The sequence below is a fragment of the Aplidium turbinatum genome, chromosome 10 (genome assembly GCF_918807975.1).
Source record: "Aplidium turbinatum chromosome 10, kaAplTurb1.1, whole genome shotgun sequence".
Classification (NCBI taxonomy): domain Eukaryota; kingdom Metazoa; phylum Chordata; class Ascidiacea; order Aplousobranchia; family Polyclinidae; genus Aplidium; species Aplidium turbinatum.
In genome coordinates, this window is record NC_137481.1 from 12,523,924 (window position 1) to 12,668,102 (window position 144,179).

The 144,179-nt window shown below is 38.2% G+C and overlaps 5 protein-coding genes and 1 non-coding gene across 6 annotated transcripts; 2 read left to right on the forward strand and 4 right to left on the reverse strand.

The window, feature by feature from the left end:
- Window positions 1–10,844: 10,844 nt before the first annotated feature.
- LOC145778606 (uncharacterized) lies at window positions 10,845–18,015 on the reverse strand. Its single transcript, XM_082590131.1, has 3 exons — window positions 17,726–18,015; window positions 13,778–13,967; window positions 10,845–13,567 (listed from the first exon to the last, which is right to left on the reverse strand). The coding sequence occupies exons 1-3, from the start codon at window positions 17,975–17,977 to the stop codon at window positions 11,670–11,672; spliced, it is 2,340 nt and encodes a 779-aa protein (XP_082446257.1). The 5' UTR covers window positions 17,978–18,015; the 3' UTR covers window positions 10,845–11,669.
- Window positions 18,016–23,009: 4,994 nt separating this feature from the next.
- On the forward strand, window positions 23,010–23,116 carry LOC145779172 (U6 spliceosomal RNA). Its single transcript, XR_014290524.1, has one exon. It is a non-coding gene; the product is annotated as a U6 spliceosomal RNA (small nuclear RNA).
- An 18,807-nt stretch (window positions 23,117–41,923) lies between these two features.
- LOC145777921 (delta(24)-sterol reductase-like) lies at window positions 41,924–55,104 on the forward strand. Its single transcript, XM_082589284.1, has 11 exons — window positions 41,924–42,069; window positions 47,656–47,822; window positions 50,494–50,646; window positions 51,108–51,234; window positions 51,579–51,676; window positions 52,086–52,245; window positions 52,319–52,425; window positions 52,907–53,047; window positions 53,202–53,399; window positions 54,193–54,371; window positions 54,502–55,104. Exons 1-11 carry the CDS (start codon window positions 41,982–41,984, stop codon window positions 54,647–54,649), a joined length of 1,566 nt encoding a protein of 521 aa, XP_082445410.1. The 5' UTR covers window positions 41,924–41,981; the 3' UTR covers window positions 54,650–55,104.
- Window positions 55,105–57,534: 2,430 nt separating this feature from the next.
- On the reverse strand, window positions 57,535–58,092 carry LOC145778969 (protein FAM200A-like). Its single transcript, XM_082590553.1, has one exon. It carries the CDS (start codon window positions 58,090–58,092, stop codon window positions 57,535–57,537), a length of 558 nt encoding a protein of 185 aa, XP_082446679.1.
- A 2,518-nt stretch (window positions 58,093–60,610) lies between these two features.
- LOC145778578 (thioredoxin-like) lies at window positions 60,611–67,304 on the reverse strand. Its single transcript, XM_082590094.1, has 5 exons — window positions 67,146–67,304; window positions 63,528–63,632; window positions 62,400–62,462; window positions 61,664–61,729; window positions 60,611–61,057 (listed from the first exon to the last, which is right to left on the reverse strand). The coding sequence occupies exons 1-5, from the start codon at window positions 67,173–67,175 to the stop codon at window positions 60,995–60,997; spliced, it is 327 nt and encodes a 108-aa protein (XP_082446220.1). The 5' UTR covers window positions 67,176–67,304; the 3' UTR covers window positions 60,611–60,994.
- Window positions 67,305–79,892: 12,588 nt separating this feature from the next.
- Window positions 79,893–92,595, reverse strand: LOC145778729 (thioredoxin-like). Its single transcript, XM_082590287.1, has 5 exons — window positions 92,462–92,595; window positions 90,574–90,678; window positions 85,054–85,116; window positions 84,186–84,251; window positions 79,893–82,243 (listed from the first exon to the last, which is right to left on the reverse strand). The coding sequence occupies exons 1-5, from the start codon at window positions 92,498–92,500 to the stop codon at window positions 82,181–82,183; spliced, it is 336 nt and encodes a 111-aa protein (XP_082446413.1). The 5' UTR covers window positions 92,501–92,595; the 3' UTR covers window positions 79,893–82,180.
- Window positions 92,596–144,179: the final 51,584 nt, after the last annotated feature.

Genomic DNA, 144,179 nt, shown 5'->3' on the forward strand with positions numbered 1-144,179 from the left:
CAACTTCGGAATCTAAACTTTGAAAATTTGGGGGGGGCCATGGCCCCTTTCGCCCCCCCCTGGCTACGCCTATGAGGCTATTAATACTAGCCTATTTATCGTAGCCTAGTAGCCTACTACTAAAGCTAGATGTTAGCCTATGATTGTCTGGCCTACATTGAACTTCAAATGTTTTTACTATTTATTACGTCGAAAATTTAAAGGAATTTGTTGCTTGGTATCCCAGGACCCAAACCTTGACATACAGCGTCTTTGCATTAATTAAGCAATGACACTCAATACTCTTCAATAAGTTCAAAGTTTGGCATTGAGTTGTTTTCCCATCTTTCTAAAAGTTGTATTGTTGTCGCTTTCTACACCTGTGTACTTCTTTCAAGTCTACTTTACTTCCACTTGTCGTATTTTTAGGCTTCATTGTTTACTAGACTTGATCCATGGTTTTTATGGATTGACCAAGATAGTCGAGTGCTTACAACTTGAGACTGAGTCGTTGTAACTGTACCCAAAAGTGTAAGAGTTCCCTTGACCCCTACTTGTTGGTCCCTAAAGGAAGTCGTGATCATAAATAAATAATGGCTTAATTTTCTTGCCGAGTGTTTTTCGCGCGAGTATCATGGCTTCAACACCGGAGATTTTTTGGTTCTTTTCTCGGCTATTCAACTGCTTTACGAGGAAATTTTAGTTGAATTCTTCCGACTCAACAAGCAAAATGCTGTGACACTCAAAATACGTTATCGCTAGGCCTACCATATTTTTATCGTCTAAAAAGAAGACACGTTCCGCCAGCAAGTAAAACGCAAACAGAATTTTACTTTTGAAGAATATTTCACATATTTTTGGATGACCTAATTATTATTTGCAGTTCTCTTAACCATGGCTACTTAGAAACATCGCCTGATTTGCTACATTTTGCAAGGCTTTTCGAGATTTCTTTTGGTAACTAAACAATAATAAACAGACATAGCCCAGCAACAAAACAACACTACATTTAACATTATAAAAACAAAAAACAATAAGCTAACGTTTTCCGCTAGTCATACAGCCCTTTTCAAGCCTATAACAAAAAAATTTTTAAAAGTGTGACAGTCATACTATCATATGCCAAAGCTTACTATCACAACATAATAGCCTACAAATAATAATAATAATAACTTATTGCTTTTATTTGCGCCCATTGCCATAACATACTGTACACTGCGATCACAGATGCAATGCAACAGACGACAACAGGAAGCAGCGAAATGACATATAGTCCTCGAGTCAGCTGTTCCCCTTAGTTTGGCTTGCCATTAAGTGTCTTTGCCGACACACAGACGCATCCTCTGGAGCGGTGTCGAACCCACGTCCTTTCAAATGTCGCGCAGACGTTCTCACCACTCGGCTACGCAGCCGACAAGTGTGATTAAATATTGTGTCAACTAAATGAAAATGTCAAAAATTATATTTTACGTCTCAACATATTTTTTATTCCCTTTCCCGCAGTGGCTGTAGCATTCGAGTGACACAATGAGCTTCAACATCACAAGAATTGGAAAAACAAAGACAACTTGACCCAGAAAATTTCAGTCACACTGTCAACCACTTGCTAACAGTCTGACTGAATGTTTTTTAACTTATAGGCTACTTTTTCTCATTTTTACTGCTTCCCTAAGGCAATAAAAATCTTTTATAATATTAAAAGTCAGCAAAAAGTGGCAAATCAGGCAGCATCTCCAGGTGGCCATGACTTAACTGTTTTCAGTAAGGAATGATCAGCTTTAATGAAATTATAAAATTACTTGCAAGAAATCATTGTTGAAATAGTGCACATACTGCACAACCGTTAGGATGCTAAAATGAACTTAACTAAAGGTTGTTTATTTCCTTGCATCATGAATAAAATGCATTCTGTTTGCATCTCCATAAGCTGCAGGCCTAAGTATCCATGCCACCACTTAGGTTTGCAGTAGGTTAGGTGTTACGCACATAGCACATTTGGACATTATTTTTGTTTCATTTCACATAACAAGACAAACTTTTAAGTTGGTATTCAGTGACGTCAACAAGCGTTTAATCAATATAAATCAGATCTGGGTAAAAGAGTATTTTTTTGTGAAAGTGTAAGGACCGTAAAATATAAATACGATACACTCTTTGCAATTTTTCGTGTTTAGGTAGTTTTGTAAATGTCTTATTTCCTCGTAATTTACCCATTTTTTGATTTATCAATTTTGCTAATTTTGTCACAAATTTCCATTATCATGAATTGTTAACCAGATTTCCTCAAATGAGAAAATTCTCGTACAAGTGGACTTGCAGCTCTGCTCGCTCTCGATGCTACTTAAGATAACTTTATTCGATCATTAGTTACTTGTGATAACCGCAAAACAATGGCGTTTTAAAAGTAACATGAACGTTCAACAAGGTACGTCAATTTCTTGTAGAATCTATGAATCAACGTGTTACATTGGTACAGTAAATTTTTGGAAATCAAATATCTTACAAGCCGTCGATGAAAATTCATCAAACAATAGAATCCTGTTGAAAATATAAGCAAAAAACTCACAATGCCAAAAAGAAGACATTTAAGCATTTTTGAGTGTCCTCAGAGAACCTTTCATTTTTGTTAAAAAAGAGGACAATTCCTCTTAAAAGAAGACATATATGGTATCGTTCAACGGCAACAAAATGTTTCTTAACATATAATCTAATCAAAGTAATTACCCTATCGGTACCTACCCACCCAGCAAAATCCGTCATTTTTATATTGATTCAATGTCTTCAGACGTTGAATCAATGTGAAAATACCAGATTTTGATGTCTGGGTGTGCTTTTTCAAGTAGGCGTACGTGTTAAAGAGAGCCCATCCAACTTAAAGTGTGTTTTTCAGGAGCCTACAAAGTTTTGGAATTGGAATCTAGAAACTGTATCATTTCATCAAGCTTGTCGTTTTAGAACGATCAAAATTACTTTAAATTACACTTGAATGCAGGTCTCATATTTTGTGATTTGATCTTTTCTTTTACCGTGCCTCAGCTAACACAATCGTTTAAGAATGATTATTTTGAGCCAATTTTATTTTAAAACAGAAGTCAAATGCAGGTCGACGAACACAAATTTTGCCTTTGTGAAAATTAATAGCTTATCAAAGATTATAGGCTATAAGGTGATACAGTCATTTAGAAATTAAAACTTTGTTGGTGCAATTTTATCCGCTCTCATCTGGCCGTTGTTGAAATTAATCGTATCTGGTTGTTGTAACAGACAAGTAACGTGGTTGCACATACCTGTAGCAACAAGAGTGAAAGCTGGAATTGCAAAACCGTGCTGCCACAACAAATTTACCTTTAAAGATGAGTCGACAGCTTTAGTAATTCACAAGTCAACTTGCTTAAACCAATCACATCAAAAGAAACCTTATCCAATCTTCTTGCATGGTCATCTTTGGAGTAATTTGGTTTCTTTGTAGCTTAAACTTCAAATGGGCAACTCGGGAATTCTTCAATTTTAATATCCTACTTTTTGCTCTTGGCATGTTCCTCTGTAATGTATATTTTTCAGGTCTGCTTTTGGAGTCTTGTTGAAAGTTTTTTTTTTTTCGATTTAAGTTTGTGCTTGATCCTTACAAAGTCGTTGTTCTTTTTCTCTGCAATCGAGAAATTATCTTTTCACAGCTCGTTTATTCACATTGTTTAATTTTTGCCCAATGGCCAAAACTCGCCACAAGGGGTTGACAGCAAGAATTTCTCTCTCAGACCTCATTTGAAAACGTTTGTTTGCAATTTTTAATCGTAAACCATTTGAAGTTTTCATTGTTAGATTTCGTAATTTTTACATTGATGAAATGAAGTTAGACGAATTGTCTGGTTTCAATGTTGTTCAAACGTCAGAACTGCAACTACCGCACGCTTGCTAATTATCTTAAAACAATTAACCCAGCCAATCACTAATTCCTTACAAATCATGTAATTTGTTATTGCCTTGTGAAGATATACCACTTTTTCATAATTTATCTTGTATATATTGTTACAGTGTTTCGTGGCTTGCGAGTTTAAAGAATTTCCTTTCAAAGCGATCCTTAGAAATTAAATCTGGTTTGTTGTATTAGCAAAACAACATTACCTGATGATGGAAAACAGGCCAATCAACACTCATTACTGCTAGACCTTTTGTCGCCGCAAGAAACACTTTTAAATCGTTTTGTTTTAATTCGAAGGATTTATGTTTTTTTGCAAAATAACAAATGGCTCATCATTAACTGAGTATGCTAATAACAGAAATCCAATCCGGTTTGACCCCAGAAAAAGAAACAATGTACTTGTTTGTAATCCCTCCACGATTGATGTGTTCTGGCCGAGCGCGAAGGCAGACAGTGATGTCACAACTGACGTTTCTAACGTCATTTTCGCTAAAAACTTTGATTAGCGGGTGGCAACGTGCGGTCAAGTATGAAAACCTTTACTAATCATACACCTCTTGTCTGATATTTGATCGGGTCTATTTTTACTGAGTGTGACATAATCGCATCTAATCTCTGCAGTCGAGATGATTTAACTGTTTATTTAGTTGAAATCTGGGTTCAATTGATTGACGAGAGAGCTTTAGTGATTTTATTATTTTTACTACGTTTGAATCAGTAAAGTTGTTTGGTTTAACACTAGCCTAGTTAGTTGACGACTGGATGATAAAATTTTAAAATTCTGAAGGTTTGCTGATCTTTTATTCCAGGCCAACTCAATGTCTGGGAAACCCACCGGCACTTGCCAAATGTAGGTGCACAAAACTCATGGAAGCAAAGTAAGAAAAGTATCAAAAATCCGAGACAACGACATTGACTCCTTTGAAGCAAGGCAGACAATCTGTGAAAAACCAATGCTGCTAATCTTGGAGTAGCCGAAAATCCTCTTCCAACCTCATGCACATGCAGGGCCGGATTTAGCTGATGGGGGGCCCGGGGCACTTTTAGATCGGGGGGCCCCCGTGCAAAAAATTTTTTTGCGCCTACGGCGCGAAAAACCGTCTCTACGTCTACAGTAGCATCAGTCCAGTACTGCATAGCATTTTGCAGAAACTTTAAAGGCCAAAAGGAAAACAATAACACGAAATCACATTTTTTTCCACATAGGGGGCCCTTCAAAAATCGGGGGGCCCGGGGCAACTGCCCCCCCTGCCCCCCCCTAAATCCGGGCCTGTGCACATGACATAAAATTTGATATCCCACCATGATGTAATTGCACTCAACGCATTTTTTCGAGAATAACCTTTGTCGCAAAAACGCACCTAATATGTTGTTGTTGGCCTACAATGCCTCAAAAAGAACCGACGTCATTAATGTAGTTTTTTCAACCATCCCTCCTGTTTCTCAGTGATGATAATTCAATTTTAAAAGTGTTACTTAGCGTGTACGTTCAATTTATATTTTTAAGAAATTAGTCATCAAAAGCCTATACTGATTTGAGAAAATCCAAAGCTGAAAAACAAACCGCAAATCTAATGCAGAAAGGTTTAAATCTTAAAACTTGTGGTTGTTCAAGTCTACTCAGAGAGAGCTGACCAGACTTTTGAAGCTGCTATGTGTCACTTGCGGGCAGTAAAGGATCCAGAGGGAACGTTCGGTCATGTGTCGGCCAAAACCGAGAAAAACTCAAGTTTTTTCTGCGTTTTTACTTTTTATCAATGTAAAAAGAATTGATTTGTTGATTGGGGTAGCAACTTACCTTCTTGTTTTGACGTTGGCTTATGAAAAGGGCGACCGTATAGCACATGCGGTGCAAAAAGAATGCTTTTGAAAGTGCCAACCTGTCTTGAAACACATCGTGATGTTTAATGTTTCCAAAATATATAATTATTCAACTGTTGTTGCAGACTTAAACCTTAAGAATTTAACCAACACCTTGTTCATTAACAAGAAAAACTGATAGTTGAAATAAACAAACAAAAAATAACTTTTCTGTTTGGGAAATATTACATTAAAAAATTATTATTGATGAAGAGATCTTCACGAAAAACATTCCAAGCCCATGCTACATTCACATTTAATGCAGAAGAGAAAGTAATAAGTAACACACAAGATTCTATATTTGTTAGAATGATAGAGGAGTGTGAATGAGCGATAACTGAGTAAAGTCTACTTCGATGATCATATTAGAGCTAATTTCCAATGCATTTACGTGCGGTAACTATTTTTCAGCAGCCAGATTTGCCTATGATCCATCATTTTTCTTTTATTATAGTCTCGGTTAACATTCAATTTCAGTATCACTTAACAGTATTTGACATAGGCCTATTGGTTGCGATAAATTTTCTCTTTACCTTAAAAGTTTTAACTTTCAAGTGCATGATCTGTTTACTTCAATCTACCCGAAAGCATTTATTTGACTTATGTTTTATTCATATTATGAACTATCAAAGAGAAATGTAGGCTACATATTCCTTTTGATCATTGCCTCTACAGTAGAGCATGAGTTTTGTATGCTTTTTAGTTTAGCATTTTTTAACTCAATTTATTTAAGTTGGGCACGGGTCGTCAACTGCTTGTTACTTAATTTTGTTACACGAAACAGTAGCATGCTTCACCAAACCACATCAGTGCAATCATGTCTACTTGTTTTGTTGTTAGGGGTTAGGTATGTTATGAGGAAAACACTTTCTTAATGGATTAAACAGAGAAAATCTTACTATTTTCAAGAAATTCTCTTGCTTACCTTTCCACTTGAGTACCTTGCGAGCTACTTGGCCAGTTTGCTTTCTTGAAAAGCAATCACAAAATTAACCTTTTCACTGTACTACTTTGCTAAAAAAGATGAGAAATCAAAAGAACGGTGCCGCTTTTCGAAGTGTCATTGTCTTGTTTCATATCACAAACATCAACTTTCGTCACATACCAAATGAACAGCTTATCATAAATAAACTATGTTTGCACAACACGTTTATAGGAAAATTTAAAATTATAGGCTACTGCTTCTCCCTTAGGCTTACTTTCCATGTTCGTTGTGGCATTGTGCAGTGGTATATTGTGTGCTTGGCGATGAAAACCAGAGTTCGAAAGTTTGGAGACACGCTGTCCAGCAAATCTTCAGTTAAATCTCGTTGAACTTCTAAAATCGTCTACCCATTTTTATACAATATACATAATATAACATATGCACACGGCGAAGAATCGAAGATACAAACGGTTCTACGGCTTCATTTATGTCTGCACCAGGCATACACTAAAGTTTTGAGTAAATTATTATTGTACGGGTAGTCAAAATTTTGAAAGTACTAAAACTAGAACGAACTAATTTCAATTTTAAGTTGAAACAAAATAATAGAAAGCACGACCATGACCACTAACCAGGCAATGTTGAATAGATGGTGTTTGTATTACAATTTATCTACGCTTTGTTGACCTACAAGTAGCTGCAACCACAAAAACTTGCAAGTTTGCTTTGAAGCCCGAACACAACGTCTTCGGATTGTTTACGTAGTGAAATATGCAGCTCTGTGACCCCATTTGGAAAACGTAAACTCCTTTGGTGAAGAGAACGTACAAAGCGGTGATCACATTACAATAAAGACACATTGCTTGTACGAGTAGCTCTCTGTATTTCCTTTGCTCTCAAATGGCATGTTATGTCACTATTCCCGATGTGTAGCTTATGGCTTCTGTGAGTAACAGACTAAAAGGCCACAAACGGTAGGCACTTGATGAATTACTAGCTGTCCATTCCCCCACTATTTTTTAATTTTCTTGTTGATCTAATGCTATTTGTGTTGCGAAGAGAAAGATCTACGACGCCATGATACCTAAGCAAATTTAATTATTCGGATTATTACGCGAGAAGAACCAATTTCAGCAATTAAGCTTAAACCAGCCAGAAATACCTGATTGATAAAAAGAAAGCGCACCCGCATATACTCTACTCCGTGCAGTTCAGTGTAACACAGATTATGCTGAATAATTAGATTGTTCTTGTTGTTTGTCACGCTTACTTGATTTGCGAAATTACGCATGCACAAAATGAAAAAACTGTTAAATCTGGGTGTTTGAAGTTAGTTGCTAAGAGGCGAAAATTAACAAGTTCAGCAATTAATCAGCCTGCGAACTCTTCAATAGCAGTTTTGTTAACAATTTTTAATCTGCATCATTAAAAATGTGAAACTGCAAAAGCAATATTGGTCGCAGCTTTTTATCTTCAAAAAGGCGATTTTTCCACAAACACTTTAACTTTTTTCCAAAGTCCAATCATCCTCTTTAAATTTTCAGTCTTCTGCCAAGAAGTTATCATTTTGTCACCTTATGTTGTTGATGATCTCCAGGACTAACTGGAAGTACAGTGGTCAGTAGACCTACACCAGAGGCTGCAGTGCTGCAACATGATTGATCAGTGATCACAAATAAAAGATTTCATGTTAAAATCCATTTATTTAAAAATATGTTTCTCAGCATTCAATTGTAGCTATAAACTCGCAGCGACGAACACCGGTGTTTTCCCATGGGGCTGAGCTCACCAGTATCGCACCACTGATTTATCCTTAGACTACAAAATTTAAGAATACCTGAAAGTTAACAGTAGGTCTAACACAGTTTTTTTTGTTTATTACCCTGACGAGGTTACCTCGTCTGAATGGTTGTTGGTATGCGGATATGTGGTCGATTAATTATATTTCCCAGTTGCTGCATTAACGTTTATTTTACGTCCTTGCAACTGATAGCAGATGTTTACTTGAGTAGTTTAAAAATTTCAGCTACGTGGCCTATATCAATCTGGAATGAATTATTTTAAGATGTTTTCATGTGACATCACCAGGGCCGGATTTATCAGTAGGCAGTTGCCTAAGGCAGCAAATTATTGGGAGCGGCAAATTATACGAATATATTACATTGATAATAGGCTACTACGTGAATATAATAATTCAAAACAGATATATAGCAATTAATAAATATGTTATCTCATCACACACATTTGTAAACAGTGCGGCAAGTCATCGCCCCTAGAGTACTTCAAGCTTGATTGGTTTTCAACAATATGTGCTGCTTAGCGCTTCTTTTAGTTATCTGTCTCGCTTAGTATGGAGGGCTAGGCTTTGTCTGTGCAATTTTTATTAATCTTTGCTCGGTTTGTTTCATTGTTAGTAAATTTAATGGAGCCTAGAAAAATGTTTTTAGTCAATGTTAGGTTGATGGAAAAGTTGCAGGCTATTTTGTGTAGGCTACTTGCCTTGATGCTTAAAGTATGTAAACAAGCCAAAAAGTAGGACTAGTTTACGAAAAAACTTTAGTTTCATGTAGTTTTATAAAAATGGCGGCATTGAGGACAAGTGCCTATGTGTTGTATCGAAAATCACAATCGATAAATTTTTTGGGGGGGCAGCACTGTTCTTATCTGCCTGGGGCAGCACTTAGGCTAAATCCGGCCCTGGACATCACCGCCTTTGTAAAGAGTGCTGCTTTTACGCTGCTTGGCCTCACACTAGACATCAAACATTCAACTCTAAAATTGTTTCAAAATTAAGATATTTTGATGTTTAAAAATTGTATGTCAATCAATGTTTTTTAACGATGCTGTATCAACTTCAAAATAAGTGGTAGGAAGTCAGGGTATGAAAACTTCATCTAGTACTGTTAAATGTAACCGATTTGGTGCCTTCTGGACATACCCTTATGAAAAGATGGTCAACAGTCCATTCTTTCATGTCTCAATTGCAGTCGATGAAGACACTAATCTGAATCAGCCATGTTGCAGTGGTAATGCTGAACGCATGTTCTTAATTGCGTGAGCTTCACTTGAATTTTTTAACGCAAGGTTAGTCTTTCTATCAGGGTCTTGCATGGCGTCAAGTATCAGGGTCGTGCGTTACGGAGTCTGTTGTGACGTTGTCATTGATTGACCGCATTGCATTAATCAGTGCTTGAGTGAGGGAAAGTCGTATTAACAAGTAGTTTTCTCATATTATATACCGTACTATCACGTCTGCTTCTTGTTGCTCGAGAAGCGAAATACACAACGGAAGGTTTGAAAGAAAACACAAATTGATGATGAAATGTCTTCATTCAAAATTCCACTCATAAAAGTTTCTAGGCTATTATATTAGCCTAAGATCTAAAATTGCCAATCAGATGTTTTTTTAAGAGAAACAAAGAAATTTTCAAAATTAATTGCAACCTTTTTAAAGGTTTATCTATTAATAGCTGTACGAAAAAATACGTTGTTAATAGATCGGTATCAGCAAGCTAAAACAAAAAATCTGTCCTTTGTTGCGTGGTATAAGCTGAACGTAATACGTTTGTAATTTCCTAACCTCAGCGTCGTGTGTATTAAACTGGCGATTTCTAATATAAAGTGTCTCAAGAAAGAGTACCATCGACGTATTTCGATCTGTTAATTTTAAGGTCGCATTTCACTTCCACTCGTCAATTTGTATTGAAATCTTAGTCAGGCTATCACTCGATGATGCTCGAGAAGCCGACATAATTTATTTTGCACACTCGATATACGCAAGCAAAAAACTAACGTAAACTGTAATTTTCTAGGGCGGTTTCTGCTTTCTCGCCTCCTTAACTCAATTCACTGGATTATAGACCATTTCTTGTCGATTAATTATGATTTTTGCATCAGATTTACCTTGCCGCTTTAAAGGTGATATCTTTGCTAAAACGAACTTTTATGTTTGATATCGTAATCCAATACAAAGAATATGGCTTCTTGCTGATATGTAAACTAGAGAATATAATAAGAAACTCTGACGCTATCTTCCACCGCATCACATTTTAAAGGAAGTGGAAAGAGCTATCGTAGATCAAAGAATATTTACTGTAACTTTTATAGTTTTTCTGTAAACAATTCCTACATTATGTTGTACATTTACATTTAATATATATGATGTATTTCACATAATATTTATGATGTATTTCACATAAAACAAGTATCAAGACAGTAAAAAAATAATAGTGCTATGGCACAAGCTTGATAAAAACCGAAAAGGATTTTTTACCTTCACAACTTTATACCGGTAGCCTATTTCTATTTGAGAATACAAATTTAAATTATGGAAGTCATTATATTTCAAAGAAAGCTATAAAATACAGTAATTAATAATTACTTTTCGTATTTTGGCAAATACAGTACATAAATTTTATTAGCCTAATGTGTATGATATAAGAACATTTTTAAGTCACTAAAATTATCTGAAAAACAAAATATCAAATAGTTATGCTCATAAAAAATCAATGACGTTGCGAATAGGATGAACAAAGCTAGCTACCACCCAAATTTAGTGTTTACTTGTATTCGAACTTTAATCATTTAACGGTCTACTTTCCAAACTGAAGATTGCAGTAAAAAGACAACAAGTTGTGTTAAAAATATCCCGCATAGATTACGCTTGATTATATCTTTATCACAGAATACAGTATTACATGCCCAAACACCAAAATCAGTCCAGTTTTAATGTTCGTTGACAACATTTGCAGTAAAGTGACTGATTTCACTGTAAAAGTGACTGACTTTGCTGTCTGGGTAATGAGCTATGGGTCTACAAGGCAATGATGACATAAAAATCAAAAACTAAACTCTAGTTAACTGCAATCAGTCTACTGCTCAATAATCTGTTTAAACTACTCTTTTATTTTTATGTACTACTCCAAACATACACTATGGTATTAATACAATAACGAAGACCTACGCAAATCGAAAACTAATGATCGCTTAAGCTTTCGCTTTGCCTATAATAGATTGTACAGTAAACGGAGTGATTTTGTGAGGGCGTTTACATGTGAATTCGTCCGAGCTGCTGTTACTGTCCAAAGCGAAATTATCCAGATTAGAATTGTTTTGATAGCCGAAATCTTTTTCATCAGCGGAACCATGTTGAACATTATCACAAGAATCTAAGGGTCTGTCGGCTTCGTTATAGTTTTGATTTGAAATGCAATGCAGCAGTTTTTGTGGTTGTTTTGGCAACTCTTGTGTGTTTTCCGTGTGAAAACATGGCGCTTGGTCGTCTGGAGAAGACATTCTTCTTGATTCATCATAGCCAGCATAAGATGTCACTTTGTGGTAATGGCTTGTATCATTTCGGAACGTTTCACTAGACATTTGTCTAGTTTTTAAATCATCACTTTTATCATTACTCATTCGTTGCCTTTTTGTTGCGTTTTCGTTCATTTTTTGAGCTGAAACTTTTTGCGAATCTTGTAAGTTTTTTGATAAAAATTGAGCAACTTTGTTAACAAATTCTTGACTGCAATTCGGCAAAGCATTTTCCGGCAGTGTTGCTACACGATGCATCATCTGAGATCGGCATTGTTCCCGTAACTGCTCCAGGTTTTTCTGTAGTTGAAGAGAAGATGGCAGTGCAGCATTGAAGGCAGTATGCATAGATGATTGCAGTTGCATGTAAGGAAGACAATGAAATAAAGATGGGACATTTTTCTGGGAATTCAATGCTATTTTTGACAAATAATCTTCATATTCTTTTAATTGTAATGCAGTAGGTGGAATGATTGAACCAATGCTAGGAACAGTATTTCTAAAATCAGTACGATCACATCTCTTATCACTACAAGCTGAAAGATTGTAGTGGGGCATACTTTTAGAAGCTAACATATTTAGTCGCTCATGCAAAATTTGTTGGTCATAGAATTTGGTTTGAGACAACTTATTTGATTCTTCAAACAGTAACAAGGTATGTTCCAACGACCTGTGATCAAGATGAGGAAACATTGAAGATAAATGGTTGATTTTCTGCTGTATTGTTGCCGAAGTTTGTTCAGAATAAAGACGGTGCGACGGATTGTCTTCTGATCGCCCTTCTCTGCGAAAATAGAACTCTTTGTCGTCCTGTTTTTTTAATTGATTTATGTGGTTAATATTATTTCGTGACAAAGTGTCCTCGTCAATATGAGGATAGTTGGCATTTGTTGTTGACTGAGAAAGGACAGCTGAATTTGTTTTCTCTGAATTGTTTCGTGATTGTAACATTACATCAGAGAAATCTTTAGACTTCTCAGCTTGTTCTAACAAGCTATCAAAATGGCGGCTATGCTTGGTAAAACCTTTTGGTGAAAAGCAGCGTGTTTGTGAGTGTTTGGTTGGTACCTTGTGCTTTGAATCATTTACAGAAACTGGGTCATAGAATACACTTTCGTCACTGATAGACTCGTGTCTAATTTTCTTAGCCGTATGAAAAAGTGGGCTCCGTTTAGGAGATGGCTGTTCCGATGAAAAATGTGCAGAAGAATGCACAGTACGTAGGTCATGTTTCGAATCAAAGGAAATGTCATCATTTGGGTGAATAAGTGGCTGTTGAGTTCGGGATATGCGAAAAAAATCTGAATATGGAGACAAGTTTAACCCAGGAAAGAACGATTTTGAAGGAATAAACGTTGCATCCCCTCTTGGTATGTGCGTTGAGATCGGAGGAGGAATAGAAAATGGCTGAGCACCACCAACTCCACATCCAAAAGATAATTCTCTTTGCATGGTGATATCGTCTAATTCTTTATCCGCAAACGCTTTTCGTTTTCTCATTCGTTCAGACATCGGCGGAAGAATATGGCGGATATTGCTCTCTTTGGACGAAGAAACTCCCGTTTTTTTCATACCTAAGCAAACACATGATATCTGTAAATTTAATGAATTTCTTACAAAAAACATATCATAACTACTTAATTATTAACGTAACAGAAGAGCAAATGATATGCTTTATTGAGCCTCGACAGACGCAGTGAACTTTTGTTGACTTCTTTACGGCAAAAACACTTAATATATTTAACAAAACACTATAGACCATTCGTATCACGTTACCAACTCACTTTGCAAGGCATTTTTTGTTAACGCATTTGCATTTCGTAAATTCTTGCATCTGACTCGCATTGCAGACGCTGCTTCATGAGATGCTTTGTCGGAGACACAACTAAGATTCAAGTCTTGGCTCGAGCCTGATTCTTCTTCAACACGCAACCCTTTCTTCACATCCGATGCTTGCTGCCGTCTCAAAGCAACCTAATTCAAGAAGCATTAAAATACATAATTAAATTCTATTAAACAAAATGTTCCTTTTGTTTTGAGTCTCAAGGCATCTGTTTTGAACAATGTGTAAAAATAGCCTACGTCGATTGATGGACACATACTTTCAATTAACTCATTAAACAACAGTAAAATATAAAATCAATCAGACACTAATTGACGTGTATTTTGAGCGGCGTCAAAGCATTAAAATATGTTTGTCGTTTATCAATCACCTTGCCCGGATTCGACTTTTTGTAAAAACAGTTTTGTTGAACATTTGTACTGAATTATTTGTAGACTCAAAATTTTGAATTTTGACTTGTACTGATGTGCAAGCATCGAGAGCCTATTAGTAGTATTAGATTATTATTTGCTCTTGCTAAACGCTTTGGTTGATATCTCATCAAAACAACAAAAATTTAATTTCAATCACATCAAATAGGCTGAATTTTCAAGGAGACACACAAAGCACAAAAACTAAATAAATTTATTAGTGTTTAGCATAGCAAAAATAAATAACCAATTTTGCTAAAAATTTGCAACAAAACTAGAGTAGGCTGTAAACTCAGTTTTTGATTAATTAAATTCCGTTGTAGATGTTTTTTACTCTTATTTTGCGGCAAAAATCAACAAAGTTCGAATAACTCAAATATTCAAAGACATATCTATCAGCTTTAAAGCTGAAAACAGTTTAGCTTAAAGCAAGGTGTCCTCTTTGAAGTTTGATACCAACGTGAACACAGCTGAACTACAACTGGGCAGTGCTGGAGAGTTTTAAAGTTGACTTTTACGGTTTGAAAAAATGTTGTTTGACGTATAGATTTCACAAACGCCAAAAAACAGCTGAACAGCTAGTGTGTGAGTTAGCTATACAACTAAAATAACATTTTTTCATCGTAGTCTTCATTCTAGCTGTGGACGAACTAAAAACAAAAGACAAAAGAAAAACGGAGCAAATTTTCTATTTGAGATATCTTTAACACGATTGTTTGTTTTAGTCGAAAAAGAGTTATTTTTTCTAAGTATAACTAATCTATTTCATCCCAAAATTCGTTTCATGGTTCTACGCTTAACTGTTAGCACTGTATCAGTTTACTTTGTTGACTTTTGCTCTCCACACCTGTAAACCCAAGCGCTGAGAGTGCTTGTACAACTTCAAATGCACAAGACATACAAAGAATTTTTGTTCTGTTGATTTTTTAGCTTTTTCTTAAGCAATTGTGACAAGCATGATATTTGTTGGCTTGGTCATGTCGGTCTTTTTGTCTAAGTCTATTTTCCGTTTAGCTGTCGCTGTTTTTTGTTCGAACCGTTATTCATTTTTACGTTTTCGGATAGTATTTTGTAGAAGTCGTCTTTGGATACCTCTGGTTGTTTTTTTTTCGGAGATTACAGAAAGGGAAATTATTTTTTTCACATGTGGACAGTCGTGGAAAAACACTTCAGTTAGTAGCCTAACATTGCATCAAGGTGCAAAAACTTTTTTTTTAAAAAACGATGTTTAGTGCGTTAATCGTCACTGTAAAATACAGCAAACTAGGCCATACGATATAATTATATGAAGTAAACTATAGACCCACTGTAAAACTGTAGTTGTATTCTTTACATAGAGTATAAATTTTTGTCTAAAATATTTGAAAGTAAACCAAACGATTTCGATATGAAAATCTCACTTGGGTACAGCTACAAGTTCACAACATTGGGAAGAACACAGCAGCCTACATGTTGTAAGCTATTTCCAAAACTTTGTGGTGCAATATAGCAAAGTTACATCGTCGTCGGTTAGCTTGTAATTTTGAATTTTTCAAATTGTGCACACCACCCCAAACTGAATGTGGTAGACCTAGTACCGTTGACAGGGAGGCACAGGGGTTAATTTTGGCCCCGGGCATGGGATAATATGAGGGGTCCGTTACCTTTCCAAGGGGCCCGGAACTCGAAGAAACCTTTGCGCATTCTTGATTTGGGGCCCGAGGATCTCATCGGTACCGGGTCCTAGTTATTATCTCAGCGGCCCTGGCTAGACCCTTAAAGACTTTCGCAGCGTATCACTTAAAACGATGATTTCAAGGTGATGACACAATAATCACGTGACAGGTACTAACACCTGATGAGTAGCAGGTGCTAAAACTTCATCTGCTAAAACAATGAAATCAAGCAGGCTACCATGAGTTTACTGTGATGATCAAAATGATCAATTGTCACATCAGATTTACCATTACAAACAGTTTTGATGATTTAACATCTAAAAATGGCAATTTGTATTGACCATTCATTTTGATCATTGATTTCCCACGAGGTCTTGTATTTGCGTTAGCTTAAAGTTGCCATCGAATTTTTTCTGTTTATAGGAAACGATCCAATCACATATGAAGTGGTTTCATTGCCAATTTCTCAACGTAACGTAATCTCTGCTAACAATTTCTTTGAAAACAAACTTGCCCATTGAAGCAATTGAACTCGACACACAGTGAAAAGTTTACCAACAAGGAAAAGGAAAGTATATTGCAAGCTACACCGTTTCTCTTCACAAAATGATTTTGATATTGGATCTTTTTAAAATAAAACTTACTTTTTTGAACAAAAAATTACCTGATAAACTAGAAACAAAAAAAGTAGAGCAATAAAAAGCACAATCGCATCCTGGTGATTTTTTTGTTTCTGTTTTGAACTTTTTGTTCGTAAATTGACGTCAGAAATCGCTTAGAATGCAAAAGGGTTTGTTTTTATGGAACTATTTATTTCATGAAAAGTTTTGCGAAACTAGACCTTATTGTCCCCCAAAAGATAACAAATAGGCTAAATGAGTCTGGCATTTGTAATTTAGTTCATAAATTTGACAGATTTTATTGTTATATCTCAATACAGTCCTAATTGGTACAAAAACATTACGCAAATGTATGAAATTATTTTTCGTTTCAATTTTTGAGCTGCAATACGAACATAGAACATCATCACAATTAGGTCTAACTGAAAGAACTTTATCGGAATGCTTTGAAGCGACATACGTGGAAAAACTTAACCCAACTAGCTTGACCATCGAGAAGAATGTTTTTTGCAATCAATTGATACCAAAAATTAGCTAGCAAAAATGTTTTCCTTATTTTAAAACTGTTTTTTTAAGCAGTTGAGTTTGCATATTTAAAATACATGCTTGTCGTCTGACATTTCATACCATACTCTATTTGCTTGTTTTTGGTTTATTGGCACGCTTATTGTTTGTGTTCGCTGCTTTGTCCTAGCTAGAAGTACCAGTTTGCAACAATTTGTACAAATTTAACATCTGTTAACATTGATTTGATGTAATACGTTTTTATGCTTTATTAGCAAGTGGTATGTTTTGTATTTTCTCGAATTTTGATCTGGTTTATCATAATATTTCTTCACATGCATTCGTTAACATTAATTTATTTATAGTCTTCATTAGTTTCTGTAAAAATCGATTTTATTGTTACAACACAGGTGTAAATAAATGTCAAGAATAGGCAATGTTCACAGAAATTTAAAAATTTACAATAAAAATGTTCTTGTTTGAAAATAAAAAGCATTTTCCTTCTATTAATTTGAAGCTGATAGACTGACATAGCCTAACTCTATTGTGTTTAATTATTTTTTTTAAAGTAGAACTAACTATATCGACCAACAAATATCCCGACCAAACAAAGATCCATAACTTCGCTTAATCAAATTCAAAATAACACCAAAAAACAACATTACTGTAGCCTATCCTATACTAAAACTATATTCATTACCTGGGCAGCCATAATTCTTTGCCGCTCCACCACAAGTAGACAGTTGGAACATTGACAGTCTCGCCATCTGCAGTGACGCTTGTGGCCTTTCAACGTGCTTACTACGCCGTGATTGCGGCATCTCGCGCACTTTGGGGTTCGCAGCGGTTTTCTAGATGCTCCGGCATCTTGTTCGTATTCAAAAGGAGAAGGACTTCTGCCTGAATTGGAAACTTCAGTTGGAACAGGAGATGAATCTGACATTGATTTCATGTCACTATTGCATAAACAATCCGGCGTTAAATAGCTTATACAAGATCTGCGAAACAAACACAACCTTGATTAAAATTTAATTGTTAAGAGTAGATCTTCACTGTACTTCCTACTTTTTCAAAGATTGTCATCTCTCATAGGCTGCGGTAGCCTGTTTATTCTATTTATTACATTCAAAACTACAATATTTGTCCTAAACTGCTTCAAATAAGAAAACCTAAAAAAATCGCAAGTCCTTTTTTTAAAACTATTGAATAGGCTACTTATTGAAATGCAAATGCTGAACTCCGTAGTACTTTATCAACGGCAAAGTCTTTACAGCCTTCTGTTCAGTTTTCATGCGGCCTGGTTTGCTATGGTTGCTGTCAAACCTGCTCTGACTTGAAAGCTCAGTTTCTTGATCACTGACAAAGTGAAAGTAAATTTAGTTTTAAAACACTTTCGGACAAAGAAAAAGTGCATTTTTGGCAAGCTGAGTAGACCTCAAACGCTCACCAGACAAAAACGCTAAATGGTACCTTTTTCTATTTTTGAGTGAATGGATTGCCTCCGTTTCTTTCTTCGGGATAAAATCGACCTGTTACTGTAGTTGGCATTCGTAACCCTGACCTATAAAATATCTCATACGTCTTGTTATTTTTGTGAGGGCATGTCTTGTCACAAAGAGATTTCAGGTAAAAAACGCACAACTAAAATCGAAAAAAAGTCGTAACAAGACTTTATTTAACCATGCAAACAAAAAGCTGCCTACAGTAATTGTGCATTACGTTGGATAAAATAAAGAATCTACATCGTTGTTTATTAGTCCATAGTTTAATCTTATTACATGGATAACTATACAATCGTGTAAGTATAAACGGCCTAGTAATAGTAGTTTTATGCAGTCCACAATGTTGCATATTTCACAACCTTTTGGAAGCAAATGTAAGCGTCTGCATTATACTGTACTGCAGGGCTACTCAACTGGTGGACCGCGGTCCGAATCCGGACCTTCTGGGTGTTGATGGTGAATAGGGTTGCCAGATGTTCACTATTTTAGTGAACAAATCACTATTTTAAGAAAATGTTCACTGTAAACTATTTTGCTAATAGTGACAGTGAACATGTTCACTATTTTGACTATTAATTTTTGTCTACAATTCTGTCAGTATATTTTAGCCAATAGCCATGGATTAACCAGTGACTATACACTTCTGCTGCTTAGAAAGTAAAAGCACATGTGTCTGGTGCTTTGAGGAAAAACCCCTAATATGCTACCCCAGTGTAATTTCGCCAAAGCCAGGCTTGGCCAGCACGAAGTCCAACAGTGGAGTGTACACTGTACAGCCTAGGTAGCTGACAAACTGAGTTAAGAATTAAGATCATCGCTGGAAAAGTGGACTAACTTCTTTCAGAAAGAAACTGCACCTAAATTGTTAAAATTTGTTCAGTATACAATGTCTATCCCTGTACTTAATGCCAATGTTGAGAGAATTTTTAGTGTTATGGCCCCAGTGGCGTACGCAGGGGGGGGGGCATTGGGCCATGCCCCCCCCCCCCCCCCCCCCCCCTTAAAATGTTTTAGTAGTTAACGACGTAGATTAAGGCATTTAATATGTTTTGCATTGCTCTGTCAAAGCAATTACTGTAACAATGTTGTTTTATAGACTAAGCCAATACGAAATACATGGCCCAATCCACCTACACTACCCCAGGTATGCCAATGTGGCATAGTGTTCTGTAAGCCTATTATAGTGATTAGTGAGAGAGGATTAGATAAAGTCTAAACTAAAACTATACTGGGATATCATGAAGTAGTCTGAGATATCAATGACGAGTGGCGTAGCCAAGGGGGGGTTGGGGGGTTACAACCTCACTTTGGCACGCGTGTGGCGTCACGATACTGAGAATGATGCTTTCAGTCTCTTTATGCTTGGGAATGATGCTTTCAGTCTAAAAAAACTTGCCTAATTTTAAACGAAACTGCATTACAAGAGCGAGTTTTGCCAATACCAAACATTTAAACATCTCCGCAGTCAGGAATTAACAAGAAAACATAAAGACTTAGCTTTATTTCCGAAATATGCCCAAGGAAACATGATCTTATCCTTTTGCTATGCCACCTGACAGCACCATTTTACGGGAATATTCATACCCACATTTTTCTTGAAAATGCTCTCAGAATGCACCAAATTCAAAGTAATTTTTCAAAATTTTCTGGGGGAGGCCCCCCAGACCCCCCGCCGCTGGGTGTCGTCTTAAGCAAAAACGCCGTCGGGCTTCGCCCGCCGGTCGTCAAAAACCCCCATTTAAAAAATTCTGGCTACGCTACTCTCAATGGCCCCCCCCCCCCCTTGACAAAATCCTGCGTACGCCACTGCATGGGTTAGGCTACATATGGACAGATGAGCGCAGTGGCGTAGCCAAGGGGGGGAGGGTTTGGGGATTGCAACCCCCCCTTTGTCACGCGTGTGACATATTGAGAATGATGCTTTCAGTCTCTATGCCTCAAAACAAAGTTTGCCTAATTTTAAACGAAACTGCATTAAAAGAGCGAGTTTTGCCAATACCAAACATTCAAATATCTCAGCTTGGAATTAGCAACAAGAAAACATAGAGACATAGCTTTATTAACGAAAAATGCCGAAGAAATAATGATCTTATCCTTTTGCTATGCCACCAGACAGCACCATTTTACAGGAATATATATACCCACATTTTTGTTGAAAATGCTCTCAGAATGCACCAAATTCAAAGTCATTTTTCAAAATTTTCTGGGGGAGGCCCCCCAGACCCCCCGCCACTGGGTGTCGCCTTTGGCAAAAACGCCGTCGGGCTTCGCCCGCCGGCCGTCAACCTCACCCCCTTTCGCAATTCCTGGCTACGCCACTGCTTTGAGAACTTTGAGGATGCGGTCGCGCGCTTTCAAAGTGTTCACTATTTTGAGGAAAAATATCTGGCAACCCTAATGGTGAACCTTAAAGGCATACTAAAGGAAAATTTCAAACCGGAATTAAGCATTAAAATGAGTAAACTGAACATTCAAGAATACATTTCAAAAACAATTACCCAAAAAAATTTGTTTTCAATGGCGCTGGCAAGGCCCAAAGTCCAGTGTTTCATTTATTTTCATTTTTTTCAAAATGACCAAAACGTGCAAACACAGCTCAAGAATACGTCATAAAGTCCAGCAATAACAAAAGCCACGTTACCAATCTGATGTTTTGAGCAAACTGTCTGCTGTTTTGATGTTAAAATGTGCTGTTTTGATGTAAATACATACATAGCCTACAGTCAAATCGCCCGCAGTAACAATTATTGCGTCATCGGTTGATTGCTAGACTTTATGACGTAGACTTTATGACGTTCTTTACAGTCGCACGCTTCGTTGCTCAGGCCAATCTCGTTTTGAAAGCTCTGACAAAAGCACGCGCACAATGGTGGTCAGACCGCAATGGGGCAAAATTTTATTGAAAATCGTTTTATGGTAGCATGTTAAACACAAAGAACGTGGAAAATCGCCAAGTCAGGTTTTTCCTTTAATACCCCTTTAAGCTTTTGGAAGAATAACCTCATTGCCACGTTTCAGGGCTTCTTTAAACAGCTTTCTACTGGATGGAAAAAATTTTTACTATGATTATCTTAGTTGCTGGAGGGCTTCGACCCCCAGATTCCCCAACACTTTCTCAAAAATCCAAGTCGAGTTACATTATACCTAAAAAAGTGGTTTGGTACAGATAATTTAACTTTCGTGGTTGCGTGTGAAATAATTTATTCACCGGACCGCTAAAAACATTCAACTTGTTAAATCGGACCTTTATTAACATTAGTTGAGTAACCCCGCTGTACTGTATTATAATCAGGTCAAGATTAGGCGTTCACCAATGCAGCATGGAGTGGCTGCACAGACGTTGCTGTGGACTATGAGCTCCTACGGCCATACTTAACTAGCTTGGAAAAAAAAACTGTAGCTCTATTAAAAAAAAAACAGCTTTAAAACTTTTAGTAATATGTAAAGCTGTAAATCACACAATGCAATCTTGATTAAAAATTATTATTTTTGTCGCTGATAAAATAATCTGTTATTGCATACAGGTTAGTTATAGTAAGTTATTGCTACCCTGTACGCACTGATTTGTATATTGTAGAGAAGATAGCCTATTCCATGAACTTATGTAACTCTGCAAAAAGTGAAACTTGAATAATATTTTACATTATTTTTTTTTGTTTTTTTTTCATACAAACTCCAATAGCCTAAGTATTTTTGTAATAAAAACACTTAAAATTAGGAAAATGTATTTTCACTAATCTAATTTCGACGTTATATTCGATTTACCCAATTTTTTGTTTATTGAGCTCTATCAACTAAACCAGGGGTCACCAACCTTTTTTGCATGCGGGCCATTTTGGCACTAAGGAGAGCTGAGGCGGGCCGCACTAATAAAATTTTAGGTAGGTTGACTCTTATGCTAGAAAAGAACGCATTTCGTACCCAGTATCCAGCGTTAAATGTTGTTCATATTTATGTTAAAATACCGCAGCAACAAAATTAATCAAACAACGCTACTGCCAGGCCAAGCTCCTTTTACAACACTTTTGACTTTTTTAACAATGCCTAATAAACGAGGCCACTTGTTTTGCGCACTTATAGCGAGGCGAGCGGTTTCATCAGAATATTTATCGCCAAGCAAGAGTGGTGTTGTCACTTCGCTTCACAAAAGATATCTTGCAATTAACAATTTCAGTAAACAAGGAAATGTTTGACACATGGCAATACAGGCAACAATAGCGACCTCCAAACATATCAGCGAAAATAGGCTCCAATAACAGGGAAAAAGAAACTAGGCACCATGAAACAAACGCTTGTGGAAATCATCGAAATATCGTAATTCTATCGTAATTCATGAACAGTCTTCCCTCTAAAAAAGCAACCAGTTGGTTTTTCATCTTTTTTGTGAGAGTCTATAAAACCGTCTTTCTTTCATTATAGACAACTGTCGCTTGCGGTGCTTATCAGCGTGGCAAGAATTTGTTGATTTAACAACATTTTGCAGTACTTGCTTCGGCAGTACATATACTAAAATTAGAACGATACAGAGAAGATCAGAATGGCCCCTGCGCAAGCATGACACGCAAAATCGTGAAGCGTTCCATATTTCTTTAAAAACAAAAAACATTTTGCAGTACTAAGCTAAATATTTTCATAGTACAATCAGAAAAAGTCTTTAAATGTATATATAATATTTTGCCAATTTATTATAAACTGAGTTGGCACACCGATCTATTTTGGCTACAAAAACTTAATTGCATAAAAGGAACACTGCTCGAGAAACACAATAACGGTGAAACGCACACTAGTGTTTACAATTTACATGACGTTTACAAACTTAAAATAAGCAACCATATGCTCACAGACAATTTTGAAATAAGACGTTTTAATCAACCACTGGGACGGTGTGGCTAGACATCGCATTGGAATAACTTTAAGCAACCCTCACCTAGAACTATAATCTGATTGATCGGTCGGTGGAATCGTATGCAAAGCGAAAATATGCTTCTCGGAAAGTATTTTTTGCCTTCGTGCTCTTTAACTCCTCAAGAAAAGTATTTTTGTTTATACTTGTACGCTGATACCTTCCGCGGGCCGCAGCGATACAGCGTGGCGGGCCGCATGCGGCCCGCGGGCCGCCAGTTGGTGACCCCTGAACTAAACCATACCCAGCCTACGCAAGAATCTAGTCTTTAAACTTTACATTTTTCAGTAGAAGCTTGTGTGATATGATAGCATGCTATTTCAAAAAGAACAAATAAACTTGTTTTCGAGGATAACACAAAACACATTTACGGAATGAAAATCCCCTTAATCGCCAGTTAAGCTGAACGCAAGAGTGGTGCTACGTTACAATGGAATGAAATGTGACTATATTACAAATACCTAACAACCAACCGATAGATTGTTAAGCACCTTTATGAGTCAGTTTTGTGGGCGGACACGCCAAACTATCAACTTAATACTGACACCTTTGACTCATTTGCGTTTGCGGAAGATGACAGATTGTTAATCGAACTATTTTGACCAAATTGGATATGTGTGGTCGGCGTTAGTGATTTTCTCCTAAGAATGCTTAAATACACAATGATGGTAAAATACTTAACCATTTTGTACATCAATCAATGTTAAAATCTGCAAAAGAGCAAAGAAATCATCAATCGAAATGTTTTTGTAACCTGCTTCTGTTAGCCATTGTAAATAAAATTTGTTCAATTTCACATTATTGATGACTGTAGCTGCAAAGCACGAAAAAGTCTTTTTGTATAACAATACTAGCTCATCAGCACGGTCAAACGAAATGAAAAACATAAGCAAAATTAGAAACTACAAAAAAGATGAATTGTTGCATAATTCGCCTCGTTAATGCTACCGAAAACAGAGCTTAGTTTGATGATTGCGTTTGTTATTTTAGTACAATTACAAACATCAGTAGCATTAACTTATTATCATGCAGCCATGTGAAAAATTGAATCATTAACGTAGCAGCTTCAAAAGTTTTTACAAGCTTCTTATTTTTTGTGCGTAAAGTTCAAATAGCACGTTGAACAAGCGTTTAGAAAGTGCATCGTGTAGGAATGGCACATGGCAGCTGAATCGCAGTTGCTGAATTTGCTCGCTTCGTTCGATTGATCACGTTGCATAGCTTAATCGCCTAATCGGCAGCATCGGGCAAGCCTCAAGCGTGTTTTCACAGCGGTTTTAATGGATAAAAGTTTTATCTTGTGCTATCAAATGCCAAGAAACATTTACTACGTTTATTTTGAAGAAAATATGGCTTATTCAACTACGTTAAGATGGTTAATTGGTTATGGTCAAATGCAAAGTGTGCGTCTTAAACAAAATATTATTGTTGGGCCATACAACACACAAGACCAAATAGAGATAAATTTATAAGCTTTCGAAGGCAAGCTCCCAGACCTCCAATTGCAAGCTTACGTTTGGACCTAAAACTTTTTATTGTCCTTTAGTATTATTATTTTATCTGCGTCAGACCAATAGATCCATATGTAGCCTACTACCAAACAAAGCAAAAACAAAAAATACAAATAATAACCACAATATTCCAGTGAAATACGACGATTTGACAAGAGCGTCAGAATTGCGGAGAGTAGGCTAAGTTATTCATGTAACAATTTTTTGAAGATTGACATCTACATAAAAACGTGTAATGATATTTGGGAAGTGGGCAACTGCATCAAAGGTCAAGATATTTTGTTCAATTTGAATAGTGCGAACACAAGCATAAAACGAGGTAGGCTAAGTCATGCAACATACGAAAGGCATCGTTGTATGTATGGTTGATGAAGGCACGACAGAAATTACACCTAAAAGTACCTACCAATCACACGTGACAAAATTCTTGTTTTCTCGGAACGTTGGTGCCCAATCCAAAATATTCTTTTATATCCGTTACTGCTTGATTCATTCATTTAACGTCTTCAGACTTTGAACTGATTAACTGCCTGGGAAGGGGGCTGGGTCTGCAGGATAGAACTTTACAAGTTGATGAAATTTAGTTTTGGAAATAGGCTAAATAATTTTAGTGGTATTGCGAAACTTTTGCAACTGACCGAACTTGCAGACTTGTTAGCTAATTGCATTGCACGTAATGTACTGTACAACAAAAATAAAAGTTGTAATAAAAGATCAAACTATTTTGTAGTGTCGTTAATAAAAGGAAACACCATATGTTTTTGTTTTGTTCCGTTTTAAAAAGATGTATTTGATGACTTTTAAACCAGTCCAACTGTGAAATATTAGTCTTTTGTATTGTTTCAACATCACCAAAGGTTGAAACGATTAAAACAGAGCCACTTTTGTCAAGGCCATCAATGTCAGTGTTTTTAAAATTACTCCGTATTAAAAGATTTTTGATTGTTTTTGTTTGTTATCATGCAAATACAGCAAAATGCTCGACTCGTTTCGATGCAAAATTCGTTTATTTCGATACTTTGTTCGAGTATTGATCGGTTGATTTACAGGAGTTAGTTTCTCAGATAAAAGATGTTTCGATCAAATAATACACTCTTGAAGAATGTTTTCCTACTATTTTCTGTGTTTCTACATTTGCTGTAAATTGGAAAAAGCCAAACATTATAAACGAAAAAACATGAAACGGCAAAATCCCCTACCACTTGTTTAACTCTTGAGGTATGCCCTTGAGCAACATATTCCAAAGACTGCTAGCGACACCTAGCGATATCTTTTTATTTAACAGATTCATCATGCTTGGTAAACTGTGTCCTTTCTTATGAATTCCCAGCTCGTCTCTCCACTTTGTTCAGCACGAGCGACATCGTATGAAGACACCAGTGGCCGAGTGGTTAGCGGCAGCAGTGGCCGAGTGGTTAGCGCGGTGAGCTCGCAGTCGAGAGCCTGCATGTTCGACTCCAGCCACACGCACTTGCTGTTGTTTCTCTGGGCAAGAAACTTTACAATAATTGCCTCTACCCCGTAATCGATTTCGAGTAATGGGTAGTACCAAATTTAAGTCATAAGTAGAGTAGACAACCGGAAACAGACATTACCGTCGGCTGCAGCGTGGGTCAGGTGTACGTCGGAAGGCGTACACCGATGCACAGGGACAGTACATTACGGGACGCGCAACTCCGTTGTTCCTTCAACATTAGAAGGGTCAATTGCCAATTTGACATTTTTTTTACGCTTTACTGCTGGCTTGCTTTCAACTAAAAACCTTAAATTACTTTAAAACCAACTTCACTCTTCTTAGCCTATATATCCTATAAAAAGTAAAATATTTTGTAAATTACAAAAAAACGTAACCTTTCTTATAGTGTTGCGGATAAGCCAAAAGCGGATGAAGTTTCGCATCCCTATGATCTACAATCCCTAACCGATGCATAGCGCTCAAGTCCGCTTTCCCGCAATGCAGGATAAAGATAAAAGAAACAAACAAACAAACACCTCTCCATTCAGCGGCACCTAGTGAATGGAATAATTCACAGGTAACCTGCAACAGTTCAACAAGCAAAAAGTTTACTCTGACAATCTCGGTGACCAGACCTACGTCAGTGGTTCAAAGCATTCACAAGTAGCCTAACTTATGCCAGAATTAAGCTTTCAAAAAGTTCAGTTAGTTCAGTTCAGTTGTTTTTTTATTTCTGACCATCATATCAACACAATACACATCAACATAGCAAAGGTCAAGAAAAAGGTAGAAGCGACAAAACGCGAACGTTAAAACGTGCTTGTGATCGAAGTAAGTTATTGAGTTGAAAAAAATTTGGCACGGTCGCAACACCTTCAGAAAAATTTAAGATATAAAGGGAAAATTAAAAAAATAAAAAATGTTACAAAACAAATAAACATATAGCCTATAGGCTATAACTTTATTAGCCTACATAACTTTAGCTGATATATTGAAGATTTGTATGGACAGTTGCTATGAAGATCGGCCATGGTGCGTTATCAAGAGTGCTGATGGTCGTAAGGGGAACACGTCTTGATGCGTTTAGCTCATAGCAAAGAGCAAGGCAGGCAAAGAAAACCCCACAAAGAAATCCTACCACGGGCAAAGCCATTTCAAGCGCAACGCACCAGGCCTTGCACGACTCACAAAATAGATAGGCTATAACTTGACGACATGAAACAATGACAAAAAAACAAACTAGCAAAAAACAACATCATCATCTTGCGGAAATTCAATTATACCCAGGGAAGTTATGTCTTAAAGATATCAAGCGTGCTTTGATAAAAGTTGCGTTGATAAAGCGATAATTTTAGACCCCAGTCAGCTAAACTCGCCACTTCCACACCGATCCAACGTTAGCTAACGTTGTATTAATGCAAAAATGACAGGCATCGCCAGCTGGGATGTAGTAGTGGTATGTCCCAGTAATATGATAAATTTGGGTTACCGTATGTTTTACACGTTAAACCATATTAAAGTGACAAAAAATATCCAATTTGGCATATTACGTTAAAAAAAAAAAAAAAAAAAAAAATAGATAAACAATCAGACAATAGCATGACGATCCAGTCCAAGATATTGAAATAAAACAACTGGCCACCGCTTCACCGAAAGATGGAGATTGGTCAAAAAGGATGGAAAAACTTCTGCAGGCTCTGTAGAACTTCTGTGGACAAAAAAAACACAAGAACCAGAAGGCCAGTAGGAGTACTTACAATCTTACTATTTTGCTAATAAATCTACACACATTGGCTTATCATTGCTGGGCAAAAAAAAAAAATATATATATGTATATATATATATCTTTTAAATCAAAAATATATTTATATATATCTATATATATATATATTTTTATATATCTTTTATATATTAGTATGTTTGGTGCATGATGTAATACTTAGATGGGATTATTTCAAGGAAGATTTAGCTTGTTTATTTTTGATTTAAAGCCTTTTACAGTTTTACATTCATTTCTTATAGTAGGGGGAAGCTTGTTCCAAACTATTGGCCCCATGTACCGTATTGATTGTTTGCAAGTGTTAATTCGGCAATATATCGGAATATAAGGAGAATTACTTCTTGTTGTTAGGCTACTTGATTGTTTACACATAAGTATATCATTGAATGTTGTGGGAAGCAGCTTTTTTGAATATTTAAACATAAAAGTTGCAATCTCTGTAGTTTTCATGTGGTTAATTGATTTTAAATTATTGAGTTCCATTACACCTTTTATGCTTTCTCTGCGGTCAATGTCAAATACAGTACGAAGAAAGTTATTGCATGTACGTTGTAGCTTTTGCAATATAGTTTTGTTTTCATGACACCACGTTGAGATGCAATATAATATCTGACTCTCAACTAGAGAATGGTAAATGGAGAGAAGTGCTTGTTTGTTTAGGAAAGGCTTAATTTTTTTTGTCACGCAGAGTGTTGATCTTATTTTTTGAAGCAAGATTTCCATATGAGATTTCCATGACAAATGCTCGTTTACAATTATTCCCAGAAACTTTATTGAGGCAACTTGTTCTATGTTGCTTTTTCGAATATTCAAGGGTGGGTGGTATGATAGTGTCTTGCTTCCTTGACTTGAAAATAATATATGTTTGGTTTTGGTGACATTTAGAGACAATCGATTTGTTGATAGCCATTGATCTATGCATACAAGTTCTTGATTTGCCGTATCATATACCGTAGAAACGGTTTTATTTTTATATATAATGGTGGTGTCATCTGCAAACATAATTGCAGTTCCGTGTTGAAGGCAGTTAGGAAAGTCATTTACATAAATCAGGAATAGAAGAGGGCCTAAGATAGACCCTTGTGGGACACCCAAAGATATGTTGTTAACATTAGAAGATAGTGTGCCATTGAAGACCACTCTTTGTTTTCTATTACTCAGGTAACTCATGAACCAATCATAGGCCACGCCTCTTATTCCGAAATGATATAATTTAGCTAGCAATATTTTATGGTCAATGGTGTCAAATGCTTTAGATAAATCAAGAAAGATTCCTAATGCAGGGTGGTTGTCATTGAGTATACTAGTGATACTATCTATTAGCATTGAAGCAGCATGGCTTGTGGAATGATTTTTTCTGAAACCAAATTGATTGTTATAGAAAAATTTATGTCTAATTAAAAACGAGTATAATCTGTTGTACATGAGTCTTTCTAATATCTTTGAAAAAACAGGTAGTAGGCTGACTGGTCTGTAGTTGTTTGAATCTTTGCAGCTACCCTTTTTAAAGATAGGTATCACCTTCCCCAACTTAAATGAATTTATGAATTTTCCACTCGTTAAAGATAAGTTAAATATATGAGTTAAAGCATGCAGTATGTTGTTTGGGGTTGACTTTACAACTATGGATGGTATTTCATCGATGCCACTGCTAGTTTTTGCTGGCATTGCATGAATAATATTGCTTATTTCATTTAAAGTAGTTTGATAAATATAAATTGTCTCAGAGCATGGAGAATCAAGATATGTTGAAAATGTTGTATTTGATTTGGGAATTTTTTTTGTAAGGGAATGGGCAACACAGGAAAAGTGATCATTGAAGTGATTTGCAATAGTTAATCTGTCAGTGACTGTACTATCATTTATTTTGATGCCATGGTTAGTCTTAGACTGGGATTTACCTAATAGATTGTTGATTGTTCGCCAAGTAGCTTTCATATTAAACTTTTGCTTTTCAAATTCGGATTTATAAAATTCCTTCTTTTTTTGCTGAACTGTATGGAAGTATAAGTTTCTTGCAGAGGTGTAGTTCTGTTTGGAGTGAATAGTTTTATTTGATATGTACTTTTTAAACAAACGCTCTTTTCTTCGTAATAGATGTAGTAGTTCTTTATCAAACCAAGAATTATTCTTTTTTAAAGGTGTTTTTTTCAAAGGAAAATGCTTATTAAATTGACTGGTATATTCTCCTATGAATGACTCATAAGCTTCATCAGCATCAGTTTGATTTAAGCAACAAGTGATGTCCATATTTTCCAGAGCATTTGAGAAATTTTGTATGTTTGAGAGATTAAATGATCTGGTATATTGATGACATGTAACTGAGGGTTTTCCAATGTTAGTACAATACATAACTGGGAAGTGGTCTGAGATTTCATTAATTAGAATTCCACAGCGAGTTTCATTACCTGTTTGCACATTGGACCATATTTGATCTAAGACTGTTGCACTGGTGTCAGTTATTCTGGTAGGTTTATTAATTAGTGGGTAAAAAGAATTTGAAAACATCAAGTCTGTAAAATTGCCTACATTGATGTTTTCATAATCCAATAGATTATAATTAAAATCTCCCATTATATAGCATTGTTTTGATGTACCTATGTTATTTATGCACTCACTAAGCAGATCAAGAAAATCCAAATTTGACTTAGCTTCCAATACAGGTGCTCGATAAATGCTACCACAGGTCACTTGTTTACCACCAACAAAAATATCAATAAAAATAGACTCAAATACTTTTTCTTTCATAATGGTTAGGTCATCACGCTTGGTATACATAATATCACTTTTTAAGTATATTCCTACTCCTCCACCGCGACTGTTTTTTCGAGCATTTGATATGAATGTATAGCCCGGTAGGTTTAAGTAAGGACCTTTTGAATTAGGCTGAATCCATGTTTCGACTACAGAAATTAAATCAGGACTGATGTTTATAGACATCAGCAGGGCCTCAAGTTTGGTGAAATTTTTTACATTAACAATAGATCGAGCATTGATGCATAATGAAGAGAACACTGGCCCCAGTGAGCAGTTCATTTTTAGTTTATTGACAGTTGTTGAGTCTACATATGTTTCAGATATGTTAGGCATAAAAAGGTCATCTATGTCATTGTTATTTGTGTAAGATGTGCTAGTAAACATATCATTCAATTGATCAGGCTTGAAGGTAAGATTTGTTGATACACTGTGGATAAAGATTCAGTCGATCAATTAATAATAAAATCTAGCTATCGTTGGATAATATATTATTTTAACAATTTTATTCACTACGGTATGTTTCTTTGTTGATTGACGTAATCGAAACAAATAAATTGACTTGACTTGCTTGAAGAAAGCTGCGAATGAAAATTCAGTCCCCTCGGCCTCACCACCTGATGAAAAATTTCTGTTCCGTGGATGACGATCATCTGTCAAATTTATGCCTATAGCCTAATTCGGATTCTGACGTGGCTATATACTACACCAATACTTAATTGCTGAAAAGCCTAATTATTTTGTTAGAGTCATCTAAAATAGTACGATACCAAACAGCCGGGGGGGAAATTTAATCTAGTTAGTAACCGGTTTGCCTACTTAGCTTTCCCATTGTTGAAGGCAGTGCCGCGTGAGAACCATCTTATGGGCTCCTCCCGAAATCCACAAATATGATAAGAAAGCATTAAGTTAGGACCGCAAACTCTTTCAATGTAGGGAAAAAAATTACGGTAGGCCTATATTCATCGATTTAGCAAAGAGTGAACAACTCTACGATTTTGTAGAAGAAGAAAAAAGTTTTTTTAGAAAATAAATTGATTCTGGTCCCTCTAAAAGTAAGGTTTTCCGAATTGATTAAGAATTAGCCTAACCCTATCCCATTAATCCTAACCCTAGCCTACTTTTTTGAAAAGCTTTTGTGCATCGCAAAAATTAATTTAAAGCAAAAAACGACTTCGATGGGCGTCGAACCGTGGTCCTCACGATTCACGAACATATGGCACAAGATGAAACCACTGAACTAAACACGCCAAAGAAAAAACGCTGCATTCACACGGTATGTAGGCTAAATACAAACTCCATTCGAAGTAACAGAAAGTTTGTGGGAAAAAAATTCGTGACAGGACCTGCAGCATTGATTCAATTTCAAAGCCTCTACAAGTATGCGAAACTTCCAGGATTAACCCTATCTGTAGCGACACGGGGTTTTATGAGGACGCCCCACTCTAGTAGTGAAATATTCTCGGAAGGAAATATGCTAGAAATGTGAAATTTCTTGACTTTTAGTTTTTATTCTTTGCGAATTTTTTAAACCTACACTGGTCATTTTTCTACCTTCTTGCCCTTCACAATAAGCATTTCGTCTCAGGTGGTTAGACATTATCGTGCAATGCTAGATATATATAATTCAATGTTAGGGCAATTACTTTGAAATGTAAAAACGCCCAAAAATGCCTTATATTTATGAGCAAAAGTAATTTCTTGTTTAGTTTAGCATTAGCCTACTCTCTGTTATAATTCAAAAATTTCAATTTCAGTATAAAAATTTTTGAAATTAACCGACTTTCTGACGTTTTTTCATCTCAAACACTTTATTTCAGTATATTTTTTGGGTAAAAATTTAATTTCTATACGCACAATCCTCATGGCTATTATCTTGTAAAATATTTTGGTTCTGTGATTTTCATAGCTCCCGTTATAGCAGCGATTAATTAGCACGGTTCTAAGACAGCCCGTGATATGATTTCCATGTACGAAAACAGCTCGTATTAAGATAAGATAAAAACAACTGAACTGAACTGGGTCAAGCTCTGCTAGAAGCTTTTCCAGTCCGAGGATAAAGATTCAATCAATCAATAAAAATCAAAAAAATTCCGGGAAAAACCAGAGTTTTAACGAAGCAAAATTTATAATTTATTGGTTAAAAATTTACAGTCTTTTTGGAGGAGTGTCCAGCTCGCAAGGCTTTGCAATTTTCTGTGACATCAGTGAATAGTTGGACCAGATCTCCCAATTACTTGGCAACTCTCCTATGCATCAACCACAGAGTTGCCATTTGGTATATTTGTGTAGGCCTACCAAATTTTACGAGTCTGGTATATTATTTTGGATGCAACCTAGTTCGTACCCTGAACAGTTTGTTCCCTGAAAAATCGAGAGAAAAAATTAAAAAAGGCCGAAGACGCTGATCGCAGTTTCCGCAAACATTTTAAAATTTTCCCTCTGAAAAGATCGTGAGAAAAAATAGCACTAAAGCCGAAGTCGCTGATCGCAGTTTCCGCAAACAAACAAAAACTCTCAAGATCATTACCGGAAATTTTAAAATGTTTGCAGAAACTCCAATCTCAACCCTAACCCTTTCAAATGTTTGCGGAAACTGCGATCAGCGACTTCTGCAAACTCTAGGATGTAGGATCATTACCGGAAATTTTAAAATGTTTGCGGAAACTGCGGAAAAACGGAAACTGGGATCTGCGACTTACAGTTTGTTTGTTTGCGGAAACTCCGAACAGCGACTTCGGCTTTTTTGAATTTTTTCTCTCGATCTTTTCAGGGTTCGAACTGAGGGTACAAACTGTTCAGGGTACGAACTAGGTTGCACCCATTTGACCGGCTCCGGTCTTTTAATCTGAAACATTATTTCACCAGTCATGACGTCTTTTTCTTTCACCTTCTCTTTCAAAGCAAGAGACGAGAGTTTTTCTCAATCTTTTCAGGGTACGAAGTGTTCAGGGGACAAAATAGGTTGCACCAGGTATTATGTAGGTCATCAAAATCCTAATTTTTTGTCCCGTACAACGGTTCCTTTCAATTTTTGAATGCTTCCGACATCCAAAGCAATCAGAATATTTGTCTAAAATGTATTGGTTTAATTATTAAAACATGGTTATTTGGAAACTTTCCTTGTGTCCAAATTGAGTTTAAGAGTTGTGGGTCCTGAAAATTGAATGAGGCTGTTCACCAGGCATTAAATTAAATAATATGAGATGTTCTACTGGTGCAAATTAAGCTAAACTATCACAAGATGTATACAGTGACAATCTGCTTTTATTCCGACGTTTCGTCAATCAGACACGACTGACTTCTTCAGGGGGCTAGACCAGGTAGTGTCTAGTTGCCATGCTAGACAGGTAGACACTACCTGGTCTAGCCCCCTGAAGAAGTCAGTCGTGTCTGATTGACGAAATGTCGGAATAAAAGCAGATTGTCACTGTATACATCTTGTGATAGTTTAGCTTAATTTGCACCAGTTGTGGGTCCATTAACAGAAATAGCTCTCTTTTACCCCTATGCTTAGAGTTCTAAATGACCATGTGGCCATTTTATGGTCATATGGTCTTCCAACTGGCACTGCCTGTTGTAGACAGGACTAAAGTATTTTATTCACTGCTAGACCATGGACACTTCCATCATTGTCACCCAACATTACAAGGAGCACATTTATATAATGAGCAAGATATCTATTTTTTGAAGAACCTTAGCTTAAAAGCAACCTCCCGAACATTATTTCTTGAAAACCACATAACTCATTCATTATTAAAGTAGTTCTTTGATGGGCTGTCTTTAAATGTAGCAAACCTCGCAAACCTAGCAAACCTAGCAAACGTAGCAAACGTAGCAAACCTAGCAAACCTCGCAAACGTCGCAAACCTAGCAAACGTAGCAAACCTCGCAAACCACCGGAATGGCCCGTTTCGGCGAGTCCAATTCGGCGAGTCCGATTCGACTAGTCCGATTCGGCGAGTTCCCTATTCGGCGAGAGCCTTTTTCGGCGAGTGCCCTATTCGGCGAGTTTTTGAAATTTTTAAAAGAAAATTATCGGGTACCGTAGCCTAATTACAATTGCCGTTTTTACATCGTTTTAACGTCGCTAAACGTTGAAATCGTGCTGAATGGAATAAAAAGAAAATGTTTGAACTATTAAATTAAAATTCGTCATGTCAGTTCAGTTGTTTTTATTTTTGACCATCATATCAAAAACAATACACGTCAACATAGCAAAGGTGTAGAAAAAGGTAGAAGCGACAAAACGCGAACGTTAAAACGTGCTTGTGACCGAAGTAAGTTACTGAGTTGAAAGAAATTTGGCACGGTTGCATCAGTGCATCACCTTCAGAAAAATTTAAGATATGAAGGAAAAATAAAACGAAGAAAATGTTACAAAAAAAATAATGTTTATGTCTATAAGTTAGTACTTTTGAATAGTTAAAATCATAGGCGCCTAACTATTTTTTTGGCCGTGGGGGCGAAAGCGTGTTTCATCAGCAGCAAGGTAATTTCGGCAAAATGTCACGCAGATAGATGACGTAATTATTACGTCACACTAGAATTGCTTTTATTGCCACACTCGGAGTTATCGCTACGTTCGACCTACCGTTAATTATTATAAACAAAGCTCGACCAAACACATGCTATGCGTCTGCGTTGGCTAGCGGTTGATGGACTGCGACTCTTTAAGCTAAGCACAACATAAAGTTTAGCAACGAACTAGATTTATTAGCATGAAACAAGAGACAAAAAGGTTTACTAAAAGGTATACTGTAAATGGAATGAAAATACTAACTTGATCATATGCTTGAAAATATACCTGTTGAAAGCAAAATCATTCATGTTTACATCAATTCAACAGCACGTCACCTTTAATAAATTTAAAAGTTGCTGACATCCGTAAACAGCCCTTGAAAAATAGTTACAGAGAGACGTTTGATTTAGTTTTTGACTTGACATTGCTCCCTTTTCACTACAATATCGCAACTTATCGCTGACCAGCTTTCAAGTTTCAATTCGCTGTAATACGCCCGTTTTCGTGTTGCAGATGAAACAAAAGATGCGCATATTCCCCCGCCTTTCATCGGGTTTCTATGGCAACGGTCGTGTGTGCGAAATGCGGTTTGTACCAGCCCTTGTTACGTTGGTTAGCGGTAACCTCAGGCCGAGACTTCAAGTTCATTTTCACAGCAACCGATTCACTGCGGCGACAATTCTCTGCAGAGGTTTCGACTTTCGAAAGCGACAGCGAGGCTGTTTGCAAGCGCATTAAGTTAAACTCACGCTGCGTCAACGTAGCAAATTATGTTGTTTTAGGGTGTCTGCATTTTTAAGATAATGTATTCAGACGTTGATTCAATGTACAAATGAAATGTTATGCTAAATGGGTTCTTGAAACAAATCGTAGGGCTTCTGTGAATGTTTCTCAGTTTCAAAGTATCCTAGTCAGCAAAAGCTCCCTTTTCTACACGATTTCAACGTTTAGCGACGTTAACACGATAGGCCACACATTTGTTTAGCCTTTTCATTCTGTTACTACAATGTAAAAATGAACTGTGTTCTTGGAACAAATTTTTGCTGGTCGTGATAACTAGGCTACGGTACCCGATAATTTCCTTTCAATCCAAGCTGTAGGCCACACATTTGTTGGTCCAAACTAATCATTTTAACTATTCAAAAGTACTAACTTATAGACATAAACATGATCTATTTTTTTTTTTTTGGAACATTTTTCTTTGTTTTATTTTCCCTTCATATCTTAAATTTTTCTGAAAGTGTTGCGACCGTGCCAAATTTCTTTCAACTCAATAACTTACTTCGGTCAAAAGCACGTTTTAACGTTCGCGTTTTGTCGCTTCTACCTTTTTCTACACCTTTGCTATGTTGACGTGTATTGTTTTTGATATCATGATCAGAAAGAAAAACAACTGAACTGACATGACGAATTTTAATTTAATAGTTCAAACATTTTCTTTTTATTCCTTTCTGCACGATTTCAACGTTTAGCGACGTTAAAACGATGTAAAAACGGCAATCGTAATTAAGCTACGGTACCCGATAATTTTCTTTTAAAAATTTCAAAAACTCGCCGAATAGGGCACTCGCCGAAAAGGGCTCTCGCCGAATAGGGAACTCGCCGAATCGGACTAGTCGAATCGGACTCGCCGAATCGGACTCGCCGAATAGTAGCAGACCCCAAACCACAAGGTTGCCAGATGGTATTTTTTATTGTATTCTTTTAAATTTCTTGGCTTTTTATTTATCGGGTGCATGTTTTTTAAAACCTTTTTGAACAAGTTACTTGTTTAGTGTTGATGTTGCAGAAGTTCTATTCTCATCTATAAAAAGATATCAAAATCTCTGCTTTGTTGGTTATGGTTAGTTTTGATATAAATACATTTAAAGAAATGCCTTTGCGATCAACATTTGTGAGATAGCCTTGTAACGCTTCTGAGTTGATATGGGATGACGCTGCTGAGTTTGAAGTAGAGCTTCTGAGTTGGGGAGTAACGCTGCTGAGTTTGAAGTAAAGCTTCTGGGTTGAGGGGTAGACGTTGCTGGTTGGATTGACTTGAAAGCAACACTAGACTTGAGAAATCATCTTGTATTGCGTCAGTTGTTGCAGCAGCGATCAGAGCGAATTCAGAAAGCGTCACGTCTTGCCATAAGAAACGTGTTGATCGAAAAAAGAAAGACTCATACCTAGTCTCTTAATTTATATGCGAAACAATATTCATCCGCGGGTTGCAAGGCGCAAAGCTAATTAAATAATAATTGAAACTTGAAAGGGCTAAACAGTAGAATTATGATAACTGCACTACAGATATGGCTGATGACGAATACGAGACAGCAGTCGGTACATACGTTGGCCCCAGTCAAAACGACGTTGAAGCGTAGATGAAACGTCGTGAATGACGAATAATTAGGTTATGATGTAGTGACTGAAATTGAATGCTGGGGCGCAACTGTAAATGAAAATGCAATGATAGTAAAATTTACAAGTGTGGTGGACAAATTAAGTAGGCTACACAAGCAGGTAAGCTTCCATGGCTGTCCATGCCCCGCCTCCGAAGAGATAGGACCTGACACCCATGGAAGCAAACCAGAATAGTAAAAAAAAATGTATGTAGCCTAACGGTGTGCGCGCGCGCGGTTGTGCGAGACATGATGTTCTAAAGTCATACTATTAGTTCGAGTATTTTGAAGAGGGAGGACGAGACAGCAGTTGATGTGGAAGTTCGATGATATAAGATGAGCACGACAGCAGTTGATAAGCAGTTCAGTTGGTAGTCCATTGATGGATGACAAGCACGACAGCAGCTGAGTAGTGAGTCCGTTGATATAGGACGAATATGACAGGAAAGAGGCCAGCTTGTATAGTTGCAAGCTGTGTGACATGCAGCCATTGCATGTCGAAAGTGGCGCAAAATAGCGGCACTGGTTTGGTTGACGTCGTGGTGTGCTTCTGACGCAGAGAAGGCTTGAAGGATGGACAATGCAGCAATTGCATGTCGAAGGTTGTGTCGCAAGTAGCGGCAGACATGGGGTTTACCATGTTGGTTGCGTCGGTGGCTGTGGATAGCCGTATTGAGGGTCATCTCCGTGGAGGCATCTCGTGTTGAGGTATATGATGAGGGACTGTTCAACTCAGTGCAAGTCGTGAAGAACATGGGGTGCTGTGGTGCCATGTTGAAGTGGTCTCATCAGTGAGCTTGTCGTGTCATCATCGTGGTGTTGTATTGAAGTTCCTTGAAGTCTCGCATCAACCTCTCGCAGCAACCGTGTTGATAGGCAGGTCTGAAACGAAATTGATACAAAGTAGCGACGGCTAGAAAGTTACACATAAGCAGTTCAGACACATTAAAAAAAAAAAGGCGATGCATGCGGGGATACAAGTTGTTGAATTACAAGGCATGAGGTGGTCATAGCGGCAAATGCCGGCTGATGATGGGTAGGAAAGTAGACATGAAACTATGAAAGTTGTAGTACAAAGGTACTGAGTAGTTTCAGCACTCATTAAAAAAGCGACAAACACGAGCAGAAAAATATGTGTAATGACGTAGCAGGACGTGGCATTTAAAAAAATAGCGACAAAGGCAGGCGAAAGCGGCTACATACCGAGATAAATCGGTAGGCTGACATGTGGGTTTGCAGCATGTGAAACAATACAGTAGGTGTATGGCAGTTGCTTATGTAAACACAGAAGTTTGCGCTGGCAGTTGACCAGCGCGCAATGAGACATCATGACGTAGTTAGTTGACATTGCTGCGGTTTGACTACGTCATGAAGGCGATAAACTTGATTGTACGGGCGCAGAGGTGGATCCGTCACCCTTACATTGATTCAACGTCAGCAAACGTTGAAACAATGTAAGTATGACGAATACGTTGTAAGGGGAGTTAAGCCACGAAAAACTGTAGGGAATCGATGCATAGTGCAGAGATTTTGATAAATATGGCTGGCAATTACCTGTAGGCTACATTAGTAGATAATTGAAATAGTTAATTGCAATTACTTAAAGCAAGATAAAAAGCACATGGTAACATTACCAGCAGCCGTTGAAATGGAGTGAGGTCTTGTTCCAAAGTCGTGGGTTGGGTGGATAAACGTGCGGATAAGCTTCGTTGAAGTCGAGTGAGGTCTTGATCCAAGGTCGTGAGTTCTGTTGATAACGAGGCACCATTGTAACGCTCCTCACTCGGGGCACCATTGTAACGCTTCTGAGTTGATATGGGATGACGCTGCTGAGTTTGAAGTAGAGCTTCTGAGTTGGGGAGTAACGCTGCTGAGTTTGAAGTAAAGCTTCTGGGTTGAGGGGTAGACGTTGCTGGTTGGATTGACTTGAAAGCAACACTAGACTTGAGAAATCATCTTGTATTGCGTCAGTTGTTGCAGCAGCGATCAGAGCGAATTCAGAAAGCGTCACGTCTTGCCATAAGAAACGTGTTGATCGAAAAAAGAAAGACTCATACCTAGTCTCTTAATTTATATGCGAAACAATATTCATCCGCGGGTTGCAAGGCGCAAAGCTAATTAAATAATAATTGAAACTTGAAAGGGCTAAACAGTAGAATTATGATAACTGCACTGCAGATATGGCTGATGACGAATACGAGACAGCAGTCGGTACAGCCTATTGCAAGTTAATATTAACGCAATATTTGGTAGTCAGACATTCGGGAATAAGTACTCCATCCCTTAGTTAGACCATGGTTGGGTGAGTTCACTAATTACTGGTTTTCTAAAAACTGGGCTGCAGACGATAAATAAAACTTAACTTTTGCAGACGACCGTAGTTCCAGCCCTGGGCTACGCAGTGTGACACAAAACGAATAAGTGCCTAATGACAAGTTTTTGTGTGTGTTTAGAAAGTAAAGGATATTTTGTGAACGAAACCGGTTTTTCCAAGGTTTGGTCATTTGAAGTGTGTTTAAAATACCTATATGCTTTGGCTCTTTTTTGGGCTACTTGCAAAAAAATGGTTTGTTTTTGGGATTGGTTTGAAACGTGTTTTGGTTGGGTAATTTTGTGGAATCTGGCAACTCTGCAAGGTTTGCTTCTTTAAATGTAGCAAACCTAGCAAACCTCACAAGGTTTGTACATTTGTACAATTACGGGAAAATATTTTTTGTGTTATGAGGTTTTCTCAGCGGGCGTCTTTAAATGTCGCGAACTCCGAATTCCTCGCAAAGCTTGAGAAGGTTTCTGCATTTGAAAGCCTACCGCAATAGGTTTTCATAGTCTCCCTAAAGAAGATAGATTTAGACTAGCAGCAAGTAATGATAAGGTTGTCTGTAGTCTAGGCCTATCTATTTGATGCAAACTATGAACAGTTGAAAACCTCATCGGCCATCAATTGTAGAAACCTTTCTCAAGATTTACGGGTTTGCTAGGTTTGCCATATTTAAAGAAGCAAACTTTGTAAAGTTGCCAGATTCCACAAAATTACCCAGCTAAAAACACATTTCAAACCAATTTTTTTTGCAAGTACCGTAGCCCAAAAAGGAGCCAAAGCATATAGGCATTTTAAACACACTTCAAATGACCAAAACTTTTGGAAAAACCGGTTTTGTTTACAAAATATTCCTTATATTCTAAACACACACAAAAACTTGTCATTAGGAACTTCTTCCTTTTGTGTCACACGGCGTAGCCCAGGAACTACGGTCACCTGCAAAAGTTAAGTTTTATTTATCGTCTGCAGCCCGGTTTTTAGAGAACCACTGATTAGTGAACTCACCCAACCATGGTCTAAGGGATTAAGTACTGATTCTCGAATGTCTGACTACCAAATATTGCGTTAATATTACCTTTCAAGTTTCAACATCTCACAAATGTTGATCGCAAAGGCATTGCTTTAAACGTATTTATATAAAACTAACCATAACCAACAAAGCAGAGATTTTGATATCTTTTTACTGATAAAAATAAGACATCAACACTAAACAAATAACATAATCAAAAGGGTTTTAAAAAAAATGCACTCGATAAATAAAACGCCAAGAAATTAAAAAAAAAAAATTAAAAAAATACCATCTGGCAACCTTGTGATTTGCGAGGTTTGCTAGATTTGCGACCTTTGCTAGGTTTGCGAGGTTTGCTACGTTTGCTAGGTTTGCGAAGTTTGCTAGGTTTGCTACATTTAAAGACAGCCCTTTGATGCATCAGTGGGCTTAATCTAAATTTGATTTGAAAACCAGCTGGAAAACAAACTTTATTCCATATTCTGTTAAATACTCAAAGCAGACAATGAAATAATGAAAACAACATATAAACAAAAACCACAAAATATCTGTTTTTTGTTTAAATGAATTAAGTTATTTTCCTGACAAAGGTAGAAAGTTTTGCCAAAAACATTCGAATTTATGTAGTTATCCTTCATTTTATGTATTGTTTTTGAAGTATGCATTATGCAATTCAATCCTATTAAGTTGCTAGGCCTATCAATTATCTGTCTATTTATATTTTTAAAATCAAATTGCAATAATGGTGTTGTCCAGACAAATAACTACCGGTAGGCTATTAAATTGAGTGGAAGAGTTCCAGTACCGTAGGCAAAAATATGATTGACAGTCTATTTTCTGTTTCATCAAGCTACGTTGTTGCTACCATTGGATGTGGACTTGTGTTTCTTTTTCTTTATAAGAAAGGTATGTGTATGAGGTATTTATTGATCTTGATGGGTTGCGGGAATCTTTATTCTCTGACTGAGAAAGCCTTTTTGGAAGCATAATTCTTGCAGTTTTGCATCATTGTAAGAAATTTTTGGGCAGTGGCTATTTGACCGGCGCCGGTCTTTGAATCTGAAACACTATTTGACCGGTCATGACGTCACTATATAGGCACTTCTTTCTTTTTCTCTTTCAAAGCAAAAGACGAGAAGAGTGCCTATATAAGTTCTAAATTCAACTGTTATGTTCAACTGATTGGGTGGCGCGTGGGATACGTCTCTGGTTGGTGTTCCAGAGGGAATGAGTTCGATACTACATGAAAGCGTTTTTTTTTTTTTAAGTTTTAGAGACATCCTCTTATGACAAACGGAAAACTATTCAGAGAAATTCTCAAATTCAAGAAAATTAAAAAACTCTGACTTTATTACTCATAGTTTGTCGTTTGGTCACGCATTACATTTTTGCGTCGTTTGGCAAACACGGTCACATCCTCTTATGACAAACGGAAAATTATCCAGAGAAATTCTCAAATTCAAGAAAATTAAAAACTCTGACTTTATTACTCATAGTTCGTCGTTCGGTCACGCATTACATTTTTGCGTCGTTCGGCAAACACAGTCACATCCTCTTATGACGAACGGAAAATTATCCAGAGAAATTCTCAAATTCAAGAAAATTAAAAAACTCTGACTTTATTACCGTACTCAAGTTGAAAAGACATAAAAAATTGGGCTGTAGGCTTCTGAAATTAAAAATTGACCACAAAATTGCAGCAGCCTAACAATTGAGTCACTTCGGGTCAAAATTTAGTTAAAACTTTAAAAAAAAAACGCTTCCGCGTAGTATCGAACTTATTCCCTCTGGAACACCAACCGGAGACGTATCCCACGCGCCACCCAATCAGTTGAACATAACAGTTGAATTTAGAACTTATATAGGCATTCTTCTCGTCTTTTGCTTTGAAAGAGAAAAAGGAAGAAGTGCCCTATATAGTGACGTCATGACCGGTCAAATAGTGTTTCAGATTCAAAGACCGGCGCCGGTCAAATAGCCACTGCCAAATTTTTGACCTATCAATGTTTTATAATTTTTTTTTTTTGAAATTAGAGTAAAGTTTAACACCTTTGTTTTGGCACAACAAATTGTGAGTTTCTGGGTTTATGCTTTTCATCACATTCTCTCTGTCACCTGATTAAGATCTTTCCTTTGAGGCTATGGTAAGTGGTAACCTCATGTCATTCGAGCATGACATCATGTGCTCAAGTGTAATTTGAAAAATGGAAGGCATACGCGCCGACTTCCGGGGGGGCAGGGGGGCGGCGCCCCTCGTAAATTTATGGTTGAGGGGCAACAAAAATGGCTAAATACCAGTGGTGTTTCAAAGATAAAATACTTTGCCAAATAGATTTAAATAATTAAAACAGACTTTAACAATGCCGAAAGCGAAAAACAGCTTACGTTGTTCTGGCCCGCAAAACAGCTGATCGTACGGCTTTTTCTGGAACGTGGATTTCTGCAGAGATGCGCACGGCACGCACGCTCGCACACTGCTTTTCTTCCCGCGCGTGAGGAGCAACTTCAAAGCCAAAACGCATGGGGGTAAACAAGCGAATGCGAGGTTGAATGTTTATTCTCATTTTACGAGTTATCCAAAGGTCCGTTAGATTTTCTTTGACCAAACATGAAAACGCACAAAATCACAATGAACTAAATGAGCTAACAATATCACAATTTTTGCGACTAGGCGTACTGCATGCGTAAAACTAATCGTTTCAAGCAGCGGTTCTAATAAATTCGGTTTGCGACCTAGGTGTCAATATAAACAAGACAGTAAGCTTAATCAAAGACTATTTTAATTGAGTAAAATAGCGTTTATGGTTATGACGTCATCACCTTTCTCGCCCCCCAAGGTTTTTTGAAAAGTTGGCGCCTATGATGGAAGGTCACACAAACACATGCACCATAAACATATGAACTCGACACTACTAAAAAGAAAAAAGTGTCAAAACCAAAATTGTTAAAAAATACTTGATAAAATTATTTTTTTAGAAGTCAGCTGTTAACTACTAACAATTAGTACAGCTACTGAATCTACTTTTTAGCAATAAAAATATAGTGCATACAATCAGTCATTTCCTCGAATTAGGCTAGTAACTAACTAGGCGTACATTAAAACAAAATTTGAATTTATGTAAAAAACAAGGTTCATACTTCATACTAATACTTGCTAATCTTGGTATGAACCTTGTAAAGTTCCTACCAGGATGAAACAAACTATTTTTAGAAGAGAAGCCCTTACATTTTGTTCTTATTCGGGTCTGCTACTATTTGGCAAGTCCAATTCGGCTAGTCCGATTCGGCGAGTGCCCTATTTGGCGAGTTCCCTATATATTCGGCGATTTTTCAAAAATTTTTTTAAAAATTAATGGGTACCGTAGCCTAATTATTATTGCCGCTTTTACATTGTTTTGACGTCGCTAAACGTTCAAATAACTCCCTAACCCCCTAATCCTTAACCCCCTAACCCTTAACCTCCTAAGTCTTAACCCCCTAACCCTTAACCCCCTAACATTTAACCCCCTAACCTTTGACCCCTAATCCTTAACCCCCTAACCCTTAACTCCCTAACCCTTCACCTCCTATCCCTTAACCCCCTAATTCTTATCCCCCTTACCCTTAATCCCCTAACCCTTAACCTCCTAACTAGGTATGTGCAGATTACAGAATTTTTGCCGATGCCGATTCTTAAATATATACCGATTCCGATTCTTTGGTTAAATGATTAAAGCTGCTTTTATTTCGCGCTCTACAAGTGGTTGCGATTTTGTTACAAGTTGCTGCCTTTGAAATGTCTAAAAGCGTTCACTTTGTCGCCTGCTCTAGACAGCGTGATTTTTTACGGTAGTTCTTCGCTTCTTGCACGCTACAAAGTGGTGATAGACACGCGTTTTATTCGTTGCGGAAATCAGTGAAATAAGAAAAATCGCCATTGCTCACAGAGTGCAAAATAAACATAGCTTTTAAAATGCAGTATGCAAAATATTATCTTGTGCGGTTTGCAGTATTTTTCTAGCAGAATTCAAGAAGGTGCCAGAAACAAGAAGATAAAAAGACTAGAGTGTAAAAGAAAATGAACGCAGCGGTAATGAATATACAAAAACCTTTAAAAAAGTAACACACCAGCCTTGCATTCAAAGTGCATCAATAGGCGAAAAAAGAAAAACATTTTGTGAAGAAATTAGTATTGTTTTCGAACGCAGAGTTGCAGCCAATCTTGTTGCTTAGCAAACGCGTGAAGATTACAGGGTAGCTGGTTTGCTTACGTTTGCGCAATCACACGATTGTTTGTTGAACGCATTAAGCGTAATAGGCCTATACTTGGAAGTTACTTCTCTCTGCTTAGTAAATTAACATTAAGCAACTTTCAGTAACTACGAATTTTACAACGAGTAAACAATAATTACAAAGAACATTTCCGCTTTTTAATATTCAAAATTAAAGGCACGTAAATTAAAATGCAATAACATCAACTTTTCTCCAGTTGCTGGAGTAAGTCTGTTCCGTTGAGGCGTGAAAATATTGCCACCTGTGCTGAAAATTCGTTCGCTTTCGATCGATGATGGTGGTGACGAAAGCAATTTATTTGCAATTTTGCTCAGCTCAGGAAACATAGTATTGTTTGCTTTCCACCAAATCATTTCTCTTCTTGCTGCGCTAAAAATGTCTGCATTAAGGTACAGTAGAACTCGGTTAATCCGGATTCGATTTGACGGGCGATTCCATCCGGATTAGGCGAAGATCTGGATTAACCGATGACAGTTCTATCAAGCCTGACGTTATCTAGATAGAAGGGTATCAGTAAAAATCACCGAAATTGAACGCATTAGTGTGGTCATCTGCCAATTCCGAGACGCACGATCACCACATTAGCGACCCAGTAATAGAGTTCTTTTGAAATGCAGTATGCATGCAAAATGAATGTATTTGTAGACTCTGCGTCTAATGCAAGAACATACTGGCAAAAGTTACATCTTCAGACATGCGTGTCGGAATAATCTGTAGTCACTCCAAACTTTTGAAAACAGTTACCGAAGACGAGTTTCTACGGAAAACTTACAAAAAATCACGGTCAAACAAAGTAATCACGGGCAAATCCGGATAAAGCGATAAAGAAAGCGCAACTTTTGTCCGGAATAGACGAAGATCCGGATTAAATAATCCGGATAATCCAAAGCTGTTTCTCAACAAAAAGATTACAAATCATTTGTACTTCCAGTTTTATCCGGATTAGGCGAAGATCCGGATTAACCGAGTTCTACTGTATATTGTACAGATCAAAGAAAACTCCCTAATTTTGCCGAATGCCGACTAGAGCTGGGACAGCATTTGGCTGTAACATAGTCCGTTTCATGGGTTGTTGAACAAACAATCGAGTGATTATTGCGCAAACGAGGTAATCTTTTTTCACGTGTTTACTAAGTGACAAGACTAATTCACTGCAATTCAGCGTCTGAAAAGATATAACTTGCAACTTCATACGTTGTTTTCCATTGACGCCCTTTGTTTTTTTCTAAAAGCGTTTTGAATCTTTCAGACAGTTGTTCTCATTTTCTTTGCAGTTTATACTCCGTCGCTTTTTCTCTTAACTTGCTTTTAGCGCCTCGCATACTGCAAGCTAATAACTATTACGTAATAATCCATTTTTCCTTTAACTTCTAACCGTTGTGTAATCATTCAACTTTTATATTTTATCTGGTCTGACTTTCTCTTTGAACGTTTTTCGTCATTTCAAAGAAAGAAAGTATTTTGATCTCGTGCCTACTAAACAAGAGTTTACAAAATGGCGGACAATCGTCATAATTTAGAGTTTTAGACTACCGCTCTCCGAATGCTAGTTGACGCTGATGCGGTTGTTCAAAGAAGCCGTTCTTTGATCGGTATTTCCACGTGCTCGCGCTACTTTTGATTAGGAAACTTTGATAAAGAATCGGCAATGTTTTCCGATGCCGATTCTCCAAAAATTGCCGATACCTGCCGATGCCGATTAATCGGCACATCCTTACTCCTATCCCTTAACCCCCTAACCCTTAACCCCCTAACCCTTAACCCCCTAACCCTTAACCTCCTAACCCTTAACCTCCTAACCCTTAACCTTCTAACCCTTAACTCCCTAACCCTTAACTCCCTAACCCTTAACTCCCTAACTCTTAACCCCCTAACTCCAATCCTAACCTCTAACCCCAACTTCTAACCCTAAAACGGCAATGATAATTAGGCTACTGTACCCAATAATTTTAAAAAAATTCAAAAATCGCCAAAAAGGGCTCTCGCCGAATCGGACTAGCCGAATTGAACTTGCCGAATCGGACTCGTCGAAACGGGCCATTTCGTCTTATTCACACTGTGCTCTCTCTTTGTCTTTTATTTTCATAATATTTATTGTATGCTCATTGCACAGATGTAACTTACCATTATGACAATGATTATATGATATGGGTCAGTGGGTGACCTGACATAGTATATATGTAGAACTTGTTTCACATTGATTTTTTTTATAATGTGCAGGTCTTGAATATGTTCTCGTCAACTATCGCTGGGTTGTGGTATGTCTTTTTCTTCTACCTGTGTCATTTGTTTTTGACATCTACATGCTATTAAGGGCTTGGATAATATTTCAATTTAACAGTGCACCAAAACACCATGATGCTAGAGTGAAAAACGTTCAACAGCAGGTACTTTATAGTAGGGGTAGGCTATACATATGGGGTATCTCAAAGTCAATTGGTGACACCTTCAAGTTATTCAGTATGCTCAGCTGATTGTTTTAAGACCTCAACTGGGTTATTTGAGTTATTTTCCAGGCAGTGCCGACAAAAACAGTGTTTCGGATTGCACACTATGAAAAATCCCAGATTTCAGGCCAAAAAGCCAAATGCAGTCCTGAGAAAAGTACACACCCATACGCAAATTTTGCAATTTCACTGCAGATATTAAATCGGTACTTGCAACCACATGTAGCAAAGCGGGCATCACATTTAAGCAATCATGGCAAGCTTTCAAAACCATCTCAATGACTTTTTACAACCACACATATTACCTCAAGGTCGATGATGTTCCAGGATATGTGCCTCCAACAGATGGAACTATATCAAAAACATCTTGTCTATCAACGGACTATGAATCCTACAAGCATGTGTTGCCTTCTCTACGAGTCATTGATGGTATAAAACATTTACAAGCGATTCAAAGCAAGAAAAATTGTGCCCTTGCAATGTTGGATGCGCATGATGAAGAAACAATAACAATACATTATGATAGTACCACAGGAAGAAGAATTACAGGAGAACGGACATCCATAATAATGAAGTTCAGTGGTGGTAAACCATTTCGATTAAGACCTCTATCTTTTGCAGTGGAAACCAGAGAAAATATCACAAGATTAATTGTGGAGCAGTTACATCGATTGTGTTTGGCAAGCAATAGAAATGTTTCACCAATTGATTTATGGAAAAAAGTTACGGTATATACTTCAATAAAGACAGATTATGTCAGCAAAACTCTTGGCATCGAGGAATCCATTGCAGCTACGCTAGGGTCAAACCATATATATACCTTTGCATTCGCTTTGCGTCAGTCATACTTGCAAAGTTTTTGATCGTGGTAATTTAAATGTAATGTTGGAATACGAGCAAAAACTCCACATGCGGAAGATTGGATGATGATGACTGGATGGACTGGATGAGTGACTGGGCCAAATTTGCTCAAAGTAAATCCGATTATCACGGAAGAACAAGGCGAAACTGAACCTGACCTTGATTCTAACTAAACAGTGTGACTCCGTGAGTGACCTTCTAGAAATTCCATTAGAAGAAGACATATTGATTGCATTGCATTTTACATATGACAACGATAATTAATCAAGAACTGAGAGATGCTTATCTACAACGATCCAGAAACGAAGATGTTGGCGAGAGTCTATATTTGTTTATTTAAGTAAAAAATATCACTTTTGCATAAGTCTAGTTGGAATCTGACGGAGTAACTACGTGAGTGCCGGCGAAAGTGCGGCTCTAATACTCTCTTCGAGTTTGCAAGACTGTAAACCAGTGTTTCTCAACCCTTTTTGGCCCAACGCCCCCTTTATAAACTGGCAAAATTTTACTACCCCCAACAAAAACGGTTAATTACGAAAGCGAATATAAAACAATATACTATTAATACTACAAAAAGTGCTCAATGCAAAGCAGAACGATATAATTACATCAAATATAGGCTAGTTACCAGTCTCTAAAACCCTTACAGCCTGTTTTACCCTAAAAGGGGATCATCAGAAGGTCCTTATTCAAATATAATTATATTTCTGTTTTCACCCTTTTAGGGTGAAACAGGCTGTAAGGGTTTTTGAGACTAGTAAGTAGTAACTATATTTGATAAAAAGCAAATATATATTTACGAGCCCTATAGGCCTACTGGTAGTCAGTATGAATCCTGGGCTCGGTGACAAAGTGCCAATTTCTTCACATCCGGTGTAAAGCCAGTGAGAAACATTCGAAGATCACCTCTTATGGATATGTCAAGTGGGTTTCCCTGTTTGGTATGTAGCAGAACAACACAGCTGAATCCCTTTTCCACCAGGTATGAGGTAGGAAATGCTACCACGAAGATACGAGCTCTTTGACGAAATCGTTTACCCTTAAGCCGAGGTAATCATACCCCCCATTGCAAAATCAAAACGCCCCCCCCCCCTCCAGGGGCTGATTCCGCCCCTCTGAGAACCACTGCTGTAAACAATGACCATCTTGAATGTCACCACTGTAAACAGTAAAGCCAATTGCTGGCTTATGGCGACATTAGATACTGTATTAAATGCATTATTAAACGTTAAAAGTGTCATTTTCGATTTTATGCATTCCGGACACTGTTTTTGCCGGCACTGCCTCAGTTTTTCTCCAAATTTATTGAATTATGGCTTAAAATGCTCAGGAGACAAGATACTTCAAAATAGGGGTGTCACCAAAATGATCCAGAATGATAACTTTTTTAACCATATGTACAGCCTACCCCTATTTATAGTTAGGTATTACAAATGTATTATACACATTAGGATTAAGAATTTAAGATTGTATTTTATTTTTCAGTTTTATTAAAGCGATTGATTGAATAGAGAGGTTTGTTGAATCACAAACTGATAAATGCAAGCAACAATACGCTATACATTTAGATGGTGGGGTTTCTTACTTGCTCAATATTCAATTCATCATCGGACACTCATGCTTTTATCTGTTTTGTTGTAGATTGTATTTTGTTAACATTTCCTATTTTAGTGCATTGTTAATTAGCTTTTTAGGTGTGTAGCCGAAGACGTTTGCAAGCATTTGTTGTTTGCATCACAATAAATTTCAGGTTAAAAATTGGCAAGAGAGTGAGGGACAGACAATGTGCACAGGCCGTCCTGGTTGGGCTACAGTTTCCTTGCGACAGGGAAAGTACAAGAAAGAGATGAAGAAGATCTACATCAATCTTATGGATGTTTTGGAAGTGGATTTGGAAAAGAAAGTAAGTTGCTATCATGGAGAGCAATTGCAATGAAATTGCAACTAATTGTGCTTTACTCATAGAATTTGATTTATCATATAAAATGCTAACGTCCTGTGTTATTATGTTTGTATAGAAATATCATTCAAAAACAAAGTGCAGCTGCAAGCTGGTACTTTTGGGTATCCCAATGACAATTTTTTTGGCATTGTGAAACCTTTCAAATGCAAATTGTGTTGCATCTGCTACTCACCATTGATGTTTAGTAGGAATGGTGTTAAAGCGTTTCACATTTCAATCGGAATAAGCTGTAGAGTGTAGACCGCTCACATGATTCCCTAAATGCTGCGTTCTCGTTTGCTTAATGTTCAGCACTTATCATAACCCTAGATACTAAAAAAACTAAAGAGCACATGAAAGCTCCCATGTTATAAGACATTGAAAAAATGTACTGAATTGAAATTATCTGTCAATGACTTCAGGTTGTCAGATTGGAACCTCTGGTAACGATGGGACAAGTGACATCTTTACTATTGCCCCTTGGTTGGACGTTACCCATTGTTCCAGAACTTGATGATTTGACTGTTGGCGGATTGGTTATGGGGACAGGTAATTTGCATGCATAGGTTTTTTAGTTGTATCATCATTGAAAACACAGCTTGCCAAACGACTAGTTTCACAGCTGAGTTTGTTACTCTCACAAACAAAAGGCATATGTTAGTTACACTAATTCCAAAACAGCATTTGACTTCCGTTAATCTCCGGAATAGTATATTTACTTTATTATCAAGTTAGACCCAATTGGGTATCGTAATCATATGGTGGTTTTATCGATGCCACTGTTAATAATAATCCACTTTCTATTAGTTCGAATCGTTTTTACTTGTGATATGTTATTTTGTACATAACTCAGAAACTCCAAACCACTGTGTAAGGCTGATGAATTTGTTTAGGTGTGGAGACTTCATCTCATAAGTACGGTCTAATGCAACATGTATGCGTCTCTTATGAACTTGTGCTTGCTGATGGATCGTTTGTTAAGTGCTCCAAGGTAGGCGAGGAACTGAACCCTCAAGTTTACTGGTACGCATTAACCGAACTAATGAATTGAAACACCAAAAAGAAGACGATTTGAAATGCAGTGCAGTAAGAATATCTTTACATCTTGATCAATTAACTTGGTGAAAGTAGGGTTGCAACTTGTGAAACAATTTGCAATTTTTGGTTTGTTTCTTGTTGTCATGTGGTGAAGTCTGGCGTCACTGGTTCAAATATTGGTCAGTGCAGTTGAAAAAATCTTAAGATTTGTGGTGACATAGTTAACAGTATTGCTGCCAAATGCAATCGCCTTAAAATAACTATTCTGGTGACCGACTCTGATTAATGGTTCAGAACTTCACGCAAGCTTTACTTGAACATGACCTTTCTCTAACGCACGGGTTGTATTTCTGTTGTTTCAGGAAGAAAACCAAGATCTTTTTTATTCTGTACCCTGGTCTTATGGAACCCTTGGGTTTCTAGTCGCCGTAGAAATGAAAATCGTTCCTGCCAAGCCTTATGTAAAGCTCACGTATCACCCGAAACGTAGCATGGATGAAGCTGTTCAATTATTTACCGAAGGTTCAGAGCAGTGGTTAACGGTTGTAACTTCCTGCATGTCAGGTGACCTAGTAAAACCCTTATGTTTTTACAGAATCAAACAATACGGCGAAAAATGATTTCGTTGAATGTTTGGCTTTCTCTGAAGAAACAGCTGTGGTGATGACTGGAAATTTCGCCGATATTTATGAGTCGGGAAAGGTAAGCAACGAATATTTTTACTTATCGATAACCGCATTGCTAATTGCTTGTCTAACGTTCCTGGCTCAGTGTAGTATGACCCTGATGAAAAACTACATACGGTACAGTATTTGATTGATTGAATCTTTATCCTCGGGCTGGGAAAGCTTCTTTAAGAGCTTAATTTAGCAATTTTGCATACTTGTAGAGGCTTTGAACCACAAACTCAAGCGCACACCCCTAGAGTCGAACCAGCGCCGTTTAATATTGAAGCTTCTTCGTTTACGATGTCACGCGCTAATCAACTGTGCTATCGGGACAGAGTATTATCTAGCATATTGAATTGTAGCCCAAAAGCAATAATCCTAAAAAAGGTAATATCGCTGTACAATCCGAGTCTGGTAAGATGTCGTAATAACGTGAAAGAGATAAAACAAATTTTAATACACTTTCATTGAGTGGTTGTATTTGAACGTCATCACACAATGTTTGCATTTGCCAGCTAAACAAGATTGGTCGTTGGTACAAGCCATGGTTTTTCAAGCACGTTGCGAAACATCTAGATGAGGGTCCAGCGGTTGAGTACATTCCATTACGAGATTACTATCACCGACATACTCGCAGCATTTTTTGGGAATTGCAAGTAAATATAAATGTTTTGTTCGTTCATTACGCTTTTAATACAGTTGGTAAACAGTCAGTTCGATAGGCTAACTTGTTGGAATACTGTGATTTCTTTAGATTTGACACGTGGGCCACTTTTCAATACTTGCATTGACTATTTACGTTTGTTGCAGGATATTATACCTTTCGGAAATCATCCTGTTTTTCGCCTTTTAGCCGGTTGGTTAGTGCCGCCAAAAATATCACTTCTGAAGCTCACTCAAGGAGAAACCGTAAAGAAACTATACGAGCAACACCACGTTGTGCAGGATATGATGCTGCCTCTTAGTAGCCTCAAGACTTGTTTGAAAACATTTCACGAAGAAATTAAGGTTAATTTCTGAAATTGATATAGTGTAACCCAGTTAGCAAAAGTTGTCATTTGTACATCGCTTCAACGTGCAGTGTTGTATGTGTAGTGTGTACGGATAATCTACTCTCTACTTCAGGATTGCTTCTTCGTTGTATATTGTTACAGTACCATTTATAAATCGTACGTTTGCACTTCAGTGCAATTTTTAATTTCATTAAGCTTATGACAGCCGTTGGTAACTCGTCACTGGCAGTCGCGTACCGTACGGTAGTTATTTGTTTTGTGTTATGGAAGCAATTTTGGTAAAGAGGTGATTTTTTATTTGTGTTTTTTCATAGGAATGTGATTTTGCCTCTCCTCTGCCTTGCCGTTTCATTCTTATGCGTTTCGATTTTTGTGCATGTAAATTAGTTTTGTAATTTCAATTTATGAAGAACTTAAGAATCAATCAGTTGGTTACTTGAAAAGGGTTAAACAATGAGTATAGTCGAAAACCTTTGTAATTTTTAGCTTATTTTTTGTGTTATTATATTAAATGCCGTCTGGTTGTTAGGCTTTATTTCTTAAGAAAGCAACCGTGATTACAATGAGTCCCATGACCACATCCTTTATTTACATGTACTGTAGGCCAGTTAGGCCTATGTTTAATACTTTGGCAAGTTTCACTTAACTGTCAGGTAGCAGTATAATACAGTAATTTTAAGCTTCCTAGACAGCAAATCAATGTAAAAAAAATCGGTTGAATTGTGCCTTCTGGTCAATTCCTTTCGCAACTTTTGTAAAAGCTACAAAAACAATATTTCTAATTTCAGTTATATCCTTTGTGGATATGTCCCTTTTATCTGCCAAACGATCCGGGCATGGTCCATCCCAATAGCGGCAAAGCGGAAATGTACGTAGATGTAGGCGCTTACGGAGAACCACAGACAAGCAACTTCAACAATGTGAAAACTATTCGTCGGTTGGAACAAGCAACGAAGGATATGAATGGGTTCGTTATCGGTTCTGCGTCCTTAAACCAAAAGTAGACCGGATGTAAATGTGTTGTTGACTGATTGCTATCGTGTTGAAGCTTCAGCAATAGTCAAGAGATGCAAGCTTTACCGATGTCTTGTTTTTAGATTTCAGATGCTATATGCCGACAGCTACATGACCAAAGAGGAATTTCACGACATGTTCGACCACTCTCTTTACGATAAAGTGCGAACAAGCTTGCCCTTGTGCTCTAAACGGATGCCCGAGATATACCAGAAGATTCACAAAGAATAGAATTTTCACTTCGACTTGGTTCAATAACATTATATTATTTATTAGGAACTGGTTGAAATGTTGAGTTTGCTTGTAATTTTTTAATTAGCCTTCTGTGTGTGTGCATTGCGATGTAAGCCTATTTAGTATTTACTGTAATAAATAAAGCAAACTGTTCAGTCGAAAACAGCACGTGGAAAGTACTTCAAATTCAAACATCTAGCAATCTGTACAGTAAGTTACAAGTGAAGATCATCGAGTTCGGGCCGAAAGGCTTATCCTTGGTCTTTCGGACAATTGTTGTTGTTGCTTTCGTTTGAGGCCTTAGCGAAAATTACTTTGATAGTGCCTCAAAGATTCCATTTTTCGTGATTTGTTCCGTGCGACTAAATACAATAATACATACTATTTGTTCGCCTTCACGTTTTGTAACGGATCATGACGGTTCTGACATCCCCTCAATGCTACTGAAACAGTACCAAATCCGCCTGCTTGCCCCGAATCCACATGTTGAAATAGGATGTCTCAACCAGCGAGTTTTCTTTTTAGGTATACATTAGGGTGTTTCATTTTTTCCACACTTTCGAAATTAAAAACGTTCGGGTTTGCGTATGATGGGATTTTGGACACTGATTTGAAAAATGTAATTTTTTTTCCATTATGACGTCATTTAGATGTGGCACCGCGTGGTCGAAATTCGTGTGAGGACAAAAATAGGGGATTTTCCGTAACTCGGTAACGGAACATGGTAGAGAGACGAAATTGGTGTCAAAATGCGCAGAAGGGCCGCTTTCCTATACCTTAAGAGACTTCATTGCCGTATCTTCCCCACAAAGCGAATTATATCGAATAAACGATATTTTGCATGCACAAGGTGTTGCTATAAGTACAATTTTTTCCGTCAGTAGAGCTGTTGCTGCAAATTTACCTTGCATTACTACTACAAAGCTAAGAAAAGGAAAAATAATGAAAGTTGAGAGTGAGATCCATTTGGCTAACTTGGAAAGTTCCGCCGAAAACGAAACAACGGCCGCTTTCCAATACCTTCCTAAGAGACTTCATTGCCGTATCTTCGCCGCAAAACGAATTATATGGAAAAAAAACGTTTTTTACAACTTATGATGCAGGGTACTTGTTTTGCTCCTAAATAAGTACTTTTTCGTAATACTTCTTTAATGGTCTCGAGGTAACTGTTCTGTTACAAACTTAACAATTGTATACGTAATGCAAAGCTGAGAATTTGCAGAGATAAATTGATACTGGTACGAAATCAATAACTTGCTAATGATGTCTACAGTTAATCTTGCAGTAGCCTACTGTATGTCTGAACGAGGTTTTGCAAAAGCGGCTCACATTTCTCGACGTTCTCATTTCTCTCATGCTATTGCCATTAATTGATCGTTTTAATAACAAAATAACTCTTTAACAGCATACAACGCTACTATAATAAGCACTATCATTCTATGCTGCACAAAAATGCACGAAGTCGCAAATCGGCAAGGCGGTTGCTTTCATCACTAAGTCGCTCTCCTACAACATTTTTGAGCTTTCCGATTCGTCGCTCAGTGGAACGATTGTTGTTATCAATCGACCTCCAGAAAGATGGAGGTACATGGGCGCACATGACGCATGTTGCAAATTGACTTTGAACCGTGAAAACGTTCTTCAATCTCGCTGCTCGGCTCTTCAACAGATTTCGAATATCGCCAGTTGCTGGAAGCGAAGTAGGGATTTTCACAATTTCAAGGGGAAACGGTGGAGACACCGAAAAAAAGCAAAGTTACGTTTTCTGAAGACAGCCACTGAGAACCACACTCCACGAAATATCTGTAAACTACATCAATCACTTCTTCTTCAATGTCCCGGTATGCTAGAAGCAAATCTCGCCGAAACAAAGTAATGAATGGTCCATCACATGCCTTTGGTTTTAAATAAATCATTATAAATGAAGGAACGTAAACAGACACGACGTGGGACACTAACTTGATCAGTTTTGACTTGTCTGCTGTAGAAAGCTTGTCAAATTGAACAACAAACAAGCAAAGACAGCCATTGGCTAGACCAGTGGTTCCCAAACTTTTTTACTCCGTGGCCTAAATTTTGATTCAAAAAAAGTTCGTGGCCCACCCAAAATATTTTATACACTTGTACAGGTTTTTTTTTAAGGTTTGGTTTGGGTGACCGCTAAATAGTTTTAAGAGACCGCAAGTGTTTCATTTAAATACCAAAAAATAGCCATAACTAGGCCTACATACAATCAACGCAACATAAAATGAATTATTCGACAAGGCACATCTTAAATGATTGTAACAGCGACCAAACAGCCTGCCCAACACGGCCGCCAAACAAGTTTTCTGCACAATCAAACAAAGTGTGCTTGTTGGCTTCTGCTTGTTATGTTTCCACACGTAAAAGCTGATCATTATGCGCCATAAATCAGAAATAAACATTGACGAGTATCGAAGGTGCACTTCTTTTGTGAATAACTCTTTGATTCAGCTGTTCGCTGTACCTCCACTTATTCTTTTTTCCGAACGTGAACTATTGATCGTAGGCTATATTCGTATTATCGACAAGACATAGCGAGAAACAACCATTACTTTTCTACTGTAGTTGCAAGTCCAAATTTTGGGAAACCGCAGGAGAAATTTAGGGGACCGTTTCGGTCCCCCAAAACACCTTAAAAAAAACACTGCACTTGTATATGGGCGAGCACTATAGGCTCTAGCAATTTTCTAAGTGGCGACGCTGTGCCTGATTTGACTGGCCCGAGGATCGAAGCCCAGACCTCCAGCACAGATAGCGATGTTTCTTACCACTACGCTAATCGGCCAAGTTCTACTACCTAATTACTGTACTATATGACATGTAACACAAAAACAAAATGGCTTTTTGCAATTTATTTTTTAATGGGAAGGGTGCTCTTGCGCTTTAGCAACAAGCTTAGAAATTCTTGGCTCAGTTGTCGAAAGAGCACAGCGAATGTCATGTTCAACTTCAAGGCGGTTGCGTTGCTTGGACTTCATACATACTAGCGCTGAAAAGGCAGATTCACATAACCATGTAGAAGTGAAAGGCAATAACTTTTTAAGTACAGTTTTGCTTATTTCTGGATATGATGATGCCATGCTTAGCCAGAATTCCGTGAGTGGCAAAGTTTCGAATAGATCTCGGCAACTGGAGTCGTTTTTCAATTCAATCAATTGGTCTTGCAATTCATCTTCCACATTTTCAGGGGAAAGTCGAAACGGATTTCTTGCAAGTGATAGGTCATCAGCACTAACTTCAGGAAAATATGACTTGAATTCGCTTTCCAGCTCTTTCAGATGTTGAACAATATTGGTCTTTAGTTCATCGTTTAACTCGTAAATATCAGACAGGTTGTTAAACATGGCAAAAGTGCCGTTTTGAGCTTTTCGTCTCCAGTTTGCCAATTTTTCAACAAACGCATTGATCAAGTCCATGTTCTGAATAATGTTTTTTTCTTTTCCTTGCATTTTCAGGTTAAGGGTGTTTAAACAATGAAAAATATCTACCAAGTATGCCAAACAAGCAATAAATTTTGCATTGGTAAAGTGAAATGCTAACTCAGGTTTTACATCAGTTAAATAGATTTCCAACTCATCGCGGAGCTCAAACACTCTGCATAAAACGTTCCCTTTAGAGAGCCACCGAACTTTTGTGTAAAACAAAAGGTTTTTATGATCAGATTCCATGTCTTCACAAAGTTTTCTAAATAGACGGGTGTGCAAAGCGCTGCTCTTCACAAAATTTACTATTTTAATAGTAACGTTAAGCACATCTTGGAGACCACTTGGTAAAGTTTTAGAAGCCAGAGCTTCCCGGTAAATGAAGCAATGAGTAAACATAACGCCAGTAGCCTTTCTTTGCACAAGTGCCTTAAATCCACTTTTGGAACCAAGCATCGCAGGTGCACCGTCAGTGCACACGCCACACAGATTGTCTCAGGATACTTCGTTTTCATTAAAAAAATGGTTGACTTTTTCCATTACATCTGATGCTTTTGTGCTGGTGTTCAAAGCACAGCAGAAGAGTAATTCTTCCTTTACAGAGGTGTCAACTGCATAGCGAACGAAAACCATAAGTTGAGAAACTGAAGATACATCGACAGACTCATCCAGCTGGATGGCGAATAGACCAAAAGCAGATTTATTTATTTCAGTTATTACTTGTTCCTTAATGTCTTCTGACATTGCTGCAATTCGTCTCGTCAGTTTCAGCGATATTATGAGCTTTTTTCTGCTTAGCTATAATTTGGCTAACAACGAAAGATGCTTCTGTAAGTTTCTGATCAGTTTGTTGAAAGTTTCCAGTTTTGTCAAGTCGTTGACGTTTACAGCTAGATTCTAGTCGTTTAAAATACTCAATGCTTTTATTCTTCAACTCAGGATGATTTTTTTCCAGGTGATTTCTCAATTTACTCGGTCTCAATGACTCATTGCTTAAGACGCGGTAGCATACTACGCACTGTTCCTTTTCGACTCCATGATCATTTAACGAAGTAAATTCAAATTTAACGTAACTATCATCATACTTTCTTTTGTTTGCCATTGAATAATTTAGTATTTAGTAATTTAGTTTAGCATGTCTCGATTTGCAAATTTTTATTCAATCTAGTCTTCGCTCTGCACCTCACAACTATCAGTCCACGACATAAAGAACGCTTGTTTTTAAGTACGATTTCTGGCACATGCAAGCTTAAAAACTCATTGTTACGTAACAATTCCTCCCCGTGGCAGACAGTTTTAAGAATGGCAGTTAGAATTTTTCGGTAAAAAATCTAGAAATTGTTAACAATACAGGAACAGTATAAGTTCAATTACAAATAACTCTGTGGCTCACTGAAACCGTCTTCGTGGCCCACTAGTGGGCCATGGCCCACAGTTTGGGAACCACTGGGCTAGACAGACAAGACAAAGACAGACAAGACAGAGTTGATCGGATTGCTGACGGATGCTTGTCATTCGGCTGTCTGCGAGTATGCAACTTTCACTACTCACATTCAGAGTCGTGAGTTTTGCGTACTGGCTCCCACCTGTGATCGGTTTTAGCAAAAAAATTGGATCAGTTTCGTCTTTGTCGGAACTTTCCAAGTTAGCCAAATGGGTCTCACTCTCAACTTTCATTATTTTTCCTTTTCTTAGCTTTGTAGTAGTAATGCAAGGTAAATTTGGAGCAACAGCTCTACTGACGGAAAAAATTGTACTTATAGCAACAACTTGTGCATGCAAAATATCGTTTTTACGATATAATTCGCTTTGTGGGGAAGATACGGCAATGAAGTCTCTTAAGAAGGTATAGGAAAGCGGCCCTTCTGCGCATTTTGACACCAATTTCGTCTCTCTACCATGTTCCGTTATCGAGTTACGGGAAATCCCCTATTTTTGTCCTCACACGACTTTCGACCGCGCGGTGCCACATCTAAATGACGTCATAATGGAATAAAAATTACATTTTTCAAATCAGTGTCCAAAATCCCATCATACGCAAACCCGAACGTTTTTAATTTCAAAAGTGTGGAAAAAATGAAACACCCGAGTATACATCGTTTAGCGTACGATGCAAAAATAATACCCGATGGCTATCGGTCCGCCCCTGTAATTCAGTGGGTTAGCGCGTGACTTCGTGAACGAAAAAGCTTTAAGATCAAGCGGCGCTAGTTCGACTCTACGGGTGTGCGCTTGAGCAATGCAGTCTAAGAACTGCTCTCCGTTGAGCGACACCTTATAGGTGGAATAATTCCCAGGCAACAATCGAAAACTTCACTCTGTCAATTTCGGCAACCGGCTCTGCGTCAAAAAGCCTCTACAAGTATGCGAAACTACCAGGATAGGAATAAATCTATCAAAGGCTTTGTCAGTCAGAAGGTAAAGATTCAAAACCAACCAATATCGCGTTTTCTCTTCCTATAACGGATCTTCAAGTTGCGACATGACCTCTTCAAGAATCCAAACAGTAGGCTAAACGTTTAATTTGGTTTTATTTCACAATTCCAATGGTTGTACAATGTACATCGTTCAAGCAAACACAAGTGTCATACTACTGCAATGTCAGTAATTTCTGGGCAAAAAAAAGAGCGGACATAGAATGTTGATTTTGTGTCTGGTGACCTGACAGAAATTCACTTGTGCAACGGAGTTGTCAAACAACTTATACCTGTATAAAACTTTTTAGCTGGTTTTGCCACACGACTCATGCCCCCACTGCAACACGTTTCCTTATCTGACAAACCAGATCAAAGTTTTAATGATCTACAAAAACAGTGGTGCAGTATATACACAAAATGTGGTACAAATTTGCTTAACACAGACGTACATTGCGCAAGGAAGACCACGCGCAACAATACTACTTGAGCGCCACCACCGTTGCCTTCAGTTTTTCCTGATTTGCTCCTACCAACTCTCCAACCTAAAAAAAACGGATTTTCTTCAATAGCGTAAGTATTACAGCACCATTAACAGGGTATTCTTAAAGGTAGTGGTTATCATTAAAAAGAAGTAAAGCCATGAGAAGAAAATCTTACACAAGCGTTTTATCACAGTAAGAATAGCACTTCACCAACTGATTGTTACGGTACTATTCATGGGAGTGTTACACTTCTTTGCTGTGAAAACAATCTGATTAATCACAAACCTGTGTACATTGGCTGTCGAAAAGGGTTTTTAAGCTTAATGATATAAACGTCCGGGCACAAGAAAATTCTAACTTTATTACATTAATTCAACGTTTCCAAATAATTTGTGTTCAATATTTGAAACGGCACTTTTCATTGGGAAGCGAAATCATTCCTGTGATCCACAAATCGTATGTTCACATTTTGTGCTTTTAGCGAGTTTTACAAAGCGCTTCTTGCATGTAATCTTAAATTTAAAGCATGCTTTATTTATCCATTCACACATAAAAATAACCAGTTTTCAACAATGGACAAAAACAAACAATTCAACATTTGAAAGCTTAGAAATTTGGAAACAATAGTAGAAATTGAAGACAGTAATTGATTTACTTGTGCTGTACCTTACTGCCGTTTTTGTAGAATTGAAATGTAGGCATAGCCGAAATCCCGCATTCTTTCGCAACTTTCTGAAATCACATGGAAAACCGTAACTAATGAAATACACAAGTAAATGCCAACCCAAAGTAGACAGATATTTGTAGGTCTATTGTTTAGTACACCACAATGTTGATACGAATGACCTGTTCTAGCCTGATGTTGCGAGTTCGCTATGGTAGTAGCGATTTGCACAAGCTTTCGGAACACAGTTGCCTAGTCAAGCCGTTGCGGGATTTTAAAGAACATCTGCACTGAATTGTCAGACCCTGCAGAGCGACAAAGTTGCTTAAAAAAATTAATTTCGAAAAGAATGTTCAAACAAAATATTTTTGTTTTCAACAGCCCAAAGAAGTCACCACAGTTATCTAAAAGCACATTGAGAAGTCGTAGTTTGGTGACTCATAAAACAGATCAAAGTTGGTTCCAGGATGATTGATATTTTTCTCTGAAATGTGAGCAATTCTTGATTGTGGACAACTCATCGCGTCCAACTGTTCTTTCTACCAATGTTGAATTTTCATTTGTAAAATTTTAAATAACATGGTCAATTCATCACTATAGTGTACAACATTTCAAGGGGTGGAAGTGTAACAAAACGCAATTCAGACAAAGAAATATTACTTTGAATACCGTACTTCCTTTTTTCCATCCCAAAAGTATGAGACATTAAACAATTACCGATACAGCCTTGATACTTACATCACAGTCATCCACATTCACTTTCAAAAAATGGACGCTGCCAGAAAACTCTGTTGCAAGTGTCTTCAAAACAAAAAAGTAGGTTTAAATAGAACGCATGCTTAACAACAAGGAAAACTGGTCAAAAATAAGCTAAGCTAAGTCACAAATAAGAATCAACACAATACAGTAAATGATGAAGGAGATGCTGCTTCAGAAAATCGCAATGTATTATTGTTACCTGAAAGTAGGTTGTTAACATGATTCAATGCATTATAATGGAATGCCTTAATCATGAAAATATTTTTTTCAATAGATTTAATCCCTTTGCTTTCATTTACCGTATTTTACGGACCATAAGGCGCACCGGACTATAAGGCGCACTGTCAATAAATTGCTTTGATTAGTTTTTTGTTCATACATAAGGCGCACCGGACTATAAGGCGCACCGGACCATAAGGCGCACCGGACCATATATAATAGTATATCGGTACTGGTTTTGAGTGTACGCAATAAAGCACTACCGCACTTGATCCATACATAAGGCGCATCGGACCATAAGGCGCACGATCAATTTATGAGGAAAAAAAAGAATTTAAAGTGCGCCTTATGGTCCGTAAAATACGGTAATCAGATAATCTTGTTGAACTGATAGTAGCCTACTTGAGAAACGACAACCATGAAAAAAGTCACTATCATTTGCAATAGGTTTTTAAACTTTTTGCATGACTGAACCAGTTGAAAATGTCTGGAGACCAATAGTTTATGAATCATGTCAATTTCTTGATAAAACAGCAAAATAAGCATTCACATTAAGTGTTTCTCGGCAATCGAGTGTAGCAAGAACTCAGCGATAGACATGTGTTTCACCCATGAAGCTGGGCTCATCAGTACCGCACCACTAGTTCTTGCCACATAGTTCAAGTTGCTACACTCGACTGCCGAGAAACACATGTTTTTGGGAAAAGTCTTGATAGCTAGTGTGGAGGCTACACCGGTATGGTTAGCGAAACACAATGCTCGCTGTTCTATAGTGAGTAGTCAGATAGTGCTGACGCCAGGAAGATCGCTCCTTTTCAACCATTCACACTTTACAGTAAGTTGGTTGCAAAAAAACTCCAATGTCAATGCAAAATAAATAATAAATACCTTAACATATGGGCCAATTGTTCTGCATGGTCCACACCAATCAGCAAAAAAATCAACCACGATTAAAGTGTCTCCTGTCTCAGATATGATCTTCTGAAAGTCTTCCTACACAACAACAAAATACAGTAGAATTTGTCTTAACACATTTTCCTTTACCTTACACTTTTTTCCTGGTGCTAGTGACACACCTAAAGTTTTGTACATACCCAACTCGATTCACCCGACAACAGATAATTCAATGTTTTGCCTAACTCGATATTGTTTATGCGACACTTGAAGGCATGCCTGAAGGTGGACACGAAGATTAGCTTCCTTGTCTTCCCGTCCGCTTATGTGTAATCTGCAGTTTGCTGCAGCAGATGGAGTGTTTTGGCTGGTAAAACACTTTAACATAGAACAATTTTCCCTATGAACCAGTTGACTGCAGCATAGTAATCGTTCTAGCACTCAGCCAGAGACTTAATTTTTGCTTTGAACTTGATAATTAAAGAGAAAAAACAGAATAATTGCACGAGTGTGGGAATCGAACCCGTGTCATCAAAGTGGTAGCTCTTTGGCTAAACCACTACGCCACACCAGCGCTCGTGAGATCTTCGTTTAGTTTATATCGGTAATGTTTCGAGAAGGCTCACAATATTATCAGTTTAGTTTGTTTTTATTTCTGACTATCACAACAAAAAATCAATATACGACAAACAAAGCAGAGGTCTCTGAAAGGTAGAAGCGACAAAACGCAAACGTTATAACAGGCATGATACCAAAGCAGGACAATCAGTTTAAAATATGGCACGGTTGCAACACCTTATTTTATGTGACACTCCGTCTGCTGCAGCAACCTGCAGATTACATATACGCTGACAAGAAGGCGTAAGTAATTCCACGTTGCTTATAGGTAATTCGACGCCACTTATGGTGCTTATAGGTAATTCGACACAACTTATGGTGCTTATGGGTAATTCAACACAACTTACGGTGCTTATGGGTAATTCAACGCGACTTATGTGGCTTATGGGTAGTTCGACGTGACTTATGGGTAATTCGACGCGACTTATGGGGATTATGGGTAATTTGACGCAACTTATGAGTAATTAGACATGACTTATATTGCTTATGGGTAATTCGTGGAACCGGGCCTATCAGTGACATTCGGTGGCTTAAACGGTTGGGAAAGCAACTTGGAAATATTCTGCAGCAAGGTAGTAGGCACGAAGGGCGTAACTGTCGGGCGTGAAGGCACGTAACTGTCAAGCCCGAGGGCGTGTTGCCGAAGGCAACACTTCCACCGCAGTCTTCGAAATTAGCCTTGGTAATTGCCGAGTGTTAGTGTTATCCAGTGTTAGACAGTAAAAATCCAGTGTTAGACATGGAATAATAGTTGTCTAAATACCGTATTTAATTCGTCATGTATGTTCATTCTCAGATAGTCAGTTAGGCCTACACTACAAAAACTAACACTTAGGCCTAAACATTACAACCGCAAGCAATTTGTACAAAAAGCTGGATAAGTTTGCCTCCTGCGTATAGAAGCTTAACAAACTAAATATTGCATCCGCATCTGAACATTCATTGGCGAAGTAACGTTATATCAACGCTGTAAAAAGGGCAAAGGCATGACTATGAAAGCTAGTAGGCTAAAGTAGGATGCAACCTAGTTCGTACCATGAACAGTACGTACCGTCAGTTCGTACCTTGAAAAGATCAAAAAAAAAATTAAAAAAAGCCGAAGTCGCTGATCGCAGTTTCCGCAATCATTTTAAAATTTTCCCCCTGAAAAAATCGAGAGAAAAAATAGCTCAAAACCGAAGTCCGCTGATCGCAGTATCCGCAAACATTTTTTCGCAGTTTCCGCTAACTCTAACCATAGAGTAATCTATGCTCTAACCCTAACCTTCGCTGATCGCAGTTTCCGCAAACATTTTTCCGCAGTTTCTGCTAACCTTTACCCTAACCATAGAGTAATCTATGCTCTAACCTTAGCTGATCGCAGTTTCTGCAAACATTTTTCCGCAGTTTCCGTTTACCCTAACTCTAACCATAGAGTAATCTATGCTCTAACCCTTGCTGATTGCAGTTTTCGCAAACATTTTTCCGCAGTTTCCGCTAACCCTAACCTTCGAGTTTGTTTCAAATTGTTTGGGGAATTCCGATCAGCGACTTCGGCTTTGTGCTATTAAACTGCGATCAGCGACTTCGGCTTTTTTTAATTTTTTCTGTTGATCTTTTCAGGGTACGAACTGACTGTACGAATGGTTCAAGGTACGAACTAGGTTGCACCCGCTAAAGTACATGGCGAGGAGACATCAAAAAACAGCAACAATCTTTTCGTCTTTATGATGCTGTGCTGTGTACCGTGACGAGAGACCATTCTGTGCGTATGACCAGTTATTCTAGCGATTGAACGCATTGACGTCACTGGGAAAGCAACTCCAACCATAACACATCTGATTGGCTAAGCAGCTGGTGACGTTTTGCAAAATGAGTGAGGATTGGATAAAACGAAGGCGTTTTTGGACGTGGGGAAAGCAACTTTGCAAGTTGATTTCCCTGAAGCCTCAGTGGTTGTTTCTGACAGGAGCGTTTGCGTTAATTGGCATTTATAGGCAAGACATGCGGTTTGGTGAGGACTTAGACTACTCACAAGCGTTACAAGTAACTCTAGTCACAAACACAGTAATTTTCAAGTTAAAATAAACGTGATAAAAATAATAAGAAGTTAAACCTATAATGCAGTCATTATATTTTGCATAGTTTTCGCTCAGGTAAGCACTGCTTTCCTTGCTTTTCCTCACCGATCGTCACTGCCAAAGTGACTCCAATCGTTAGGCTACGCATTTTTGTGGCCATTCAGTTTAGTTTGTTTTTAGTTTGTTTTTAAATGGCACGGTCGTAACACTTAAAATTTTTATAAATTTAGAATTTTTTTACTCATTTTAATTGTTAAAGAAAAAGAAATCACTAGCCTTTTTTTTCCTCTTTGTTTTAAATTTATAAAAATTTTATTAAGGTGTTACGAGTTACGAACGTGCCATTTTTCAAACGGATTGTCCTGCTTTGGTATCATGCACGCTATAACCTCCGCGTTTTGTCGCTTCTACCTTTTTCTAGACCTCTGCTATGTTTGTCATATACTGTTTTTCGTTGTGATGGTTAGAACTAAAAACAACAAAAATGCGTAGCCTAACGATTGAGTCACTTCGGGTTAGAATATAGTTTAAAAAATTGGTATCGAACTCATATCCTTGGGAGTACGAGCCAGACAAAGATGGCACGCGCCACAGATTCACTTGGCAAAGGCAGTTGAATTTAGAAGTTATATATAATATGCACTTTTTTTCATTTGTTCTTTCGTCTTTGCTTAGAAAGAGGTGAAAGAAAAAATACGCAGCAGCAACAGCGCGCGTGCGCAGTAATAGCAACGTAAAGATTTAAAAAAAGGCATGGAACGGCTGTATTTACGGCGCCGTAAGTGTAGCCACTTCCTAAATTATAAAATAGATAAATATATTAAATGCCATATGGTTGCTTGGTTTTATCTGTCTATGGTTGAAAAAAGTCAGCTCTTTACCAAAATTGTAATATTCTACCGTATATGATAGTGAAAAAAAATACTATACCTACCCATGAGCTAATTTCTTTAACATCCCCCATTTTAGTTCAGGCTAAAAACGAACAATTGATGAAAATAAGCAACTTATGTTGAAACAAAATAAATTGACTTGACTCAACTTCCCTGTGCTGTAGCCCGATCAAATTCCACAGCTCCACAGCAAGGTTGCCAGAGTATGAAAAGGTCTTAAAGCCAAAATAATACAAAAATGGACAAATGGATATTTACCTGTTTCTATTAAGAATAATACATGACTTGTGAGTTGTGACCTTTTTTATTTTTTAGTCATACGTTATCTTTTCAGTTGTCTGTAGTTTACTGTAACTTTTTGCTGCTTTCATGGTGTTGTCCTTTAAGTTTTTTAACTGTGATAAAGTAACAGTTAAAAGCAGCAGTTAAAATTTTCAAAGTAACGGTTAATAACAGTTATTTGAAAACCATCTTGCACATCTCTATTACGAGTATTAAACAAGTACGGTATAGAAGATGCAATCGGCCCCGTTAGCTCAGTGGTTACACGCCCGGCTCAAGATCACGCGGTGCTGGTTCGACTCTCGGCTGTGCACTTGAGTAAAGCATGTCAAGACTGCTCTCAATTCAGCAGCACCAAATGGATGAAATAATTCTCAGGCAACAACACTTCAACAATCGGAAAACTTACTCTACCAATCTCGGTAACCGGCCCTGTGTCAAAAGCCTCTACAGGTATGCGAAACTACCAGGAATAACCAATCAAGGCTTTGTCAGTCCGAGGATAAAGATTCAAAACCAACCAACCAACCATGTATTGAACAATGGTGAATATGGTTTCATCTGGTAAGGTTACGATATGTGAGAATTATTGATTATTATGGATATTGAAGAGTAAATTAAAAAAATCCAAATTTAAGGCCAAATCTAGAAAAAGGCCAAATGCATAATTTCTAAGGCCAACAAACTATAAAAAAGTCGAATTCGAGGAATTTGGCCTTAAAAAGACAAAACTGGCAACGCTGCTTTACAACCCACAGGATTTTCGAAGAAAACGTAAATGTAGCGGTTACCACACAATAGCTATTTCACCATAGATATCTTACATATAGATATGCAACTCAGTGGTGCGTAACGATGTTTGAAGGCTAACAGCGTAGCTATGGCTGTATGCATTGACTTCAAACTTGGCACAGCAAAACAACTTTATTTTTAATATATTTTTTTGGTTTTTGTTTAAATAAAACTTTCTTCGTTTTCAAGTTGACGTATGGATTGCTTGTGATGACGTCACAATCTCGTTCCGCTTGGACTGCTTTATGGAGATTCTGGCGATCGAAAACAAATCACAGTCACAGAGGGTACCTCTAAATACCCATTGTCAGGCATAGTCGGGCATTGTCAGGCATTGTCGGATTTTTGGGGGGTTGTGGAGCATTTTCAGGGGTTGTCGAACATTTTCAGGGGTTTTAGGTATTGTAGAGTAGGCTAACTACTTTCAGGCATTGTTGGGAATTTCTAGGCATTGTGTAGGATTTCCAGGCATTGTCGATCAATATCAGTGTTTGACAGGTTTGGTAGTCATTATGGAACATTTTCAGGCATTGTCGGACATTTTCAGGGATTGTCGAGCATTTTCAGGGGTTGTCAGGCATTGTAGAGTAGCTACTTTCAGACATTTGTTGGGAATTTCCAGGCATGTCTAGGATTTCCAGGCATTGTCGATCAATATCAGTGTTTAACAGGTTTGGTAGTCATTATGGAACATTTTCAGGGATTGTCGAGCATTTTCAGGGGTTGTCAGGCATTGTAGAGTAGCTACTTTCAGACATTTGTTGGGAATTTCCAGGCATTGTCTAGGATTTCCAGGCATTGTCGATCAATATCAGTGTTTGACAGGTTTGGTAGTCATTATGGAACATTTTCAGGCATTGTCGAACATTGTCGAACAATTGTCGAAAATGTTTGGCAATGCCTGAAAATGTTCTATAATGCCTAACAACCCCGTCAACCACTGATAATGATCGACAATGCCTGGAAATCCTAGACAATGCCTGAAAGTAGCTAATCTACAATGCCTGAAAGTAGCTACTCTACAATGCCTGACAACCCCTGAAAATGCTTGAAAATTTCCGACAATGCCTAACAACAAGGCTGTCAACCATTGATAAGTAGGTAAACCCTTTTTTGGAGCTGTAGTTCCAGGACAAGCTGAAGTTTTATTCAATTATTCTACTGAGTGTTACCAAAATGAAAGTTACTGCTGGCTACCGAAAGCTGTGCTATAGCATTTGGTAGCCTAGTTATGGTGTGTACCAAACATTAAAATTGTCTTGGTTTGGCGGTTGGATCCGTGATGCTAATGAAGTTGTCTCAGCAGGGGTAAGGATGCCCCCTGCCCTCAAATTTTCTCTGGATGGGGGGCAATGGTGCCCTTTTAAGGTCATGTAAGCTACTGCAAATTTTGCAATATAGGCTAACAACTTCTGCTATTCGCTTTTAGCCAAATTGTAGGCCCTATAGCCTACAGTAGGCCCACACAAATTATCCCGTGGACACATTTTATACTTTGCAGCAGATTGTGATGTTATGAATGTGAAATTTACTTTTCGTTTCTTGTTCAAGCTATTGCAATTATTCATCTGTCCCACATTTCGACTTTCATGGCTAATAGCGGGAAAACGAACGAGTTGCCCAGCATTATCGTTATATCTCATCCTAAAACTCTCGTCCTAAAATTGTTCCGGCGCCCCTCTATCTCAGGTTTGTAAACTGCCTACAACAAGCTTTAATGAGTCACTGGAAATAAGCTTAAATGATAGTTCCAACGATCATGAAACAGAAGTTGCATAACTTACGTGAAGAAAGATTATTGTCTTGATTTTTCATAGTAGGCTATTCTGTGAAAACTTGAAATATACGCCAAACGAAATATTCCAAAGGAGCTCAAAAGCCACCACTCGCCAAGCCCAAACCGCACAATAATAGCCTACCATAGATACGCTAGCCAAGCTGGCAACCTTGATTGTTGATTGTGTCCATAAAGTCATTCGAGCGTGACGATAATTCCACGATTGCTGAGTTGCATATCTATATGTAAGATATCTATGATTTCACGCATGCGCAATAAACGCGCGGCCTGGGCAATACCTGGGTACTGGGTAAACCACAAACCGATCCATCGCCTAGCAACGCTCGGCCAATCAGAGCGAAGAAGAGCAAGCTTTCTATACTTTCCAACTAGTCGCATTGGTTTTATGCAGTTTCTGTCACTTTATGCTGTTTTTTTTTAGGAGAAGTAAAATTTGCTTCTGCAGTACTTGCAGGTTTGACAGCAAATACCTATTTGAGATGTCTTAAAAAACCTAAAATCGGAAACCTGCTGCAAATAGTGCTTTTTAAAACACGATTTAACTGGGTTGTTAACTTAGAGCCATGCAGTGTTATCAATGGTTTGAATAGTAAATTATATTTTTATAGAAAAAGTTACATAGCTTGGATGGTGTGCTGCAACTGTTATGTTGTTTGTTTGATTTGGCAATTAAATCTATGCAGGCTATATCTTTTAAATGAAACCCATTTCTTAACCAACAAAGAGTCAAAAGTACAGTAGAATTCGCCTATAGTGACACCTGAAGGGACCGCGGAAAAAGTGTCACTATAAGCGAAGTGTCACTATATAGACGAATGATGACGTCGTTAATAACGTCACTTGTGCAGTATCTGCGCATGCGCATCCCATGTTGGTTTAATTCAAACCCAGTCAGCAAATCAATTCTTTATGGTTCAACCTCTGCATACGTTAAAATTAAATCAATGTAAAAAGATGGATTTGCTGGCTGGAAACTGGCGAATGCTGATAAGGACAAAATATGATTCCAACTGGTCACAGCGGTAAACCATAATCTCTTCTTGGGAAAATTTTAACATAAAGTTCCCGAATCCGTTCGTCTGTATATAATGACCGAAGAAACACACACTTGAACTTCTTTTCAAACAGTGTATTTCTGTAAAATTAGCCCACGGCTACCGAAAACGAGGGGGTGCAACGCCTTACACCACTGAAAAACTGTCACTACAGAACAGATTACTCGGATAAAAGACGGAACCTTTGTCCAGCTAGCAAGCACTAAGCCAACAGTTAAAAGTGCGGCCAACTTTCAAACAATCATTTTACGAATGACCAGAATAGATAGCAATATCTCAAATTCACGTATGCAGTACTGTGACGCAATAATGAAAGACAATTATGAAGTCATTCCAACAGGTGTTTAAAGCTGATGTAATATTTCCTGTTTAAACAGGCCCAAACAGGTTTGACACAATTCTTATGAACGCTGGTGCAATTTTGGCTCATGTTTTAGGAATTTCCATGACGTAATATTCAGTAGACTTGAACGGTTTTTATATGACGTTTGATTTGGTGAAAATTGTCGGGAACACCAACTTAAACTGGAAATACACCGTAAAGTGTCCTTATACGGACATTTTTGAGCCCAAGGGACAGAAATGTGGTGTCACTGTAAGCAAAGTGTTCTTATACACGAAGTCACTATAGGCGAAGTCATTTCTATGCAAAACATATGGTTTGCAAACGGGACTTTGCAACAGGTGTCACTATAGGCGAAGTGTCACTATAGCCAAAGTCACTATAGGCGAATTCTACTGTAGCTGATTTCCCAAAAACAATTTCAAACATTTTTCTTTGCATTCTTTGTATTTAATGGCACTTGTGGCATTTTGCGTCAAAAAATCAAACAGGGTTTTAAATTGCACGTGACTTAAACCAGTAGCCTATAATATGCAAACAATTTATTAACAGGGAAAGTTTAAATGGAACTTAACACTATAAAAATGGTGTCCGACAAATTGTTCGTAAGCAATTGTTCGTAAAGCAATTGTTCATAAGCAATTGTTCGTAAAACAATTGTTCGTAAAATTAATTCTCCGTAAAACAATTCTTCCTAAAGCATTTTTTCGTGCATGCAGTTAAAATTTGATGTATACGAAGAAATGCTTTACGAAGAATTGTTTTACGGATTTCAATTTACGAAAAAAAGTTTACGAACAATTGACCTCTTGATTGGCCGCTGTTAAATACGCTTACCTGACAGCGTTGCGGGATTCTCCAACTCGAGCTTAAATAGCAAGTCAATCGTTTTAGTGCCGCAGCTATGTGGGCGTTTACGTTGCCAGTTTATGTTGAAGTCTGACTTCTGAGTATAGCCTATGTTTGAGATTAAAATAAAGTTATCTGCTTGTCTATGAGAGTTCGTCCGAGACAGTCAGACGTAAAGGATTGCGCGAAACATTATTGCTGAAACAACCTAACTGGCAGATCAGTGCCTTTCGTCAACAATGTCCCGTTTCAGCAAATTCCATCGCCTTACAACTTGTGGAGAACGGGAAATACAAATCGAGAGACCGTACATCAAACAGGTCCGTCTTACAAGAAATGACGGACCTCTGGAGGGTAATAACCCCAAACGAGGACATCTCGGGTGAGTTCACCCCAGAGGAAGTTTCCGCCTCCCTCCAGCACATAAAGCCAGGTAAAGCCCCGGGCCCTGACCACCTATGCCCGGAGTTGATACTTTATGCTGCCGCCTCCTTAAAGTCCTGGTTAAAAGACTTCCTTTCCTGCTGCTTGCGCCACCTGAAAATTCCAAGAATCTGGAGAAGAGCCCTTGTGGTTGCAGTTCCTAAGCCGAAGAAGCTCCCAGGGGACCCGAAGAGCTACCGCCCAATCTCAATGCTCTGCATGCCCTTCAAGATCCTCGAGAGACTCATCCACGCCCGTGTCGAAGCAATAATAGATCCGCAGCTCTCTCATGAGCAAGCTGGCTTTCGACACGGACGATCAACCGTAGATCAGGTCACACTTATGACTCAAAATATTGAGGATAGCTTTTCGGCTAAGATGCCTGGCGCCGTGTTTGTTGATCTCACGGCTGCCTATGATACCGTATGGCATAGCGGCCTTACCTGCAAGTTACTCCGTCTGCTCCCTGACAGACACATGGTCAACATGATGATGGAACTTATGCAAAACCTCAGCTTCACCCTCACAACCGGTAGCGGTCGTCGGAGCAGACTACGCCGACTTAAAAATGGCGTCCCACAGGGCTCAGTCTTGGCTCCTCTCCTGTTCAACATAGGCCTACACATACGACTTGCCCCCCACCATCTCCAGAAAATATGCTTACGCAGACGACCTGTCACTACTGCACTCAGCAGGAAATTGACAGTCAGTGGAGAGGAACTTCAGCCAAGACATGCAAACACTTTCAGCATACCTCCAGAAACGGAAGCTACAGCTCAGCAAGGCAAAAACAGTGTTGTCGGCCTTCCACCTTAACAACCGGGAAGCACAACGCGAGACAAACATCAACATTGACGGGGAACGCCTGCCCTACTAACTGTGCCGAACCTACCTATCTTGGCATAACCCTAAACAGGTCACTCACGTACCGCCCACACCTGGAGTCACTGCGCAAAAAACTATCCCCACGCGTCGCACATCTGAGGCGACTGGCGGGTTCAGGCTGGGGAGCTGGTGCCAAAACACTTCGCACAGCCACCCTAGCCCTTGTTCATTCTATCGCTGAGTACTGCGCACCAGCATGGTGTTGTAGTTCTCACACCCACCAAATTGACACCGCCATCTACGACGCCCTGCGTTCTGTGACTGGATGCCTGCGTTCCACCCCGACGGACTACGTACCCATCCTAGCAGGCATCCAACCTGCTGAGCTACGTCGTGAAGGAGCCACGATTTCTCTCGCTCGCCGCGCCCTGGACCCCGACCATCCCCACCACGCAACACTCAAGTGACCATCACCTACAAAGAAGCGACTGAAATCGAGACGCTCCTTTGTGCCTGCCGCACAACTGCTTAAGAACGCAGAACAACGGTTTAAGAACGCTAACCACTCGGCAGCCGTGGCCGAGTGGTTAGCGCGTTGGGCTCGCAGTCGAGAGCCTGCATGTTCGACTCCAGCCACCCGCACTTGCTGTTGTTTCTCTGGGCAAGAAACTTTACGATAATTGCCTCTACCCAGTGATCGATTTCGAGTAATGGGTAGTACCAAATTTAAGTCATAAGTACAGTAGACAATCGGAAACAGACATTGCTGTCGGCTGCAGCGTGGGTCAGGTGTATGTCGGAAGGCGTACACCGATGCATAGCGCTCAAGTCCGCTTTCCCGCAATGCAGGATAAAAATAAACAAACAAACAAAAACAAACAAGCTAGGGTTAAGTGCGGAACACTGGACGAACCACATGTGGAACACGAAGTGGCAAAACCACACCTTCACGCTCCGTAACTTCATATCCGATGCCGATGCCCGTTCACCGGGGATGACCCTCGCAAGGCTTGCGTGGGTCAGGCTTAACCGCCTGCGAACTGGTGTCGACCACTTTCGTTCGGACATGCACAAGTGGGGCCTGGCTCCTCCATCAGAATACGAGCGTGCGCCACAGAACAGACCGCAGACCATGTCATTAACCACTGCCCAACCCACCGACCTCCACACGGTGCACATGGACTGAGAACCCTGGACGACGAGACTGTCGAGTGGCTGATGACTTCCTGCCCTCCAATCTAGCCTGGAAAAGACCTGCTCATACGCCGATGTACGTAAACGTGCTGGTAGGTGTATTAATTTTTGTAGTTAGTAGGCCTACCTTTTTTATCCCGGAGCGTTAATGACGAAAAATAAAATGATTGATTGATTGACAAGATTACGGATTAGGATTACTGACATACAGTTTTATAAATGCAACACAACAATAAATATACCGTACTTCGTTACAACAAAGTAGCAAATATTTTCAAAATTACACCAAATCTGTGATGGTGTAGAAGAAAATTTTTTCTACACCAAGCCGTTTTAAATTACACCATTTTTTTTACAATTGGTATTGTAGAACACCATCTGGCAACGCTGTTTACAACTTGTTTTTACCTGTTAGTTGTATTTAATTTTACGTTCTTTGCATTGGTTACTTGTTTGTAACGAAACTGATGAAAACGCCAAATGAGATTTGATTTTGAATTTCAAATGCTGACGAAATGCCTAAATTTAGAAGAATTGGGCTAATATTAAAAAAAATTACCAGAAGTCTTAGAATATTTTGTTGTATCCTAAGTTGATTTCAAAACAACTTGCCTAATAACTCTCCCCCCTCTTATTTATACGCGATTTACAGCGACGTATTGGTGCCATTAGGCTACCTTCCCACCACCAACCACTTCTTTGGGGTTCTCCTGTCTGGCAGCAAACCGTTGAAAAGCATTAAGAAATGCGTCTGTAGACAGTTATAAGCAGCTATTTCTGAGCGGACCAGGGGCGCCGGAAGCGGGGGGGCGGATGCCCCCCCTGCCCTCAAATTTTCTGCAGATGGAGGGGCAGGGGGGCAATGGTGCCCTTTTAAAGTCATGTAAGCAACTGCACATTTTGCAATATAACAAGTTCTGCTATTCGCTTTTAGCCTAATAATAATCTTTCATTCTTGCCTCAAAATAATATTTACGGCAGAAAATTTTGCAACACAGTACAGGCCTTAAAACTCGTTTTTTTTCGGAAGCTCCTTCTCGGCGGCCAAATCTGTGTGCTTGGAGGCCAAAATACAAAATAAAAATAACGATAGCACAAGTAAATAGAATTAAACTTGCAACAATATTAAAATGATCACTTAGCGTTGTTGAAGTCTGGGCCTGGGCGACGTCCTACAATAGAATCGTCGCACCGCGCAATAACTGCTTTATCGGGATTGTAATCCAGTACTGCGGGACCATCTAACGACACTCGCACGAGTGTCTCCAATGTGGCTGATTTTAAAGAAGTTCTCCATTCCCTTAGAATTCTTTTTAGCAACGAAAAACAACGCTCGACATGATTGTGTTGACGATGACGGCAAGGTAATAAAATAAGTATTTCAATGATGTGAAGGACATTACTAAAAGAAGCATAATTTTTGCAAAATATGATCAAAAAATGTTTTCCCCTTGGATGTCAACTAACCTAGTTCTCCTTTTTAACAACGATTCAATGTCCGACAACATCGAATCGACATAAAAACGACAATATTGCCAGCCGATGTAAATTAGCACTTCGGATTAAGACTTTGTTAAGATAAACTTCGAGAATTACAAACAAGACTTACAGCGCTGGTGATTGCAGCTGGATATATTCCATCAATAACAAATATCCCCGCACAATGCAACAGTGGCGATTATGACTCGCTGACCTAATTTTGCGTCACTCTTTGATACTACATATTTTCGACAGTTAATCCACGACCATTCTATTGCAAAATTAAATAATTGGTTAGAAGAGACCGGCGGCCAAACTTGGCCGATTGAAGAGGTAGCACCGGCGGTCATTTAAGCACTACTTAGCGGCCATGGCCGCAGGCTGCTTTAAGGCTTGACAGTAGGTTACATCATTATAACATAGCATGATGCCCTTCTTTGTATACTGGACACTTGTATGCTATCATTACTCAATACATAGTGAGCTGATAGATTAGCATTATCGCTATATCTTAAAACTTGACAAAAAATTTGCCTTTTAGTAAAAAAAGTGCCCTTTTTTCGTAATCTTGCCCCCCCAGTCAAAAATCGTTCCGGCGCCCCTGGAGCGGACAGCCCTATAGTTGAGCAAATAAAAAATGCATCTGCATTTTTACAAGCACCTTCCCTGCTTAACCATGAAAAGTCCAAAGTTGGCGATTACGACAGAACTGAAAGGGAGTTCATCAGAGCGTAGACGAGCAGCAGGTATATAGGTCGTCTTCTCTTTTTCTCTGGTCATATTAAACTTGCGACGGGTCATGTGGCTGCTAATATAATCTTACGCAAAGGGGCAGAATCCTTGTAGAAGTAAAACCGCTCGTACTAAGACGTCAAAATGTGAGTTACTTCTGCATGACCTGCATTGCTGCTTTAACCAACAAAGTTTTATGTTGATTTGAACACCGGAGAATGATCGAATGTTTGACAATAAAAGAAATCGCTGCATTCTCCAAGTCACTCAAAGTTATTATTGATGGCGCAGACCTTTAGCCTAACCTTGACTAGAAGCGTCCGACAAATAATGCAGTCGGTCCATTTTCACCATACCTGAGTGCAATGGTTTTATGCAGCGCGGCAAAGTGACGTTTTGAAATTCAAAAAGTTAAGGGAAACTCTCACTGCATTTGTCAACGTCAGATCAGAACAATGGTCCTTGCAACAATGCATCGATTAGTTGTTGTTTCGTATGACCCAGGGATATTCCCTGGTATGACCCTATGGGCCTATAAGTTAGGCTAAGTTCAAGCAGTTTTTATTTAGCCAATCTATGAGCAGTGGTGCCGAAGTAGGGGGGGATGGGGGGGATATATCCCCCCAATATTTTGGCAGCATCCCCCCAATAATTCAGAAAAAATTAGTTGCTATGAAGTTGTACTTCGATTTAGTTGTTTGTAAGCATCTCGAATTGCTGTTGTTTTTCTTTTATTGATGTTTAATCACAGTTCTAATTGTCTTGGATTTGACGCTAGACAATGAAGGACCTTCATTGAAGGTATCCGGAAAAATTTGCTGCTAATTTTATTTGCAAGCACCACGGCAAAGAAGAGTCCCTGAAAGATTGGGTGGAGGCTCGATGGCAGCTACTGCAGACACTCAACTGCATTAAGTTATAAAATACTTTACAATCAGTTCATGGACAGAGTTATGTCTGAACTGACCGAGAGGTTTGAAAGTAGCCTGAATTCTGATTTGGCAAAGTATAAAGAACTTGCACGAATTTTCAAGACCGGCTTAGTTTCTGAAATGGTCAAAAATTATCCAGAGCTGAATAGACAATCGATGAGTTATCAAATTGATTCATTCAGCAAGGCAACAGCACCAAAATCTCTGTACGATGCCAAAAGAGCTTACCAGGCATTGTCCGAGTTGAAAAAAACCTCTCTATTCTCAAATACTCCAGCTGATTAAGAACCTCTTTTTGCCCGGTAAGCTTTGCTGCTGGTGAGAGGTCGTTTTCCAATCTTCGTAGATTGAAAACCTGACTGAGAAATACTTTGGGACAGGAAAGGTTAAATGCTAGCATTGTTTGCAACATTGACCAAAATATTCTTAATGACATCAGCATAAATGACAGTGCTAATGTATTTTCAATGAGCACTACCGTAAAACGCAATTTGGTTGTAACAAGTTCTTGTGATGTGTTTGAAAGTTAGCATTTTTGTCATAAATTTGCAAATGTTCTTCTGTAGCTTCGATTGTTTTCAGTCTCCTGACTAGTGACTTTGTCCTATAGCGCACTAAGTGTAGTGATTCTAGTGAAGGAGAGGGTAAAAAGAGAAGTAGCCTATAACTTCTGTTGTTTTTTTTTTGAAAAACTAAGTATTCATTGGAAGGTCATAGCTTCGAATCCAGCTGGAGGTACCAATTTTTCTTTGCTTGTTTCTTAATCTTGCAGCAGTCATTTACAAGAGCACAGGTAGCGCTTTTATCTCCACTATTTCTTGTCTGTGTATTATGCTGTTAGCAGCTAATTTACCGAGGTCCGGTGATTGTTTAATAAACCTAATAGGCCTACCACAACCACTAAAATTGTGTATAAAAGTATGCATCCCCCCCAATGTTCAAAATTGTCTAAAATTTGATAAAATTTTGATTTATCCCCCCCAATCCTCAACTAACTTCGGCACCACTGTCTATGAGGACGTTGGTTCATTGGTGGGCTGTGATTCTGTGAGGTAGGCTACCCTCCTTGAAGCTTGGTTATTGGACATTCCAATATAAGATGGTCTGTCGACTGATTTGGGACATTGCATTTTGGCTGAGCAGTCACCTCACTTCGGTAAAGGTTGTCATTTGTTTTGTTCATATGCGGTTTGCAGTGGACCATAGTTTTCTGATAGTCGTAGCCTGTAGGCTACTTCTAAAGCTTAGGAGAACTTTTTATCGTTTAGTGACATTCCTCTGTGTTGAGCCGCACAATCGAAAACAATTCTTAATTTTTTGACTTGTTTGGGTGATGAGGAAGGTAGCTTACCATGCCGCATCTAAACTTATACACTTATATCAAGGACCTTCCTATTCTCCACTGAGGTAAGAAAATCCAAGTCTCCAGAATTTATAAAGAGATTTTGCAGCTGGCTCTGGCAAATTCGATTGATTTCTGCTCCTACATCATTCTCCGATCAAAAAGACTTTTCTCTGCACAGGACTCTCTTTTCTCTCCATACGCCGAATGAAGATTCCTGTAGACATATACAACATCGGTACCCATCAACAAACAACCTCTTCGTTTCCCAAGTGAGGAAATTGGATACCTTTCAGGTTAGGCCATGTTTTTAGACCGAATGGACGATTGGTTTAGATTACGCCAACTCGTCCAGCGACACCGCAGGTCTTGTTTCCAGCTCATCACTGTAATCTAGTGGTCGAATTATAAAAATCTACTTTCATATTATCAACTGACCTCGGCGTTTGTCCGACTGTCGTTAGCTCTATCTTGTCTGGTTGGGTAGCCAACTTTTGTAAAAGCCAGTAAAGCTTCGAAGCAATCAACCAATCAGAAGTTAGAGATAGAACACAGAAATAAATATATTTTTTTCCCAAGCAATATCTCGCTTCGCTGGAGCCTCGCAAAGAGTTGTTCTGCTTCCTCAAATCAGTGCAAGGGTTATTAAACTGGGGGCCACGCATTCTTGCGAGGGGGGCATGAAAGTGATGTTGTTGTATCATCAATCGTAAGTTACTCTACTTTTAAAACGAGGGCCTTATCAAGACGGTAGTTTACTTTTACTCGAATAATTTTTCCAAAGATATTTACAGTTGAAAACTCAACATCCAGAACATACAAAATGGTTTAGAAATTTTCATAATCTTTTTTCCAAGTGCAAACAGTAAACCTTTATTCCAAGTTAGACAATTATTTATTTCACAAATTCAATTGTTAAATCACATTGCATATAAATCAAGACAACTGATTAATAAGTTCAAACACACTATAATGTGACACATAACTACAATGTTGCTTCTATTATAAAAAACTCATCTAAACATAAAAGATTCGTATTGCCAACTGGAAGAAATGCGACATTTGATGTTCATCTGAGCAATAAAACGAGCTTTCTGAATGGTGCAAAATTATAAAAGTGCTGCCTTCCAGAGGTGTACACTGTACAGGAGTCGGAGTTTTGGAATATTTAGGAGGCGGAATCTCTAGTTTCGACTAGTGTCGGACTTAGTCGGACTGAAGTGGAAGTACCTAGAGCAGTTGCTATTTTTGTGTGCTTCCATGTTTTTTTTTTAATGACAGGGAATAGGAAAGGTATACGTGTTATAGTGTAAAAAACCTGAATTGCGTTTGCGTTTGAAGTTGAGAGTCACAGACTTCTGGGTGAAGCAGAAGTTCAGAAAACCTGACTCCGTACAGCTCTGTAGCCTACCACATGACGAAGAACACAAGGTATAAAGGCAATGAATAAATCGAGGTGAAAACGCTATTGAATGAAGAAAATTCTTAAGTGTGACTGTAAGCTACCACAAAATTAGTTTATAGCAGGCCTGGTCAAAACCCAAAACAAAACTTTGTTATGCAATTGATTGAGTTTCGCTTTTAGCAGCATGATCGTTGCTTACTTCACTGTGTAGATTCTAACGATCTTTTTAAGCCTGATGCTGCGAGTTAGTTGTGGCAATATCGAATTACACGAGCTTTCGGAACACAGTTCCCTAGTCATGTGCTATGACGAATGGTGTTGAATTCAGTGAGTGGTTCTTTCATGTGGCTCTTTGGTTTAGCTTGAGGCTTCCAAAAGCTCGTGTAATTCGATATTGCCACAACTAACTCGCAGCATCAGGCTTAAAAAGATCGTTAGAATCTACACAGTGAAGAAAAAAACTTTGTTATTAAACTTTTCATCAAATCTTATGTTTTAACTGAAGATCCAATAGGATGCGTATTGCGTAGTGTGATAAAATATTTGAAACAAAGTAGACAGTATCACACTAAATCAGAAAAATCAATTTATTAATAGAGCTTTGCCACACATTAATTCATTTCAATTTTCATTATGACATCATTATTCAAATGCATTTTCACTTAACTTATAGTTGCTATGCCAATGTCATCGCATCATAACAGTCTTAGAATTCAGTTCAGTTAGTTTTTATTTCTTACCATCACGATGAAAAATAGTGTACGGCTATGCCATCCATGGCAGAGGTCTAAAAAAGGGATAGAAGCTACGAAACGTGAAAACCAGTTGTATAGTTGAAAGACAAAATTTTAATAGATTTACTTATTCTACATGCTCATAATCGTCTTATTACGTTATCTTATTTATTAACACACAGTCTTAAAGTTAAATCAAATATAGTTATTACTATCTGAATCCTTAACAGCCTGTTTCAACTATACAGATCATCAGAAGTTCTTATTCAAATGAATTCAGATAGTAATAACTACATTTGATTTCATTCGCTCTGCTTTGCTTTTTTGCTTAGCATTGAGCACTTTTTGTAGTATTAATAGTTTTCATTGTTTCAGTCTTAAAGTTAAGTGTAATATGATTTTTTTATATATAATCTACTTTGAAATCTTTTAACACTTTCATGAAATTTTACAATAATCTCAATAGTATTGCATTATTTATTATTTGTTGCAGACTATACTGAAGAAGCCACTATTGTGTGGCGAAAAGTCTAATCTCTAAATATGCTAAATTGATTTCTGTGATTTAGTGTGATACTGTCTACTTTGTTTCTAGTCAAAACTATTTAGAAATAAAGTGTTTATTAAAATAGTCTTCAGTAAAACTCAGCATAACGTCATATTACACAGCGGAAGTAAAAAATGCCAAAGCATATCATGAATCCATGAGTAAGTTCCTGTAACGTTGAATGGCCACTTTAAAACTGCCCGACTTTGCTTTTTTCGAAAAATGATTACACAGCTTTAATGATTATTCCAACAACAACAAAGCGTTATACGGTTTATATTCTGACTTCATTCCAGACGCACACATTCTGTACATAGCAAACTAATAAACCGGATCCAACGTCACTACTTCAAGTTTTCCACAGTGCTCTTCAACTTATCTTTACTTGCTCCTGAAAACTCGTTCACCTAAAAACAATAAGTTTTTGTTGCATATTATTTTTTACCAACGAACTATTCAAATTCAAGGAAACTGTACGTCAAGTCCAAATTACATCAATTTCTCGTGTTGCGTATCGCGATCTCGGAGATCAAATCATCCTTAGTACAACTTTATAACAAGTACAATAAAATTTTCAGTAATTCAGTTTAAAGGATAAAGCAGTTAAGTTTAAAAAGAGACCACAATAGTGAAATTCGGTTGCAATTTAAACTATTTAAAACAGCTTAATTTATTACGTTTCTTACGTCAAAACACTAATTTTTTTTTCTGAAGCTTCACTAATCAAAGTAATTGTCAGTATAAACAAGACATAAATAAAGGATAGACTACTGTAAGTAACCAAACAGATAAGCGCACGAACGTAGGGCGGCTTATTGAATATTTTAAGACGAGCTGATGTACCACTATCTGTTGAGATTTGGTCTACAAGTTTCCATAAGCAAGGTTTCCTGAATTTTGGTGTCGAACATAGCCCTTAGAATGTCGCGAATCAAATTTGACACAAAAGTTCATGAAACCTTGGCCTGATGTGCTCACTTTGTCATGAGGCCATTTATTGGCGTCAAGTTATTGTCCGTATGGGGACATGAAGTTTCGACTTTGAATTTTTTTAAATCATTGCTTAGTACTAGCTAGGATTCGTTGCGTACGGTCACCGATCCAACTCGACGAACTGCCAGCGGCAGTAATACGCTCGGCGCTCGCGTGTGGTGAATTGGGTGATGAGATTTGTAGTATCGCATGCGCAAGAAAAACGCTTGTAGTTAATATAGGGTCTGCTACTATTGGGAAAATCCGATTCGGAGAAATCCCTATTCGGACACAGCCTTTTTTGGAGAATTGTAAAATCACAGCGGCATATGTATAATATTGTATATATATTGAAAGGAATTAGCTTACAATAGAGAAATAAATGATAATTAATGAATGATCACCCAATTTAAAAGTTAGTTTTGACAATCTTGCTTTCTGTTGCTTAACATTAAGATTAAGGTGTTTTTATAGCCTACCCGATAATAGCATACGATACGGTGATAGCCGGCCATAGTCTGCCACAAAAGTTGAAAAAATATAGAGATGCTGACGACCGCACCAAGAAACTTGTCTTTCGCTTCTTTGGGCATAGCAATGTTCCACCTCAGTTCATGTGGGACTTCCTATGTGGTACCAGCCATAATTTCCAAATGGACGCATGAGCTGTAATTTTTTATTATTTGACATCGATTGAATCATCTCCGGCGTTTTTGTATTGACTTGTTAAACTAGGAATTGAAATTTTCTAATAGTTGAGGATTCGAAGTTCTAAGTTTGCATACAGACGGCGAAGCAGGATACATGCCAATTTTATGTGAGCAAACATTTTAATTCAGTAGTTCAAAAATAAATTTTATTCTCTTTTTATTTTTCGGAATGCAAAAGAAACGATATTGTGGAATAAAATACAAAATTCTCTAAATAAACAGAAGGCGTCGTTGGATTTTCGAAAAATCTCCGAATCGGGATTTCTCTGAATCGGATTCTCCGAAACGGGCCATTCCGTTAATAAACGCTAAACGCTCTTTAAATAAAAATACTGAAAACTGTTTCTTATCATCGTCCTTATTTCAAGTGCAGATCGATGATAGCCTATCCATGAATAATAATCGCAAAAGCTTAAAACTCTATTCAAGCCATGCTTTGGTAGCATAAAGACTAAGGAGTACAACGAACCACTCTCACGAACCTAACTATTAACTATTCACATTCAAACTCACTAAACATCGGGATATAAAATGAGAATCAAGAAGTCACAGGAACGCATTTCATAGCCGTGCACATGAACTTGCAGTACAAGCTTTGAAGAGCAGCAAAGTTTGATTACATTACGCAAACTTAAAAGCTGTTATTATCTTGCTTGTATTTTTTTACCTTTTTGCCCTGTTTGAAGAATAAAAATGCAGGAATGCCAGAAATCCCATACTTTTCTGCAATATCCTAAAATTAGAAAGATATAAATAATTAAATATCATGCAAAATCAAAACATCGTTGCAATGTTAATTTGTATGACAATTGACAAGCTATTGGTCAATCATATTTTTGATCATAATATAGCCATGATCAGTAGTACACTTACAGCCCTACATTTGTTTCAATCTTATAGTAAATGTAGATGACCACAGGTGGACTACAGCTTAACAAAGCCCCATGCAACTGCAAATTAATATTTCAAAATAAAAGGGAAATTTCTGCGTTTTGAGTCCTGCCATGCAGAAAAGAAACTATAAGAGATTCTTATATCTCAAACCATATTTCACGGTTGGTATATATATATCTATGTACTTTACAAACATGAACTATGGGTTGGGTTTCACGGTTGGTAGATCTGTATATACTTTACAAACTTTTCTTCAAGCTGTTTGAAATTGCCGAGCTATAATAGAACACGTTTCAATCAATCAAAATACTTATTGATTTTAACCATGTGCAGTACATACAATTCCAGTTGCTAGAATTGTTGCTGAAAAAAGGCCTAAAGCTGACATTGACTGGCATGTGGCATGTCATTTGGAAATTAAATTTTGCCATGGTAGCACTGTAAGTGATAACCCTGAACAGCACAACATCAGACTAAAGAAATAACCAAGACTCGTGTCATTCGAGTTAAAGAAATGTGGTCATTCAGGCAGGATAATGTATGGTGTATGAATAGTGATATTCAAACCGCGTTGTTTAAACATGGTTCTACAATATAGATAAAAAGTACAATCTGATCATTAATCTAAAATATATACTTACACCATTTTCATCCACATTGACTTTCACAAAAATAACGCTGCCAGAATACTCATTTGCCAGCTCCTTAATAAAACAACAAAAAAGTGTGTTTAAAGAGTATTGTTTTTTAAACAGACCATAACAGGAGACAGGCCTCAGCCTTAATTTTAATGAAGCAAATTTTGAGTTTACTTTTACCACAGTCATAGGCGTCGAAATAGGGTGGGCCGGGTGGGCGACGCCCACCCGGCCGTGAAACGAGGGTGGGCAAAATATGTTTTGCCCACCCTGTTTTCATGACACTTACGAAGTGCTCGTTACAATTATTTCCGTTTTTGTTAAACGTAAACACGTTAAACGTAAAAAATTATCCAACCAACTGCAGCGCAACTTTTTGTTTTACGCTATGTCTCTCGCTAGGTATCCGACAGAACAAAGCAATTCCGCAACAACGCTGCGTTAAAAAATGCGATACTCTCTGCACTGTTGTTGCTACGGCAACTGCCACACACTGGTAATTCCTGGTGAGAGAAAGCCACGTTTGATCTTTTCTCCGAATGGTCTCGCTTTCGTTATGTCACAATCAAACTTCAGTTCAGGGTCAGCGTAAGGGAATGTGAATATGACATCATAATGAACATGACCGATACAAACTAAACCCGTACTGAAAGTACTGAAACAATCGATTTTTACAAATCTTTGCTTTTTACAAATCAAAGTACGGCAAATTCGAAGGCGCCACTTCAAAGATAACAGGTCACGCGCTGTTTAGGTCGCAAAAGAAAACATAAAAGTTTGTTTAGTTTAGCAGCGCTCATAAGATCGCAAGGCCCAAGAGAGCAGAACATTAAAGGGATACTAAAGGAAAAACCTGACTTGGCGATTGTACACGTTCTTTGTGTTTAAGATGCTACCATAAAACAAATTTGAATAAAATTTTGCCCCATTGCTGTCTGATCAGCATTCCGCGCGTGCTTTCGTCAAAGCTTTCAAAACGGGAATGGGCGTGAGCTGCAAAGCGTGCGACTGTACAGTCTACGTCACTATCGACTAGCAATCAGCTGATCGGGCAATGGTTTTTATTGCGGGCGATTTAACTGTAGGCTATGTAATATGTATGTACATCAAAACATCAGATTTCAACATCAAAACATCAGACGGTTTGCTCAAAACATCACATCTGATGTTAAAACATCAGATGTGGTAATGTGGCTTTTGTTATTGCTGTCGATAGTGACGTATTCTCGAGCAGTGTTTCCACTTTTTGGTCATTTTGAAAAAATAAAAAAATAAATGAAACATTGGACTTTGGGCCTTGCCAGTGCCATTCAAAACATTTTTTTTTCGGTATATAATTCTTTTTTAAATGTATTCTTGAATGTTCAGTTTACGCATTTTAATGCTTCATTCCCGTTTGAAAATTTCATTTAGTATGTCTTTAAAGCTTAGTTGCTGCAGCGACGCTAAACGCAGTCTTTGTGAGAAAGACTAACCATTGCGAATTTGCCAACATACACATTCAATGAAATCTGTTTGAAAACTCTCGCCCACCCAGAATTCCTTTCTTCTAAAAGAAAATCGACGCCTATGCCTACAGTATGTACTTGCTTAAAAAATCTTGAGTATCCATACTGAACTTTGTATATGTTAGGTGCATAGCAACCTACAAGAGACCTGCCAGCGTGTGATTCCATAATCATAATTGGAGGAAGGCCCATCTAATTTTTATGTTGAACTGGTTTAAATGTGTATTATATGTCTTATAATGTTGTTGCCAGTTTGCCACATGCTTTTGGATTTTCAGCACAAATGCCAGAATCTTGTTCAGTATATGTATGGTAATAAGTGCACAAAAGTAGCTTAAAATCATACAAAACACTATCTATATTAACTGGCTACTCAAACTATCAACTTAGTCTAGTGTTTCTGACTACGGTACCCAGTGACGTTCGGTGGCTTAAACCGTTGGGCAAGCAACTTGGAAATATTCTGCAGCAAGGTAGTAGGCACGAAGGGCGTAACCGTCGGGCGAAGCCCAAAGGCGTGTTGCCGAAGGCAACACTACCAGCGGGGGATCTGGGGGGCTTCCCCCAGAAATTTTTGAAAAACACTTCCAATTTGGTGCGCTCTGAGAGCATTTCCAAAACAAATCAAAAATAAAAATCTGTCAAATTGTGCTTCGCCTATGTCGTGATCATACATCCATTTAATGTTTAGAAGTCGTGAACAATCTTAATTTTAACGTTGCAGGACCAAAATCCAGTGTTAGACATGGAATAATAGTTGTCTAAATATTTAATTCGTCATGAATGTTCATTCTCAGATATTCAGTTAAGCCTACACTACAAAAACTAACACTTAGGCCTAAACATTACAACCGCAAGCAATTTGTACAAAAAGCTGGATAAGTTTGCCTCCTGCGTATAGAAGCTTAACGAACTAAATATTGCATCCGCACCTGAACGTTCATTGGCGAAGTAACGTTATATCAACGCTGTAAAAAGGGCAAAGGCATGACTATGAAAGCTAGTAGGCTAAAGTACATGGCGAGGAGACATCAAAAAACAGCAACAATCTTTTCGCCTGTATGATGCTGTGCTGTGTACCGTGACGAGAGACTATTCTGTGCGTGTGACGAGATAGTCTAGCGGTTGTACGCATTGACGTCACTGGGAAAGCAACTCTAACCATAACACATCTGATTGGCTAAGCTGCTGGTAACGTTTTGCAAAACGAGTGAGGATTGGATAAAACGAAGGCGTTTTTTGACGTGGGGAAAGCAACTTTCCAAGTTGCTTTCCCTGGAGCCTCAGTGATTGTTTCTGACATGAGCATTTGCGTTAATTGGCATTTATAGGCAAGACATGCGGTTTGGTGAGGACTTAGACTACTTACAAGCGTTACGAGTAATTCTAGTCACGAACACAGTAATTTTCAAGTTAAAATAAACGTGATAAAAATAATAAGAAGTTAAACCTAGAATTCAGTCATTATATTTTGCATAGTTTTCGCTCAGGTAAGCACTGCTTTCCTTGCTTTCTCTCACCGATCGTCACTGACGGTACCATAAAAAGTACAAGATCGGCACTAATTAGATCCGAGTTCAATTTTGGAGTCCAATTTAAAACTTGCACACTGGCATGACCTGGCTATATAGATGGCCATGGTTTGGTAATGTGACAAAGCCCTGGAAAAGGGTACCTCTGAATACCCATTGTCGAGCATTATCAGGGTTGCCAGTTGCAAATTGGATTAGTTCTGTGTAGTTCTGTTCAAGACAACAGATGGGCCAAGATAACCACAGAATGGACACCAAGATATGCAAGAAGAACTAGAGGGAGACCAAAAAGAAGATGGTGAGAGGACATAGAAGAAAAGATTGGCATCACCTGGATGAGAACAGCAAAAGACAGAATGTTGTGGAAACATATGAAGAGCTTGTTTCCAAAACCGCTTACATCCACTTTCGGTGATTTCGAGAAAACCACGAAAAACGTTTATGACAGTTTCGCTTGGTAAATATAATGCGCTTTTGATTTCTAACGATGTATAACTACCTACTGAATTGAGCCATGACGCTTGTCCAGATCTAAGGAATATTAGAAGGCTTAGAATCGCCTTTTTATAAAATTAGAAATATGGATATAAGCGGTTTTGGAAATAAACTGGAGAATAAAAATTGCCAGAATGACAGAAACCAATTTTTGAAACCATTTTTCCAAGCTGACCACCACTAATTCATCACCACAATCCAAATCCACTTTAAACAGAGCAAAAAAACACAGTTACAAAGCTCAAATAGGCTACTAAGCAGTCTAAGCACCGTTGGTAGCTGCAACAATAGGCTGCAAGCCTATAACAGAGCTTATCAGTGTTGCCAGATAGTAGATGCTTCAAACTACCAAACACATTTCAAATTTTGCCAAACTGACCAGAGACTGACTGTCAACTCACCAAAAATGTTTGCCAAAATTCTGCCAACTCAAAATTTTACTGCCAAACAACGTAAAATTCTGCCAAATCTCGAATTTAGTAGTGAAATTTGCCAAATGGTAACACTGCTGCTTATCACGAAAACGGTTTAACAATCAGCGATATGTCACATGATACAATGGCTTAATATGATTGGTTAATTGTGGATACAAGTGGTTTTGGAAACAAAGTGTGATGGCGCGTAAGCGGTTTTGGAAGAAAACGCAATTTTTAGTGTCGAATTTGAAGCAGAAAGAGAAGGTTTTGGAAAAAAAGGAATTGATAGTAGGTACCTATGGTAATACTCTACCTAATGACACTCTAAACTCAATTTTGGTAAAAGTGGCGCCTAAGCGGTTTTGGAAACAAGCTCTTCATATGTGGAGGCCATCTTAGGCCTCGAAATTCATTTTTGTTGACGGCGGACAAACGTGTCCGGTCTGAGCAGCTATCTCGGCGGACAAATTAAGTCTCACGGCGGACACACCAGTTTTAATGTCAATCGTCATGCTTAATCACTTTATCTTGATATTTCTTCGCCATTTGAGAAGTATAGCTAATAACTATACGGTTTAGAAGGCTTTAAATTTCAGCGAAGTCACTCTGAAAGGCTTTCATCAGACCAACGACGTATGCTTGAAGAGTCAAAGCGCCGTGTATCTGATTAACTTCCATCAAACGAGGTCGTGTGGCTTCTTATAAAAAAAACAATGCTCTGGGCACGGGTCGGAAAACTTCTACACTAACGCAGTAACGCTACTATTTTCTGCTGTGCAAAGTTTCACTAGGCTTTTTTTACGTTTATTTTTGCGTGTCATGTGACTGTGAGCGAAAGTGAAATTTCCCTGGGCTTTTTCCAAGTTGTAATACCAAAACGTAACAAATTTTGCTGCATCTTGCTGTAATAGCCTACTCATATTTCTAATTTTGTAACAAACCTTTCCCTATCAATATTACTCGTCGGAGATCAAAGCCAGACATTGTGACATAAGACTTGAACTAAGTGGCACGTGATTAGTGTAGAAGTACCGGTACTCCCATCAATTCTTAGCGAAGAATTCATTTTTGTTACGATGATTCAATGTCATCAATCGTTGAAGCAACGTAAAAATCGAAAGTTTTCCTGCTTGAATGGAAGCTAAGGAATACAATATGATATTCACATTTTCTAGATGCGTGCTAGAATGCGCAGGAAATTGTATTCTCGCAACAATTGTTCGTGCTATGCAATGACGATTTGCATCGCTACTTCTTGACCGATCTAGAGGTTATTTCCCACGGACATCACATGCTGTGACGGCGGACATGTCTGCGGTGTCCGCCGTGAATTTCGAGGCCTGCCATCTGCCAGCAGTGGCATGACTGGCTGATGATGATGATACTGGTGATGCTCGAATGAAGACCTCGTACCCGAATCTCTCCTTGCCACCACAGAGCCCAGGAATGTCGCAGTCAATTGATGCTATCACATGAGCAGGTAGTTCACTCCAGACAATGCTTGCTACAACTTGTCATACGGTAGTGTCTTGTCTCAAATTGTAAATTGTCAAATCACAATAAAATAAATACCTTAACATATGGAGCAATCATTCTGCATGGTCCACACCAATCAGCATAAAAATCAACCACGATTAAAGTATTTCCACTCCCAGATATAATCTTCTCAAAGTCTTCCTACACAATACAGAAAGTATGGTGTATAACTCAAGCCTCGAAACTGAAGGCGGCCATCGCGGCCATGGCGATTAACCTACAAAAACCGACATTTTGTCCGCCGGGTCTCGCCCTTTTATCAGCCGCATTTGTCCGCCATGAAGTTCCGAGAAAATTTTACGCAAGCGTCCTTGTGAATAAAGTACTTTGTCACTTATAATTACAAAGGGTTAGAAAGCAGTCAAAGCACCCGATAAATCACAATACACACTGTCTATGCTTGAATTGTTAACATTATTGATTGACCAAGCAGCTGACGTCTGACGACAAGCAGGATGCAAGTGACATCACGATACACTTTATTGATGCGATATATTCAGTCTTCGAAATTAGCGTCGGCAATAAAAATGCCGAGGCCACACGAGCGCTTGTAAGGTTAGGGTTAGACATTCCTCTCAGTCGTTATAGCACAGCCATAGATTTGTTCCTTAGTCAATACCCTGATGGAGCTCTACGAAAAAGAAAGAGGTGTGTGGATTGGTATCAAAGCCCGAAAGCCGCAAAACGTGGATGCTTGATTGCGAAGACGCTGTAGATTTACAGCCAAGCGATGAGCCTCTTGATGTGTCCGATTCCAGTGATGGCGCTCAACCTCGTGCTCCGATACAGCATCTGGTGATTCCGATTCTGGCAGCTAGTTCTTCATCAAACAGACTTTGTGTTGTTCGCAGTATCGCAATAGTGCCGAAATTATGTTAGTGTATACGTAAATCGAGGCAATCTTCTCGCAGGGAGCTATCAATTTTTTACCGGTAGGCTACCTGGTTGAGCAATTAACGTTATTTTATGATAATTCAACGTTGCTAGATTTCGAATTAATGTAAAACAAACGTAAATTTCTTATTGGGCATTGTTGTTACGCAGTATAACCCGCCGGAAAATTAAATCGATCTGTGTTGACTCAAACGTTGAATCAACCCAAAATTAACTTACTTTTCCACCCGTGAGTTATTTAACGTGAATTACTGTAACAGCGTGCGACGTGCGTTGCGTATCTTGTTGCTCGCTTTATTGCTAGTTTTGGCATTATTACATCACAACAAATCAAACAGTGCGGTCGTGATAGACTATTCTATAGTATATTTTTCGCTTCTCGTTTTACATGTTTTGATACAATTGTTTCGTAATAAACGTTCACAGCAATGTCGAAGTTTCGATGGCCGCCATGTGCTTGTGATTGGCCGCCGAACAGCTTGCTTCAGTCGGACACGTTTGGCCGCCGAAAAAAAATAGTTGTTTCGAGGCCTGTAACTGTATATACGGTAAGTCAAAAATTCAGTCTATTAAAGAAAATATTAATGTGTGATCATACCACAGAAAGATCTCATGCAAGTATACCTTCCAACAAATCATTTCATAATATTAGATGTGTCAAACAACATAGTTACCATAGTGATCTACACCCTACAGTAAACAATTTTTTGGTATCAAGTATTTATTTTAAGAAATTGGCTATTTTTACACACTTGGTGCCATTGTTACAATCAGGTGTTGCCAGAGTTAGAATAAAAGTTAGGAAGGGTTAAGGTAAGGGTTAGAGTTAGGAATAAGGTTAGGGTTTTGAGCTTTGCCCAGGACAAAAAAAAATCCAAAATACAAGTTTTTGTTGTCAACAGCTTTAAACTTTTCTCAAATTAGGGCAGAATTCCTTATCTGGCAACACTATTGAGGCTATTGTTACACTATATAGTGAAAATATAGCCACAGCCTTATTTTAAAGAAAACAGACAAGTATGGTACATACAGAACTTGAAGGCTGTACAATTTCTGTAGATTCACTCATTTTGGTTCAGCCCAACAGCAATCAATTGATCTAACTATAAATAACTTCAAACAACAAAATTTTTACTTTACACCAGAAAGCTTAAGACCTAGAAATCAGCACACTAAAAAGTAAGAAAAACCACAAACAACAGCACAGTAATTTATTATGTGTGGAAACATAATAAAGTGTAATAGACATTTACATATATGGTACGGTATTACGGTAGCAAAGTCCGACTGCCATCTAAACAATAAACATATATATATATATCCAGTGGCATTAATTTTAATTTCAACATCCAAAAAAGGAAGGGTTTCACGTGCTTTTTCGATTGTAAATTTAATGTTTTTATGTTGAGAGTTCAGCATATCTAAAAAGGTTTCACATGAGGTTTCTTTATTGAATACCGCAAAAATGTCATCAATGTAACGTAAGAACAACTTCGGGTGAAATGCTAGATGTTTTTCAAATAATTTTGTTTCCAAATGTGCCAGAAAAAAATTAGCAATAGTAGGGCCCAATGGAGATCCCATGGCCACACCGTCAATTTGTTTAAACAATTGGTTTTTATACATAAATATGCCTTCGGTAGCTAAATTCATCAACTTGACAAATACGTCACGCTTGAAAGGTAATTGAGTTGGTTTTGTTTCCGAATAAATGTAGTCAGCAATGATGTTAACAGTCTCTTTCAAAGGTACGTTCGTAAACAGAGATTTAACATCAAAACTGACCATCATCTGTCCAGAAGACGGAGAATAATCTTTTAATTTTTCTAAAAAATGACTTGTGGAGTTAAGCATATACGAATTTGGAATGTACGGTTTAATCATGCTATCTAAGAATTTTGCCAGTTCATATTCCGGAGAGCCTATCATAGAAACAACAGGCCGAAGAGGGTTACCTTCCTTGTGCACTTTTACCAAGCCGTATAATTTACCGGGGTTACTGCCCGATACTACATCCGTAAGTACTTTAAAGACTTCGACAAACAATTGATAACAAAACTGATTCCATCGGGCAGTAACCCCGGTAAATTATACGGCTTGGTAAAAGTGCACAAGGAAGGTAACCCTCTTCGGCCTGTTGTTTCTATGATAGGCTCTCCGGAATATGAACTGGCAAAATTCTTAGATAGCATGATTAAACCGTACATTCCAAATTCGTATATGCTTAACTCCACAAGTCATTTTTTAGAAAAACTAAAAGATTATTCTCCGTCTTCTGGACAGATGATGGTCAGTTTTGATGTTAAATCTCTGTTTACGAACGTACCTTTGAAAGAGACTGTTAACATCATTGCTGACTACATTTATTCGGAAACAAAACCAACTCAATTACCTTTCAAGCGTGACGTATTTGTCAAGTTGATGAATTTAGCTACCGAAGGCATATTTATGTATAAAAACCAATTGTTTAAACAAATTGACGGTGTGGCCATGGGATCTCCATTGGGCCCTACTATTGCTAATTTTTTTCTGGCACATTTGGAAACAAAATTATTTGAAAAACATCTAGCATTTCACCCGAAGTTGTTCTTACGTTACATTGATGACATTTTTGCGGTATTCAATAAAGAAACCTCATGTGAAACCTTTTTAGATATGCTGAACTCTCAACATAAAAACATTAAATTTACAATCGAAAAAGCATATATATATATATACACAAAACACCAAAATTTAAGAACATAATACCGGTACGGTACTTAACATAATACGGGTGCAACCTAGTTTGTACCTTGAACCATTCGTACAGTCAGTTTGTACCCTGAAAAAATCAAGAAAAAAATTAAAAAAAGCCGAAGTCGCTGATTGCAGTTTAATAGCACAAAGCCGAAGTCGCTGATCGGAGTTTTCCCAAACAATTTGAAACAAACTCGAGGGTTAGGGTTAGCGGAAACTGCGGAAAAATGTTTGCGGAAACTGCGATCAGTTAGGGTTAGAGCATAGATTACTCTATGGTTAGGGTAAAGCTTAGCGAAAACTGCGGAAAAATGTTTGTGGAAATCGCGGAAAAATGTTTGCGGAAACTGCGATCAGCGAGGGTTAGGGTTAGAGCATAGAAAACTCTATGGTTAGAATTAAGGTAAGGGTTAACGGAAACTGCGGAAAAAATTGGAAACTGCGATCAGCAAAGGTTAAGGTTAGAGCATAGATTACTCTATAGTTAGAATTAGTGGAAACTGCGGAAAATGTTTGCAGAAACTGCAATCAGCGGACTTCAGTATTGAGCTATTTTTTCTCTCGATCTTTTCAGGAGGAAAATTTTGAAATGATTGCGAAAACTGCGATCAGCGACTTCGGCTTTTTTTATTTTTTTTTCTCGATCTTTTCAAGGTACAAACTGACGGTCCGAACTGTTCATGGTACGAACTAGGTTGCATCCACATAATACAGTATACCGGTACAACAGCAAAATTACAAAAACAGGGCAACATAAAGACTATGAGTAAGGAGATAAATTGTATATAAATAGTCTGTTTTAACACTTTAGCTGCCAGCGTTTTGAAAAAGTGAGAGGAGTTCTCCTTTTTCTCTTGTTGCCATGGTAATGAAAAAATGGGTTGCCAAACTGTTGAAACGCACTTTGAAATTTTGGAGCAAATCGGTGTTGCAATTGATCGTCGAAATGACCATTGCATTTACAAGCGCGCCAGTCAGCAAAACAGTTTTTTTGCATTGAATCAACCTGTTCAGACGTGAAATCAATGTAAAGAAAAATAATAGGCCGAGTGATTCAACGTATTCAAACATTGAATCAATGTAAATACGAACTGTTAGGCTAATTCGGTTCTTTGAACAAATCGAATGGCTTTTGTAAATATTTCTCAGTTGCAACCTATACCTGGTCAGCAAAAGTTCCTTTTTTACACGATTTCAACGTCTGGCGACGTTGAAACGATGTAAAAATGACAATTTTTGCTGGCCGATAGCTAGGCTACTGTACGGTACCGAAGTTTAACTTAACCAACTAGGCGATTGCAAACATATTTCCTTTCGATGAAACCTATAAGCTACCACGCTTGGTTTGCCTTTACATTACATTCATAAGTTTTGTTGACATCATAGCATAGTCAATTAGTCATGGCCTATATTCATAAGAAAATGCTTGCTTGGATTTTTTTAGCGACTAGGGTTAGATAGCCTACCGTACAGGACTTCTAGCTAGTACCAGTAAGCAGTCTAGTCTAGTGACTCTAAATGAATAGGTATATTAGTCTAAACCTTAAAAAATAATAGAATATTTCAATTACCTTGCTGCATAAAAACTAAGCTCTTTTACATGACCTATGTGCATTGATCAATATACTAGTTGCCTGGCAACATGATCCCAGTCTAAGAATCTCTAGACCTCGAAGTTATTGCTGAATTTCAAGCTTTGTTCACACTGATTGGTGTTTTGACTTTTATTTAATTTTAAGAATTTGGCGGGGAAATGGGTTAAAAATCGTTTTTTTTGGTTGAAAATTGAAGCAACCTGTCAGGCCCCCAGACTGGCAACACATTATGATTTTTGCGGCATTGTGACGTCATGTGACGTTAAATTACATCACAATTGCACGAGCTAACTCGTTTCCAGCAGCAGAACTGTTAAGAGTGATTATTGTACAAAATCTTTAAAAAAACGTTCAAGTCTTGTAGGTTTATTTGAGAATAAGTGTTTGTAAATGATCAAACTAACTTTTTATGATTTTAAGTAAAATTTCAAACAAAAATGATGACAGTGTCTATTTGACCGGCTCCGGTCTTTTAATCTGAAACACTATTTGACCAGTCATGACGTAACTACATAGGCACTTTTTTCTTTTTCAAAGCAAAAGACAAGAAAGAAAAAAGTGCGTATAGGCTTTAAGTTCTAAATTCGACAATTTTATTCAACTGGATCGGTGGTGCGTATGATATTTCTCGAGCTGGTGTTGCAGAGGGAATGAGTTCGATACCACCCGGAAGCGTTCTTTTTTTAACTAAATTTTGACCCGAAGTGACTCAATCGTTAGGCTGCTGCATTTTTGTGGTCAATTTTTAATTTGGGTAACCTACAGCTCAATTTTTTATGTCTTTTCAAATATGAGTACTGAGTAGGCCTAATAAAGTTAGAGTTTTTTTATACTGCTGGCATTTGAGAATTTCTCTGGGTAATTTTCCGTTTGTCATGAGAGGATGTGACCGTGTTTGTCGAACAACGCATTACATTTTTGCTCTCAACAAGTTAGTTTGGTGGCTGTAAAAAGTTACAATACTTCTTTAAAAAAGATGGTTCCACTTTTAGGTAGTGCTTTTTAGCAGGCAATTTAGTTTAAAGAAAAGCGTTTCTATGTAGTATCGAGCTCACATCCTTAGGAATACCAGCCAGACGATTATCGCATGCGCCACTGATCCAGTTAAAAAAAAAATTGTTAAAAGTTAAACCTATATACCATACAATACTTCTTTAAAAAAATGTTTTCATCAATGTCAAGTTTACTTTTAGGCAGTGTTTTTTATTTTTAGCAGGCAATTTAGTTTGAAATAAAATACTTCTGGATAGTATCGAATTCATACCCTTGGGAATGCCAGACCGAGAAAGATTGTAGGCTACGCGCCGCTGATTCAGTTGAATAAAGCAATTGAATTTAGAACTTATACAGGCACTTTTTTCTTCACTTTTTGAAATAGAAAAGGAAAAAAGTGCCTATATAGTGACATCATGAACGGTCAAATAGTGTTTCAGATTAAAAGACCGGAGCCAGTCAAATAACCACAGCCAAAAATGATCATAAAATGCATAATTTTCATAAGCTGATTTTCACCAGACAATACACTTCTCAACTATTATTATTGTGAATTAGTTGGACCCAATAAGAAAGGCATCATTGATAAAGTCCAGCAATATTCTGTAATCAAATTTTTGAGAATTTCAATTTATTTTTTATGGTACCCTACAACCACTGTTGCCACTCTCTTGTCATGGAAAAGTACTAGATTTGACTGGAAAAAACACTAGATTCACAAAAAAAACACTAGCATCATAAATGCACGGTCATTTACATGCATAATGTAGAAAAATGACAGCCAATGGCGTTAGTGAGTGTTAAAAGTTCTTAAAATTCCAAAGTAGAACTGAATTTCCTTGAAAGTGATAGCCAAGAAATTATAGCCGTAGGAGAATAAAACATTTTGGGGGGCAAACAAAATTTTCCCCAATTCTAGCCTTTGCAAATATATTGTCAAAAACGCAATATTACTCACAATCATCTCTGAGGTGGTGTAGTCTAAGAACTCCACACTCATCAAATGTAAGCAACGAAATGTAAGCCTCCGATACCATATGGTAGGCTACGCTAGCTACTTTAGTCTACTTTGAACACTTTTCACAGTCATTTGTGTGTATTTTTTTGAAGTATTTATGCTAAATATCTCAAACTTGGTCATCACTGGGTGTAACTAGACAAAAAACTCGAGTCCACTTTGAAAAGCACTGCAAACACATTGATGCAGCCAAACAAAAATAGGTGGGGCTACTTTGAACACTGTCCAAACTTATGCACATCTATATAGCGGTAAATCCCTAAAAAAACACTAGACAGCAAAAAAAACACCAGAACACTACATGCAACCCAAAAACACTAGATCTAGTGGAAAAACACTAGGAGTGGCACCACTGCCTACCACTGTTGCCACTCTCTTGTCATGGAAAAGTACTAGATTTGACTGAAAAAAACACTAGATTCACAAAAAAAAAACACTAGAATCATAAATACACGATCATTTACATGCACAATGTACAAAAATGACAGCCAATGGCGTTAGTGAGTGCTAAAAGTCCTTAAAATTTCAAAATAGAACTGAATTTCCTTGAAAGTGAGAGCCCTGAAGTCATAGCCGTAGGGGAGTAAAACATTTTGGGGGGGGGGGGGCGAACAAAATTTTCTAAAATTTGGCCTTTGCAAATATATTGTCAAAAACGCAGTATTACTCACAATCATCTCTGTGGTAGTGTAGTCCAAGAACTCCATACTCATCAAATGTAAGCTGACGAAACGCAAGCCTACCATAAGGTAGGCTACACTACCTACTTTAGTCTACTTTGAACACTTTTCACAGTCATTGTGTGTATTTTTTAAAGTATTTATGCTAAATATCTCAAACTTGGTCATCATTGGGTGTAACTAAACAAAAAACTCGAGTCCACTTTGAAAAGCACTACAAATACATTGATGTAGCCAAACAACAATAGGTGAGGGCTACTTTGAACACTGTCCAAACTTATGCACACCAACATAGCGGTAAATCGCTAAAAAAACACTAGATAGCAGAAAAAAACACTAGAACACTAGATGCAACCCAAAAACACTAGATCTAGTGGAAAAACACTAGGAGTGGCAACACTGCTGCCTACAATCATCTATGCTACATTGCTACAAGGTAGACACTTTTACGTATTGCACTGCCCGAAAAGGTAACCGCAACCATGCGTGACATACGACATCGCTGACGTTGGTAGCGCTATCATGCGTGACATGACTCAACACGTGATTAACTGGTCGTCTTTATCGAAAGATTTTGATACAAAGAAATTTAACTGCATGCATCGCCACAACCAACACTGCCTAATGGTTAGGGCAGGGGAGTAATAATTTCGATTGCATGGGTTCGATTCCCACCCTCTGCTAATACTATTTTTTCTTCTTCAACTGAACTGAGTGCAAGAAGAATCGTAGTGACTGCAAACAATGGAGTTAATGAGAAAAGTTGTGACTAAAACACCAGTAATGTCATATACGATACGCATGGTTGCGGTTGCCTCTTCGGACAGTGCAGTACGTAAAAGTGCCTACCTTGCTACAACGCCACGGTACCACCCCAACAGTGCTTCCACTTCTGACAATTGATAAATCTTTTTCAGTTTCCTTTTTTGTCCTAAAAAATCCCTTTTTTTTTTCAGTCGGAAATCCTTCAAAATTTCTTTCATAGGCGAGGTTATTTTTGACATTATTTATATAAGTTAAAAGAGGTGCGACACAACTTTAAAGTTATTTTAATCTCACTAAGTTACGTTTTAACCTGAAAGAACAGTAAATCAGTGAATTGAAGAAGATGGTACGGCATACAAATCACTACAAAAAACAACACCTTACGAGCAGTAGCATGGCTGATTTAATTGACAAACCTAATCTATTAGAAGAGTAGGCTACACAAAAGCAGCACATATTTTGCAATAACATGGTTTACTTCCTTTGTTCACTGTGCAGCCAAAACACTACTTGCCAGTTAGTTGGTTCTGGGACACTTAGCCTACCACCTGGAGTCCTGAACATCATTTACCAATTACCACTCTCATCTTTCCCACTTGGAACCCACCAACCCACTTTCCCACCATCTTTCCCAGACTCCTAACCTATCCCTAACACCAAAAAGGTAGCCTACAGGTGGTAAATGTCAAGTAACAATAAATTACCCATCCATTGACAAATTTATTTTTGTGTTTAGTTCGGTTTTCCTTGATGCGCTAACTTGTTCAACTCTATAGGCTAGGCTATTTGTTTTTTCTCTTTGTCAGTAACATGACACGTCTTCGCAATCATCTGAGTCTGATGAAACACTTCCGGATACTAGGCCTACTCCTGATACTAACTCAGTCTGATTGTGTTCAATTTACATGTCCTATACACAGCCTACATGTCCTATACACAGCTTGCTAGCTCTATTATTATGACACCATAATAATTAGGTTAGCATAGGCTATAAGTAACTTTTCTAAACCGGAAGGATACGACTCGCCTAAGCTTATCCAGGGTTGGAAGTATCGACTAGTTGTCACTATTCGATAGCGTTATTCGTTGCTTTCTGAATATCGAATGCTTATAGGCCTATACCCATTCCTTTTAAAAATAAATATCGAATGCGCGTTATTCAATGCTTTTTTATGCAAGCAACGAAATCATTATTCGTTTTTCGCTAATCGATATTTAAGAGAACTGCTGAATCATTTTTTGTTGTTCACTTATTACTTCGTCGTCAAAACGAATTTACGAGATTTAGTGTTCGGATTAGGCTACTATCCGACTTAGGCCCCTTCCGATTTTTGAACTTTAAAGGATTAAGGAAAATTTTGCGGCAACACAGTTCAGAAAAACCATGCCAGTGAGAGTCGTTAACAGTGTTGCCAACCTTGTTATCTCGCAAGTTTGGGCTTGTTTTTTTCGAGTTTGCGTACCTTTTTTTCAGTTTGCGGGTTGCTTGTTTTTTGGCCAGTCAAACTTTTTTTAACTTGTTTTTGACACTGAAATTGCGAGGTTGTTATTGTAGTCAACATTGTATCCCCTCTTTTCAAGATAATTATTTCTTGGAATGGTGTAAACAAATGTCATTCTTGAAATAAACATGATGTAGGCTATGGACTGCAAAGGTTGTATTTAAAATTTTGAATTGCTAAACTGCGTGCTTTATGCTAATTGGTATTGGTTGTAAATTATTGGAATTGATTTGCCTATTTTCGGGCTTGTTTTTTAGATTCAATTGCTTGTTTTCAAAAAACAACCTGGCATCACTGGTCTTTAAATACGCAAATGCAATATTTTTAGTAATTGCTAATCATTGCTTTTTTTTAGTATCGATAGCGGAAAGTCATTGCTTTTTCGGACACTATCGAATAGTGAAATAGTCATTGCTTTTTGACTAACGACTTCCAACCCTGAGCTTATCATACCCAACTGTAGGCTACGCAGTAGGCTGGCGCAAAATCTCGAAAAAAAATTTTTTTTCTTTTAAATTTTTCGTCAGTTTGGAATATTGTTCCTTTTGGTAAATGTATCTCCTACACCAAATTTCACAAAAAAATATTAACGTTTGACCCTGGTTCACCTGGTTTGAATTTTTTCAAAATATCGAATTTTCGCTTATCCCTGAAACTGCTCACCCGCTATCTTCTAATCTAATGCACTCTAGCATCTTAATGGACACAATAAAAGGCAGTAACACAAACTTGTAGCAAGCAAAGTGGTTTAATTAGCAACTCCATGAACACTGACACATGTATTACTCTCAAAATGTCGAATTCTACCACATTTCAGACATGATTTTCTTTGTGCACCCTTCACGTAGTAAATATCTACTGCTTTCAGTTTCTTGAATCATTTGACGATGTTTATCGATTTTCATAGGCCAACAAAACTTTTTTTTATATAAAGACATGTGAGAGTCATTTTAAGGTATTTCGAGGCCCCTGATTCTGAAAATGCACTAAGTTTTCTCGAATTGGCTTTAGTTTTTAAGTTACAGCAAAAATATTTTTTTCGCAATTTTGAGCATAGACATACATAGAGAAAACTGGAAGTAATCCCAGGCACATTTCTGAGTTGTATAAACGCTATTTGGAACCAATAACGTTGATTACAACCCAAACAAACAGCTATTTAACGTTTATTGGCCTAGTACCAATCAAAATATGATGTGAAGTAAGCCTGAGGATACAAGATGTAGAATATATAACTTGCGTTTTGCATCAATATATTTGTTGATTTCAACAGTCTCAGACTTACTAAGTACAAACAAAATGCATACATTGTTTTGCTTAACAAACTAGACAAATAAGCAAAACAAAGCTATCGATGAACAAACGCAACTCTTTATTATGATTGGCCTACTGAGCAACACCCATCAAGGTACGAAGGCCATTTATATAATTACAGAATACAAAGTTATGTTCTTCAGTAAAGTAGCTGCTTAGAATCTTATCCTTGCTGCGGAAGAACGTAATCTTGGCCTTGGAGTCAAGAATGCCATGTTGATCGAGATGAGGAGCAAAGATTGCAGCTACCACTTTTGATAACTAAAGCTTTAACTACTACAGTAGGTGGTAGAAATGGTTTTGCGAAAAAAACTTGACCTTGCTCTAAAACATTACTGAAGGTATTGAGGTTACTCTCAATCATGCCCGTTTTCCTATTGTTTCAAGCAAATCACCACTTGAAACTAGAGAGGGCGAACAAAAAACAGAAATAGCAACATCCATGCAATGACTGCCTTGCACAGTGCACACTCCATGTAAACATGATGTTCCAACTTCCTTCGAACATCCTCACCGTGCAGAAGTATTAATTTTCATGGTGATTCCACGGCTCTCTTTATGTCCTGGCACTCTGAACTTCTTAGCCTTGAGCTCAGAAACGGGTTTGAGTGCAATGTTTGCATACTTTAGGAGGAACCAGGACTTATCTTGATCACCCAGCTTCATGTCAAAGTAATAATAATAATGCTTGTTTTTATATAGCGCTGTATCTATCGCAGAATGCGTTGTTCCTCTGCGTTGCCTCATGCAGCAAAATATATCTGGGTTGTTTGTACAATGTACATCATCCTACTTGTCAAAGGCATTCTTTATTAGCCTACATGCCATTTATTTAGCCTATAGACCAGAAAAAAACTTCTTGCAGCAAAGACTTGGCCTTAGCAAAGGCTTAGAATAAAACTTCATTTGTACAAGTATCCATTTCAGTAGGCCTACCTTTTCAATATAAAGCTGCATTCATAAACACATGACTTTCGGGATATTTTTCTTGTGATGTAGGCCTACTGATTCACATCTGTTTTCATTGAGTATTTATGTCTCCCTTACGTTAAACACAATTCATTTCAACCTTTGCATGCGTTTTGAACTTTCGTGCAATATGAACCAATTGAACTAGACAAGTGCAATTATGACATCATAATGGTAAACAGGGCTGAAAATAAGTTATTTGCTAATTGAAAGCTTTTGAGAAACGATTTCAAAATATTTTCATTGTCGAATATCTCGAAAACTAGAGCCAATTCGAAAAAACTAAGTGCATTTTCGGAATCAGGGGCCCTGAAATACTCTAAAATGACTCTCATCTTTTGTGTCAAAATTTTTTTGGTGGTCTATGTTATATATTCACTGACTGCGAAAAGGCTGTAAAATCAATTAAAATGACACTAAAAGCATGCTCTATTAGTGACTCTCAGACTTGGAGTAGGGTGAAGATGTTCCACGTGGAAGTTAACAGAGGAAGTGACGTCAAAATCACGTTGTCAAATTTTGAGAAATCCTCTCTTCAGATACTGCTAAACCACTTCGAAGTTTACTAATTTTTCAGAAAAATTCAGAATTTCTCCTTGGGTGAACCAGGGTCAAAGGTCAAAACCCAACAAAAAATTTTGGTTTACAAATACCAGTGAGCAAAATGGAACATTATTCCAAACTGACAAAAATTTTAAAGAACATCAAGGAAAATGAGCCACCCTACTACGCAGTGATGTACGCGCATACAAAAAATATTGACGCCGTCAGCGTAAACGCAAACGTTCGAAAAACTATACGCCGCATGCGTCAATGCAACTTGTAAAAAAAGTTGGCGGCGTCAGCGTCAGCGCATACACTAGCGCAAACTCATTTTGTTTGCTAGGTGCCAAACATTCACACGGTATAAACCACTCGAAACAAACAAGTTTTATTTTGAATTTCCACGAAGAAACACAAGCATCTGAAAGTGTTCATCTGACATTTTGCTGCGTTTTGGTTTCAATATGTCTTTGCCCAGTGAAAACATTCTTTCAACTGCAGCACTGGAAGGTATTGGCGTGTTGTAGCGAAAAAAAGTATTTTGGAAATGTTTCGTTGGAAAAGCGCCCACGGTTAATGGTCCTTTGTGTGGCCTCTCTTCCAAGTACGCTTTTACAACCTCGTCTATGCTGTCTTCGCCAGTGTCCTCATAAAGAGCATGGAGTAGCCCACGGGGTTCGTTGTCGCTGGCTTCCTTCGTCTGGTTGCAGTGGCTCTCAGCCTCAGAGTTTTTTAACAACTTTGATATGTGGCGAGTACCTATCAAGAAAAATCTAGTACGGTTTTGTTTGTTTGTTTATCTTTATCCTGCATTGCGGGAAAGCGGACTTGAGCGCTATGCATCGGTGTACGCCTTCCGACGTACACCTGACCCACGCTGCAGCCGACGGCAATGTCTTTTCCGGTTGTCTACTCTACTTATGACTTAAATTTGATACTACCCATTACTCGAAATCGATCACTGGGTAGAGGCAATTATCGTAAAGTTTCTTGCCCAGAGAAACAACAGCAAGTGCGGGTGGCTGGAGTCGAACATGCAGGCTCTCGACTGCGAGCCCAACGCGCTAACCACTCGGCCATTGCTGCCGACGGTATTATACTAACTGTCGCTCCTAGTAATATACTTACTGTCGCTCCCTAAAAATCCATTATAAAAAACACTATTTTTAAAATGATTCCGTTTGAATAAGACTGATGTTGCTTTTAATGCCATAGCCTAATTCTCTCAGTAAGCTCTATGCTTTTTTCTGATAAGATTTTTAAAAAGTGGGTTAATGGAAGACAAAACTGCCAGAAACAAGCAAGTTTAGATTCTGAACTGCACAACTCTTTGTTATTAGCATTCAGGGATAGTTAGCATTAGCCTACTAGTGTTATTAGCAGTAAGCTACTCAAAAGCCTCTCACAATTGGCCCCTGGATGCATGTTTTGCTAAACTGCTCATCAAGTTACAAAACATATATAATTACATACTTACGCAACAGAATGTAGGCTATAAATTGTCAAGTAAAAATTACCTTAGCTCAGTGACGTTCGGTGGCTTAAACCGTTCGGCAAGCAACTTGGAAATATGCTGCAGCAAGGTAGTAGGCACGAAGGGCGTAACCATCGGGCGAAGCCCAAAGACGTGTTGCCGAAGGCAACACTTCCAGCGGTGGGTCTGGGGGGCCTCCCCCAGAAATTTTTGAAAAACACTTCCAATTTGGTGCGCTCTGAGAGCACTTCTAAAACAAATCAAAAATAAAAATCTGTCAAATTGTGCTTCGCCTATGTCTCAGACCTTAAACAAGTCTTGGTCTGGTTAATTTGCTGCAATAAACCACTTTACATGACCAAAGTCGGCTAGAGTCCAGATTTTTTAACACCGCCATTCTAGACTTTTGAAACATCTAAAATTGAGTCAAAGAAAGCAAACATTTCTTTAAAATTCACACATGGAACTTGTGAACAAAGTTAAATCACTTTTTATTATACGTCAACATAAAGTACACGGAAGTTGACTTCTTTATTATGACCAACACAGAAAACTTTTTCAATTTTGAAATGGCAACGCTGACCAGATTAGATGGTGACTTTAAATCGTCTTTTGTTGGACACATATTATATTAACAGTGGCTTAATGTTAGTAGTTGCCACTAACTACTTTGTACAGTGCGAGTTCTAAAAAAATGCCTCTATCTAGTAAGTAAACTTTAATTTTAATGTGATCTTGATCTTATTGTTTTTCAAGATCAAGATCACACAAAAAAAAGTTATCTTAAATCAAGATCAAGATCACCAAAAAAAAAGTGATCTTCAAGATCAAGATCACGCCCATCTCTGCGAATGGGTTAGGGCAGTGGTTCTTAACCAGGGTTCGACAAAGCTGTTTCAGGGGTTCGGCGCGAACGTCCTCTGAAACATTAACACACGGCCTACTTAATGGTAGCCTATATCAGAGAATATTTTTGGAAAATATTGTCCAGCCGAAACTTGATTGCGGCTTACATGATGGTAAATAAACATCTGTGTGATTGATGCGTGATGTAATGATGCCATCTGCATGTAACACAGAATGCAAAAAACTATATTTTCACTCAACATTGTAAAAACAATCGGTATGAAAAACTTTATTTTCTTAAAGCATGAATTTCTTCACGTTTGCTATTTGCATGGAACTGCAAGAGAAGGGCTCTCACTTTTGAGGAAACTTCCTTAGTTTAAGGAAATTTAGTTCTATTTTTAATTTTTTTTCTACAACAGCAGATATAAGCAGTCCATAGGCTACTTGGATTACATTATCGAGCTTCAAGAAAGCAAGATACAAAAAAAACCTTAACACAACAAATTTTCAAACGTTTTGGTGCCAACAAATGGAAAGTTATCTTCTTATTACAAAAGTTGACCTTGAAGTTCTCATGCCATTCGTAACCATTTATTAATTTATGCAAGCATGCGTTTTCTATTCTGGTGTAGGGGAGACTGGGGTTTGTTGGAACATTTTCTAGAAAAGTCCATGTAACAACTTAACGCTTTGCAATTCAAAGTAAAAATTTCTCAATAACCTTGACTAACCTGTTCTCTAACATTGTAATAAAAAAAAATTCATCACACATTAAAACATTTCTCATAAATTTAATTTTACCAACAGCAATCAAACGTTCCAACAAACCCCGGTGCTGGGGTTTGTTGGAACACAACACGGGGTTTGTTGGAACATTACTTTTTCTTTACAAATATTTTACAAAAAGCAGTATAATATTGTATTTTGAATAAAAAATGTGGAAAGGTTTATTATGTTTACACTTAAGGTAAAATAGTACGGTATGATGGATTACCATGGCTTTTGCAAAAAAACAATTTTTTGGTCCAATCTGTTTGAAAAATAAATAATATTGTTTGTTAATGGTGATGGACTGATGGTCTAAGAAAATGAACACAATACAAACACAATACTGAATTTAACAGAATTATTGAGGATTATATCTAGCTAAATCCACAGAAAACACAAATTTTTCTTGGCGACGTTTAGTGCCTTTCAGATTGGAAGGTTTCGGCAACTTAAAAACAATATCACTAAGGTGATGTGTGAAATCAGAATTGTCACTGTTTTCGGAGTAAACAAATGTAGGACATTCATCAAGCACTTTAGATTGCCCACAGCGTCGTAAAAATCGAATAGTAACATCACCATCATCAAAAACATCAATAATTTTTCCAACAAAGTGCTGCAAATGCTTCGAAGTGTTGAATTTGACAAGAACAAATTCTCCTTCTTGAATGTCAGATACTGTTTTGACACTGGTGGTGAGTTCATGAGGACATTCTTCTATGCTTGACAGAGATTTTTCTGAAACATGTTCACATTGTTCAGCAGCAGGTGTCATAGACAATTGCTTACAAGCTTTTGTGACAATTGGACTATCTTTCCTTGATTTTTTAGCAGCAAGTTCTTCAATCTTTTGCTTTTCTGGAGTGTCTGTAAGGATCCTTGTTTTGCCACGCCTTCTTCCACCTGTTTGTTTCCTTGCAGGAGCTTTTTTAAATGGCCTAATGCTTTCAGGTGTTACACTGCTTTCCACAATGTTTTGAGCAGGACTTTGCGCTGTTGAAGGGCCTGCTTCTTCTTGCTCTGTCACATTATCTTCCATAGGACGATCAGTGACATCAGCAGGCATAAACTCAGCATCACTAAACACATTGCGATCAAAGGGATAAATTCCTGACACTCGAAAGCCAGATTGAATGTTTGTTGGAGTCATGGCTTTAGAAAATGCCTTTCCAACAACGCCAGGGATGTCATAAATGGTCATTGTCTTGCCAGGATTTTCTTTGATCCAAGAGTCAGCAGCATCATTATAATAACCTTTAAATGGACCATATACAGTCCTATCTAGAGGTTGCAGTTTGTGAGAACAGTGCGGTGGAAATGAAAGAAGAACCACACCGTTTTCCTTTGCATAGTTGATAACATCTAAGCTGATGTGACTTAGATGATTATCTAAGATCAGCAAGACTTTATTGAACACAGTTGAATTAACATGAGACACAAAATGTTTCATAAAAATGAGAAAATTTTCTTCTGTCATCCATCCACTGGGATGAGCTGTGCCAATGGACCCAGTGGGAGATCCAATGATGAAGTGATCATGATAGTTTACCCTTGGAAAGATAAACATAGGTGGAATTGAATTTCCAATTGCATTTATTGCACAACACAATGTGACAAGCTTTCCTCGTTCTGCAGAAACAATAGCGCCTACTTGTTTCACACCAGATGGAGCCACAACCCTACGGGGCTTTTGCACAGTAGTGCAACCTGTTTCATCCAGGTTCCATATTTTGTCAGGGGTGAAAGAATCCCTGTCTAGTACAGAGGAAAGATTATTAAAAAATGTTGTCACATTGTGTCGATTGAAGCTGGTTGCACGGCTAAGTGATGTACTTTCTGGAGTACGCAAGGATAGATTTGGATGCCTCTTCATAAATCCTTGCAACCAGTCACATCCAGCTGACTTGCCTTGCTCCCAAGAGCCTGGAAACTTCAGGCCAAGCTCCTTGGCATAATCATATGCCAGCTTTTTAACCTCTTTAGTTGACAAGCCATAATATAAAGCTGATGCCTTTAAAAGATAATTCATCAACTCAGCTTCTTGATCAGAAGTAAAAACATTTCTGTTATTGAAGTATCCATAATGGGATAAATTTACTTCATCCGGATTACTGTTTGCAGATGGTAAGTTTTGTCGATGCTTTAAGCAATACCTCCTTAATGTCACATGAGGAATATCATACTGTTTTGCAACGGTTCGACATGGTCTTTTTTGGATCAATACTTCCATCATCGCCCTTTCCATAACATCTTTTGGTGTTGTAGCACGTTGTGTTTTTCTCTTGTAAGTACGCATACTGATTATCAATTTTAGGAAGAAATTTTCTTTAATTATTGTTAACAGCTAAAAAGTATTGTAATAAATAATCTTTGTTAGATATATATCATATTGTTAAAACCATTGGTCATTGAAAAAGACAAGTTAAACAAGAATTTTACTTAATCAAGATTATTTGGAACATGTTCTAACTAACCCCATGAGAGGTGTTCTAACAAACCCCATAAGATAAAATGAAATAAATAAGCTAAATTTGCAGATCTGGTCACAATTTAGCAAACTTTTTTTGTACTTTGCAACAGCTCTACCTTTGTAGATAACACAAAAAAACAATTTTTTTAATTATCTTCCTGTTTCCTTAAAGTAGGCAAACTTTTTGGGTGGTACCCAAATCTACTTTTAAACATCAAAAACAAACAAACTCTTTTCCAGTACGAACTACTGGAAGGTTTGGTCTGAGAAAGTCACTGCAAAAGCATTTCAGAGTTTCCAGTCTTAAAATTAAAAAAAATTCTTGTAAAATATTTTCGGGGTGCAAAAAAACGCAATGTTCTAACAAACCCCATGTTCCAACAAACCCCAGTCTCCCCTATGTTAAAGCAAAAAAGAAAAATGAAACCGGCTTGCATGCGAAAATGACATGAGAATTTGCTGTTTCCGAGACAAAGCTTCGAATCTCACTATTGGTCCCAGAAAAACATCAACAGAAGTCTCATTGATACAGTAATGTATTACTATTAAATGTGGTAGATTTTCGTTTTTGTGATTCAGCGAAAATTTGGGGTTCAACAAAAGCTTGCAGATTAGCGTAAGGGTTCGGCAGGTCAGTAAAGGTAAAGAACTACTGGGTTAGGGCAAAGGAGTAGTAATTTCGATTGTGTGGTTTCGATTCCCACCTTCTGCTAATAGCCTACTATTTTTTCTTCTGCAACTGAACTGAGTGCAAGAAGAATCTTAATGACTGCAATCAATGGAGTTAATAAGGAAAATTGTGACTGAAATACCAGTGATGTCATATACGTCACGCTTGATTGCGTTATGGAATTCGGACAGTACAGTGTACTACGTTAAAGGGTAGCCACTTTAACAAGTCGAAATTCTGCCACTGAAATTGACTAGAATGAAACCGCCAACCAATCATAAGCTACGGTTTAAGTGACGTAAAAAATGGCGAAAAGAAGATAATAGAAAGCAAATTAAGTGATGGATTTTTTGTCAGCTGGTTGGCTTAGGGGTTAGGGTTAGGGCTAGAAATAGTCATTTCATTGACGCGTGTTCGATTCTCACCACTGCTATTGCTCTTTTTCTTCTGTAATTACCAAATAAAGTTCAAAACAAGCATAAACTCTCTGGATGAGTGCTAGAAGGTTCACAATTGGACGGTAGCCTCTTATAACACGTTCTGATTGGTTGGCGGTTGCATTGTAGTCAATTTCAGTGGCAGAATTTCGACTTGTTAAAGTGGTTACCACGTTAAAGTGCCTACCTACCGATTATTCCATGGCGTTATTAGGGTTGCCAGAGGTTAATTTTAAAAAGAGCTCAAGCTTATACAAAAAGTAGCCCAATTTTTTGGGGGTTCTAAAATGGAGCCCAAGCAAAGAGATAGGCTAGGTTGTTATACAAAATTCTTTCAGAACGCTTGATCATCAGTCACAAATTATAAGTGTTTTTCCAGTACGGTACTTCACATTTTTCAGCCAGATTTGCAACCATGCATTCACTCAACTGTTGTTAAAACAACTGCAAACAAGAACCAAAACACAAAAAATGGTGTAATTGCTTTTCGTGATGAGCTACGCATCAAGAGTGTTCCCCTCAAGACCAACAACAATTTCGATATCCCACCAAGGTCGATCAACAAAGCAATTATCTTTTTGTCTTGTTTTTTTATTTTTACTCATATAAATTGTCAAAAAATAATTCACTAGCCTTTTTTCTCATCTTTCTTAATTTGTAAAAATATTATTGAGGTGTTGAGACCGTGCCATATTTTAAACTGATCGTCCTGCGTTGGCATCATGCACGTTATAGCGTCCGCGTTTTGTCGCTTCTACCTTTTTCTAGACCCCTGCTTTGTTTGACATACATTGTTTTTCGTTGTGATGGTCCGAAATGAAAACAAACTGAACTGATGTCGACCATATTTTCACGGAAACCTAGATTAGGGGAAGGAGGGGCAAGAAGTCACAAAATTTACTAATTGAACCACCTACACGCCCTGGGTGGGAATTTCATAAACATTTACGAACTAAGGTTTACTGTCACACTTTGAGTACTTGAAGCAGTGGCGGCTCGTGGTATTTATAGCAGGGGGTGCTGCAAGCGGAGCTATACGTGAAAGAGTGAGCGCCAAAGGTGCGATGCCAAGCAAGGGGGGTCTGGGGGCATAATCCCCATAAAATTTTACCTTATTTTAGTGGTATTTCATGAATTCTGAGGCTATTTGAGCACTTAATTTCCTGATGTTCAACAAGTTTAAATAGGTTGTTTTAGCATGTGACTTTTGGCCTTAACTTATTATCGTAAGTTAACAATGAACCTTAACAAAATTTAATTTAACAACAATAATGATAACCTAGTCTCTAAGCTTTATCTTTTTGTGCAGAAAGCAAAGCACATTAGTCTAACCATGTAACAACATCAGTCGCAGCCACTTAATATCGTGCTTGAAAACAATGAAGTATTTGCAACAGTAGCTAGCTTGACCACGTGACCAGCAACTGCAAAATTTGCAGTTCGAAATTGTAGGATTTAAAGCAACCTCAGCCAAAATATGACGTCATAATTTCTCTTTGTTTTTCTTTTATAAGATCGCAACTGCATTGCTTGCAGTTCAGAGCTGCCAAATACAGAACTTAAAAAATCATAATACTTTTTAAAATCCAGAAATTATGAAACTTCCAGTCGGTAGGATCTATAGAGAACATGAGAAAAAACGTGAAATTATTAAAAAAAAAAATACTGAAATGTGCAGGGGGTGCTGCAGTTTTGCAGTTTCTATGGACGAGCCGCCACTGACTTGAAGTACATATAATATTCCACACAACTATATTCTTTATCAAAAATTTTCGACATTTTGAATGAGCACTGAAGTGAGACTTTTTCCCCCGCCTCCGGGTTAGTTGTCACAAACCTTGGGGTAAATTGTCACATGCAGTTTGTAACGCGTAAAGTTTATTTAGATGCAGTACAATGGAATTAATAAGATAGTACAGATAGGCTACATTAAAAAGCCAATTATACATAGTATTCACTTTACAAGTATGGTATTTGTTGTTACTTTTAAACTAAACTCAGGCTTGTGACAACTTACCCGTGTGACTTTTAGCCCCTCTCTCCCCTACTTAGGTTGCCAAGGTTGCCATATTAAAACCTAAACATTCACATTATTGAAAATTGGCATCTTCATACCAAATTGGTAACCCTGCCTGACCGAGGCCTCTTAAAACGCTGCTCCTCAATGAAATAACTACGAATCAGGTAAAAATCCTAAACATGATACAATTTTTACATAAAAAGTTATATTGTATTTAAAAAAAAAAGTAGCCCAATTGGGTGTCAGACTGCCAGCCAAACAAAGCGCGCCCAACGCGAATTCTTGGCGCCAGGAGAAATCAAAAGCAGACCTAATTGGGCATGAAAGCACCCAATCTAGCAACCTTAGGCGTTATTCGCAATCGGCCGCCGTCGAATTGTCATAATGACGTCATAGATGGAGCTATTGCGAGGAAGAAAACGGGTGAGAAGTGGGGGAATTGAAGCGAAAAAGCGGAGAGAGAAGTTTAGTTGGTTTTGAATCATTATCCTCGGACTGACAAAGTTAGTAGGTTATTCCTGGTAGTTTCGAACACTTGTAGAAGCTTTTGACGCAAGGCCGGTTACCGAGATTGACAGAGTAAAATTTCCGATTGTTGAAGTCTTGTTGCCAAAATTATTCCATCCATTAGGTGCCGCTGAATAAAGAGTGAATATCAATAATAAGCTTACTTCTGTTTAGGAGCGGATTTAGGAGTTTTTTCGGGGGGGGAGGGGCAGAAAATTTAAAAATCAATTAAATAGAAAGAAAAAGATAATACAGATATATGAACAATGATACTACGACATCCACGATATGCTATAAAATAGAGGAAAAACGTTTGAAGAAAATGTAATTACATCTGATCAAGCTCAAGCGCAGTTATGGTAAATGTTAGCCTACATCTGACCAATCCCAAGCTAAACTTAGAGTCGTAAACAAATTCCAATGCAAAGGTTAATGCAATAAAGCAAACTTTTGAACAAAAGTTATTGGAGCAAATGACGTCGGGTTTTCATTTGAGTGTAGCCTATTTGTCCGTAATCTTAGCTTCGTCAATATGCTGTGTGGGATTGCAAGCATGAAAGCCTAACGAACTGAGACGTTCTTCTACACATGTTGAACGTTCGTAAGTTTTGAGTCGTTTTAGAGAACTAAATGTTGCCTCTGCCGTAGCAGTTGTAACAATAAGAATGCTAAATAAGCGCAACATGATTGAAACTGCAGAAAAAACCCGATCTCTAGCTGCGGTCAGAGCGTTTTCCAAATCGGATTTGGCAGCATGGATGATAATATCTTCATGCTCTATAATGCCATCCAGCGTTGCACTTCAGCATTGACGATCATTTCAGGCCGATTGACGTCTTTACTATATGAACTGAAGCACCTTCACAAACGCTTTCAAATGATCCTTCACGCCTATTTCCTGAAATAGGCTACTATAGCTGGGGCAACATTGTCAGCGCCGAATCGTTCATCCAGCTGAACCAGAATCCCATCCAGAAAAGGGACGCAACCATTATAGCGATATTTGATGCCATTTGATGCCTCGCAGATTTTTGATGCCATGATAAAAGGAAGCACATCAAACCATTTGATGCAGAAACATACAATTTCAACAATTCTTTACAAAATTTCGGACATAAATCCGCTCCTGCCTCTGTTTGACAACTGTGCTTTTTTTACAGTTCTATTTTGCAGTTGTCGAATCGAAACTTATCATTCTGCCCAGATTGCAATAGTACATGCAACAGTTTCCAAATTCGGTGATCCTAATACATTTTACATTTTTGGGAAATATTAATGTAGGCCTATCTCACAAATTATAACAATTACCGTATGTAAAGTTTCTAAACTGGTGAGACGTCGAAATATCATACCAAGATTGATTTGTCCAAATAACTGGACATTTTTGCCCAAATTCGCAACATTTTTTTCAGCGAGGGAGCGACCACCCCCCTTGCCACCCACCTCCTACGGCTATGCCAATGATACGCAACTAAGGCTCATCTTCTACGGCTATGCTTCGACCATACAAATGTGGGTTTTTTTCCAACATAAAACAACTCATTTAGCTTTTTGGTTATATGCCAGCAAAAATTCGAGTGGAATCATCTCAGTGTGGATCGGGTGTTTAACATCAGGCAACCAGCATTGCTGTTCGTATTGTAGCGGACAGCAGGTAACTTAACTTATCCGCCCAACTAAGTCTACAGTGACATTTCCGGCGCAACAATGCGGCAGAAATGATCCGAGAACGAGGTCTGAGCTTCTCTATTACATATATGATTTTATCGTCACCATAAAGATTGCAATCGTCTTTCCACAACAGAACATAATTCAAATCATAAGCTCAACCCAGGAAACTGCACACTGAACGTTGACTGACGGAGCCAGAACTAATCTCACTACTGTACCGTACCAAAATCATATTAGGCTATAGTTAGCTGCACCAAAATTATGCCATACTGGGTAGGCTACGGCAAAATCAGACTGTGCTCTGATAGCGGCAAAAATCATTTGTACTGATTGCACCAAAATCATACTGACATACTTTCTATCCCAAAAATAATACTCTCTGTTTTGAACTGAAGGCCAGAACGCAATATACATAGTCGCTGAGGCATCCAGCACCTATAGGCTATAACGTTGAAGAGACGAAAAACCTACGTAGCCTATATGTGATTGAAACTGCCTGTTGCAAGAATGCGTTTAGCTTATAGGCATGCAAATTCTTGAAAGGCACGCAAATTCCTAATCACGCCTCAGATTCCTGAAGCACAAGCGCACAATTACTTGAATTCCTGGGTAGCGTTACATATATGCAAAAGAACGACAATTTCACGACGATGACAAACGTTGAAAAGACCTAAGCAGAAAAGCAGGGCGCCACATTATCTTAACTAGGGATAAAACAAGCAATCGTCGTTCAAACGCACAAAGTTGAGCACTCACACTAGTACGCCTACAGCGAGCAATTGCAATTCGCTAACCATAACGGTGTAGCTTTCACGCTAGCCATTTAGACCATCCAATTGACTATAGTCTATGTTTCTTGCCAGCCCATTGAAGCAAAAATTGACAGCAATAGATATGGTGTTTCGGCAATTTCGCCCATGAGGTTGAGCTAGTTAGTATGGCACCACTAGTTCATGCCACAAAGGTATTCGACCGCCGTTTTACCGGTCAGTTTAACTCTTATTTTCGTGGAAAGAAAACAGCCAACAAAACCAGGAAACGCCAGGGGAAGACATTGTGGCATGTGCACGGGTTCTAGGTTTTTTATTGAATTGTTTATGATCCCAATGCAGGGTTCTAGATTTATTATTGTTAGTTTAAAAATCCCCTGATGACAGCAGAACCGCTGCTGGCCTAACTAAGCTCCGATGACATGGAAGTAACAAAATGACGTTTACCTTTTGTCATAGCACATGACTATAGGGAACTGTGTTATGAAAGCTAATTGCAATTCGCTATTACCACAGCAAACTCGCAGCATCAGGCTAAAACACTTCAATAATATCTGCATTGTAAAGCCATTTTTATTTATTTGCAATTTTTATAAAAAAAATGCAGTGAAAATGACAGCATCTCGTCCTAATCCTGATTTAATGCTTTCAATAGCTCAAATTGGTCAGCGCGTCACTTCTGAAACGAAGAAATTTCTACTTCTACTTGATTGATTGATTGAATTTTTATCCTCGGACTGGGAAAGCTTCTTGCAGAGCTTAATCCTGGCAGTTTCGCATAGCCTACTTGTAGAGCAGAGATGGGCAAACTACGGCCCGCGGGCCGCATGCGGCCCGCGAGACCATTTTATGCGGCCCGCCGGCACTTGCAGAAACTCCTACTCATCACTTATTGTTTTAATTAAACAGGTTTACATGACGAAATATTATTCCCTTTACAAGAGTGTTTTTTTTCTCTTCACTTTCAGTGCGTGCCAACATAGTTGATGAAGAGTGGAGGTGGGACTTTAGGTTTGCCATTGATATCATGGAAAAGTTGAACAAATTGAATGTAAAACTTCAGGGCTATGGTTTATTTGCACGCGAGATGTACGTCCACGTTATATCATTCCAAATGAAGCTTTCATTGTTCCTCAGACAAGCTGGTAACAACAGATTTTGTCACTTTCCTTTGCTGAAAGCAAACATTTCTGGTGAACTTGCAGCAAAGTATAAAGTTCAGTTGGATACCTTGGCTATCGAATTCGGCAGAAGGTTCCAAGACTTAAAGAACCTGGAACAGCAGTTTAATATGCTCAGCTCTCCATTCACTACAGAAGTTTATTCGACTCCTGAGGATTTACAGCTGGAACTGCTGGCCTTGCAAGCAAATAATGACTTGAAAGAGAAGTTTAAGTCAGATTCACTGCCTGACTTTTACAAGTCATTGCCTGACGATTTGTTTCCAAACTTAAAAAACTTTTCTGCTAAGTTTTTGACACTGTTTGGATCCACATACATATGCGAACAATCATTTTCTTGTTTAAAAATAAACAAGTCGAAGAACAGGTCTTTGCGGACAGACACCAACTTGCATGATGTTATGAGGATATCTACCAGCAAACTTGCTCTCAATTTGCAGAAGATTGTGAAAAACTGTGAACAGTTGCACAAGTCTCATTAACTTTTGTGATGATGATTGCATAGCTTTAAACGTAACTGATTGTGAAATACAAAAATTGTGTTTAATATGAATATGCGTTTATTTACACACCGGGTAAATTTTCCTACTTTGTAGGCCTAATGAGAGTGTGCAGCCCCCAGGCTGCAACATTTTTTCAAATGTGGCCCTCAGTACAAAAAGTTTGCCCACCCCTGTTGTAGAGGCTTTGAATCACTGACGCAGGCCCGGTCACCGAGATTGACAGAGTGAAGTTTCCGATTGTTGAAGTCTTCTTGCCGGGGAACTATTCCATCCATTAGATGCCGCTGAATGGAGAGCAGTCCTTAACGTGCGTTGCTCAAGCGCACACCCCGAGAGTCGAACCAGCACCGCTTGATCTTGAAGCTTCTTCGTTCCAGAAGTGACGCGCTAACCAATTGAGCTTCACGCTTCTACTAGCTCAGTGTTTCTCAAAGTGGGCGAAATCGTTATAGTTCTGCAATATTTGAACTATTCTGTCCATTTTCTAATGTGCCATCCTTTAAACAAAGCTAATGCAAGCTAGCTATCAGTTTTAAGACGCCTTTGCCTTAGCTTTGCTATAGATCGAACAGTTTAACATCATCAATGCCAAAATTTTTCTCTGACAGATACTTCCAATCTTCCACACACCGCTAAAAAGCGCTATTCTGTTGTTTGGTGTAAGACAGCATAAGCAATAAGCATCCATTCAAAGGATGTGAACTCGGAAAATTAAATTAGTGATCTATTCATCCAAATAGGCAACACAAGAGTCGAACAATAGAAATACATCTGACATGGCCATCGAGTAACACTTCATTTGTTTGCCACAGAAATAAATGTATCCACCATGTCCACAGCAAGTAATGCATTGTCAACTTCAAACCCAATAAACACTTTTCTTAAACAAGGATAGCCTACTTCTGCCACAGCTCACAGAAAACATACTTTTCCTTTTTGGTATCGTTGCTTAGATTTATTTAGCTTTTCCCAAGGTCACATAAAAATAAAACTTTGTTGAAAATGATAGCAATGCAAAAAAGAAGACATTTGAACATTTTCAAGTGTCCTCGGAGGACAATTCATTTTTTATGAAAAAAGAGGACAAATCCTCCTAAAAGAGGACATATGGTAGCCCTAGTGGACCTTCATGTTCCAAACTGGGTGGTAGGCCTACAACTATTTTCTACCGAACCTACAGACATACTGTAGAAGTGAAACTTCAAGAGCAATTCATTGATATGCAAACAGATGATGAGTCAAGAGTGAAATTCAGAAATGATTGATACGATTTGTTTTGGTGCCAGGTTGCTGGCAAATATGAGCTTCTCTGGAAAGAAGCTAGAATGTAGATTTTGTCGTTTCCTACTTCATATGGATGAAAGGGGGTTTTCGGCTGTGACATTGATGCTTTCAAAGCAAAGAAATCGCTTGCTAGTTCATTAAACGGGATGATCTTCGACTCTACCTTACGAAGATGTCGCCAAACATTTCAAAACTTTGTAAAAGTCCCCAAGCTCATCTATCCCATTGAACATTATCATGTTACTGTCAATTTCCTTGATTAAATTCCCAAAACTAAATTTGTCTATCACTTTATTATTAATGTTTATTTTACTTGACAGAAGGAAGCAATGGACTAAAAAAGTTTGAGAAACACTGTACTAGCTTCACGCTACTTCTAGCTTATACTTCAAGAGAAGAAGCTTCAAGAGTAGAAGCTGCGCTGGTTCGACTTTCAGGGTGTGCACTTGAGCAACGCACGTAAAGGACTGCTCTCCATTCAGCGGCATCTAATGGATGGAATAATTCTCCGGCAACAAGACTTCAACAATCGGAAACTTCACTCTGTCAATCTAGGTGACCGGGCCTGCGTCAGTGATTCAAAGCCTCTACAAGTATGCGAAACTGCCAGGATTAAGCTCTGCAAGAAGCTTTCCCAGTCCGAGGATAAAGATTCAATTAATCAATAATTGAGAAAATGAAATATCTTTTCATATGAACGATTGGGTTACATGTCTTACAATACAAACAAATCTATGTTCACACGATAAATTTCAATCATAATCAGCTAAAAATTGATTTCGATCAGCTAGATCATCTTCAATAAAACTTATTTACTTATTCCATTTATTTAGCTGTTTTTTAGTGAGATACTCAGCCTTGTGCATTATATCAGGTAGATTTCTTCTTCTGCAAAGGATATAAGTTATGTTTGGATAAAAAATCTAATAACATTATCTGACAAAGACACTTTTTTATTGATCGACTCCCTTTAAATGACATTTGGATTTTTTCCTGATTTAGCAGTTTTACTTTTGAGGCATATTTGGCAGTTGGGTTTGGCAACTCTGGAGAAGACTTGTACCCAAAGTTGCCAATTAGGCATATTTGCCAAATTTCATTAACTTGGCATATTTTTGTGAAGAAAGGGGCGTTGTGGCAGAATTAGTGGAATTAGTGGTGCGATACTGACGAGCCCAGCCTCATGGGCGAAACACGGTGTCTATCGCTGTCAATTCGGCTCGGTGGCTTAGTGGTTAGTGCGCTCGCCTCTGAAGCGGTAGGCATGGGTTCGATACCTTGTCGGGTCATACCAAAGACTTTTTAAAAATGGTACTGAATCTAATTTCTGCTTGGCACTGAGTAATGGAATGGATTCGGGTAATAATGTACTCAGTTGTGCCTCTATACGGCTGCATTGACACTGTCTGCTTTGTAAAGCGCTGTAGAGCAACGCATTCTGCGATGGATACAGCCATTACAGCCTGGGTTTTTTTTTTCGCTGAGACTTTTCGGTCATTTGTCCGAAATGACTTGAAAAAATTCGGTCATTTTTTATTTATTTCGGTCATTTTTTCTGATGAAAATATTTCCTTTGAAGTAGCTAATACAAACGAAAATTTGCACTTCCTGACTAGTTACAACATTGAGTTTCGCTGAGAAACGTTGTCGTGTTTTATTTGAGAAAAGTTAGAACAGACAAACGTTACTTTCAGTCTTCAAAATTAACATATTTTTATTTTTGCAAAAACATTGTCAAGGCTAAACGGCAAAAGTTGAAATTGCCTCGGCAATTGCATGTGAACGTTTATTACGAAAAAATTGTACCAAAACATGTAAAGCGAAAAGAAAAATATATACTAGCAGGCCTCGAAATTCACGGCGGACACCGCGGACATGTCCGCCGTCACAGCATGTGATGTCCGCGGGAAGTGCCCTTTAGATCGGTCATATTTGTCCGCCGAGAAATAACACAGAAACTGGCGATTCTAATCGTCATCGCATAGCACGAACAATTGTTGCGAGAATACAATTTCCCGCGCATTCTAGCGCGCATCTAGAAAATGTGAATAGGCTACCACACTGTATCCCTTAGCTTCCATTCAAGCAGGAAAACTTTTGATTTTTACGTTGCTTCAACGATTGATGACATTGAATCATCGTAACAAAGATGAATTCTTCGCTAAGAATCAATGGGATTACCGGTAGAGTACCGGTACTTCTACACTAATCACGCGTAACTTAGTTCAAGTCTTATGTCACAATATTTGGCTTTGATCTCCGAGTAATATTGATAAGGAAAAGTTGGTTACAAAATTAGAAATGCGAGTAGGCTATTACGGCAAGATGCAGCAAAAATTGTTAAGTTGTGGTATTACAGTATGAAAAAGCCCAGGGAAAATTCACTTTCGCTCACATGACACGCAAAAACAAACCTAAAAAAGCCTAGTGATAAGCTACTTTGCACAGCAGAAAATAGTAGCGTTAATGTAGAAGTTTTTCGACTCGTACGCAAGAAGCCACACGACCTCGTTCGGTGGAAGTTAATCAGTTATGCGGTGTATCAAGCAGCTACACGGCGCTTTGACTCTTCAAGCGCACGCCGTTGGTCTGATGAAAGCCTTTTAGAGTGACTTCGCTGAAATCTAAACCGTACAGCTATTAGCTATACTTCTCAAATGGCAAAGAAACATCAAGTAAAAGTGATTAAGCATGACGATCGACGTTAAAACTGGTGTGTCCGCCGTGAAACTTAATTTGTCCGCCGAGATAGCTGCTCAGACCGGACACGTTTGTCCGCCGTCAACAAAAACGAATTTCGAGGCCTGTACTAGAGTAGTCTATCACGACCGCACTGTTTGATTTGTTGTGATGTAATAATACCAAAAACTAGCGATAAAGCGAGCAACGCGATACGCACGCTGTTAAGTAATAAACGTTATATAACTGACGGGGGGGGGGGGGGGAAAGTAAGTTAATTTTTCGTTGATTTAATGTTCGAGGCAACACAAATCGATTTAATTTTCCCGGCGGGTTATATTGCGTAACAACAGTACCCAATAAGAAATTTACGCTTGTTTTACATTAATTCGACATCTAGTGGCGTTGAATTATCATAAAATAACGTTAATTGCTCAACCAGGTACCAGTAACAAATTAATAGCTCCCTGCGAAAAGATTGCCTCGATTTACGTTTACACTAACATAATTTCGGCACAATTGAGATACTGCGAGCAACACAAAGTCGCGAGGCGAGATAAGGAGTAGATGCTTAGACTAATTTGACGTCTACCATCGTTGAATCAATGCAAATAGGATGATATTTTTATGAAAGATTCAATTCTCTCAGCTGGGCAAGTGTCTAAGCGCCGGCGAAGTAGGAAGTAACCCAAATAAAACATCCAGCAATAATAAGAGTCTGGTGTAGTCCAAGAAAATTATTTTTTTTTTGTAATCTTTTGGTCCTTACAAGCGCTCCTGTGGCCTCAGCATTTTTATTGCCAACGCTAATGCGCCATTCACGCATCTGCGTCGGCAATCACCTCGGCAAGTGCCGATTGCCCACGCTAATTTCGAAGTTCTGTATTTGCGTTATCACATATAATAAGACATTGGATCAACGTTTAAACACTAAGTCTACGTCTTGTATTTTCGATTGACAAGAAATCGTACAGTGGCGCAAGAAGCTTCTTTGCAATCACTGAAATCGATTTGAGCGCATACGTATTTTTTCGGACATTTTGACCGAATTGACTATATTTTTTTCGGACATTTTTCTAAAAAATTGGTCAATGACCGATAAATGACCGAAAAAAAACCCCAGGATACAGCGCTATATAAAAACTAACATTATTATTATTATTATTATTATAATTCTTGCTACAAATCGGCTGCCGAGAAACATATTGGCATATTTTTGTTGTTTGGCATATTTTGAGCGAAGGTAATGATTTGAATTAATAATTTTGAGCTGTTTGCTCTGAATTCTGAAATGTATCACACATCACATAAATAAATTTGTGTTCATTTTGAAGTTTGTTGTATGTAGTTGGTGCAGTTTACACAATTTTTTGATAGTTGTAAATATTTCGTTTGTATGTCTTTGAAGTTCTCTAGTAGTAAACTGATGGAGGAGATCTGCCTGACTATCTGAGCGGCTACTATGCTGCGACGATCCTTTGTCCATTACTAACTTAGTTGGTCTGTCTGCACTGTCTAAGTACATACGGTATAGACAGTGTAGACAGACCAACTAGTGCAGACAGTCGAACTAGTGCAGACCAACTAGTGCTGACAGTTGTATCATACGAGACTGAAGATGTGAGGGCTACGGCCTCTCATGAAATCGATTTCTAATAAAGTATTGAGGCTGTTGACCGATCCTTTGGTACTTAGACAGACAGTGCAGACAGACCAACTATTTCGTTTGTATTTTCAATCTTTTTTTTTTATTCAATTTTGACCTTGAATTCTTGCTAGTTGTTAAATTCTTGAGTTGTAATTATTTTGTTTGAATTTTTAATTGTTTTTATTTAATTTTGACCTTGCATTCTTGCGTTTCTCATTCGGCATATTTTTCAGAAAAAATTGGCATATAATAGAGCTTTAAAATCTGGCAACTGTGCTTGAACCATAGATAACTTTAAGTCATCTACTCATCTATGCTTGTAGCCTTGTACACCACAACCACAACACCAGTTCCGGTTCTTGTTTAGAGATGTTTAATGTTTCAAAGTGGCTATTTTTACACACTTGTGTTGCCAGAGTTATCGGTAGGATTAAAGTTAGGAAAGGTTAGAGTTAGGAATAACGTTAGGGTGTTCATCTTTGCCCAAGACTGAAAATAATTTTCAAAATACAAAGCTTTTCTACTTACATGGAAACTAAGGGATATATACAGTATTAAAATTTTCTAGATGCGCGCTAGAATGCGCTGAAAATTATATTCTTGCAACAATTGTTCGTGCTATGCAATGACGTCAGGTTTAGAAATCTTCAAGCCTAGGATTCAACCTGTTTTGTCCCTAAAACACTTCGTATCCCGATTTCAAGGAATGAAATCAAGGTACGAATTGTTCAGGGGACGAAATAGGTTGCATCCAGGATTGCACAAAGACCTGTGTCACCGCCACTAGCTCGATAAACGGAAGCACAAATGTTACAGCAATTGGAGCGCAAACTCTAACCAGTTAGCACCAATTAAATAGGCAGCTAGAAGAGCGCCCTTCCAGTTCCACGTGCACAAAACAAGACATTCGAAAGCATACCGTACCCACGTGCTGCCTGCAAAAATGGATTGTGTGCAGCCGCGTGCACGTAATTGAAACGAGAGAGTTTAAATGCCCTTTTTACAAGCACGTTTGAGAAACTTGTGTTTTTTCTAAAGGCATGCATGACTGGTTTTAAGTACGCTTTGGCTGACCGATGTTTATCGGCAAAAATACAATATATTCGCTACCCCTGATATTGTTCGATAAATATCGGCTGACCGATATATCGGTCAAGCTTTATTTGGTACTTACCCTCTGGTGTTAGAACTAGAAGAAGACATTTAATTATTTATGGTCTTGAAAGTGGCCTTGTTTCTGTGCAACTTCAAAACTTAGTGTCCAGGAAGCACAGCGAGGTGGAATGCATTGGAGTGGCTATTTTCTGTGTTCTGTCAGCTCATGTGAAGCATCATGGGTATTTCTAAAATAACTTTTTTTTATGCCTTTATGTGTAAGCCTATCGTTAACACGTTTTGCAGGTGGGTGAGGTGTAGGAGTGGCTGCTTTTTCAAACTAAATTTTAACTTGTATCAGTACGGTATATACATAGGCGTCGATTTTCTTTTAGAAGAAAGGAATTCTGGGTGGGCGAGAGTTTTCAAACAGATTTCATTGAATGCAAGCCTTAAAGCAGCCGGCGGCCATCGCGGCCATGGCCGCTAAGTAGTGCTTGAATGACCGCCGGTGCTGCCTCCTCGGTCGGCCAACTTGGCCGCCGGTTTCTTCTAGCTAATTATTTAATTTCGCAATAGAATGATCGTGGATTAACTGTCGAAAATATCTAGCATCAAAGACTGACGCAGAATTAGGTCAGCACGTCATAATCACCCTGTTGTATTGTGCGGAAACATTTGCTATTGTATGGAAAATATAAAACTGTGATCACCAGCTATAAGTCTTGTTTGTAATTCTCGAGTCCCGACGTTTATTTTAACAAAGTGTTAATCCGAAGTGCTAATTTACGTCGGCTGGCAATATTGTCGTTTTTATGTCGATTCAATGTTGTCGGACATTGAATCGTTGTTAAAAAGGAGAACTACCTAGACAACAAAATTCGTCATTTTTACCCTGATTTAACGACTGCAAACGTAGAATCAATGTAAAAATGACAGATTTTGTTGTCTGGGTAGGTTATTTGACATCCGAGGGGAAAATACGTGTTTTCAGAATTGAGAAATGTTTCCGCTGTGGGTTAGTGACTTCACACTCTCAATAGTGACATCATAACAATATAAATCGTCAGGTTTTATGAAAGGCGGTATGCAGTTGAAACAATTTACTGAGCAGCGAGCAGTTGAAACAATTTAGTGTCGTTATAGTTAGATGGTCCTGCAATACCGGATTACAATCCCGCTAAAGCAGTTATTGCGTGGTACAACAATTCTATAGCAGGACGTCGCCCAGACTTCAGCAACACTAAGTGATCATTTTGGCATTGTTGCAAGTTTAATTCTATTTACTTGTGCTATCGTTATTTGTATTTTGGCCTCAAAGCACGCAGATTTGGCCGCCGAGAAGGAGCTCTCGGTAGGCCACGATGGCTGCCGGAAAAAAACACGAGTTTTAAGGCCTGGAATGTGTATGTTGGCAAATTCGCAATGGTTAGTCTTTCTCACAAAGACTGCGTTTAGCGTCGCTGCAGCAACTAAGCTTTAAAGACATACTAAATGAAATTTTCAAACGGGAATGAAGCATTAAAATGCGTAAACTGAACATTCAAGAATACATTTAAAAAAGAATTATATACCGAAAAAAAAATGTTTTGAATGGCACTGGCAAGGCCCAAAGTCCAATGTTTCATTTATTTTTTTATTTTTTCAAAATGACCAAAAAGTGGAAACACTGCTCGAGAATACGTCACTATCGACAGCAATAACAAAAACCACATTACCACATCTGATGTTTTAACATCAGATGTGATGTTTTGAGCAAACCGTCTGATGTTTTGATGTTGAAATCTGATGTTTTGATGTACATACATATTACATAGCCTACAGTTAAATCGCCCGCAATAAAAACCATTGCCCGATCAGCTGATTGCTAGTCGATAGTGACGTAGACTGTACAGTCGCACGCTTTGCAGCTCACGCCCATTCCCGTTTTGAAAGCTTTGACGAAAGCACGCGCGGAATGCTGATCAGACAGCAATGGGGCAAAATTTTATTCAAATTTGTTTTATGGTAGCATCTTAAACACAAAGAACGTGTACAATCGCCAAGTCAGGTTTTTCCTTTAGTATCCCTTTAATGTTCTGCTCTCTTGGGCCTTGCGATCTTATGAGCGCTGCTAAACTAAACAAACTTTTATGTTTTCTTTTGCGACCTAAACAGCGCGTGACCTGTTATCTTTGAAGTGGCGCCTTCGAATTTGCCGCACTTTGATTTGTAAAAAGCAAAGATTTGTAAAAATCGATTGTTTCAGTACTTTCAGTACGGGTTTAGTTTGTATCGGTCATGTTCATTATGATGTCATATTCACATTCCCTTACGCTGACCCTGAACTGAAGTTTGATTGTGACATAACGAAAGCGAGACCATTCGGAGAAAAGATTAAACGTGGCTTTCTCTCACCAGGAATTACCAGTGTGTGGCAGTTGCCGTAGCAACAACAGTGCAGAGAGTATCGCATTTTTTAACGCAGCGTTGTTGCGGAATTGCTTTGTTCTGTCGGATACCTAGCGAGAGACATAGCGTAAAACAAAAAGTTGCGCTGCAGTTGGTTGGATAATTTTTTACGTTTAACGTGTTTACGTTTAACAAAAACGGAAATAATTGTAACGAGCACTTCGTAAGTGTCATGAAAACAGGGTGGGCAAAACATATTTTGCCCACCCTCGTTTCACGGCCGGGTGGGCGTCGCCCACCCTATTTCGACGCCTATGGGTATATATAGTACTCAATCGTTAGGCTAATACTGCATTTTTTTGGCGAATTTTTAATTTGAGTTGCCCAATTTTATGTCCATTTAAATATCAGTAATAAAGTTAGAGTTTTTTTTAATTTGCTGGAATTTGAGAATTTCTCTGTGTACCGTACCATATGTTTCCATTCGTCATAAGAGGATGTGACCGTGTTTGCCGAACGACGCATTACATTTTTACTCTGAACAAGTTAGTTTGGTGGCTGTAAAAAGTTACAATACTTCTTTAAAAAAGATGGTTTCTTCAATGTTCAGTTTACTTTTAGACAGTGTTTTTTAGCAGGTAATTTAGTTTAAAAGTAGTATTGAACGGAATGGCCTGTTTCGGCGAGTCCAATTCGGCGAGTCCGATTCGGCGAGTTCCCTATTCGGCGAGAGCCTTTTTCGGCGAGTGCCCTATGCGGCGAGTTTTTGAAATTTTTTAAATAAAATCAACGGCACCGTAGCCTAATTATAATTGCCGTTTTTACATCGTTTTGACGTCGCTAAACCTTGAAATCGTGCAGAAAGGAATAAAAATAAAATGGTTGAACTATTAAATTAAAATTCGTTATGTCAGTTCAGTTGTTTTTATTTCTGACCATCATATCAAAAACAATACACGTCAACATAGCAAAGGTAGAAGTGACAAAACGCGAACATTAAAACGTGCTTGAATTCGTCATGTCAGTAGAGTTGTTTTTTATTTCTGATCATAATATCAAAAACAATATACGTCAACAATCAACATAGCAAAGGTGTAGAAAAAGGTAGAAGCGACACAACGTGAAGGGAAAATAAAAAAAAGAAAATGTAACATACAAAATAAATAAATCATGTAATGATTGATTAATTTGGATCAACAAATGTGTGGCCTACAGCTTGGATTGAAAGGAAATTATCGGGTACCGTAGCCTAGTTATCCCGACCACCAAAAATTTGTTCCAAGAACCCAGTTAGCCTAACAGTTCATTTTTACATTGTAGTAACATTAGGCTAACTGGGTTCTTGGAACAAATCGAAGGGCTTCTGTGAATGTTTCTCAGTTTCAACGTATCCTAGCCAGCAAAAGCTCCCTTTTCTACACGATTTCAACTTTTAGCGACGTTAAAACGATAGGCCACACATTTGGTTAGCTATTTGACCTTTTCATTCTGTTACTACAATGTAGAAATGAACTGTTAGGCCAGTGGTTCTCAACCTTCTTTGTTTCGTGGCCCATTTTTGTTTGCATAAAAGTTCTGTGGCCCATTCAGTTTTTATGTAAGAAAAAAACTACAAAAAAGGTTTATAAGCAAAATGCAGAAGAACATATTTCAAAACAGATAATTTATTCGACCAACCATTAATGAGATGCTTGCTCCTGAACATTATTAAACAACGTATCAATTTCTGGAAGGGTTAAAGATAGCGCTCAACAAATACCATCTTCCACTTCAAGTCGCTTCCGAGCCTTCGTTTTTATCTGCATTAAAGTGGAAACCCCTGCTTATAAATACGTACTGCTGAAAAGCAGCAGCATGTTTATACGTTCTTTACCGATACGCTGATAAGCACACACCATTGCCCAAAACACGCAGATTGATAAGGTCTCAAACATATCTTTGCAAGTAGAGTCGTTTTCAAGTCAATTAGCTTATCTTGTAAGTAATCAAAAACTTTTTTTTATTTAGTATTGCAAAGGGGTTACTCACCAGCTCTAAATCAACAGTAGATATTTCAGGAAAGTAGTTTAAAAATTCTTTTCGGAAATTGACAAGATGTAAATTAGATGTTGCTACATTTCAGACGATAAATCCAAGTTATCTTCAACCACAGGTAAAAGGATCTCAAACATTGCAAAATTTCCCTTCTCAGCTTTTCGTTTCCAGTTTTCAAGCTTTTGCACAAACGTATTTAGAGCGTCAATAAAGTCAAGTACAGTTGTATTCCTTCTTCATAGCTCGAGATTTAAGCTACAAAGATTGGTCAAAAATATCAACTAGATAAGCAAGTTTGGACATGAAGGTACTATCCCTAAAGAAAGATTCCAATTCGTACTTTCCCTGCATGTTGAGAAGAATCTGAATTGTGATTTTGTATTTCTGTAATTAGGCTTAACTGCTCTTTTATATTGTGAGACAAATCAGCAATTCTCCGCTGTGGGCTACAGTATCGTTTGAAAGAGAATGTCGCTGGAGTCCCCTGTTGAATCCAGGCGCTGACGCTTCACACTATCTTCTTTTCGTTAAAAAAAAACACATCTTTATCCTTGTAATTTGGATAAACTTTTTCCAGGTGAAGTTTCAGTTTTGATGGCCTCAATGAATGATGACTAAGAACTTTACAACTAATACACATTGTCCTTTTTCTTCTCTCTTATCAAAAATTGATGTGCATACTGAATGTAATTTTCATCAAACTTAAAGCTTCAAGTATTGTCAATTCCTCCCCAAAATAAGCCACAAAATAAAATGCTGCATACTAAAAAGCGGATCTGCAAAAGTTCAACAAGGCTACCGCTTATAAAGATGGCTTAATTGTAACCACATACTAGTTTATTACATCAAAAAGTGTTGTAAAAATTGAGTTGATGTAAAACTGTGTGTTGCGATAATTAGAATGCTGATTGCCACTTTGTAGCTAAAAACAGCAGCATCATTCATTGTAACTAAACAAACACACAAGTCTAAAATTGACCATAGTGACAAAAATCAAACAAAATGTTTCAATAAATCTTTCAATTTTTTAAATATGTCTGTGGCCCACCTCAAAATGCTTCTATGGCCCACCAGTGAGCCATGGCCCACTGGTTGAGAACTGCTGTGTTAGGCTAACTGGGTTCTTGGAACAAATTTTTGCTGGTCGGGATAACTAGGCTACGGTACCCGATAATTTCCTTTCAATCCAAGCTAAGCTGTCCACACATTTGTTGATCCAATCTAATCATTTTAACTATTCAAAAGTACTAACTTAGAGACATAAACATGATTTATTTACTTTGTAACATTTTCTTTTTTTTTATTTTTCCTTCACGTTGTGTCGCTTCTACCTTTTTCTACACCTTTGCTATGTTGACGTATATTGTTTTTGATATTATGATCAGAAATAAAAAACAACTCTACTGACATGACGAATTTAAGCACGTTTTAACGTTCGCGTTTTGTCGCTTCTACCTTTGCTATGTTGACGTGTATTGTTTTTGATATGATGGTCAGAAATAAAAACAACTGAACTGACATGATGAATTTTAATTTAATAGTTCAAACATTTTATTTTTGTTCCTTTCTGCACGATTTCAAGGTTTAGCGACGTTAAAACGATGTAAAAACGGCAATTATAATTAGGCTACGGTTCCCGATAATTTTATTTAAAAAATTTCAAAAACTCGCCGAATAGGGCACTCGCCGAATAGGGAACTCGCCGAATCAGACTAGCCAAATCGGACTCGCCAAATCGGACTCGCCAATAGTAGCAGACCCAGTATTGAACGCTTCTATGTAGTATTGAGCTCACATCCTTGGGAATACCAACCAGACAAATATCGCACCTACCACTAATTCAGTTGAAAAATATTGTTAAATTTAGAACTTATACTGTATACGCACTTTTTTTATTTGTTCTCTCGCCTTTCGCTTTGAAAGAGAAGGTGAAAGAAAAAAATATGTCAAGCCGGTCAAATAGCCACTGCCAAAATAAAACTCAAGCGAGAGAAGTGTAAGCATGTCGCACTACAAACTCCAAACACACGTCAGACAGAAATCACCACGAAAACAAAAGCAGTCACTCCTACACCTCACCCACCTGCAAAAACTGTTAATGATAGGCTTGCACATAAAGGCATAAAAAAGTTATTTAAGAAATACCCATGATGCTTCACATGAGCTGACAGAACACAGAAAATAGCCACTACAATGCATTCCACCTCGCTGTGCTCCCTGGACACCAAGCTGTGTTCCCTGAACACCAAGACCACTTTCAAGACCATAGATTACAATACTTTTTCAAAAAAAAAATGGTTTCATCAATGTTCAGTGTACTTTCAGGCAGTGTTTTTAGCAGGCAATTTAGTTTAAAAGAAAACGCTTCCAGGTATATAGTATCGAACTCATATCCTGGGGAGCACCAGCCTGACAAATATCGCACGCGCCACTAATTCAGTTGAAAGAAACTATTGAATTTAGAACTTATATAGGCACTTTTTTTACGAAAAAATACATCATGCCGGTCAAATAGTGTTTTAGATTAAAAGACCGGTGCCAATCAAATAACCACTGCCTTTTATTTTAGAGTTATGGGGAGACCTTGAAATAGATAATCGTATGTATTTAACAATCACATTTGTGCTCTTTTGTGATGTTTAATTTTGACTTGCATCCAATTTCTAGCTTTAATTGTATTTTGTTGTAGAACACAATATGTTAATTTAATATATTATATGGTTGGAAATCTTCAAAAAACTATTTATGGCAAGCAGCATACATTCAAGAAATGTTTTAAATTTGTACAAAACTATTTTGAGGTTGCATGAAGGTTTACCTTTAGATTTAAAGACACTTGGTGATTTATATGTAAAAAGTGAGTTTCGACAACACAAAAACTGCAGCACAGAATCTGTTCCACAATTCATGAAACAGTGGAGTACTTATGCTATAAATCTGAAGAGACAATTTAACAACCAAGGTGCCAGTTCAGAGGACAACAGTTCAAAACTTGGTCAAGGTGTATCCATTGAGGACCTTGAAAAGCTTTCAGGTGATCAAGTTGTGCAATTGCATGAGTTGATGAAAGAAGCTACAAAGACCAATAAACAATTCAACGTTACAGATCCTAAATAGTTTATCTGTTCAAACCAATCTGTTATCTCATATATATAATTGCAAAAATGGAAAAAGCAATTATTCGTGGCCTGTACAACTCACCGGTGGGACAAATACGAAGATATTTTTGTATCATTTCCCAGAAGAATTATCGATTTTATCGTGAACTAGCTGATTTTCAACCAAGAGCAAAGCCTCGGAATATAGCTTTTCAGAGGTGTGACATGCCACTTGACTCAAATAAAATGGAGACCATGACAGACAATATCTGGAAAATGCTTTATCAAGATAAACCCAATGAAATAAAAGAAAATCAAGACAACTGTGGAAGAAAAAATTAAATGTACAGGAAATTTGTACATTTTGCAACTTCAATAATGTGTTGTGTATGATATTGTTACCGTGCCTAACTCAAGTAAACTTAAATTGTAGCCTACAGTATATTAATAGAAACTAATTGCAATGGTATATCGTACTGTTGAGCACTTGTGTTTCTTACATAAAAGTCTCTTTAGAGCAGTGGTTTTCTTTTTGTTTTGAACTACAGCACACCAAAAAATTCGAAATCTACTGCGGCACATTGACTTTCTAGTCAATGTTTTAAACATTTATTGCCTTTCATTGTTCGAAATATTGCTTTTCACTTAGCCTACTTCTTGATCAAAGATACTATGTTGAACAAATAGAAGTTACCGGTACTTAAGGTTAGCTTTATTTTGATCAGTGTATGCCAGAAAAATCATTTAAGCTACTTTTACTGCAATGTAAAAGGTGCATAGCATCTTTTCACATATAAACTAGGTGGGCACTTGCCCACCTAGTCCCTTTGCTTGCCCCCCTGGCCCTTTCTTTGCCCCCCTAGTTTGAAACTAGGTGGGCAATTTTTAAAACTTAAATTTTGTTTAAATTACATCCAAGTTAAAGAATGAACAACTAAATTCAGTGGTTCTCAATCTTTTTTTGGCTGTTACCCTAATCTCCGCCCTGAAGTGAGCCAATTACCACCAATATCAATTTTCAAAAACAAAGTGTTTATTGCTATGTATTTCAAGGGGCTAACTATGACAATCAAAATGCAACACAACGCTGAATACAAGATGACAATGCGTGGTAAACATTCAATGCGAAGGTTGGACCTGGACTTCAGCCGCCAGCTTTGTGATCCTGGGCGATTCTTGTGTCGCTTTCGACATCCAGGCGATCGCGCTTTGTCTTCATTCCCAAGACAGTTGAAAACATTTGTTCACAGCGATACGTTGTTGAAAAAGATGTCAGGATATTTAATGCAGTGTCGCTAATGTTGGTGCGTCCTGGAGTCTGCCAAACAAGAAGGGTTCCAATCCAAGCCTTTCCCCTTGAAATCAAGTTTCAAGGCTTCGTTCATTCGGAGAGTGATAAATTCTTCTTTGGCCGGAAAGTCGTCATCATCTACCTGGTTGTCATCACATATAAAGGGCTCAGCGCAACATTGGAGACTAGCCGTGTCCAAATTCGGAAAGTACGTAGTTGTCCAATGTCCACCTTCTTGGCTTGCTCGCCTAAGTGGTCAGCTATGTCCTCCTTCAACGCCGCTGTCAACTCAAGTCCATAGCCTTCGAAGTACATGTCAAACGTCTGAAACTGCACTACTGTACCTCTTCCAATTCGGTTGTACTTGTTCCACCATTCAACCTTCGCGACAAATGCAGCTAAGGCTACTTTGGTGTCGATCACAGTTACATTCTTGCCTTGAATTAAAAGATTGTCTTTGTTCAATTCACCAAAGATATCAGCCAGGTAACACAGCTAGGAAGTCCATTGTTAGTTAGGGAAATATTCAGCCAAGTCGGACTTCTTTTCTATCAGAAAAACATGGATAGCCTCACGAAGTTCGACCAGGCGAGTTATCACCTTGCCACGAGACAGCCATTGTACTTGTGTGTGGTACAGTAATGCTTCGTATCTTTCTCCCATCTTCTTGCACAGTTCCTTGAAAAGACGGCTGTTCAATTCTTCCGCTTTTACAAAGTTCATTATCTTCACTTGCTTCATTGTTTCCAAATCGGGTCTCGTTAGGCTACCCCCCAAAAATAGGCAAATTAGTTGGGAACCACTGAGGTAAATGGAAAGCTTTAGCATACATTTAGAACTTATGAGCTTACCTTTGACCTTACTTATAATATCCTTAATGTTCCATTCAAGCAGATTAATTATCAATTTGTGTTGTGAGTACCGTAGGCTACCTCAAATTTTGTGTGAGATTCTAAATGTCTGAATTACCGAAGTTTGTTTCCTGATTTTCATCAAAATAAAATACCAGCTCTTTAGAATCATCTAATTCTGCATAGATTCAACTCATTATAATATCTTAGCAGTTGTGTTTCATATAGGCTATTACCATAGTTGTTTCTTTTTCCTTTAGTACAAGAGACCTCTGCAACTAAATGTTGCTAGATTAAATTTTATTACATTATTATTTACAAAATATTGTGGGCGGGGATGACTATAGGAATCAATTATGGGTCTCAAAAGTTTAGTCTAGTTATAATATGCCTTTTTACCAACAATTTTCCTGAGAAATCTACATTTTTAAGCTTAATGTTTTACGCTCGAGAAAAAAACGACCCTTTTCACATCATTTACGCGCGAAAAGTGCCCTTTTTAACATAACTCTCGCGCTAAAAGTGCCCTTTTTTGAATATTTGCCCACCTAGTCCCAATTTGTGAAAAGATGCTATGAAAAGGTGTGCATACTTGTACACACAAATAGTCTTGATTCGGAGCTTTATCAGCGTCAGTGTAGAAAAGATCGATTCGCACAAGTAAGGTAAAGGTGAGTCCCATGGGTCTGCTACTATTCGGCGAGTTCCCCATTCGGCGATTTTTCGAATTTTTTTAAAAAAATTATCGGGTATCGTAGCCTAGTCATCATTGCCGCTTTTACATCGTTTTAACGTCGCTAAACGTTCAAATAAGCCCCTAACTTCAACCCTAACCCTAAAACGGCAATGATAATTAGGCTACGGTACCCAATAATTTTTAAAAAAAATTCAAAAAATCGCCGAAAAGGGCTCTCGCCGAATCGGACTAGCCAAATTGGACTCGCCGAAACGGGCCATTCCAGAGTCCCATAGACCCATACTTGATCCAATAAATGGGGATGAGAAGATAAGGTACTCATTATACTAAGCCTTTGGCACCAACGAGAGTAGGGTGGCCAGTTTCTTTCTCTCGGCCGCCTTTCCTTCAGCAACTACGCCCACCCAATTTATTACACCTTGGGTAGAGGTGAGCGGTGCTTTTCCACAACCAGCTTAAGCCGGAAGTCGAACCAGGATTTCAAAGCGATCCCATCCCACCGCAAGTAAGCTCTGGTTAATTATAATAGAGTAGAAATGGCTTGTAGAGCAATCAAAACACTCTTGACGCATGTTCATCCAAAAACTACAAATGTCCATTGCATTGTGTCTTCTCGGCTGAAGACTCGATTTCCAATTTTAATCTGATGACATGCAAAAGCAATATGAAAAATTTGACCATGAAGTTAAATGGTGGGAATTGGGAGGTGTAGGTGGTCAAGTGATTTACGGGGTTAATCGCCGGCAGTTTGTCACACGAAAGCAAATGTGCGCCTTTCTAAACTAAATTGACAGCTTTGCGCTACTTTTGCAACATTCAAATTACTGTACCAGGCTTTCGCGGCACAATTTGGAGGCCCCTTACACCGGTTGAAAATCACTGATTGAGGCTTGTTGAAAAGATGATCAGAGAGGTTCGTTTAGTCTTTTGTTGCAACATGCAATTATGTCATTAAATTACTCATATGATCTGTTAATCTCGGTGACCGAGCTTGCATCAGTGGTTTAAATATGCGAAATTGCCAAGATGCAATAAAGCTTTTTCCAACCGCGGTTACAGATTCACGCATTCAATTAATGGTTGCTTCATTTTGATAACTTTTTTATCCATACGCATATGTAACCTGCAATGTCGAGAATCAAGACCAGAAGCAAGTCAGCGGAAAACTAATTAAATTAGTTTATACTTTATAGTATTAATTTAATAAAGATTATGTTCAAGCCCATTAAGAGAATATTTTGGCCCGGAACGAAGTAAATCTCCTGGCCCCATAACAACCCCTCTACACAAAAAAACACCTCAAAGCAGTAAAAATTTTAAAATAATGGTAATGTCACCAAGGAGAGAGGTAATTTTTAACCAAAAAGCAGGTATTATCTCCAAAACAACATAGGGGAAGGTTTGGTTAGTTGAGCCGGGTAACGGTTGATCCATCCGGTTTTATCGCAACGTCGTGCATGATTAGTCAACCGTTTCATAACGAAAATATGGAAAAACTTGAAGTCCATCAGCACATGTAGTTTTAGGGATTTTCTACAAGCAGAAAAATTGTGAAGCAGTTAAATGTAAAATGGTAGGTAAAAGTAGTTTTGAGAAAAATAAGAAATGTGTTATTTTTTCCTACGATGTTTCATCGTTGTCTTAATGGAAATACTGGGATAGTTGAGGGTAACTTACTCTTTGTTTTAGTAGTTCTAGTTGCTTGATTAGCCAGTTGGTTCTTGGCAATTTTTCATGAATTTTGAAAATGGCGGCGATGTTAACAGTTGAGCCACTTGCAATGTTCACGGTTGAGCCATGCCTTTATCATAAGGAATGTAGTTTATGAGCCGATGGTCCTTACGTACTGCCCTAATTTTGTTGTACCGTACTGTAATTGATGCGTAGAACTGGTGTCCTAGCCGGGGGCGGTCCACTGCCCCCCTTAAACTTCCATAAGAGTAGTTTTTTCTGTAATGCGCCAGTTTGAAGGTGATTTTTTTAGCACTCCCCCCCTTATATTTTTCTCGATAGCAACGCCACTGGTTGCTAATGTTCGTTTCCTTCACAAACCTCGCGAAATCGTTTCAGAAAGGTAAAAGCACCTTCGTGCAAAGTTTCCTATTCAATGATTCTCAGTGTTTTCAGAAATATAAATTTCTGTTCGTTCAGTGTTCACTGTTCTTTCATTTTAAGACACTAGACATAATACACAGTTCAAACTTTTTTTGATTGTTTATTTGCAAGATATTCAAGAGAAGAGTTTATTGTGATTGATACAGATTAAGCTCTGTTTTGGGATATCTTTTGGAAGTGAAATAATTGTGAATCAACCGTGAACAACGGGTGGCTCAACCGTGAAATTTAGGGTATCATTTGAGCCGGCTAAATTTCAATTTTGAAATGCCGATAAATGATATAAATCGGGGTCAGTCGCAAACACAAACATGTTCACAAGAACCGCATAAGACTGAAATTTATCATGATGGATTCGGATTTTTGGTAAAGTTTGTCGTTAATTTTTTATTGCAGAAAAATCGATTTCTGGCTCAACTAACTAGACCTTCCCCTAGGCTATGAACGGGCCCGGATTTAGGGGGGTTGGTCACAGCGGTAAACCATAATCTCTTCGTGGGAAAATTGTAACATAAGATTCCCGAATCCGTTCGTCTGCATGTAATGACCGAAAAAGAAACACTCCTTTGAAACGTCTATTCAAAATTGTATTTCTGTAAAATTAGCCACCTGGCTGTCGAAAATAGAATGCAACGCCGTACACCACTAAAACTTGTCACTACAGAACAGATTACTTGGATAAAAGGCGGAAATTTTGTCCAGCTAGCAGCACTAAGCGAAACAGTTAAATTTGCGATTAACTTCAAGCAACAATTTTACGAATGATCAGAATAGATATCAATATCTCAAACTCACGTACGCAGTTATGTGACGCAATAATCCATATGCATTGTGAAGTAATTCTCAACAGGTGTGATACAAGTCTTACGAACGATGGTGCAATCTCTGCTCATGTTTTAGGAATTTCCATGACGTAAGATTCAGTAGACCCGAACGGTTTTATGTGACGTTTGATTTGTACAGAGATTGGCCGTAACATAGCGGCCCCTAGTTATGACAGTCTAACATGGCATAACTAAAAAAGAATTGAAGGACAATCGTGAGCCAATGAATAAAACACACGATACACAAATTGTTTGAATCACTCACGTTTAAGTTAATACGCAAATACAAAGGGCATGCAAAGAATGAACAACAATAAGAATAAACACGACGATACATGAAATTGGTACTATAGGTACACGCTAAAATAACGCTATATACATACAATAGTTGCGATAATAACCGACTGTTCTGGGCTTAGACAAGGGTCGGCCACCGCAGACAAAACCAGGCTCAAACCCTAACACTTAGGTGTTCTTTACGGGGCGAGGCACGAAATATCCTTCAACACGTAGTCTACTTTCACTTTCCCCGTACGGTACTCTCATCATAGTTGCAGACGGCAACTTTGGCTCTACGAACCACAGGCTTCCCTTTCCTAATTTGTGGGACCACCTCATGCACCCTCCCAAGTTGATACTTCCCACGTTTACCAATGTCTTGAAGAGAACCCACCACTACAAGTTGACCAGGCTCCAAATTGTGGGCCATTTTTAACCATTTTTTCCGGCCCTGAAGCCCTGGCAAGTAAAAATCGATTCATTTACTCCAAAACTGCTGAGAAAGTGACAAATTGAACCGATAATCCCTTCTTAGTTGGTCACGATCATGTGGTTGCCCAACAGCACAGTATGGGTCTAAGTATGGGGTCAAAAGTGAGGCAGGGATGATGACAGTAAAATCCCTAGGGTCGTCACTCAAAGGGCGTTCGTTCACGATCCGAACGGCACTGCTGGTGTACGTATAAGCAGTTCAATAAAATTGGGCTTACGAATTGAAGAGTCCAAAATGTGAAAAAATGCAATTTTAAATTGTTTTACCATTGCCTCCCAGGCGCCACCTTGCGCCGGAGCATACGGAGGTATAAATTCCCAGTTTATATCCTTCTGTCTCAGGGCGTTGTGAAATTCAGCTGATTTTATCAACTCGGGTAACTTCTTAGATGCTGCCTGAAAAGTACTTCCATTATCGGAATAGATTGCATTAACCTGCCCACGTAAATCTGTAAATCTTGTAAAGGCAAGTAAAAAATCACTCAGCGACAATGACGTAGGCCTAACCAGCTCAACATGAATAGCGCGAGATGCCACACATGTGAACAAGAGTCCCCAAGCTTTTTTGTGACTTCTACCTTCAACAAAAGTTAAAGGTCCAAGATAGTCTAAGCCGCAATCAAAAAATGGTTTCCTATGCGCATTTGTGCGAGACAAAGGTAAATCAGACATGAGCTGCCTTATAGGTCGCGCTTTCTCAATCGCGCATACACCACAGTCATTAAGATACCTCTTCACGGAGGCATTACCATTAGCGATCCAAAACTTATGTCGCGTAGACAACAAAGTGTGCTGTACTCCACAGTGCGCATTTCGATTATGATGCGACAGTACAACAAGCCTAGTGAAGGAGTGTTTCGAAGGCAAAACAATCGGATGCTTTGCTTCTAGAGAAATCTCGGGAGAATTACTTAAGCGCCCTTCAATGCGGATTACACCAGCATCATCTACACAAGGTCTGTACTTTTTAAGTGAACGCAATTCTGTCAAGCTTTCCTTTTCACGTTGCGAAGCGCCAACACTACCCCGCTTTATCACTTCCTCAAGGGCATCCGGCGATCATTTGGTCATTAAATGTACCACATCGCCATACACGCTTTTCTGAACAAACTTCACAGTTAAGTCTAAGGCTCTATTAAGATAAGAGGCGTCCAGTTTTGGCTTCACAAAGCTACGCTTTCTCGTTTTACAGCACAAAAATTCAACAAAAGCAACCAAATAAGCGATTCTCTTTTTCATAACATACAAAGAAGGTGCGGCCTCGATCAATCTGTGAAGGCCACCCTGTCCAATGTCAAGCGACTCCTCTTCGTCACGAAGATATAGGCTATGGACAGGTACTGAAGTGACATTTTCTACAGATGGAATTTCTTCACACTGATAGAGAAGACTAGAACCATTCAACCACAACTCTCGAAATTCTTTCTTTGTAATAAGATTTGGCCTTGTGCCAACATCAGCTGGGTTCATATCGGTAGGGCAAAAACGCCAATCCTGGGCTCCAGACAACAATAAAATATGCTCAACTCGACGCGTGATAAACTTATTCAAACGTAAATCAGGGTTTTTAACCCACTGCAACACAGTCCGAGAATCACACCAAAAATACTTAAGGCAGTCGGGCATCTTCAATGCCTCGTAGGCCTGCTTCACGAGTCTTGCTGTATTCAAAGCGGCAACAAGCTCTTTCCTAGCTATCGGCCAAGAAAACTGATTTTTTACAACAATGGTAGATTTACCCAGAACGAAAGACACACTAGGAACTCCATTAACCAATCTACGCAAGTAAACAACAGAAGAGAAAGCTTGATTCGAAGCATCACTAAACCCATGCAATTGATATGAAACAACATCATCCGGACTACACACACCAGAGTATGCAAAATACCATCTCGGTAACGAAAAATCCTTAAACAGGTCCAAAGAGCGAAGCCACGACTCCCACTCTTTAACAAAGCTATCAGGGACCTCGGTGTCCCAATCAAACTTGTCTATCGCCAATTGCTGAAGTATCAGGCGTGCTTTTAGAAAAAATGGCGCTCCAAAGCCTAGCGGATCAAAATTTTGTCCAAGCTGACTGAGCATACTTCGGCGCGTGTGTTTAGCTAAGGGCTTTAAGGAACATGCGATACGCATCTCGTCAGACTCGGTTTGCCACACACAACCCAATGTCTTCGCTGATGGCAAAGTCATATTTTCAGTCTGAAAGTCAATGTCACGAATCAAAGGTGAAAGCATTTCATTATCCAAATTTGACAAGACAATCATAGCCTCCTTGTTAGCACTCCACTTAACAAGTTTAAACCCACGGCTATCAAACAAAGCAATTAATTCATGAGTGATTTGCTGAGCTTCCTGTAAGCTATCAGCCGAAAATATAAAATCATCCATGTACATATTATTTGCAATATTGCAGAGAGTTAGTTCACCAGCACCGCTGGGATTCTGCTCGATCATTTTCTTTATAGCCAAGCAAGCGATATATGGGCTACTCTTTATTTCCCAAGGGTGTACACAAAAACGAAATGGTAACATCCTTCCATTTTCAAGGTCATCATCTTCAAACCACAATATACGAAACAAATCCCTTTGCGACTCAGGTAACTTTATTTGAAAGAAGCATTTAGTCACATCAGCCATGAGACCAAATCTACCAAGCCGAAATCTAGCCAAGACATCTACCAGAGGGTTTAACAAGTCAGGACCCGAAAACATTACATCATTAACACAAGTTCCTCGAAATTCAGACTTGCCATCGTAAACAATACGCTTTTTTAATTGTGACGTCACAAAGTATGGTAAATACCATTCAAATCCCTTTACATTTTCTGCTTCACCAGCACGCTTAATATAGCCATTAGATTTAAGATCCTTCATGGTGTCAGTAAGGAAATCACAAAGTTCAGGTTGTTTTAAAGCCTTCTTCCTTAAAGCAGCACGCCAACACAAAATTGTTAGGTAGATCAATATCTTCCTTCAACGGAACAGGTATCTCAAATCGACCATCTTTCAACTCAATATTCGGTTCGACAAGTTCTCTAGCCAAAATATCATTGCGAGACAATTCACAGGTTTCATTTTGCAAAGTCAAATCCTGAATGACTTTATACAGGTCTGCTATTTCCATATCACGAGACTCAATTTTACTCTGAAAGCCAGAGATGACATCCGACTCTGAAGACGTCTGCACTCTGCACACATTTGCAACGCTTTCATCTAAGGGTGACTTACCACCACAAGCCAACCAACCGAGAGGAGTGAGTAAAGCATGCGGTTCACTACGATTCTCACCAACACGTTCTTCTTTTGCCCACATCAAATAAGCGTTACCGTTGCCAATCAGTACATCTACAGTACTACAATCATTCAAATGAAACATATTCACGTCATGAAAATGACGGAAACCACTTAAATCTTGTTTATGCGGTAAAGTTTTAACATCGTCAGCCCAAGCTGGGTTAACCACCGAGGTTATATCACAAAACAGTTCATTCGTCTCTAACGACTGGATGTTGAGTTTAACAAGGTTAGCACAAGTAGGTTTCTGACCAGCCAGAGTATCCATTTTAAACGACGCTTTATCATACGGTTTAACGCCAAGTTCACAGACTAAATCACTCGAAACAAATGTCAACTGCGAACCAGGATCATGCTGACAATACACCAACTTCGATTTGCCAGTCATTGGATTCAAAACAAGAGCAGCAGTAATGCGGTTGTTACTACGACAGTTTATCGAACGACAGTTCATCGAACGACAGTTTATCGAACGACAGTTTATCGAAACGACAGTTTATCGAACGACAATTCATCGAACGACAGTTTATCGAAACGACAGTTTATCGAAACGACAGTTTATCGAACGACAGTTTATCGAACGACAATTTATCGAACGACACAGGGCCGTAGCCAGACCGCAGAGGAAGGGGGGCCAACTTTTTTTAAGGGGGGCCGAAAAAATTTAAATGGGCAAAATCATTATAAATGTAGCTGTTGCTCTTGAATGTTTGGATTTGCCAGGGGGGGCGGATTTGTTTTTAAGGGGGGCGAGGCCTCCCTGGCTCCCTGCTGGCTAGGGGCCTGGAACAACAGTTAATCGAAAACCTAACCCCTAATACCTAACCCTAACCCCAACCCCTAACCACTAACCCCTAACCGTAACCCTACCCCTAACCCTTAACCCCCAACCACTAACTCCTAACCACTAACCCCTAACCTTAACCCTACCCCTTAACCCCCAACCCCTAACCCTACCCTTAACCCCTACCCTTAACCCCTACCCCTAACCCTTAAACTCCAACTCCCAACCACTAACCCCTAATTCTAACCTTAACTCTTAACCTCTAGCCCCTAACTCCTAGCCCCTTCGATGAATTGTCGTTCGATGAACTGTCGTTTCGATAAACTGTCGTTCGATGAACTGTCGTTTCGATGAACTGTCGTTTCGATAAACTGTCGTTTCGATGAATTGTCGTTCGATAAACTGTCTTTCGATAAACTGTCGTTCGATGAACTGTCGTTCGATAAATTGTCTTTCGATAAACTGTCGGGTCACGAATGCGGTTAAAAGCTCCTTTAACATTTCCAATCTTAACATTACGCACAGGGACTCTGGCACCAGCATTATCTTTGCCAATCGAATCCAGAGAATCACGTGACGTCACATAAAAATCATGCAGAAGAAAATAGTGTTTCCTATCGTTGTTAGGGCCACACTTACGACAGTTGTTTGCATGAACGCAATCCCTAACCATATGCTGGCGCAAACAATTCAAGCATTTGCCAGCTTTCACAATGACATCTCTCCGATCTTTAGGTGTCAAGCGCAAAAATTCTTTACAATAGACCGATCCATCGCCTAGCAACGCTCAGCCAATCAGAGCGAAGGAGAGCAAGCTATTTTTGCTAGTCCATTATCTAGCATTGCTTTTATGCAGTTTCTGTCACATTTATGCTGTGATTTTTTAGAAGTAGAATTTTCTTCTGCGGTACTTGCAGGTTTGACAGCAAATACCTATTCGAGATGTCTTAGAAAACTTAAAATCGGAAACCTGCTGCAAATAGTGCTTTCTAAGACACAGTTTAACTGGGTTGTTAGAGCCATGCAGTGTTATCAATGCATTGAATAGTTGATCATATTTTTATAGAAGAAGTTATATAGCCTGGATGGTGTGCTGTGCTGCAACTGCTACGTTGTTTGTTTGAGTTGTTACAATTCACTGGAGTGAAAAATTAATCTATACCGGTAGGCCAAATCTTTTAAATGAAACCCATTTCTTAGCCTGCAAAGAGTCAAAAGTGGTTGATTTTCGAAAGACAATTTCAAACATTTTTCTTTGCATTCTTTGTATTTAATGGCACTTGTGGCATTTTGCGTCAAAAAATCAAACAGGGTTTTAAATTGCACATGACTTAAACCAGGATAATATGCAAACAATTCACTAACAGGAGAATTTAAAATGGATCTTACACTAAAAAATGACCCTTCTTGCAATTGTAGCAAAAGAAGAGATTGCGATTCATGTTGCATTTTTAGAGCACAAAGTTCTTCTTTCAAAGCTTGATTTTCAGTTATCAGCTTGCATGATTCTGCAATGAATAGCATAGCCTGGTTGTTTAAATGGTTGTTTAAATTCAATGGTTGCATAAGATAAAAAAAAATGAACTGAAACATATATTATAATACCAATAGCCTATAGTAGCCTACCGTAAGCTACCAGTAATTAATTCATACAAATCATGAAATAAACCATAGCCCAACCCATTGCAAAATGACTAAATGAGATGTTATGGATAATTATAACCTACTAGGCTATTGTTTTGTGCTTCTGAAATACTTTTTTGCTTCTTTTGTACATGGTCATCTTATTCACTGTTCATTGCATCATTATATGCAATGCATAATGCAATGCGATAATGCATCATGCAACCTGATAACTGAAAATCAAGCTTTGAAAGAAGAACTTTGTGCTCTAAAAATGCAACATGAATCGCAATCTCTTCTTTTGCTACAATTGCAAGGGTCATTTTTTAGTGCAAGATCCATCTTAAATTCTCCTGTTAGTGAATTGTTTGCATATTATACTGGTTTAAGTCACGTGCAATTTAAAACCCTGTCTGATTTTTTGACGCAAAATGCCACAAGTGCCATTAAATACAAAAAATGCAAAGAAAAATGTTTGAAATTGTCTTTGGAAAATCAGCCACTTTTGACTCTTTGCAGGCTAAGAAATGGGTTTCATTTAAAAGATTTGGCCTATAGATTAATTTTTCACTCCAGTGCATTGTAACAACTCAAACAAACAACGTAGCAGTTGCAGCACAGCACACCATCCAGGCTATATAACTTCTTCTATAAAAATATAATCAACTATTTAAACCATTGATAACACTGCATGGCTCTAACAACCCAGTTAAACTGTGTCTTAGAAAGCACTATTTGCAGCAGGTTTCCGATTTTAAGTTTTCTAAGACATCTCAAATAGGTATTTGCTGTCAAACCTGCAAGTACCGCAGAAGAAAATTCTACTTCTAA

Bases quoted from the DNA above. Each gene is read 5' to 3' on its own strand.
- LOC145778606 (XM_082590131.1), bottom strand. From the start codon at position 17,977: ATGAAATCAATGTCAGATTCATCTCCTGTTCCAACTGAAGTTTCCAAT. The intron at 13,968-17,725 runs GTAATGAATATA...TTCTTGAATTAG, and splicing joins AAAGAATTATGGCTGCCCAG to GTTGCTTTGAGACGGCAGCA. The intron at 13,568-13,777 runs GTGAGTTGGTAA...GTGTTTGCTTAG, and splicing joins AACAAAAAATGCCTTGCAAA to GTATGAAAAAAACGGGAGTT.
- LOC145777921 (XM_082589284.1), top strand. From the start codon at position 41,982: ATGATTGACAGTCTATTTTCTGTTTCATCAAGCTACGTTGTTGCTACC. The intron at 47,823-50,493 runs GTACTTTATAGT...AATAAATTTCAG, and splicing joins TGAAAAACGTTCAACAGCAG to GTTAAAAATTGGCAAGAGAG. The intron at 51,677-52,085 runs GTAGGCGAGGAA...CTGTTGTTTCAG, and splicing joins CGTTTGTTAAGTGCTCCAAG to GAAGAAAACCAAGATCTTTT.
- LOC145778969 (XM_082590553.1), bottom strand. From the start codon at position 58,092: ATGGACTTGATCAATGCGTTTGTTGAAAAATTGGCAAACTGGAGACGA.
- LOC145778578 (XM_082590094.1), bottom strand. From the start codon at position 67,175: ATGGGGGATGTTAAAGAAATTAGCTCATGG. The intron at 63,633-67,145 runs GTAGGTATAGTA...GTTGTTGTGTAG, and splicing joins TTAAAGAAATTAGCTCATGG to GAAGACTTTCAGAAGATCAT. The intron at 62,463-63,527 runs GTATTTATTATT...TTTGTTTTGAAG, and splicing joins CAATTGGCCCATATGTTAAG to ACACTTGCAACAGAGTTTTC.
- LOC145778729 (XM_082590287.1), bottom strand. From the start codon at position 92,500: ATGAGTGAATCTACAGAAATTGTACAGCCTTCAAGTTCT. The intron at 85,117-90,573 runs GTATTTATTTTA...TGTTTTATTAAG, and splicing joins TGATTGCTCCATATGTTAAG to GAGCTGGCAAATGAGTATTC. The intron at 82,244-84,185 runs GTAAAAAAATAC...TATTGTTTTTAG, and splicing joins TCTTCAAACAGGGCAAAAAG to GTGAACGAGTTTTCAGGAGC.